The sequence below is a fragment of the Ochotona princeps genome, chromosome 32, assembly GCF_030435755.1.
Source record: "Ochotona princeps isolate mOchPri1 chromosome 32, mOchPri1.hap1, whole genome shotgun sequence".
NCBI classification, from domain to species: domain Eukaryota; kingdom Metazoa; phylum Chordata; class Mammalia; order Lagomorpha; family Ochotonidae; genus Ochotona; species Ochotona princeps.
In genome coordinates, this window is record NC_080863.1 from 11,827,318 (window position 1) to 11,971,496 (window position 144,179).

At 39.4% G+C, this 144,179-nt stretch overlaps 1 protein-coding gene across 1 annotated transcript; it reads right to left on the minus strand.

The window, feature by feature from the left end:
• Positions 1 to 13,958: 13,958 nt before the first annotated feature.
• LOC118759891 (cadherin-related family member 4-like) lies at positions 13,959 to 112,295 on the minus strand. Its single transcript, XM_058657439.1, has 21 exons — positions 112,238 to 112,295; positions 102,170 to 102,337; positions 97,092 to 97,262; positions 90,724 to 90,818; positions 86,331 to 86,453; positions 83,982 to 84,085; positions 82,090 to 82,235; positions 79,200 to 79,382; positions 76,007 to 76,099; positions 71,648 to 71,659; positions 69,656 to 69,755; positions 68,383 to 68,528; positions 65,847 to 66,027; positions 63,407 to 63,563; positions 61,373 to 61,478; positions 60,438 to 60,659; positions 59,813 to 59,958; positions 30,856 to 30,997; positions 30,446 to 30,699; positions 16,158 to 16,288; positions 13,959 to 14,103 (listed from the first exon to the last, which is right to left on the minus strand). The coding sequence occupies exons 1-21, from the start codon at positions 112,293 to 112,295 to the stop codon at positions 14,007 to 14,009; spliced, it is 2,835 nt and encodes a 944-aa protein (XP_058513422.1). The 3' UTR covers positions 13,959 to 14,006.
• Positions 112,296 to 144,179: the final 31,884 nt, after the last annotated feature.

Consider the following 144,179-nt stretch of genomic DNA (forward strand, 5'->3'; position numbering starts at 1 on the left):
CAAATAAAGTCATTGATTTTTCAACAAGGTGAAGCCCATTAACAGCATTGCAATAACAATGTAGCAAGTTAGGCATACGATGCTATTTTATTGAGAGAGAGAGAGAGAGAGAGAGAAAATTGCTTTCTCCATACTCCACTAAATAAACAATAAAAGATTCCTGCACCATGATTCTTTAGGACAAGGGAAGAAGAGTCGGCTGGGCTGATGTGGCACAGCCCCTCGTGCGAGGGCGTGCCATATGGATGCCGGTTCGAGTCCCAGCTACTCCACTTCTGATCCGGTTCCGTGTTAATGTGCAGTGGAAAACGGTGTGAGGCGGGCCAAGTTCTTGGGCTCTTGAGCCCCATGCGGGACCCGGAAGGTTAGGGCTCTGGCTTCAGGCCCAGCCAAGCCTGGCTTTCCAGGTCACCTGGGGAATGAGCTAGAGGATGGAAGATCTGCCTCTTCTTATATTTTCCCCTCTTCCTCCCCCTCCTTCTCCTCCTCTCTCCCTTTTCTCTTCTCTTTCTCTCCATCTTACGAGTCATTCTCTTTCAAACTCCAGCAGATGATGCCGTCAGTGGCTTTCTCTATTGGAGGGATCCTACGCAGACACTGTAAGCTCAGAGGCAGCAGGTTCCTCGGCATGAGATAACGGTGCGGCTGGCTCCAAGGCAGCCACGTGAACTGCCGTGGGGCAGGGCGGAGAGGCTCTGGCGTGGGTTTGCATTTGCTCTCAATGTCACGTGGAGTCAGCATGGCCTGGTGCACATCTGGCAGCCGAGCAGAGCAACGTGCCGGCAAACATCTTCACTGAGAAGCATCAGGCAGAACATCTGGAGGATCAGGGTGTAGGGTGTGGTGGGTGGCATTCCTGTGCGCAAGCAAGTGTGGGAGGCGACTCAGAGACGAACGCTCCGTGCTTCTCTCTCCGTGCCAAGGGTCTCTGTGTTCATCCTCTCTGCACCCTCTCTGCTTGCCAGCCCTCTCCACCGCTTGCTGAGACACAGATGGATGATTCAAGCGAGCATGGTGCCCTCTCCCAGCTGGCTCAGAGGCAGAAGCAATGTGGGGTCTGAAGGTTTGTGCACTCCAAAACCCATCCTTTTCACTGCAGAGCCGTGGTCAGCAGCCCAGTGTGGCACAAGGCCAGGGACATGTTGTTCTCCATGGAGCCACCCTTCCTGCGCATGGTCTCCTTGCTCTTTTTCCCCACTGGCAAGAAGCCCAGGGTGGGTTCTGTTGCACATATACTGGATTGCACATTCTGGAATTTTCCCATCATAACTCAGCTTTCATTCAGCTACCTCACACCCCATCCTTTCCTCTTCTCTGCTGATTCACATGACCTGTGGCCTGGGGAGGTCCAGGGAGTGTTCTCTCTCCAGTGGCACACATGCTGCCTCTCAGCTGATCTGATCCTGTAATCTCTCTCTTCCTCACCACAATCTGACTGCTTGAGCTTTTGCTGCAGCCTGGCAACCACCCCTTGTGTCATACGCTTCACCTTACACAGGTACCTCGGTGGCCAACAGTCAGTTTACAGGACAAGAGTTAGATCCATGCCAAGAATGTTGCTGATGGATCACGACCTTGAGAGCTGGGACCACTTCTGGACAGTTCTGACTCAAAGCCTACTACTGCAGGCTCATGACCACTCCTGCTATGGCCACCAAACATTCTGCTCCAATGTCTGCTCCATGGCGGAAGCTCAGTCACGCACAAAGCCTAATTGGATGCCACAGCCACCTCCAAGGCCCACTCTTTTGGGACCCAGTCTTCCTTCCACAATTTTCCTCTCTGTTGTTTTAATTATTAATGAGCCTTTCTGGGCATCCTCAAAGATGTTAGATTCAAGTGAAACCATTATTGTGGTTTTATTTTATTATCTTTCAGAGGCACCGATGCATAGACAGAGCTGTCAGCACTGATCTACTCTCAAATACTAGAAATCGCTGGAACTAGACAAGGTCGAAGTCCCAAAGCCAGGAGTTGGGAACTCAGGCCAGCTTTCCCACATGGGTGACAAAGGATGAACTAGGCGGGCTCTCACCTGATGGCCCTTGGGGTCTACAGGAGCAGGAAGCTGGAATCAGGCTCTAGAGCCTGTACTCATGGACTTCAATGTGGAACTTGGACAGCTTCAAGGGCACCTTGGGAACGGAGCTAAATGCCTGCTTCAAGTGCAATTATTTAGTGGAAGAAATAACTTTACATGACTGTCTCTATATCTAGCTAGGATAAAAAAAAATGGCTATTATATCCACAGGAAAATAATTCTGCACCTTTCTTTCCAGTTTACATGCTTTGTTATTTCTTTTGCTTGTTTAATATCTTTGACAAAGCCTTCTAGTATCTCATGACAGCAACAGACATCCTTGTCTTATTTCTAAACTGACATGAAGATCACATATACCTGTATATCTACCCCGAAAGGTGTTACCTGGGGACTTGCATAGCCCTTCTTCTGTTGAAGTGAATTCCTCCCACATAGTTTCTTAGGAGTTTTTGTAACAAAAATGTGTCGAATTTTGCTAAATATTTTTAGTACATCTTTTGAGATGATCATACAATTATTATTTGCCATTCTGATAATATGCTGAATTACAGTGATTGGCATATATTGAACCTTCCTTGTAGCGCAAGCATCACCTTAATTCGATCGTGATACAGAATTCTCAATTTTGGCTTGTTGTGATTTGGCTTTGGATGTTTGCATTGCTGATAACTGGAAATTGACACATAACCTGTAATTGTAGCTTCTTTGGCATCAGTCTTGGTTTTAATTCTGGCCTCATGAAATACATGTTGAACTTGGACATGTTCTCTGTTACTCACTTTCTTGGAAGAGCTTGAGGGGGAAATGCTATTAGTTCCCCATGAAGTGTTTGGCAGAACCACCAGTGAATTCATCTGGTCCCAAACTTGGCTCTGTTGGGATGATGCGAATTACCGATCCGAGTTACTTACTGGTTGCCGGAATGTATAGAGGTTCTCTATTAATTACTCAGTCTTTTTCAATGTTCTGTTTGTTCACTGACTTCTTAGAGAGAAAGAGAGACGAGCGTGTATGTGGGGAGGTGGGGAAGGGATCGAGTAATTCCCATCCAGTGCTTAATTCTTCAAATTTCTGCAACAGCTGGGATCCATGTAGTGTCTCACGTGGGTAGTAACGTCCCAAGTGCTTGAGCCACCACCTGCTGCCTCCCAGGCTGTGCACTAGCAGGAAACCAGGGTCGGAGAAGCAGCGCCTTTCCTCAGAGCAAGACTCTTCGACATGGGCTGCAGGCATTGGAAGAGGTATTTTAACCACTTAGCCAAATACCCACCCCGTTCTGCACGTTTAAAGGTGTGCCAAGCATGTATTCTAGGTTTAACGATGTGTGTAGACAGTAGTCCACAGTAGTCTTTTACGGTGTTTGCTTGTGTGATACCTCCTTTTTATCTTTAAATCTTTTCTTTTTAAGATTTATTTATTTATTTATTTATTTATGTTGGAAAGTCAGATATACAGAGAGGAGAAGAGACAGAGAGGAAGATATTCCATCGGATCTCTTACTTCCTAAGCGGCCACAATAGCTGGAAGCTGTGCCATTCTGAAGCCAGGAGTCTGGAGCCTCTTCCGGGTCTCCCACCTGGGTGCAGGGTCCCAAGGCTCTGGGCCATCCTCCACTGCTTTCCCAGGCCACAAGCAGGGAGCTGGATGGGAAACCGGGCCTCCAGGATTAGAACTGGCGCCCATATGGGATCCCGGGGCGTTCAAGGAGAGGACTTTGGCCGCTAGGCCACCATGCTGGGCCCCATACTGTGGTTTTTTTAATAATGAGCCAAGCATTGAACAGGCTTTTCCCCCAAAGAAGGAAGTTCTTTACTTTGCTTGGTTTAACCAGTCGTGTGGGCAATGAGCAAGGATTTATCTTGATAAACATCTAATTTACATAAATTAATAGTCTCTAGGATATTATATTCTTATGAAAAATCTGAAAGTGATTTTCCTTAATAATGAATACTAACACATATCCAAGCACCAACTGATGCAATTGTTACCACAGAAGACAATATGAACAGACTACACAGCCAGAGTTTACGACTCTACTTGGTGGCCTAGTGGCTAAGTCCTTGCCTTGCACATGCCAAGATACCACATGGCACTGGTTCTAATCCCGGAAGCCCCACTTGCCATCTAGATCCCTGCTTGTGGCCTGGGAAAGCAGTCAAAGGTGGCCCAAAGCCTTGGGACCCTGCACCCAGATGGGAGACCCAGAATAGGCTCCTGGCTTCAGATCAGCTCTGCTGTTGAGGCCAGTTGGGGAGTGAACCAGTAGATAGAAGGTCTTTGTCTCTCCTTCTCTCTGTAAATCTGACTTTCCAATTAAAAAAAAAAAAATCTTAAGAAAAACACTCTACTTTGAAACGATGCATGGTATATTAGCAAGGAGGCTCAATTCAGAAACCTTCCCAGCTCATCTCTAGAAGATGCAAGTTGGAAAACACCAAACTTAGGTCCAGGACAGTAAACAGAAACTCCATTAAACATTTGTTTCTCGGTCCTGGTGGGTCTATACCACCGGGGTCAAGAACTTTCATGAGAAAAAGGTAATGTTGGGAATCAAGGTATGTAGGAATGACACATTTGGCAAACTTGAACCCACTCTTCCACACTCCAGAGGATGGACCCACCCTTACCTATTACTTAGAGCTCACCACTGGTGTGGAAATAATCCCTTACAATTTAATTTGCATGTAACTCAGGATCCACCTCTACCTCCTGACCTATCGAGTAAACTCAGTCAACTCAGCCAAGAAGAGCTGAATTCATTATGTAACAAGAATAACTGCACCAAAGCAAACTTCATGTTGTTGCTGATTTGCTATTTTTTTTCTCTCAGCTGTTGATTTGTTTTATGGTTTTTCACTTAAGGGGATGCATACTAATTGTGTAATAGAGACTATAACATCCAGATGTGAAGATATAATGCAAGATGGATCTTCTAAATCAAAGATGGACTCTCAATGAAACTGTTAAATATATCTTGACGTTAGGATGCCGGACTCTTTGCATTGTCCATACTGACAATATAGGAATACACTTACATAGCAGAATGATGGACTTATGACTGTTTGTGAAGGTTACACTATTGGAGTGCTATAGGGGAAATCAGTGGGGGTGGCATGGAGTTAGGGGGAGAGTGGAGAAAATCCCAGAGTCGATGGAAGTGTATCATAAAATAATAAAATAAATGCATTTAATTAAGAAAAAACAAACAGGAAAGAACGTCTCTCAGAAATGGCTTTGTACCGTAGCTGGACAATCTAAAGGCAGCAGCCTTTCATCCTCCACGCTCCCAGCTGCACTGCACAGGAAGGCCCAGCAAATACTGCCTTTATTAAGTCAGCAGGGCATTGCTGAGTCCTTCCCTGGCAGCTGCTTTCTATAGGACAGGATGGGTATCAGGAGTCCTTCCTGGCACTAGGCACGTTGATTTTAGTGGAAGTGTGTTTTAAGACACTGAAATGAAAGGAACCATGTGCCTCAGAGTCAAACAAAAGAGATCATAAGGAACAACATAGACCAACGGCTGGAAGCCCCGGGGCCAGAAAAGACACACAGATTGTTGCTGGGACACATTGTTCCTTGTGCAAGATTAATGGGCAGCCAGTTAGGGTATTTCATAATTTCCAAAGCTGGAAGCATTCAGACTTGCATAGCACAAGCTGCGGATTGTAGGACAGCCACCCTCATAAAAAGTCAAAATTCCATGCCAGTACCCCAAACAGAGATCATCTACAGAGCCAGAACTCATTAACTGAAGGAGCAGTTGGGTCCTCTTCCATACTGCACCATGCATCCGGGATTCATGGCAGTAATTGCCCTGAGAAGGCTTGTTTCAAGGGATTCTGAGGCCAGGAACTTCTTCACCTGACCTGTATTAAAAGGAAATACTAGACCTTTGGAGAAGTAGTAGATACAGGACTCGAGTTAACATTGGTTCCTTGGTCTGAGACATGACCATGACTTTATCAGAACCAAGGAAAATCAGGGAAGCATCTTTGGATACCTGTCTCCTCGAAGGTTGAGCAATTCTAGCATGCTCTGAGCTAGTCCTGTGGAACTGGAGTGGGTAGAGTTGGGTTTGGGTAGAAAACGTTTAGTTCCTTAGCCTATGACAAATACACGCCTTTGAAACTGTCTCCTGCCTGGAAAAGAGAAAGAACCTGAATGAAATCAGGGATTCTCATGTTGCAAGGCAGTGAAGGCACCACTTCAAACACATGTATCCTACATTGAAGTGTCTGGGTTCAAGTTCTGGCCCCACACCTGATTTCAACTTCCTGCTAATACGCATCCTGGTGGGCCAACAGTGGTGGCTCAAGCGATAGGGGACATTGCCACCCATGTGAGACAGAGATGAAGTAGTGGCTTCTGGATTTAGCCTAGCCCAGTTCTGGTCCATTAGGCACACGGAGAGTGAATCAGTATCCTTTCTGGTTTCTCTCTCTCTCTCTCTCTCTCTCTTTTTCTCAAAAATACATTGAATGCATGCAAGGAAGAGTGATCCCCCTAAAGTTATGCATGATGGTGGTAATCCCCTTTCAAGGCCTATTTACATTGTAAGCCTTTTCTCTCCAAAGTTTAGATGAGTTCTAGAAGATGAGAAGAAACTACCCCCAGACCAACCAAGAAGTAGCTCCAATTCCAATTTCAGCTGCTGGGCTGGGTACAATATCTCCACAAACTGCATCAACACTACCTTGGCTAAAAGGACATAAGGACATTAACTTTGCATGTACAATATTTATCTGTAAAAGAAATGGGTTTACATTCAACAAATAGACAATATAATCAACTGATGATTTTGATCATGTTCAGGTTAATTCTCTGGCCTTTTGTCAGCATATGCATGGATCCTGCTTAACCAGATGCAATGTGACATTGCTTCATTGCAGCTACCCATCAGTGGCCAACAAGTGGTTAAAAGAATCAAAGGTATTGCTAAGAAACATGCAAATTAGAGGGTGCTAGATGAACCCCACAAATATTTAGGTTCCCTTCTAAGTCGTAGTTTCTCTGTATATATTCTCACTTTGTGCTTTCCCACTCAGCACAACGGCAACTCAGCATGTGGAAGCTGTGCACTGATCTGTTTACTGAGTGATGTTAAAGCTAGCAAGCTGACTGGAGCTCAGAGCAGGAAAAGGCTCCATAACAAGTTAATCTGCAGCGTAAACATCCCCACTTCCTGCACCTCCTCACCTTGCAGATCTGTTCTGAGAAAAGCACTATGAGGAGTGATGGAGCACCCATAAAAAGAATAACAGTATAAGTCCACCAAACTCAACAGAATTTTCAGCAGACAGCCCAACATTGGGAATGGGAGCCCCTGTGGTACTGGAAAGCAAGTGGACTGCTAGACGCCCTTAGGAGCATCGACCCATCCTGAGCTGCAGGCTCTCAACCCAACCAGGTCAAAAGTTGAGTGGAGCCAACGGAGGCTGGCGAAGCAGAAGGTTGTCAGAGATCGGGCACAAATGGTGCCAGCAGGTACAACGTAAACGCAGTCCGCAGAAGCCATTGCGCCCATTTCTCTCCCTGATCTCTCCCTTAGCTGCCTATGGGTGGTCACTGTAGGGAAAGAGCAAGGCTGCTCAAACGGGGAGATCAAGCTGAGAACACGGATGGGAGCACATCTCACCTCTGTTGCTGCAGAGAAGGCGACAACCCAAGATGTGGTCCAGTATGTGTGTATCCCCTCCGTGGAGGTCCCTCTCACTCCAAGCTGGCTTTCTTGTTGCAATCACATCTCAGTTCTACTCTGCTCAATCTCCCTTCTCTCACTGTCCTTCGGTAAAACTTCAGAAAACTCCCTGCCAGCAAACCTCTCCCTGGTTTTGGGAAGAGTCGCAGCAGGTGCACTTGAGGGAAAAGCCTGAGAAGTATCTGATTACTGTTTTCTTTCCCTCCTCCATCACACCCCCGGCCCCTGCCCAGTGTTGCTTCTGTGGTGGAATTCTAATGCTTTTGAGTTCTTGGAATCAAGTAAACGCATGGGGCATTATCAAAATATATCAGAAAAGTTCATCATTGAAAAGTTTTGAGATTGATTACTGCTTAAATATTTGCTCTTGTCCCTTAAAAAAAGAAGCAAACCCAGTTTGAGTAGTCTAATAATTGAAACTTATTTTTTATTTCATAAATTGTTGTATATGAATGGCTTGTATTTTAAAGTTAAAAATTCCAATTCCATTCCAATCTGAATACAATCAGAACTCTCACCATAAATCCTAACACTAAAAGCAAACGTTTTTCCATCGTACCTAGCACTAGCATAATTAAGGTCCATAAAGTTTAGGAATATCAAAATATGTGACAGGTTACACAGAAGTATTCATTTATCTGAAGATTTTTTTCCTTTTTTATTGCATACAATCATGCTTTTTGAAGGACCCTTTCAAATAAAGCAAAGTGAAACAAACATGCAAGCTTCATGCTGGTTCAAGCTGGATGTCTGCCATCAGATTCACGTTCTTTTCTGGAATCTTCCACATCTTGACTTACTCGTCTCACGGTGGAATTGATCCTGCATCCCTGTCACTGAAGAAAATGAAAGAAAATCCTTCATTAAACTACATATCACACCTTGAAAATACTGTCCGTATTGCAACTGTAGAGATGATTCTCGGAGCAGTGAAAGGCAAATGCTTAAAATTATTAATGCTTTGGAGAGATAATTTGATAATAAAGTGATTGATTCAAGAGTGATAATAAAAAGATTCAATGGAATAAGATCAAACCTGAATCGATGTGTGGTATGAAGCTAATCCAGAGTTAGCAACATTTTGCTTTATTCATAACAGATGATGAAGCAAAGTGAGTGAACATGTAGATTAAAGCATCTAACTCCCTTAAAAAAAAATCATCACAAATACAGATTGTCCCCAGCTGTAGGAACTCTCCAGGTTGCCTTGTACTTGGGCAAGTGTTACAATGTCAGGGGAAAAGCAGCCAATAGCCGACTGGTTTACTAGGTCTGGTTAATATCAACTCTGTTCTAACCAATCCAAAGGGCCAGCATAGTTGCCAATGTTTTTATTTATTTATTTTTTTAAGATTCAAGTCTGAAAGTGGGGTGAATGGCAAACCCATGTGGGCACACACGAGCTAGGGCCATCCCATTGCCATCACCGCTGCTCAGCATGTGTGGCGGAGTTGGGGGTGGGTCATCCCACTGCCATCACTGGTACCAAGCAGATGAGGTGGAGTTAAAGGGGACATCACCCCAGAACAGGGAAATTGTGGAACAAACTGGATCTGGAGGTCATTGAGGGGCTTGTTTGACTTGTATAAAATGATTTCAAAGGGCTTCCATGGACCAGGTTACTGCATCACGAGGTAACCGAGGCAGCTGGGACAGGGGTACATTGGATGGGAGAATCTAAATGACAACGTAAATGCCAGTGAACACAAAGGCCAGGACTTGAGGATAAGACTGGGCTGGGCAAGCTTACAGCACCTATTGGAGCTCATGAAGACATGTTTAGGGGCAGGGTCCCAAGGCTTTGTTCCGTCCTCCACTGCTTTCCCAGGCCACAAGCAGGGAGCTGGATAGGAAGTGGAGCTGTTGGTATTAGAACCGGCGCCCATATGGGATCCCGACGCATTCAAGGCGAGGACTTTAGCCACTAGGCCATCGCGCCAGGCCCGATACAGAAACTTAAAATTGGAAATGGAATCTCTAATTGACAGATGAGAAACTCTGGGTTCAAAGTATCTTCTAGTTAAATTTAAAGTTATGATTCAAATTTATTCGTATTATTCGTATATTTATCCCCAATCTCAAATTATTCCATCTGCATTTTCAATGGCTAGGTAAAACGTTACCTATCACTCATTATATTTATGATTTCAGTAAACTTTCCCCTTAGCATATCATTATACATACATACATATATGCACACACTTGCACACAGTGGAACAAGAAAGAGACAGCTCTATTTCATCTAGAACATAGGTTCTGTCACTTAAAGTCACTTATATTGTGCTATAACCCACCTCATTTTTAATTTCTGCTATAAAATCTTTAGAAAAACCATCTTACACCCAATTACTCATTTAATTAAGTTGTTAATCCTTTCTACAACACTACTTATGTATCTTCTTAAAGGTTACCAACAAACTCTTAAACAGCAAATCTCCTCTTAATCAAACATGATTTGAGTACCTAATATTTGCTTGTCACTAGAAATCGACATTCAATAATATTGTTCTGTCTTCCAAGAGGTTTACAGTGGGAAAGACAAAGTGAGAAGCCACTTACATATGTGGTGTTTTAGGAACACCATGTAGACATGCCTTTCACAAAAGCTTGCCCAGGGGAACTGCTGTCTGAACCACATAACTTTGCAAGTAGGAGTTAGCTGAAGCAGGACAAAAGAGTTCACAGAGTGCTTAAAGAGAAAAAGCAGCAGAAACAAAGCATATACAGTGAAATCATTTATAAAAGAGTTCAGGCAAAACCTACCATGACAGATGTAAAAAGATATAAAGGGGGACATATTCCTAGACTCAATGGATTATATTTCATATTGTATATGACTAGGGTTGAAGAAGAATATAATTGATTAGCCCAAGCCTCTCCATCTTTACAGGTTGAAAAAAACTGGAATAATATCTACCTCCTCTGTCTTCCTGAGGATTATGTATTTCTTGTTCAGAGGGGCTAGTACTTAGTACATGTCCACAAAATGTCCACTGTTGTCTTTGTGTCATTATACAGTAGCTTCAGAGCGAGCTTTTAGAGTTGCTTAAGAAAAGTAGGATAGAAACAGGCTAGTGAGGACGTTATTGCCTTGGTAAGCACAAGTGATTAATTAGGGCTCTACAGGGAGTAATGAAGATTAATGAGAGATGGTAGCAGGCATTTGAATCTACTTCAGATAGGCTTGTGAAATTTTAGAATATAGATTTCAAGAAAGAAAGAATTCTTGAATTGTTGCGATTAATAAAATCAAATTATGGATTTTAAAGTAAAAATAGTTTATGATTATAATACACTTGGACCTTTAAGCAAAAATAAGCATATATATAATTCTCCTTCATTAAACATTTTTCATGTGGTTAGCTCTTGGCATTCTATGCATTAATCACATCACAATGCTTCTTTTCAGTTTTGTGAAACCTTTTCCAGAAGTGTACCTTTGAGAGAGTGGAGAATTGCTTAGATTTGGCTTCTTAACAAAATCATTTACATCCATCATAAACTATTGATAGCGGGAGAATAAATTTTTAGAGTTGTTATTCTATTCCAAATGTGTACGTTTATACACAGTTGCTGGCCCTCTAAATGACCTCATGCTTCTTAATAGGATTACAACCTCAAAGTGTGTAAGCACACTATCTCAGTCATTTATGCCATAACAAATAAAACAACTGAATAACACGATTATCTTGTTTACTCATGTCATTCGTATGTTACGTGAATTCTACCTACTGAAAACTTCTCTCCAGTTTCAAAGCCATTTCCTTGTTGATATTAAAGCTTAACTCAGACCATATCCAAGACATTGTTCACTCTTACACTATGTCACCATGGCACTCAGAAGGAGTGTACACTGTTGTAAGAGTAGATTTAGAAAAATCAGAATTAGGTCATGTCTCCCATACCTTGTGTGTCATTGGAATAAGGCTAGTGGCCACTTAGATGGAACGCTGGAGAACAATCTCTTTGGCTTAGGTTGAGCAGGCCTTTGCAAATGAGAAATTGTCTATAGCCAATGTATACAAGACTTAGAAACAATACAGCTTAGGATAACTGAAATAGGGTGATGGCTGAAGGGCCACTTCATCTACTTCCTCCTTAGTCTTTCAGATACCAGATCGTATGTGCAAATATAACACTGGTAGCAGTGTTCCTGAAGGCAAATAAAAACATCTCCATCAGTATCCCATGAGAGGAATGCAATGGGAGAGACTCGCACACATGTACGCTTCCCATGATGCAGGGTGTGTGACTGTCAGTAGAGATCCATGACCCAGAGTGGGTTATGGGGCTGGACCAAGCGGCAGTACGACAGTGGTATTAGCTGAGTCTGAATGTAAAACATGAAATGGACAAAGAAGGGTAGACAGGCGCCAGTGAAAGGAAAGCTTATAAAAGTCTTGGATATCATCTGCAATGAAAGGACATACCTTCTTCGAGAGACTCCCTGAGCTAATCTCCAACAAAGCTTCTTCTGACCAGCCTCCTTCACAAAGGCCTCGCTGTTCTCTGAATTCCAATGAAGCTCCTTGATAAACACTCATACATTATACCTTGCAATATTTTACTTCTGTTTTCTCCCGGATGGAGTATACGGACTTAAAGAGTGAAGGTTGTGTTTTATGTTACTGTTTTAAATTTACCTAAGTACTCTACAGAGAGACCTGTTCTATAATGCGGTACACAAATATCTATTGAATGGATCTTAGTATTTTAACTAAGGTAACTTCCAATTACTTTGCCATTGACTTGAAAATCTTTTCTATATCCAAAATATTGAGTCAAATATATTTTTTGCATTAACTCTGCAATTTGGAACGAACTGTTTCATTCCAGTTTCCAAAACCATATGTGGTTAATGAGTATTTCTTTTTAAATTATTAGCATGTTATTATTTTTCATGATACTGTTCTACGACCACAGAGATTCACCCCACCATTCTCCTAACATGTCCTACTACGTTCCCCCATATTCAACAGTTACAGCACACATTCTGCTAGTTAAGTGTATCATAGCACTGCAAGTTTAGACAATGGTAGAAAGTCTAGCATGCTATTGCCAAACTATATTTAACAACTTCATTGAGAGTCCATCTTTTATCTGGGGGTAGATATATATAGTGCAATGTATCTTCAATTCCAAGCATGCTAGCTTCCACTCTCAATGAAAGAACTCTTCTAAACCAATTTTCATGGATTAAATATTTGTGGAGTAGGACAGGACAAGTGGACTTTATAGGTATGCTTGGATGGGTCCTAACATAGATTTTCTATGCAATTCAGTTGCAATAATTCTTGACAAACTTCAAAAGAAAGAGTTCTCATATAATTCGGCTTCCACCTCATTGTTACACATTTTGAATGTGTAACAACTACAAACATAACAATGCTGTTATTTTCTCATCACTAATATCACCAAATTCAATCACTTATTTAGCTTCCACTATAAACTGATAAGCATTAATGATGTCATTTCCATTTTGAATTGCCACTCATTATAACTTATTGGCAGGTGCCTCTGTTCATCCAGATGCTTTGGATAATCAGAGCAATGACTCTTGTGTCTATGGAAGCATTTTCCCTTCATCCATACCTGATAATTTCCAGGCAGCACATCTGGCTTCACAGTCGGATCGGTGCCATCACTCGATAAGTGTTCATGCCTACAGAAAGCATTAAGAGATACTGGAAATGTTTTGGGTATATTTTGGTACTTAATTGCGTATACAATAAACGACACAATCTTTACTTTCATAAATAAGTAAGCAAACCAATAGGCCTTAAAGTGACTCTTAACAGCCTCTCCTACCTCCTACACTGTGAACATTAATGCTCTGAATTTCAAACGCACAGCAGCCTTTAATCATTAATAGTTTAGACGGTATCCCTTCTCGTTAGAGACATTGACTCTTGCTGCTGCTCTGAAGAAAAAGTTTCAATTTTTCATCTTAGGTACCTGGGGCATTTGTGTTCCATCATTGTTATATAAACAAATCGATTGGAAAAATAGGAAAATCTCTGTGTGATTATCAGCAGGGTGCCTTGCTGGGCCATCATCTCATTTGCAAATCTGACAGTATGTCATGTAGGCTATTGGGCGGCCCAAAGCAATTGCTGGATAAAGACAAAGATAATTGAAAAAAAAATCCTGCGATAAAGAAATCGGAATGCCATCTAAACTTATAAAATGATAATAAATATATTAGGTCTTTTTAGAACTTAAATCGTAAAGCCCCAAATGTCATTCTCTACAAAGTTAAGTATGTTGTTACCTTATGGCTTTTCCAGACTCTGCTGTTCCAAGACTTGGCTGGTTCTGTTGATGTTCACGACAGTGTGGAAATAACCTTGAACAGGCAGCGACACTACAGGAAAGAAGAACAGGAAGTGGGAGGAATTCTCAAGGACAGAAACAGAGTCCTTGCTTTGTCATCAACATTGTCCAAATGTTCAAACTCCATTTCCTGACTTGATCATAATGAAATACATCTTGAAACTTCCCAGGGTAGATTTTTCATGTAAATCAAAAGCTAACTCAATTTAATGTAAAGATGACAACGGATAAATACACCTCTTGAATGTGAAAATGAAATAATAGCCTTAAAAGATTTTCGCAAAATCTCTGCAGCAATATATCAGCTCTTCAGATGTCAAAAACATTTGAAGTTATTCTGACATATCAGAAATAAAGCTGCACCTGCAGCAGATGACAGGGGATTAACAGAGAAGATGCTTCTAACTGAACAGATAACGTGTGCAGAGTCATCACCCTTCACACTCTGCTTGGTGACAGCGTAGCCTCAGGTCCCCTTTCATGATATACAAGCTTTCTGATAAAGAATGCATTGTTCATTACAGAGAAGAGTTAGAAGAGCATGCAACACAGACTCTCAAAACGATTTACTACATCCTATTACTTGGCTAGTTATCACAATGTCTTAAAAAAATAATAGATTATATTCTCAGGCACTCGATGTTACCATTTTGAATTTAAACTATTATGCTATAAAGTGTCTGTTTCACAGCACATAGAAAGATCAACCTCTCTCAGTTGTCCTCAGTTTAGTGTTTTATGTTAATTACACTGCTCCCTTACTCCGTTAACTGTCCAATCTATATATTCCATTTTCCAAGACAAGAGCCAATCTTACATTGAGGAATAACTATACAGCTCATACTATCTGTGTCTAGTTTTATATTTCTTAACAGAAAAAAAAAAACTTATGCTCAGATGTAAGTAAATTATACTTGAGGTATTTATGTTAAATCATGTTTGTTCTTCACAAATCAGTTTCAATAGTACTTTCTTAAACTTTCCCTACCCTTCAATAAATCTTAAAAAGAAGAAAAGAACTTTCCCTGCCCAACTGCCTGATCAACAATTCAGTAGATCATAGAAATATATGTAAACATTAGGTAGCACTCTTCTCATTTTCCTTGTATTACAATCATTTATTCTCCTGGGCCCATTTATTAAATGTTTATTATTTATTAATAGCTCCATATTCTGATCACCAGCCCCAACTCCTATGTGGGAAGATACCGTAATTAACTATGTAAAGATTGTCAACAATATAATAATAATAAAAAAGAAAATTCTAGAGTGAATGAAACCCTCTTATTGGAAGATACAATTGTTGACATTTGATTTTTAAAATGCTTGGTGTTTTTATTTGTCAACTGACACACACTAATTGTGCATTTTCTATGAGGTACAATGTAATATTTTGATATCTGTATGTAAAATATAATGATAACCTCCTCTGATACCCGACTTTAAAAAATAAACCAAAAAATATGCAATGATCAAACCTAGGGCCGTTAGCTTATCTGTCTCTTAAATATGTATCATTTCTTTGTTTTTGGAATGCACAGCTCCTTTCATCTCAGATTTTTGGGACATTCTCTGCATTTTTTAATAGGAAACTATTGCCAGAGGTTTCAATTTTGTTTATATAGATAGCTGGTCCTCACGCCAGTGAGAGAAACAGCCTAAATTGGAGCAACTAATTGACTGTTAACATCTTGCAACATTCATCAAGGATGACTTTGGAAAGTACCATTACGTTCCTAGAACTGCATATAATGAATGATCAAGACACTTAAGACCCTCAGACTATGGTCCACAACAGGGACCATCATCCCAGGGACCCTGGGATCATCAAGCGATCATTCCACATCCCTGAGTAAAGATGTGCTTAGGCTACTGGAAAGAGCCCTCTCGCTTCTCTTTTCCTTCCCTAGACACAGGAGGGAGAAAAAAGGAAGCGACTGCCTCATTTACTTCCCCCAAACCTCAACCATCCTCCCGCATCAGTGGTCCACACGGGCATGCCTCCACCTCAAGTAAGTCAACATCATCAAAAATAAAATAAACTCATGAAAAACAACAAACTGCCAAAACAAAACGAAACCTTACTCTTTGAAGAGGCACCATGCTACAGCATAGAGACACGCCAGAAAAAGAACCCCCGTGAGTGTGAGGACTGCAGGAATCCAGTTGTCAGGGCTCCAGTAATAAGAAATCTTCATCAGAACGGAGGTGGTCACCTGTGAAATGCGCGCATTGGTCACCAGCAACTGGTACAAATGGTAACGATACGAGGCACAGTATATACCTGTACTGGGTGGAGCTTCTTATACATTGCACTTTATTTTTTTCTTTATGTACTGTTAAACATAAGATTATCATTTGACATTTATCTGAAAAACTAAAATAAAGATGCCCAGGTGAAGACATCTAGCCTGTGCTAAGTGGCTGGCTGAGTCGGACAGCACATAGTGCCCTGTCTGGGTTTACAGTGGCATCCCTCTTCTGGTCCCAGCTCCTCTGGCTGCTTCCTATTGTGTAAACGGGAAGGCAAGAGTGATGATCTTGGGTCCCAGTGGCTCACATGGGGCACCAACATGGCGTTTCAGGCCGTACGCTTGCATCTGACCCGGCCTACGCCTGCCCACAGGCTATCCTACACACATCTGTCTGTCTGTTTTTCTATCTCCCTGCCTTTCAAATCTAAATACAAACATAAACAATTTAAAGCAATACAAACACAGGTGTTAGCTTTTGTGCAGTAGTCAGGGCACTGCCAAAGACAGGCACACTTCATATTGGAGAGCGTGGAACTGAACCACAGCTCGCTCCCAATTCCGACTTCCTGATGACACGCACTCTGGGAGGTGACAATAACTCAAGAACAACAACGTAAGCCTTTGCTGTTAACATGGGAGTCCACAGTTAAATTCTGGGCTTCTGGGCCCGGCGCGATAGCATAATGGTTACGGTCCTCGCCTTGAGCGCCCCGGGATCCCATATGGATGCCAGTTCTAATCCCAGCAGCTCCACTTCCCATCCAGCTCCCTTCTTGCAGCCTGGGAAAGCAGTCGAGGGCAGCCAAAGCCTTAGGACCTTGCACCCATGTGGGAGACCCAGAAGAGCTCCTGGCTCCTGGCTTCGGATTGGCACAGCACCGGCCATTGCGGCCACTTGGGGAGCGAATCATCGGATGGAGGATCTTCCTCTCTGTCTCTCCTCCTCTCTGTACATCTGCCCTTCGAATAAAATAAATAACTTTTTAAAATTAATTAATTAATTAATTAATTAATTCTGGGCTTCTAAATTCAGTCTCACCTGCTCTGGCAATGGAGTACGTTCTCTCATTCTCTCTCTATTTTCTCCCCCTTTCTCGTATATTGCCTTTTTTTTTTTTAAATCATCTGTGTCTGTGTGTTTGAAACAAGCAAAAATTTAAAAAGCAAATAAATAGCTATTTTAAAGCATACCAATACAGAAAATTCGAAAGCATGAACACACCTTCTGTGAGCACATGTCTCCTTGTGTGTTCAAGAAATTGCCTCTGCCTGTGACCTTTTTTCCTGCTTACCCTCCTGGTGAGCGTGTGTACATTGTCAAGGTTATCCTGCACCTGTGCTTTTGCCATGACCCTTACCTTCGTAGGAATGCCCACCTATAACCTCTTCGCTCATTTCCCTCCTGTAACATCAAGAATACTCGCTCTCGTTTATTTTCTACAAATTCCCATGAAACAAGGACCACTGCATGCTCATTTTGGTGGATTCTATGCAGTTTTTGGCACAGAGAAGATTTTATTGACTATTGGCTAGACGACAGAGTGAGACCCTAAGTTCCTCACAGGGAAAAATATTATTTCAAAAATGCGAGATTATTATTATTATTATTTGCTGTCATTTTTTTGTTTCCTCTCATAAAAATATCAGAGAGTTTTTATGCCCAAAAGAAATTCTCATTGCCGTCTCAACTGGACCATTTAAGAAGCTAGTAGGAGTGAAACCTCCTTGGTGCATATTGTTTTTAACGAAGCAACATCGCATGTCCAGCAGATGGCAGCAGACACTAGGACAAATTGTGTGAATCCTGCGTCTGTTGAGCCATTTCCTAAGGTGATGTGGGAAGCATTCATTTCCTAGAGGAGTGAAAAGGGAAAAGTCAAAGGTTGTCAGAAAAGAAATGCTTGGTAATGGGGCTGGCGGATAAAGCACCACTTAGAAACTTCAATGACAAACGCCCTTTCCACCTTGTTGAAGTTTGGTGGCTGGTAATTAGGTGACCAAACATTCTCTTTGACACTAGACGAGTCTATACAAAGCAAGATGAAGATAACCCGTGGTGTCAGTTGACATGCAGTGGTTTTATTTTACTGAGTAAATAATACTCTACCGAACTTTCAAAACAAAAAAAAAGGGGGGGGGGACAAAATGATGACAGACAACTTAAGCACTTAATCACCTGGCTCTATTTTCAGCTCATTAAGAAATACTACCCCTCCCCAGCTACCAGGCAAAGAGCAAGCCCACAGCAATAATGGTCAACCTTGCTGTCTTCCTTCCAACAGTCATTTATCGGATCCTTCCGATGCTGTAAGAATCACGGTAGAGAAGATATACAGAAATGTAAGATTGACAACTAGGAATCATACTCATTTAGTGGCCGCTCTGCGCTCAATATACTAGCAATGCTTTTTCGCTCTTCGCTAATGTTTACCCCAATAGAGAGGTGTTCTCTGTCACGAATCTACAAAGAGTTGAGGCCACAGGGGGTTGTATAAGTCACCGAGAGTTGCCCCAGCTGTGAAGGGGCAGAACTGGCATTCACAGGTAAGCCTCTGCATGCCCCAAGGCCATGGCTGTTTATCATAGATTCACTTCTCTGAAACAATACTATCACAGGAGTTTTAAGAAAGCATCGAATTCATAGTGTGTAGAAACAACAACACATTCACTTTCGTGAACATGTAACACACTGGGACCAATGCCAAGACCTCAAAACTGCTGGGAAGTGGGAAGAGAAATGTCCTCACTGTTGTACTTCCTTGCCTGACCAACAGGGGTAGATCTGTCTAGTTTGTTTCTATTCAGGCTTTTTCCTCTCTTTTCTCACATTCACAGACACACACACACACACATGATATTCAAAGCTATTATAAATGAAGAAAGTCAGATCTAATTTTGTTAATCTTTGTCAGGCTAAGGTAGGTTGGGGTAGTCTTTTTTTCTTAGTAGTCATATGAACGATCAAAATCTGCCTACAGGGATTACCAAAGGTCTAAATGGCTTATATTGACATAGCATGGCTATGACAAGAGCTAGTTCTTGCTTCACTTGATCCTCACCAACGCTTTTGTATATTACATCCAGCTATTTTAATCCCTTTAGTAATGCAGGGACACAGTGTAAATATTTAAATGTGTCTTATGGGCAGGCTCGGTTTTTTTCCATATACTTTTTCGACTGGGGCCTCAAAATCATTTTCAAAAACTGAACTTGAGAGTTTACATTTGACATTCTTCGTGGTGCATTGCCATTGACGTCAACCTTATGCTTGGTTATTCAGAGCCTCTCATTGTGCTTGCGCTCAGGTGGACCATTCTGGTGTGTTTTTTTTTTACCTTTTATGATAGATGTCCAGCCCACTTCAAGTGTCCTAGAAACACCTGTTTCTCTACTTTCAAAAACGGGCCATCTCTCTCTCTCTCTCTCCTCAACCATCTGCCGCTGTCTCCGTTCTTAATAATGTTGCTTCTTGCTCCACCATGAAATATCAATGTGAAACTCAAATATTTCTTTTTGATTTTTTTTTTTTCATTTACTTAAAGCCCAAATTTGCTACATTATCTGCCCTGCACTGGTCTAGCTTTCGTCTGCAGCACTTGTCAAGACTGATACGGAATACAAGTAACTGGGAAATAAGTTGTTACAAATCTTTGCAGGATGTTATTCTTTCATTCTTCATTTTGTTTTACACTCTCTTCCCCCAACGGCTCCACTTATAGGTGTGAAGATTCCTCAAATCTCAACCGTTTCTCTGGCTCTTTGCCAATCTTTCTGGCTCTACCAAGCACTAGCACTGTGACTCTGAGAGACGTATTTGATGTCCTCTGGCCTCAGCTCTGTCCTTTGTAAAAGGGAAGAAAAAAAATAGGTGAAACGTTGAATTAAATCCAATAGTCTATTGATTGTGAAAATGTTATGCTCTGATTTGCAAGATCCAGTGTAATGACTAGGTAGGAAGTTCTATCAAACATTCACTGAATCATTTTCTTCTAAAGGAAATTATTTAACTACGATTGAGTTACACTTTCTAAAATATCTGTAATTTTAGAACAGCTGCACCTTATCGTATGAAGTGTGCCTTTTTCAATGGAATTTTATTGAAACTTTTTTTTCGCCCTAAGGCTTAGGGAGCTGCTGAAGTCAAAAACAAGATATCCTACTGCTTGGACAACTGAGCAGTTCCTTCTTGTCTTGACGCTGAGTGATGAAATCAATGGCTAAGGATTGATGAGACAGTGGATTTTGTATGTCATCGTGTGTTTATCTTCCCACTAGGTAGTCACCAGTGAACCCAAAGGAATTTCCCTCCTGTCATCTGGTTTTGCACGAAGTCGCTTCGGGCTGTGTGCAATTAATTTTGTTTGATTCATAACCTTAATTATTTCACTTGCCATATTTATAGAAAAGACAATCATGGTCTTCCCTATCATGAAACTTTTGTCAGAGCAGATGTGTAAGGCTATCACCAAATAAAGAAAAATTCATGTGACTTCCACTGACTTGCAAATGATTTTACTTATCGCTGAGGACGATGTTTTGAAGGCTGCCAATAGGAAATCCTGCCAGTTTGTTTCATGGCTATCACTCATGGCGTGTCTTAACTGTTTTGAGTTGCATGTAGGTTAGAGCTCCAGAAATACGGAGTCATTTTTAACAGAAAAACACTGCTAACTTAGGAGAAGTGTTGATTTTGCATATTTTCTAGGGAAGCTACTATACAAACAATGACGTTACCAATTGATTTTAGAAAAATGAATGTAAAAATGCAGGAACTACAGATGATCATTTAAGCTTTGATCACCCTATCAGCCATCACACTGCCCGGCGTTTTCAAACACACCATTTTGTGCATTGTCAATCCATGTGCAAGCATTAGGTATAGGACTAACCTAAATTACTCTTTATTAGCTACCTGCTATGATCTGGAAATTACATGATGACGGGCTGCTGAAATGGCTTTTAACAATCCCCTTGTATGGTGGGAAGCTGAGGCACAAAGGTGGCAAGTTGCATAGCCTAGGTTGAGAGAGTTGCCCAGTGGTGCGCTTAAGATTGTTTCTTACCCACAGGGAGAAAACTTTAAAAGAATCCGTAAAATTTCACGGTTAGCATAATTTTCATTTGAAGCTTGTATTTGGGAATTTTATTTCCCTTTTCTTGGAAGGCTGTGTAATGCTATGGATGGATTAATGATGACTTTTTTTTTGAGTTATAGAAAGTCTTCTGTGACCATTAAGCCACTTTTTAAAGTTAACTCTTTTATTTTCAGTATCATATTATTCTTGGAATTTCATATTCACTCTCCAATCTTGCAGGCTAATTCAATTACCTCATGTCATACAAATGAGAATAGATGCTCAAAACAAGGAGAAAAATGGGGGAAATTACAAGACAGAAGTTGGAGGCAATGGATTAAAAAACTCATTTTTTTTCTGGATTGTAAGAGCCATTATCAAGGAGACATTATTTAAGAAAGCAAAAGAAAATGCTTGAAAATAATTGATTAAATCTTTTTAATTTAGTGATTTTTTTTTTGATAACATGTTCTATGACCTGTAAAAGTTATGAGACTTTCTTTGGATCTTGTAAAATATTAAAATATATTACTGAATTTTACTTCAATAATAAAAATTTCAGATAAACCAGCTCCACTGACAATACTGTCCCAAGATTATCTTATAAAAGTTAAAAACTACATTTAATATAAATACGGTAAAAATGGTGCCTACGTGACAAATTGCCTGATAGTTGCCAGGCCAAGTGCCTGTACCTCCACCCCCCAGGGGTATTTCATTGTTCTTGAGTCAGGTGACAGGAGCCAGGAGCCTCTTCCAGGTCTCCTACATGGGTGGGGGCCCCACAGCACTTGTACCACCATTTGCTTAGCCCACTATGACTTAGCACTGGCCTCTATCTTTCTTTCAAGGAGACTGAAGAATTTATAACAAATATCACATTAAAAAGAACTGAGTATGTACAATTTGTGCAATTCCCTGGTATAACTATCTTTACTGCAATCTCTTGCTAACTAAAACTTCCAAAGCAGCGAACAGAAACTCTATGTACTGAGTCCATTGCAATGCAACACTGCTTGAAATTGACAGGAATACTAGGTTGCGAATTACCCAGTACAGTGTCCATGGTAGTGAAGGATTGATACTTGCTGAGTTGAAAAGCAGTCTTAGGCAGGCAGCATACTGTTGTGATGAACACATCGGTGAGGTTGCAAAGATAGGTCTGCAAGCAGCCATTGTGTCCCTGCAATTATTCTTCGAGATTCAGAGAAAGTCACTAAGAGATTTTGATGTTATCACATCATACTTCATACATCTAATGGCTTTTCTCAATTCTTCATGGATGAAGTAAAAGCACGTTCACTTTGCTGATATATAGTATGAGTATAGTGGATGTGTGACTAGCATGAGCTGATTAAAAGGCTGGGCAGACTTCTTCCTCTCTATTTCACTTATGCACTGTTTATGTTGTAGTCAGAGTAAAAAAAAAACACACACACACACACACACAGTTACAAATTAGGATGATTCAGGGTTTCTACCACCAGAATGGACATTCGTGCTGGAATTTTTATTATGGGCTGAATTTGCTGTTCACAGATAGTTTCAAGAATTTTGATTCATAATTCTTCTGGGATTATGGTTGCAGGAAATGGTGTCTAGCCAGTTACCTCATTGTCTTTTTAGATGAACTGGACTTAAACTGTAGGGATTTAATTCAGTTCAACTGAAATCCTCACTTCTTTTTTGCTGCTTGCTAATAGTCATATGGGTTCAAAGATTTAGGAAAATCAGGAGACAGTTAATACTTTGAGTAGAGATGAGCTTAGTTACTATTAATTTATTCAACTAAGTTGTTATACACTTAAAGTTATTTTCCCTCTTCATCTCCTTAATCTTTAGGTATTATTTTATTTACTGTATTGCTTATAACAGCCCGAGAGAACTGTATTACTAATTTTCTCTTTAGCTCTTTGTTAGAGTCTTATCTTGATTTATATTTTATTTATTTTGTTTGAAAGAGATAGAGAAAGCGCATGAGCATCTCCAACGGCTCACCCACTTCTAAAATGGACACAATAGCCAGGGATGGGGTAAGCCAAAACAAGGAATTCAGGGACTCGCATTGGTCTCCTACATGGTTGGTAGGGACCCCAGGACTTGGGCTTACCTTAATCTGCTGCCTCCCAGGGCACACATCAGCACTAAGATGGATTGGCAGCAGAGTGGGGACCTGAACCCAGCTCTCTTGTATGAACTAAAGGCATCATTAAGTAGTGTTTTAAAAACTGCTCCCAATGCCCACTTTGGTTTTTGTGTTATAGTGATAGAAATAGAATTTACTCATGAAAACTTGGTTTACAGATTCAGAAGGGTGATAAATCCTTGTTTGCAGTCCGGGTTTTATACTCTGGATCCTGGGGATAGCTTCCACGTGCATCTAAAATTATATATAAAATCACATACACATATATGTAAGTTCACTGTTCTGGAGAGAGCGCCTGTAGGTTTCACCAGATTTTGTAACAATGCATGATCCCCTTGCTGTCCCCATTAGGAACTATCCTGCATGGGGCTGGCATTGTAGCTCAGCAAGTCAAGCTGCTGCCCAAAATGCTATCAGAGCATAGATACGTGAATTCCAATTAGAGTCTCAGCTGCTTCATTTTCCATGCAGCTCCCTGAAATTGTGCCTTGAAAGGATTAATTTAGGTGTTGGGATCCTTGCAACCCTTTCGAGAGCCTTGGGTGGAGTCTTGGGCGCCCAATTGAAGCTTGTTCTGGCCCTGGATATTTGGACACACCGGCAGATAGAATCTCTTTCTGGTCTCTCATTCTTCCTCTCTTTCTCTCTGTATGTGTGTCTCCATAACTCTGCCTTTCAAATAATTAAATAAGCCCTTTCCATGAAACCGTGACCATTACATGCCTTTCCTACCACGTATGGCACCAGTTTTTGGACTTTTCAACAATTGTACTTGGCCCGCAAAAGATACAGAGTTCTTTACTGAGCACTTTCAAAACATTAAAATTTATGCGACATCATATTTTTAAGATTCTTCAAAAACGTTTCATCAAAAAGACTGTGCATAGAATGAATTTCATGCTAAAGATGTCTCCTATGCCATTTATAATGTGATTGAATTTATTTTAATAGCTTTGAGCTTTTTCTCATCAGCACTTTATTTTTCTAAAATTCATAGACCCACACTGTTAGGAATCTGGATTTAAGAATGTTCTATTTTTGTCATGAATTTTTATAGTTATATGTTAGAAGCAGATAAAACTCTGGCAGTAGACTCCAACCATTTAGAAATGGTTTTAAGTCTTTGTACCTCATTCAACATTCTACACAGAACGATCTGCCTTGTAATAACAATGATAAAAGATATAGCCCATAACAATATTGGCCAAATCCTAAGAGAAATTTTCTTTCCCATGATATACTGTAATAGTTCACATTGTAGCACATGGATTTCAAACAAAATAGATGATATATATTTTTATTACCTATGTGTATTTCAAATGTAGCGGTTAATTTAAAGACCCCCCCCCCGCTGTAATCTTCAGGAGTAAATTCATAAGTCACACCCTAATCATTATTTCCAAGTAGCATTAATTGCCTGCCTCTTTTCATGACCCAACGGATCCTGTAAAAGAAAGTAGATAGACTCTAATCCCACTCAAACACAAATTTCAAAATACTTTGCCATCTTGCTGCAGAACTTCTCGTTTTGCCTAGCGTGCCTTAATTGAATGCCTAAGGCTTTGCTAGAATTTGCTCTTTTAATCAGGAATTTGGTAGGTGGAAATCCATGTGTTAACATAAGCCAGGAGATTTTGTTTTTCCACAGCAGTACAAGCTAAAATAATCTCTCCCACAGGAGCAAGATCAGGCGAAGAAGATTGACTCAGGATAGGGACGCCAGGATCAAGTTGAGCCAGAAATGAAAACAACACATTTTAAATGTTTGCAATACTACTATAGCATTTGACAGTGTTAACACCAGTATCCCTCTGTCTTAGGCAGTATTTCTCTAACTCATAAAATTGCTTGGAATAGAGATGGAATGTTAAAGTTCCAAGGTCACATACTGCAAGCAGAGAGAGACACTGAGAAACAATCAACTGATAAACAGGAGAATATTAAGGCTTAAAATCATATATTGTAGGATCTGACTATAGCAGATATATAATGGAAAACCGAATTTGATAAAATTTTACTTAATCTCGGAACATGTGATGTATTTCATTTGTAAAGGTTGTTTGGCGAGTAATTCATCAAATTACTTATTAAAAATATTCATGTGTTCCCAACTCAAGATTGTTATGAAACAAGTTATTAACTCCCAAATATTTGATTTTCCTTAAAAAATATCCTTATGGCTATTTTTTGTTTTAAATTGGAAAATTTTATATCCCAGACTGTTATGGGCTGTCTCATCTCTTTCTAAAGTTTATTATTTAACTTTTCTTCTCATTTACTTAAAAGATAGAGGGAAACGGGCCCAGCAGCGTGGCCTAGCGGCTAAAGTCCTTGCCTTGAAAGCCCCGGGATCCCATATGGGCGACAGTTCTAATCCCGGCAGCTCTACTTCCCATCCAGCTCCCTGCTTGTGGCTTGGGAAAGCAGTAGAGGACGGCCCAAAGCTTTGGGACCCTGCACCCGCGTGGGAGACCCGGAAGAGGTTCCTGGTTCCTGGCTTCGGATTGGCGCAGCTCCGGCCATTGCGGCTCGCTTGGGGAGTGAATCATCGGACGGAAGATCTTCCTCTCTGTCTCTCCTGTCTGTATATCTGACTTTGTAATAAAAATAAATAAATCTTAAAAAAATAAAAAACAAAAGGTAGAGGGAAAAAAGAGAGATTTTTCCACCTGTTGGTCATTCCCAAAATGCTTGCAATGGCCATGTTCAGGCCAGGGCTGAGGATGGTAGCTGAAAACACAACCGAGTTCTCACCATGGCTGACCAAACCCAGTTACTTACATTAAAATCACTGCTCCCCAGGACCTAGATTAAGACGAAGTTGGAATAAAAAGCTGAAGGCAGAATTTAAACCCAGGTTTTCTGATTTAGGACATAGGTATGTTAACTGCTTTGTTAGAAAACCTCCTCTAAATTTTACCTATTGTCTTTCTTGTGGATGTGCACAATTCATAATTATTTTATCTGAATGTTCATCAGCTGCCGACATCATTTCTCAGAAGTATCATTCTCTTCACATTGTTCTGTGGTGCCATGTCTGAAATCCATTGCATCCGAGGTCTATGTGAACACGGGCAACCCTTGATCATGTTAGACTCTAAAGCGCGTCTAAGCAGATTTTAGCGGATTCTAGTCCAATACTCATGTTTTCTCAGTGACTTAAACATTTCCATTTTTCTGGGTTCCATCTATCCCATTATAAAGTTGGTTAAACTAATACTCCTGAAGAGGCTTTCTTGAAGAAAGATGACTGATCACTGTAATTAGACAAGGTGGCAACAGAAAAGTGGATGCTGAGCAGAGCTGGAGAAGAAAAAGTGCTGCATTAGGTGAGCAGTGTTTGTGGAAGGCCTGTGGAGGGAAGGTGGGGCTGAAATGGTTGCCCAGGGCCCGATAGGAGGATGAGTCAAAGGGAATGATGGTCAGGCAAGGCACACCAGCCCATGGCTGGTGGATTTGTGAATTTGGAGCTAACACAAAGGGGGAGTGAGAGGACAGACTCCTGCAGGAGTTCCCTAGAGAGGGAACATGTGACCAGAAACCACACAGGCAAAGCTGTCCCCAGCACCTGCACAGGAAGGTGAAGCTAAGTGGAATCCTCTGGGCTGCCGAACACCACCAGGTTGGCATAGCCATGCCACTGGAGAGCAAACCAGCCTTGGGAAGGGTCCTGGAAATGAGAGCAGTGAGCAGGGCTCATGCCAGAGCCAGGATGTCTGTGTTCTAACTCCCCCTCTCCGCCCCAAGATCCCATTTCCCCCAAAAGGGGACCTTTTTCTTGTTACTGTTTTTGTGACATCTCTACTCATCCGTAGAAGACTCAGATAAGCTAATCACAGCATATTTGTCTCCAAAAGCAGCAGTTGGCAAAGCACCAACTAGCACACAGCAAGGAAAGAATGACAGGGCTTAACGTCGCACCAGTATCCTCTGCAGCTACTGGCGACATTGGAAGCATGAGCTAAAGAGAGGCTAAGCAGACAAAACTACAGACATGACCTGGGAGGACCCAGGGCAGAGAGAGGTAGTCGAAGCAGTGCTGGCTGCAAAAGCTCAGGGAAGAACAAAGCACAGTGGTCTGAACCCGAGGTTTCCCAGAGTGACCAGCACAGCATCCTGGAGTGAGAAGGAATGGGGGATAGGCTCAGAAGGGGAACAGTGAAATCTGCCCCCAAATCTGGGACCAACACAGTGTAAAGTCAGACACCGTCCAGAACCACACGGAACACAACTGAGAAACCAGTGTTTCTCTCAAAGATTTGCAAAAGACCATCTCAATCGTAGGCTTACAAGGTGAAGATACTGAGGATCTGCAGTACAGGAAATTTTTAAAAATCATGATAAAACTTCAGAAACAGTGAGAAACAAAGGCAAGATTCTAAATGAATGCATTACAAAAGAGGTACAAGCCGTTCTACAGGATCACATTAAAATACTTGAAAACATGAGGGCGAGTTTAAAACACAATTGATAACCTCAGCAATAGACAAAAGAAAGAATTTCAGAACTGGAAGATAACGCATTCTAGAATACACACACACAAAAATCAGAAATTTGGAAGAAGAACTGAATAAAGCTAAGAAAACAAATACAGCAAGAGAATCCTGAGCAGATTCAATCAGAAGTGACCTTTCTCTGACATGTAATTACAAAGCTCCTGTCAGTCAAAAATATACTGAAAAGTGTGCGCGAAAAACATGTTGTATCCCAACATCCATGGCAACACAAACTATGATAGTGAAAACACGAAAACAATCCCCAGATGCCCATCAAAGGAGGAATGCATAAACTATGGAACATCAATTTTATGGAATATTACAAAGTCATTTAAAAAAAAAGCAAAATTCTACCATGGACAACAAACTGGTCCCAACTGAAGTCCGTTCTGCTCAGTGAAATAAACCAATCCCAAAGAGGTCAAATACCCTATGTTCTCTCTGTTATAAGACAAACTTCATGCAAAAAACAGAACAGATATATAGGTGAACAAGCACACACACACACACACACACACACACACACACACACACACACACAGATTCCCATAAAGGAACTGTACAATGGAGGCCAGGATCCAAGAATGAAGAAGTACTGCAGCCTGTATCTCCTTTCCAAATAAAAGATCTCCCCCACTGAATCTGCTAAACACACGTTAACAATTTGATGCTAGATATTCTTCCATTACATTTACCCACAAAGTTGTGATACACATAATAACAGAATGTTGGAATTGTGACTTCAGATGAAGGACTCTATTACTGCAATTACCCAGGGGAAGACGGGTTGGGGGTGATGGGGAAACCCTGTATCAACAAAATCATAGAATGGAAGCTAACAACAAAGAAAATACTCTCTGACAGGTAACTGTTCTCTTCTTCCTAATCCCAGTATTTAGTTCTATGTATCTTTTCTATGTTTTATTTATCTACAGGCTGCGTTTTTCCCTTTTTGGAGTATTGTCACAGGCTCATAATTGGGTGTATTGAATGGCAGTTTTGTTACAACATCAGATACCGTTTCTTTCTCTCTCTTGCATCTCCCAAATGAAAATAAGCTAAGTTGCCACATTCTCATTTTTTAAGGGTTTATCTTATTTATGGGAGAGGCATAGTGACACAGAGGGAAGAAACAGAGAAGAAAAAGACCCTCAGTGTGTTTATTCACTCCTAAGTAGTTGAAACAGACAGGGCTTGTTCAGGGCCAAGTCGTAAGTTCGACACTACATCCAGGTCTCCCCTATCAGTGGAAGGAGCCAGCCACTTCAAGCACCCTGCCCTTCTTTCCCGGGCACTTGAACAGGAAGCTGGATCAGGGGCAGAGCAGCTGGTACTCAAAGCTGTAGTCTGACGTGGGATGCTGTAGCACAAGCAGTGCTTAAAACGCTACATGGGATACTTGTCCTCATTTTCATTTTTAGATTGTCTGTTTCCACTTGTGTTTTTCATTATTTTTGTCTCCATATTTCTCCATCTTTAGACCTATGGTCCATTCTGAATGATCTGTTCAACTATTTCTAATCGGTCAAATGTATCAAGTCAAAATTTCAATTAATACCATCTAATGTGTATAGATTCTACTTGTGTACCAAGGAGCTAACTACTTGTGTCTCCTCAAATTTCACTCAAAATTCACATCCTTGAAAGATGCTCGGGCCCTGTGGCTGCAGCCCTCTTGAATGTCATCAGAGCTCTCATAAGAAAAATGCCAGAGAGCTCCTGAGCCTCTTTCCCAACATGTTCAGACACAGTGAAAAAAATGATTATCTTTAAGTCAGAAAATGCACTCCTATCAGATAGCAAAGGTACCAGGACCTTGACTTTGGAATTAGAATATTCTAGTAATAAACAAATGATAAATAAATGCTCACTGTTGAAATCACTGTCTATTTGCATGTTTGTTGTAAGCACAAACTAGAACAGAGAGTATGTGTGCTTGTGTGTGTATACATATATTATATAATTGTGTGTGTATATATATATATATATTTTTTTTTTCTTCCAGGGTGACTGTACCTTTTAAGAAGAACAAATTTTTCATTTTCAGAAGCCCAGTATGGGACTATGTACATAATAAATCTTTACAAATACTCATTGAAATAAAGTGCGCTGCATTGAGACTCCACAGAACTACTCAAAAGTTCTACAGTACATGACCAAAGGATCTATCAAATCATTAACACTGATATGCTTTCCTGAACTCAAAATAGATGGCTAACAACCCCAGTCATTTATCCTTCTTTTTTTGATCATGAGAATTCAACTGTGTGAAAGAAACCATTTCACGGACATCTCTCAGTGCCAGGACATGCAGATAATTCCTGTGAGAGTTCCCAAGCACTTTCTATGTTTATGACTAATGTAGACTACTGAAGCATTATTTTTCATCACTATTACTTACTGTAGTTGGAGCTGGTTTTGTGGAGGAAGTTGGCTGTGTTATGGTCCAGGGAAACACATGAATTATGACTGTGGTGGTGGCTGACAGCTGCCTAGCTTTATTCCCACCTAATTCATCAGTAACTTCGATAAGTAACTGGAAAGTCATGGGAGTTAGAATGTCTTGAAATACATCACCCTGGAAGTTCGGCGTGGCGGCCAGAGAAGGAGGCTCAGCAGCTCGTCTCCAAAGCGTGAACCGATTATTTGTGTTTCCTGAAAATGATACAAGAAAACACAAGTAAATCACAGTATGCATTGTTAATTCTACCGCCTTGCTTAAGGACCTTGCTAGGACAATTCAGAATAATATGTTTCTAACAGATACAAGATGCTGCACATGATGACTTTACGTGAAATCTCATGTCTTACCTCTTAAAATTGAATAGCTCAGATGTTGCTGTGGGGAATCTTTGTCCGAACAGTTGAGTTGAATGAAAGGAATCTTAACCGTTGAATAAATCTGAATTTCCAAGTGTGGCGGTGTGCATACCGGAGGTTCATCATTCACGTTCTGCAACATAAGCATCCCATCTGTTAGGTTACATCTTAAAAAGTTTACCATATTTAATCATTTATTTACCTAATTCTTATCATGTGCTATTTTCACCTTATAATGCCTGTAAAAGCCATCTTTATGTCTTGAAAGTGACAGAGTTATCATAGAAATTTTCACTTGGGGTGATCCTTTTAACTGGTGTGTGTTTCCTATGCAAGATTTTTGGGGCAGTAATACTCATTGCTAGTAACACTCATTGCTAGTGACACTCATGACATTACTACATTGAAAAGAGGGTTTGGGGTGGATACTTATGCAACAGTTAAGATGCCACGTGAAACACCCAATCCTGTTTTGGAGTACCAGGATTCAATTCCTGGCTCTGCTTCTGCCCCAGTTTCCTGCTGATACACACTTTGGGGGAAAGCAGGTGATGATTCAAGTAGTTGAGGCCTTCCAATCAGGTGTGAGAGACAGACTGAATCTTGGATTCCTCTCTTACACTTTGTAAGCCAGTGAATGCTCATGCCCGCTCTCTCTCTCTCACTCTCTCTATCTCTTTTCTCTTTCTTTGTTTCTCTGCCTTTCAAACTGAATGAATAAATAAATCATAGTAGATTTAGGCCAAATGTTATCTACTATAATTATTTCCCCCTTCTCTAGAAGATTTATGTCTTCATGTCTCTTGCCTAATTTTGCAGAAGTGGTACACACATCCTAAAAGGATGCATATTTCACAACTGGGCAGTTTCACTTGTCAAAAACCTTAACTTCATTTTGAATTAGTCGTTTGAATATTGAGCCTAGTTTTCATTCTCTGAAGATAATCATCATCTTGTACAGTCCGTGACCTCATTTTCAAACAAACACAGGGTTTCACCAGCTAAAAGGAGGAATTATAGGATCTCTGAGGTTGTTTGGGTTCTATGATTCTTTAACTCTATCACCTGGGGTGCAAACTGATACATTTCTTGCCACTGTCTGCCTTCTGTTCTCACAGCAGACATGCTTAATTTAGTTATGTCTATAACTAATTCAGACTGAGTTAGAATTATGCCGAAACATTGTAGTTGTAAGTTCTTGAAAAATGAACAGGTTTAGAGTTGATTTCAAAGCCATGTGACATCCCAAGAAGGTACAGTCCATTTTTTCAAACGGGAATGTAAAGTGAAAGTAATTTATGTCCTTGACCTGGTAAACCAAAAATGGAAAATGGAGTGCCTAATTCAGCAATAGTATTGTACATCCCTGGCCTTCTCCAGTTTGAAAAAGCTCCTTAGAAGTTATTTGAAAGTGCAGAGCAAATTCCACATCCTTTCCTGCACTCCAACTTCCTTGAAGAGGCAATGTGCTCCACTAGTTTGGCCATTGAAGGTCACAGGGGATACTTGCAAACATTCAAGCCCTATTCAGTAATGTGAATATCTTAAAGCCACAGGATTTTTAAAAGTCATTTTCCCTACTGAAAATGACTCCTTTTCTTCTTCTTTCTCCCCCCCCCCGATATACTTTTCAAATAAATAAACTTTAAAAAAGCAAAATAACAGGAGAGGAGGGAGTGGGAGGGGAGGTGGGAGAAAAAAGGAGAGGAGAGGAGAGTTTAAAAAAGTATAAAGAAGAGTTCAACATCAATATGAAAATTTTTATTTGAGTATGTAAATATGGAAGAAAACCAAGGTGGAGCGAAAAACTATCTTTTCAATAACACGTCAAGTACTGAAACTACATTTGTTTGAAGACAAATAAAAGGAAATGGAAACAGATTGGATCTTAACATGTTGTTTGCCAAATTCAGTATGGCTACCTTGTCCACACAAAGCTAATGCTAATATCTTGTAAAGTAAAAAAAAACGACTTAAAAAACCAGAAAGGCAATATATGAACAGCGTGAATGCTTTTTCTTTTGTGCCCAAAGCAACAGGATGAGACATTCAGAATTAATCTACCAATAGAATAGAAAATAAAAAATTATTTTCAGATTAACATGTGCACAAAGTATTTTGCCCACAACTTAGTATCTTCACCTAAACAGTTGGCAATGATGCCATTGATCCAAATCTATTACTTATTTTGAGGCAGCTACACAGATAGGGTGTCCTGTTTTTAACTGGAAACACGGCTGAAAGCTAAATCAATTTTGTGACAAACGTATCAGAATTCTCAATGCAGTGTGTACCCTAACCCTACTCAAAAGAGTGTTCTATGAATTATTTCAATGCAAAGCCAGGTTAATAAAAGAAAATTATAGACAAATATTCCTCAAAAACATATATATAAATAAAAGAATAAGAACAGGGAAATTCCATCTTACCGAAAGCAAGTAGAGGCTTGCTATGGTCCATGTGTTACTTGGGGATTTTATCAGAGGGTTAATTCTGTGGGCTCCACTGACTTTGAGCTTGGCCTGGAGAACGGCTGGGGAGCAGGGCAGCCTCTTAGATGATGTTCCTGTCCCCTCCTCTCTTATGGCTCTAGGACTCAACTTGCAAGGAGGAGCTACAACTAATCACTATTGATTAGGCAACTGGCTCTGGGAATGTTGTGGCTCACACTGGTTTTGGAGGAAGATGGTGGGGCTGATAGAAAATGCTCCAGTGAGACCGTGGAGATGAGCCCCCAACAACTTTGGAGTTTCTGTGTGCCCTGGGCATGTGATAGGACATGTCTGGTTCTTTGGGCAACCACCATGTCTGTGTTAGAGGCTCAGGGTGTCACACTTACATTGAGGAGTGCACAGATCCTTTGGTTCATGGGCCTGTGTGCATGAGGTACCAAGACACCATGGGCTAAACCCAGGGTGGCTGGTTCTCTTGGCAGAGGGGGCCAATGCTGTGATCATACTAGTTGACATGATCACATCCTACCCCTTGCTGACAATAGCACAGCTCAGCGCAGTAGCTTAGTGGATAAAGTCCTCACCTTGCAAGTGCCAGCACCACATATGGGCACCGGTTTGTATCTGAGCTGCTCCACTTTCCTTCTAGCTCCATGCATATGGCCTGGAAAACAGTGGAGGATGGCCTAAAGCCTTAGGACCCTGCACCTGCGTGGGAGACCTAAAGAAGCTTCTGGCTCCTGGCTTCGGATCTGCTCAACTCTGGCCATTGCGACTACTTGGAGTGCATGGAAGATCATTCTGTCTCCCTTCTCTCTGTAAATCTCACTTTGCAACAAAAATACATACATCTTTTTAAACAAATAGAAATAAAAACTACAATGTGTTAGATAGAAAATACAGTGAAAAACCTTAACAAAAGTCTTGATGAGGCAGAAGAAAAAATATCTGAGCTAGAAGACAAACCTTTGGAAATGTCTCAGACAGAAAAAAGAAGAAAAACTTATGCAAACAGAAATTAGGCAAAGCAAATCCTTTTTCATGTTTCTTAGATTTGTATTTTTATCTATTTGTACCTCTTCTGGGTCTCCCATGTGGGTGCAGGGTCCCAAGGCTTTGGGCCATATTCAACTGATTTCCCAGGCCACAGCAAGGAGCTGGATGGGAAGTGGGACAGCCAGGACATGAACCAGCAGCCTTATGGGATCCCAGAGCATGTAAGGCAAGGACTTTTGCTACTAGGCTATTTCTCCAGACTCAATCTCTCTCTCTCTCTCTCTCTCTCTCTCTCTCTACTATTTCTCTTCAGTATCTCTCTATCCAAGCAAAATCTTCACATTTATATTGTGTGTAGGATTAGGAAAATCCAAATAAGTGAAAATAACAAACATGGACAAGGCTATGGAAAAACACAAACCTGAGGGGAATCAAGATGGTGGAATAGGGTGAGGACCTATTCAGATGGAGACACATTAGCCAGTGTGAAGCAGAGAGGGCACATTCCAGGAAACAGGAGAGCACAGACCAACAGCAGAGGGGGGCCTGGAGAATGACAGACATGTGCAAACAGCAGACACAATGGTGCGGTGCTACAGTGACCAGATACCTCAGCAGCATTCATTGAACAGCAATCTGAACTGCACCAATGGCGGGAGATCCCCTAGCAATCAGGTGGGAACTGGAATTCACTGGAAACCTAAGAGCTGAACTCAAAGAACTGCCCATCCTGCTGGTTTGTTTGATTTGACCAGGAGCAGTGACAGAGCACCAGATCCTAAAAAGTTGAAGTGGGACCAGGTTGGATTTCACAGCCCAAACCCTCAGTAAAGCTGAAGCGAGTGCCATCTTTTGTAGGGAGGCAAAGGCTGTGGGATAGGACTGTGCATGCACTAAGCTGGGAGTGAACTCATTTCAGCCTCACTGAATCGCATGATGTGGCATCCTAAGGGTTCCATCCATGATAGGTCTGAGTAGCCCTCAGACCTGACAGCCAGCAGATCAGGAACTCTAGTAGTTAGGAAAAATCCCAAGGCCTGTGGAACTGTATCATAAACTGATAATAATAATAATAAAAAGAAGAAGAAAAAAGCAGCCATATTCATTGCTAGTAGGAATACAAAACTCTACTGCCACTTTCGAAAGTTTTGACAGTTTCCTGCAACTCTAAAACATGTCTTTCTTGGGCATGGCGGCATGGCCTAGCGGCTAAAGTCCTCGCCTTGAACGCACCAGGATCCTATATGGGCGCCGGTTCTAATCCTGGCAGCTCCACTTCCCATTCAGCTTCCTGCTTGTGGCCTGGGAAAGCAGTTGAGGACAGCCCAAAGCTTTGGGACCCTGCACCTGCGTGGGAAACCCAGAGGAGGTTCCTGGTTCCTGGCTTCGGATCAGTGCAGCACCAGCCGTTGAGGCTCACTTGGGGAGTGAATCATCAGATGGAAGATCTTCCTCTCTGTCTCTCCTCCTCTCTGTATATCTGACTTTGTAATAAAAATAAATAAATCTTTAAAAGAAATGTCTTTCCATAGTTGGAGACATTGAATTCCTTAATATTTATCAAACTGAATTTAAAATGTGATTCATACCAGTCTCCATGCCCTAATTTGATGCAAATATTGTTAAATCTATATATAATTTCCCATCATATGCATTCCTCATGACGTTTTGAAGGCATCCTCGTATTACATGAAATTGAAAGATTTTGCACAAAAATCTTTCAAAAATAAGGATGAACATTTGGTATAATAGACAACATATTTTTGGGGGTGCTCACATACCCTGTAGGAGGCCTTGGCTTCATTACAATTCCAGTTTCCTGTTTATATGGACTCTAGAAGGCAGTATATGATGGCTCAAATATTTAAGGTCCTGCCAATCATGTGTGAGACCCTGAACTAGCTTCCTGGTTCCTAGTGCAGCCTGGCACTAGCTCCGAATTTTCAGAAAATTTTAGGCAAATGGAAAATCTCTCTCTGTCCTTCCCCCTTTCAAATAAATAAGATAAATACTTTTCAAAACTTTTACAGTAAAATCAAGTTAGCTTTCTGTTTCATTTTGCATTAACATTTTCAAGTACCCGTCTAAATATTTACATAAACTTTAGTTCCAATGGCTCACAACATGGCGGTAATCAAGCTATTTTCAGTAGGTTAATGGAGAAACAAACCACAGCGTATACAAACAATGGAATATTATTCATCACTAAAAAGAAATGAGCTTTCAAATCCTGAAATGGGATGGAAGCGACGTAACAGTATATTACTTTTTTTTTTTTTAAGATTTTCATTTTTACTTTTATTACAAAGTCAGATATACAGAGAGGAGGAGAGACAGAGAGGAAGTGGAGCTGCCGGGATTAGAACCGGCGACCATATGGGATCCTGGCGAGGACCTTAGCCACTAGGCCACGCTGCCAGGCCTGTAACAGTATATTACTAAGTCAAATGATCCAGTCTGAAAATTTACTCATCGTACCATGACAGGCTGTAACATTTTGAAAAAAGAAAAGCCGTGGAAATAGTAAAGTGGTCAGTTGTTTCAAAAGGTTGGAAATAGGAATGAATGGGGAGAATATGGAGGAATATTCTATTTTCCCTAAAAAAGAAAGAAAAAGAATCCAAGATATAAAAATGTGGGAGTCTACCCTGGACATATTAATCCAAATTTCTCATGCATACTTGTGAAAAAAAGTTAATGTGGAGCATAGCATTTATAGTCTGTAAATATATGTTTATTTTTACATTTAATGTTCACTTGCATGCTAAAAAATAAACATGTCATGGAGACAAGCTCGGTGCCCAAATCTTGATTCTAGAAACGTGCAGCTGGTGGGCAGTATTCTCTGGATGGAGTCAGGTTTAATCCCGAGCCATACCAGTGACTTAACCACACCATTGGCTCTTCTGTGCCTCAGTTTCTTCATTCATCCAATGTTTACCATCCTACTGACTGAGTTATTATGAGGTTTAGTAGAGACACCTGTGCTTTATACAAGGTAAAATGTGACAGATTAGTTGCATTTTTTATTAAAAATGCTGAATCTATCAAAATTATATTTCAGGAAATCAAAAACTTAGAAATTTGATCATGTTTGCCCTTCTAGGTTTCCAGAACGTGCAAAAACAGTCTTGAATATTTAAGAGGCATGGGGAAAAAATGAACAGATTAATACTGGATAATCCCAATAGAACTGCTGTTTTTACGAGGGTTTGATAATGGGGAATTTGCCAGACCATAACAAAGGATTTTAAACAGTTGCTTTCAGTGCCATTTTAGTTTCTCTCCGCATTGGTACCATCTTCCATTTTTGCAATGTGGCCAATACACACTTTCACTTATTATGGAAACTGAGATTTCTCGTGAGAGACTCAGCATTCGGATGACAGCAATGTTACATTCATGTGCCCATCCAACAGCTTTTACCTCTGAGTTGGCTTTTTATTCTTCTTCTTTGGAACAAACAAGAAAATGCAAGGGGAAAAAAAAAAAACATTGATGGGATTGGTCTGTATTTTTACTGTTTGACCCTGAATGTGAGTTTGCTTTTATTTTAAATGCTATTGTTCTTTTCTTCCAATGCAACAAAGAGCAGCCTTGATGAAAGCAAGGTTGGGAAGCATTATTGTTGTGCTTTTGCTATTTGGCTCGAAAAGGAATCTGTGTAGGGGGGATAAAAGGCAAAGAGAATATTCTGTGTATGCCCACCCACAAGTGGAAAGCCCCTCTTAAGTTCAAGTGTCTGAAGCTGAGCCTCTGGCTGGACGCTATGCATGTGTAAACCCCAGAGATATCATAAAAAATGCCCTGTGGGCATCCTCTGAGACTGAAGATGTTCGAGCACATTCCAAGAACTCAAGAACATGTGTTTTACCAGGGAGAAAGCCAAAATACAAGCTTTCCTGTAAGTACTACACATACCAGATGGAAAATTGATCCCATAAACTAAGAAGAAAAGCACAAGAAAGGAATGAGTTTCGCATCCCACTATGCCAGCCTTTTGTACTAATTTCTAGAAAATATGACTGAATTATAAGGGAATATTCGACAAGTGGTTCAAATGTCATTTCTGATTCTTTTAGCAAACCTTGTACAGATGGCAACTTTGTCTTGTTACTTCTGAAATAAATCAGAGTTTGAAAGGGTGAGAGACAGAAGTATCACTATTTGCACTGTTGTCCTATAATGTCTGCAAATTGCAACGGGTCTTTGTTTTCCATCAGTTAAAATTGTTGGGTGAAAGTAAACCTATCTTGTTTAAAATGTACAGAGCTTTCCAGAATGCAAAGGAACTAGAAAAAGGCCATGAAAAATGGAATTAAAAATAAACTGTCAATGAAAAAGAAATTTGAAATGTGTGTGTAGCGTGCGCTTCTCAAAAATTTCGCCAAGTCCTCTTGTCCAGGGAGAGCGGAGCGGCCATATTCTCTGTATTTGGAAAAGTACACTCTTTTTGGACACGTTTAAATCTATGAAGGTTCAGTATAGATCAACAGGGAGATTATAACGTAAAAGTAGCATAGCTCTGTCCTGATGCAGACAGCAGGATTCTTATATCGCCTTTATTATTATATCCAAATGATGAAAGAGGGATAGTCTTATTTTATAAAGATATTACTATTATATTCCAGAAACATAGTATATGTCAAATAACATTATAACATATTTATATTATTTCTTCCAGAAAATTGTATCATTCACTGGAGGAGTGTGTGTGTGTGTGTGTGTGTGTGTGTGTGTGTGTGTTATAGTTTTATGCATCTGAGCATGAGCAGGGATTCTTGGGTGTTTGTTTTGTATGGCAAGTGTGCTGTCAGGGTCACCAACGAGCCCTCTTAGAAAAGATTGGCTTAAATTCTGCTTTGCACTCTAAGACTCCCATGTGTTCTGGATCAAATTTCATATTAATCTTTTCATAGAGATTCCCATAATGTGAAAAAATAGAGTTATTAGGACTGTACATCCGAATTTACACAGGATTGTAGGTTGCACAGTGTTATATACTTTGGTGGCCCCTGAAATTATCTGATTCCTGTATAGTTGGATCCATCTTCTAATGAAAATGAATGATCATCATGTTTTTAAATGTTGTATATTTTCCTTTTTTTTGAATTCCCTACATTTTGGAAATGAATTAAGTATGAAATATAAAAATGTCTAGTTCTGTTTACTTCATTTATAATTTCTATTTCTTTTGTATTGTGTTCTCAGCAATTTCTTCATATCTATATTCTTCATTTCTCCTAATCACTTCCTCTACTATATTCTATTTTCTTCTTAGTGCATTTTAAGTGCTTATTCCAGGTGCTTATTCCAGCAGTTAAGAGGCAGGTTAAGATGTCCGTGTCCCATAGTGGAATGTTGGGCTCAACTTCTGGTATCACTGTTGAATCCAGCTCCCTGCTAGTGCATGTCCTGTGAGACAGTAGTGGTGGCCCAAATAATTGGGTCCCTTACATCTCTGTAGAAAACTGAACGAGATCCAAATTTCTAGATCTATCCCCACTCATTCCCAATCTTTATACCATTACAGACTTTGGGGGAGCAAACAAACTCATGGTAACTTTTTTCATCCAACTGTCTCTCTCTCAAAATAATAAATAAACAAATAAAAAATAAGTAAGTAAGTAAACAGCACCAATTCTGTCCATCTTACGAATGCATCAACATCATATTTTATTTAGGGTCTCTTTATTTAAAGTCACACTTTCCTTTAGAGAATTGGTTTGATGATTCTGAAAAAGCCAAAGTTTTTACATTCTTGAGCACTTAAACCCAATTAAAGATGTTATTGATTCTGCTACCAACTACTCTTTAAAATTACTGATCTATGAGCTCAAAATGTGTATGACTGCTTTAGGATAAAGTTGATACATTTGATTTATTTTTTAATTAGCCACTGCTATTTTTAACATTATCCAGATGAGCATCACATTATTATTATTATTATTATTATTATTATTATTTAAGATTTTTATTGTTTCTTTGTATTGGAAAGTCAGATTTGCAGAGAAGGAGACAGAGAGAAAACCTTCCATCTGCTGTTTCGTTCCCCAAGTGGCCACATTGGACAGAGTTGAGCCGATCTGAAGCCAGGAGACAGGACCCTCTAGCAGGTCTCCCACGTGGATGCTAAAGATTTGGGCCATCCTCCGTTACTTTCCCCGGCTACACACAGGGAGATGGATGAGGAGGGAAGCAGCCATGACATAAACGGGAACCCATTTGGGGACAGCAGGTATGGTGCTAGCTAACTGAGCCATCATGCCAGTCCCAACCATCATTTTTTTCCTGAATTTTTACTTGAAAAGTTTAAATTTTAATACATTGAGAAGTAATTTGAAAAGCTATTCCTATGCACGTTGTAATAGCTACCTGGACATTCGTCACACCTATAATAATTTTAGTTCTCATTGAATTTAGTAAGCCTTGAAACAAATTTATGAACTACATTTAGACAGACAACACTAACTTTAGAGCTATGCTGAAATACCATGTAAACTTAATGAAAAGTGTTATATGCATAATGATTTTAAATGAACAGCCTAACAATGCATCTTTAGGACCTGTAAAAACCAGCACAGACCAAACCCCAAAATAATACAAGGAAATAACAAAATCAGACTTGAACTACAAAATGAAGAAGCGAAAAGAGCAAGAGTGGGCCCAGTATGATGCCTTGAACGCACCAGGATCTGACATAGATGTTGGCTCATTTCCCTGATACTCCACTTCCCATCCAGCACTCTGACTGTGTTCCAAAGAGGCTCTTGGCTCCTGGCTTCAAATCAGCTAAGCTATGGCCATTGGGGGAGTGCACCAAGGGATAGAAGATCTTTTTATCTGTCTCTACTTCTCTCTATAAATCTGCCTTTCCAATAAAAAAAAACTAAATCTTAAAAAAAAGAACAAAAGCTCAGTGAAAGAGTGGGATCATTTTTTTTTAAGTTAGAAAAGCAACACTGAGAAATAGCCAAACTAATCAAGATAGCAGAATAAACTCAAATAAATAAAATTAGATGTGAAAAATAAGTAATACAACTGGGTCCAGCGGCGTGGCCTAGCGGCTAAAGTCCTCGCCTTGAACACGTCAGAATCCCATATGGGCGCCGGTTTAATCCTGGCAGCTCCACTTCCCATCCAGCTCCCTGCTTGTGGCTTGGGAAAGCAGTTGAGGACGGCCCAAGGTTTTGGGACACTGCACCCATGTGGGAGACCTGGAGGAGGTTCCAGGTTCCCGGCTTCGGATCAGTGCAGCACCGGCCATTACGCTCACTTGGGGAGTGAATCATCGGACGGAAGATCTTCCTCTCTGTCTCTCATCCTCTCTGTATATCTGACTTTGTAATAAAATAAATAAATCTTTTAAAAAAAGTACTACAACTGATACCAGAGAAATACAGAAATTTCTTAATGGCTTATGAACAAATGTATGTCAACTGGTTAAACAACTTTGAGGAAATGGATAGATTTCTAATACATGCATAGTAACAACAAAAAGAAAGAAACAATGAAGACTCAGGAAATCTGGACAGGTTAATAGCATTAATGAGATTGAATATGTAATCAAAAGCAACAGCAAAGTCATAATGAGTTCACTATTATTTCACAAAATTTGCAAGGAAGAACTTAAACCATTATTTCACAAACTATTCCAAAAATTGAAAAAGGAAGGAGCACTTTCACACTCATCCTTTGTGGACAGCACGAACCGCATCCCCAAATCAGACCGAAAAAAGATAACACAAAAACCCTAGAACCATGTGATAAACATACATGCAGCAATGTGTATGAGAATCCTAGCAAAGTAAGTTCAAAGACAGGTTAAAATATTCCCTGCAAACAATTGGAATTTATCTCAGCAAGGCAAGTGTGGCACAAGATGAACGTGACAAAATACACTGATTTGCAGCAGCGCAATGCAAGCCCTTCTGCATCTGATGATAATTACAGAACTTTGGTGCTAGTATTTTTGTGTCTTTCATTCTAGCTTTTAAAGAACTCTCCATTTGGTTTACCACGAAGGCCGCACGGATCTACGTTCTCTCTAACAGAGCATGCATGTTCCCCTTTCTGTACATCCTCAACAGCATTCGGTACTCGCTGTCTTTGGCTAATAGCCATTGTGATGGGCTGAAGTGACATTTCATTGTGATTTTGACTTGCAATCCACTGATGGCTAATGATGCTGAGCATCTTTTCATAACTTTGCTTGTCTATTGTAGGTTTTCTTTTGACCAATGTCTATTCAGGTGCTTTTTTTTTAAAACTAGATTTTTTTTTTCTTGCTGTGGTTGGGTCTTTAAGTTACTGATGCATTCTGGACATTGATCTTGGTTGGATGGGTAGCTAGCAAAAATTTTCCCCATTAATTTGTATGTCTCTTCACTCTGTTGACGGCTCCATTTGCTGTACAGAAGCTTCTTTGTTTAATATAAATTCATTTGACAAAGGATTCGTACACAGAATATATAATGGATTCAAAAAGCTCAATCACAGAGCAAACAATCCAATTCACAAAAGGACAGATGATATGAATTGACTTTTTGCAAAAGAAGAAATGCAAATGATATACGAAAAATGCTGCATTTCTTTAACTACCAAGGAAATGTGAGTCAAAACCATAACTGTCATGCCATCCCAGTTAGAATGGTTACTATGAAATCAGGTAGAAATCCTTCTGAGGGAAAGAACTTGACGTTGTCAAATGCAAACGGATTTTAAGGAAGTAGAAATGGCAAGCAGGTTTGAAAGAACTTCCCAAACTCATCGGCTGCTTGTTTTGAGTCACTGGAATTTAATTAACAAACATATGTAATAAAATTCTAGAGTACAACCATTCCAGAAATTTAATCATTCTAAGCTTTTAGGTACATAAATGACTACAAATGTAGACTCTCTCTCTTGTAGATTTTTTTGCAATGAGCAGAAATATTACACATGTAATATTTTAATTGGGAACATTGAGAGCCACGAATGCATTATAGTATGCAGCAAGTGGAGACTGAATTGGTGAGGGAAATAGTGATCACGTGCCAAAATTATTTCTGGCAAGTGCTGTTGGCATGGTACACTCAATCCCAAGCCACAGGAACAGCACCTCAGAACGAAGCTTGATGATTCAGAGTTGGCAGGGTCTCCTTGTTCTAAGAGGCAGCTTGGAGGCTGAGCATGACAGTGCTGGAGAAGGCAGAAACGCTTCTTCCAACATGTTCCTGGAGTTCAAGATTGTAATGAAGATGTCAAGAGATCTGTTGAAAATTACAGCACTACAAAAACTAGGTCAAGAGATGAACTTGGAAGTCCCCAATAAACAAAGGCCACAAGGGATCCAGCAGTATTTTTGGAAGGTCTTTACACAATTTCTCCCACAGGAAGGTCTGTGTGCCCTTCGGCTCACACCTTTTCTACATTTTGGCCATCTCTATCCTTGTTCCTTTCCGAGAAGAAATGACTTACTTCTTTAAGGTAACAAACTTGACAAGAAAATTCATGATTCAGTTCAGTAAATTAGCTCATGACCTTTCCCTTCAATTCCATTTTTGTCACTTATTTTTACAAAGTATTTTATTATTTTTCATAATACAGTTTTGTAGGTATAAAGATTCCCCCCATTTCTCTACCACGTTCCTTCCCCATGCTTCTACCTTCACAATTTTCTCAACATTTCCTATCATTTCTTGCCCATATTACTACAGTAGTATAGCCCTTTAATAACATTTGTATGTTTAATATTCTACTATTCATGTGCACATAGCATTGCGGGTATATTTTTATGCTTACAACCATCAGGTACTTTTCTTAGCAAAGTTTCGAATGTTTCACCCCAGATTCACACCATTCTCACAGCATTTATATCAGCGTGGTTGTTGCCCAGATGTACGACCTGAACCCCTGAATCCCTGACTACAGGGGAATGTTGTGTGTGTGTGTGTGCCCTTGAATGAAAGACAGATATATAGATCAGACCAACAGGTACAGATGATTTCGTTTGCTGAAACTATATTGTGTCTCTCAATTTACCCCTTATTCAAGAGAGTGAGAACTCAGGACATGGAAAGAACATGCCTTTTTTTAAGTGGGGACTGAAAGTGTGACAAGAAATTAAATAATAGCATTGCTGTACATGAGAGTCCCAGGTACAGCTATTTGCACCTCAAAGTGTCTGAGTCCTAAGACGATATTCTCTCTGATTCCAAGGTGTAGGCTTCTCCCACGATGCCATGGAGTCAGCCGTTAGTGTAACACTTCTAATCTAATCTTACATTGGCTTTAGTTTTATTTGGATTTATTATTATTGAAAGAGTAAATTTTTTTTTCCTTTAATATTCATTTATTCATTAATTACATTGCATTACATGATACAATTTCATAGGTACTGGGATTCCCCCCCCTTCACACCAAACCTTTCCCCCATCATGAATTCCTTCACCTTGATGCATAACCACAGCTCAAGTTCCGTTGAGATTACCTAATTAAAAGTTTCCACCATACAGAGTCCAGCATCCCACTTGTCCAGTTCAAGTTCAACGGCCTCTTAGGGAGGCCCTCTCAGGTTTGAAGGCAGAGCCAGCAGAGCGTCACCTCGATCAATTAGAAGCTCCAACATATCATCAGCAACAGTCCAGGTACGATGAGGCTGGTGCAGAGTCCACTGATTGACATAGTCCGTCTTAGGGTTTCCCCTTGTCCAGTTTTCCACTGCAAGCATAAAGCTGAGGTGGTTGATTCATCTACTCCATTTTCCATCTTTTTTTGATTAATGCTTTGATTCCTCCATTTTGTTCAGGGGAATCCCCCTAAAAAAAACTTTGAGGCATTCCCAGTCCAGGCTCCTACATGTACTACTAGCAAGCACAGTGCTCGCCACCGTCCATCACTCCGATCAGCTGATGGTTTTAACCCCTGGGTTGGCTCTCTTCTGAGCCCCGACCTCTACTGGAACCAATGAGTATCGCATCTCTCCCCGGCTCTGCCCATCACACTCTTGTCCCTCACCTAAACCAGTGGGAGGAGTGCTGGTCGGGTGTTGCATTCCCTACTGGCACAGGTCATTTCACCTTGGCATTTTGTGTTTTGTACTGTTTTTTTTTTTTTTTTTTATCGCAACCAAACCCGGCCAGGCCCCCACAGTTTCAGCACTTGGGCTTGCCAGTGGATGACGTGAACCGACTCAGCCTGGTCTGCCCCAACCCGAGCCAAGTGTATTCCAGTGGGTCACATTCCAAAGCCTCTTCTGGGTTATTTACCTCCATGCTTCTTGCGTTTATTTGTAGAGTCAGTGTCCTGTCAGTGGAACTGTTCAGGTTCCTCCCTCCGACTCCTTCATGGTGTCGGGCTTCACGCATTCCAGCAGGTCCTTCGGCCAGCTCCGCTCTTCAATCCATTCTGGTTCCTGCTGTTGAGAGTTTCAGCCCAGCCACGGCTCGTCCATACCCACGCATATCTCATATATGGCTCAGATGGGGTTGAGGCCTAGCCGAGCCCGTCCAACGTCTATCCTGGTCCTCCGGAGCACCAAACTGTGCTGTGGTCTAATCCGGCATGGTGCGTCAAAGCCGAATTGATATTTGTGCCAAGGGATTACAACTGTGACCCGACCAGAACTCAGCCTCCCTCCAGTTCCTGTGCCCCTTAGTGGTAGGCTCCACGCAGCCAAGGCCTCCACCACGCTCTCCAACCAGGCCTGTTGCCAGCCAGTGTTAACTATGCCAGAGGTTGCTCTGGTCAGCCCAGAGCGTCCTATAGACTGTCATGCCTCCTGCATAGACTCCACCGGCCCTTCTAAACCGTCCAATGGGGTCAGAGTGTCAGGGGATTGGAGTAAATTTAAAAGATACAGAATGAGGGAGAGGGAAAGAGAATTATCTTCCATCCACTGATTCACTCCACAATGGCCACCACTACCTGAGCTGGGCTGATCCTAAGCCAGGAACCACGAGCTTCCTCTGGTCCCCTCCACAGAGACCTCAGGACGTGGGCCGTTCCCCACCACATTCCTATGCCATACGTAAAGAGCTGGATTGGCAGTAGAGCAGAGCAGCCACCCTGTGCCCATATGGGATGCCAGTGCAGAATTAGTAGATGGAGGATTAGCTTGCTATACCACCGCGTGGGACCTTGGTTTTCATTTATTTTTTATTGCTGCAATTTTTGGCTTTTCTATAATACTTTGGGATCTAATTTCACAAACGCATTTTCTCCAAATATGTACATTTTCTTTGGTACTAAATGAAAAATAACTAATAGGGAAAAAATGAAATTTTAGGTTCAGTAATGTCTAATGATTTTCTTCTCATAGGGAAACCTAGCTGCTTATATTTGATTTTGAAATATTTGTAACGAATGTTTTGGTTTCAAATTTTGTTGGCTAATTTAAAATGTGAAATTCAGTTAGCAAGAGAAAAGTTACTAAATTGCCTTACACGTTTAAGAATAAGAATGAACAAATTATAAGACACAAAATATAGTTTCTTAAGCATAGAAGAGCTTTAAGGTTGCATATATGTTGAACTACTGTTTCACAGAGAAAGGATAACGTAGCGCCATCCAGAATAAGAAGTAGGGGGTGCTTTAGATGAGACAAAGCAGCAAGAGACTCTAAGGTGAAGCTACAAACTATCATGATGGTGAATTAGTAACCACTGAGCATTGAGACAGGCTGGTTCTTGAGCCACACCGAGAGAAAGAGAGAGAGAATCATTTTCTTGTATCAACACCCCATATGGGACACCAATCTTCCAGTGGCAGTATAATCAGCTATGCAATAATATCAGTCCCTTTCCCCGTTTTCCTTGAAAATCAGCATTCATGTTGCGGCAAGTTCTGTGAACTTATCTCCCAGGCTATTCTATTGCCTGGTTAGTTTATACTATACTTGTGTGATGGATCTGTTATCTTGTTTAATAAATTGTAGTTTAAGAACAGTTTTCATGTAATGCCTAAACGTTATGTTCGTTGAATTCTTGTAATTTCTTTTTTCATGTTTTTAAATTTAGTGGATAAAACAGATACACGTTGTTTTAAAAAATAATCGATAATTTTTTTGTTGGAAACAATCAATCAACATAAACATTCAGAAAGGTACGTTGTAGACTGTTGGTCCCAATAAAATAACATAAATGAAGAAATGCTAGTCAAATTTTTTTTTTCAAATAATTTCTGCATAAAAATTCTAAAAATATCTAGCACCCGATTCTAGTGTTATATCTAATAGATTAGCCATTAAAATGTGTATAGACAGCCGTATTAATGCATTTAAATTTCTTATGTTTAGTTTAACCTCCTTTTAGTGTTTATTTTCATCAACTTGAAAATGATAGTGAGAAAGAAGAGACTCTTCCATGTACACTCCCCAATTGCCCAGTCAGGACTGGCAAGGTCAGAGCCAAAATCCGGGAACTCTGATAAGATTTTTCCACACAGATGGCAGAGGCCCAGGCATTTGGGTCACCATCCTTTGCTTCCCAGTATTCATTGAGCAGGAAGCTCTATGGGAAGCCAAGTGACAGGAACCTGAATTGGCACTCTCACATGGAATGCAGCTTAACCCACTGTGCCAACATCTCAATTATCTATTGTTGTACAATTTGGTTTTATTGCTCTAAGGCAAGTTACTTGCCCCCCAAAAATGCCATAGATATTGTTCCACAGACAATGAGTTTGGGATGGACAACAAACCGGTTCTCCTAGCCTCTTCAGAGACTGACAGTACATGTTTATTAAATACCCTGGGAATCTGAGCGAAGATTTAATTTTTAATGAATACTTTTATACTTCCTATTAATTCATGTTTAAATTATTTGTCCTTCCTTTGACCCATGCTACCAAATCATGACTAAATGTCTCAATCTTCAACAGAAAGTGTATTGAAAAAGTACATGATGTTATGAGATAGTCCTTCCCAGGAAGTCGAGGTCTGCATGATTGAGAAAATTTGATAGCACTGTCCAGGCAATAAGGTGATTTCTATCAAATTTATTGAGCATCAAAATCCATATTTCTAACCATTGTTTTAGACTCCTTTTCAAAGCTAGAAACTGACCAGGATGACAAATAATTGTGATGGTTGCAATGCACCCACCAAAAATATATGTTAACATTATATCCTCTGAGTCATATACATTTAATATTTATTTGTGGAAACAGGTCTTTTGAATATGTGGTTAGGATAAAGCCACACCTCAGCCATGACGGCGTTCAATGAACTCTAAGAAAAGAGACAGAGACACACAAGGAAGCATCAGGTAATGACAACAAGGAAATGTGTCTGCAGTTGAGCAGATGTCATGGATGGCTGGCGACACTGAAATGGACAAGCAAAGAACGGAACAGATCATCCTCTCGCATGCTCAGAGAAAACACAGCTCTCCTGACACCTTGGTGTCAACTTCCAGACTCCAAAACTATGACATAATACTTTTCTGTTGTTTTACAGATACCCAGTTGGTATCTATTTGTTACAGCAACTCTGAAGAATGAATAATGATGATTAAAATCAGTATAGAAAACAAATAAAATGCATGCATTTCTCATGATGAGAGGAATGCTTACGTGTAATTAGGGAATTGTTCATGCAAGAACAAATTTTATCACCAATTGTTCAGTGTCGTTTAAACAAGTACAATGATTTTCACATTTTCCTATCTAAAATAACACTGTGTGAATTTTCATGAGGACCTAAACATGAATCTATCTTTTTTTCAAAAAAAAAAAAAAAGATTTTTTTTATTTTTATTGGAAAGGCAGATATACAGAGAGGAGGAGAGACAGAGGGGAAGATCCGCCTGGTGGTGACCACAACAGCCAGAGCTGCACCAATCCGAAGCCAGGAGCCAGGAACTTCTTCCAGGTCTCCCACGCGGGTGCAGGGTCCCAATGCTTTGGGCTGTCCTCGACTGTTTTCCCAGGCCGCAAGCAGGGAGCTGGATGGGAAGTGGGGATGCCGGAATTAGAACCGGCGCCCATGTGGGATCCCAGCGCATCCAAGGTGAGGACTTTAGCCGCTGCACTATTGCGGCGGGCCCATGAATCTATCTTGAAATGTGTTTATTTACTTTCTTCCAATTTTCTTCAAATTTAAACAGGGGATCCTGAGTTTCTGTTAAAATCATTGACCACCGATACTGATAAATTCATGATTAGAAAAGCACATCGATATTTAAAAGGTAGCCAACAAAGACTGATACCGATAATCTTACCCAAAACAAGTCCCTTGTGCTCTCAAAAACACCACAGGAGCATTCAGCATGTATCTTGATATTACACAATCATGGTGGACCACTCTCAAAGCACAGAAGGTTAAAAACAGAAATGTATGAGAATTCAAACTTCCTGGAAGGCCCCAAGCAAGACCAGGTGATGGACTCTGCCCTGTGGCAGGAAGAAGCAGCAGCCTGTTTCACTTTACTTGGAAAATGACTCATTCTTCATGGTGTCCCTCTCAGACTTGTTGGGAACGCCTCCTTGGAGGCTCTTTGCCAAGAACTGAGGCAGAGTTATAGGCTCTTGTCATCTTTAAACATTTTCATCTACTAAAGATAATCTCTTAATTTTGTTTTGATTTTCTTTTTAATATTGTTTACATAGTTGAGAGGGATACGTGTCCATGTGGGCCTGTTAGGGTGGAGAGGGTCAGGTATGGAGGAAGGTGGGTGAGACAAATGTTTCTTTTGTTGTTCTCCTATAGAATCTTCCATGGGAGGACAGCAAAGGGTCTACTTTTTCTATCAAACTGCATCAGTACCTGGGGATGGGGCACAGCCATTGCATGATGCTTTAGAGACCATTCTTAGGGAAGAATGGTCTGAAGGTGTTAATTGAGTGGTTTTGGTAATTCTAAGAAGTTACTAGTTGTTACTCCATGGTTGAAAAAAAAATCTTTCTTAGGACAAAATTCACTTTAGCGCATACACAGACCCAAGAACATGTTGCTAGCTTGGCCAGGAGAATCGTCCAACCTGTTCTGCTTTCCACCCCTGACGAGCTAGTCTATGTCCCCTGCTGGCCTAGATGAGCTGGTTGTCATATTCCTCACGTGCATTTGGATATATCATCCACTGCACACGCATTAGTAACTGAGACATGCACTCTGAAGTCAAAAAACATGTTGTGATTTTTTTTTGAAGGATGGCTGGGGTGTGAGTCCAGTGGGCTACTCTAGTTGGGGAATCCCCCAAGAACTTTCCCTGAAGTGATCTCATGCTTGACTCTTGTGTGTGTCAGTCAGTACAATGTCAAGTGCAGCCTCTCACCTGCAACACCCAACACACAGATCCATAGATGCAGGTGCCTGCTGAGTTCTGACCCAGCCCCATATCTCAGATGAACTGATGGGAGCTGAGGCCCCCATCCGACCCAGCACAGATCCAGTCCAGCTACAAACCAGAAAGTGCTGCAGCCTGGTCATGACGACCCCCAAATACCCCGCCATGGTGGCCCAGTTTTTATATTCTCAAACCTCTCTTATGGTTTCACCTGGCCCAACCCACAATGCAGACCTTCAGTTGCTGCAGTCCCACAGAGGTGAGCCCAGAGATTCTGTACAAAATCTGCTCCCACTCCAATATGTCCCTGGACCATCTTTCCTGGGCAATTTGCAGACCCTGGGGGCTGTGTCATATCCAGGCCTGGTATTCCCTGCTTTCCCCACATGTCTTTAAGAGGAAAAGAGAGAGAGAGAATGACTAAGCCACTACGGTACATTTAACACGAACTTGGCAGTAAACAGGCCCAGAATGCCTGCCAGCTATTGGATGTTTTCTTCCAGCAGTACAACACTTGTATAAGGCAAGCTAGACAGTTGTCTACAGCTGGGAGCAAAAGATGATCTTTAAAAAAATCACCCTGCAAAAATAAAAAAGTACAATTTCACCCGCGTTCTTCTGGCCAAGTTGGAGACAGGGTTTCTGCCCTTTTCCCAGGCGCATGGCCCTCTGTCACTGAGAAGTAGTCAGAACATGTAGCATTCTTTTTGTACATAGAAAACAGCAGCTAATAAGTGCAAGTAACGGCTCTGTCATGACTACAACTTTAAAGTGATGCATTTAGGAAATTCGAGTGGTTATGAACATCAGTGAAGCAAGCTGAAGTTTCTTAAGTGTAGAACGAGAGGAGAAACAAGGGTTTCCCCTAGGTTTTCTTTGGTCCTAAAATTCTCATACTCATGAAGTTCTTACGCACTAATACAGGTTTGTATTAATTCCTATTTAACACACACACACACATATATATATATGCACATATATATTCATATGTCTATGAAATCCAGGGCTTCCATTGTAGTATAGCTGGTTAAGCCAAAGCTTGCAGTACTGGCATCCCATGTGTAAGCATTGGTTTGAATGTAGGCACTCCCACTTCCAATTCAACACCCTGCTCATCTACCTGAGAGGGTAGTAGACAACAGCCCAAGTCCTTGAGCCTGTGCCCAGCCCTGACAGGCAGATGGAAAATCTGTTTGTCTCTCCATCTCACTTTATCCCTTTGTCTTTCAACCAAATAAAATAAATATTTAAAACAGTAAGGAAATCTGCTTGTTATCTAGATCTAAAAGTATCCTGATTTCAAACCCTGAACAAGTTAATAGATTTGAAACATGTAACCCTAACACATGTCAGAATATATTAACTGGGCAATATATACACACACATATATATAATTGGAACGTTGTAAAAGAACAATTTGTTTCCAATCCAGACATTTACTAAGATTTAGGGTGATTGTCCTTCTTTTATTTCAGCTAGCATTCTCTTATTTTTCCTTAACGTGTGATCCCACACATCTTATAAATAAAATCTGTAGTAGGTTAGTACTGTGTGCTGTGTTATAAAAATCCTTTAAGCTTTGCCATGTTTAATGCATGGAAGAAATTGATTTACAGTTTCAGCTGCATATCAACATAAACAATTGAAGAACTCTGGTGCTTTTTAACACCATTCAAGTTGGGTGACTTTCATGCTATAGCGTTAATTCTATAATCTACAAGAAGCAAGAGTTTTGGAAGTGCTTGTTGGTCACACTTGGAGACTTCTATCGTGTGTTTCGCATAGGTATTGGTGGAAAAAGCAATTTTAAGTAAGCAGGTTCGAGAGAAGGATAATTTGCATCATTGTCTTCTCCAGTCACAGACACAGTTGTGGCTTACTCACTTATGAAATACATACACAGCTCTTAATATCAGCCACTTAGTGCTTTACAAATATTTGTTCAACTTCTCCATTTGCAAGGGTAGATACCATTAATATCACCACTGCAGAATAAGAAAACAGCCTGAAAGAATTTAACGTTTTGCCCAGTGTAACAGAATCAGCTCGTGGTAAAACTGAGACTCCCATCCAGGTTGTGCGACTGGAAAATCTGTGATCCAAACACCATGTAGAAGAAATTTGGCAATGTTATTTTCACTGAATACACGTGGAGATCGTTAATGGCTCATGGTTAACAGGAATTTAATACCCATTTCTTTGGCACCAAAAACTCTCTTAGAGTTTAAAAGCAGATACATTCAGCTCTTGGTAACACTGATATTTCCCTGGAGGTTATCCCAGGGATTTCTAACACCTTTCTGTTAGAATGCAATGTCTCTAGCATTTTTCTTTCCTTAATCTAATAAGTGGCTTTCCTACACAAGGAGACACATTCAGTATGGATGAGGCTATTGTCTCCCAGACTAGTTTCTTAGGACAGGAATTTGTTTTGGAGTGTGAACACGGTTACAAAGTCTTTGAAAGAGGCACAAATGTGAATGTATAAATCACGGACTCCGATGATTTTAGATGGAAAGAAAATGACATATATATCGTTACGCATCTCAGAAATGAAGTCAACCTCTGGACACGGAAGGGCTGCTGTACTCCAGTTTGGAAGTAAAAGGGCATGTGTTTGGGAACAACTTCTTCAAAGGAATCGTTGCAGAGACAGCGATGATTTAGAAACTATTCTCTAAGGAAATTTATCATGCTCTTTGCAGGAGACAAAACAGCCCTTAATTTTGTATGCGAATACTTGTCAGCAACTGCAGGATGCTGTAATCGACAATATACGACCATGCTATGAAATGACTTTCTTACATTTGTAGAGTTATTTCTGTCTTTTTTTTCCCCTCCTTTGGGTTCAAACAGGAGTATTTTTAGAATCTTGATTCACTTACCTTGAGTTTTGGAATGAAAACGTGTGCTTCCAACTCGGGATAGTAACAGTTCTTTTGCTCTTTCCTGCTGTTTTCTTACAGAAGAGGCACCGAGAGCTCATGGGAGTTACCAGGGTTACATGACTTGAAAAAGTCAACTTTTCTTGACTTTCAGCAGCATGGTTCAGGTGTCACAACCCAACTCAACTCACAGATAATCATTTTTTTACAAAAACTGTTGGGATTTTCTACAGAATTTTCAGTTCAATGCATTTGTTTTCTTGTGTTACTTTTTTTTCTGTTTGTTTACTTGTTTGTTTTTATCAGTAGCATGAGGGTTCTTGTCCCTTAAAACTACAAATTGGTCAGATGTTTATAATAATAACTTTTCCAAAAAAAAAATAGTCCTAAAGGACCCACTTCTTTTATTAAAACCGGGCATTTCTGAACACCAAGAGCACATCTCATTGTCATGACTGAGCACCTTCTTAAAAAGTTTAGTATACTTTGGGATTTGTGATGTGATGAATATCAACATTGCATTCACTAACTTCAACAAACCCCATCATACGATTGCTCCACTAATATTTTTATTGTTCTATGTGTTTTTTTCCCACAAAAGATATTCTCATAAGTGCTAAATACTCCCTAAACCTATTGTGTAGAATATTTCTAACGTAAACACTATGTTAATTGGTAGCAAGATGAATGGGCAATCAGCAGCTAGCTAATACAAAGCTCTGCAGTAGGAGTTGAGTGTCACGGTTGAGATGTGTTGGGGTTGCCCACACCTTGGACAGGACAGCCAGACTTTAAGGCCCAGTTCTATTTACTGATGTGCACCTGGGGGGAAATGAGTGATGACTTAGGGACTTGGGTCCTGCAAGACATGGACTGAGTTCCTGGTTTCTGATTTCAATCTGACCCAGCCCTGCCTGTTGCAGGCATTTGAGTGAAACAGCTGGCCTGAATTCACTATCAGTCTGTGACTTTCCCTTTTCTTTTTACTCTCTCTTGCCACATCTTCTGCATTTGTAGTTAATTAGTTAACTTTCAAAGTCCCTAACATTGGACCTTGGGCAATGGCACAGTGACTAAATCCTTGCCTTGAACATGCTAGGATCACATACGGGCACCAGTTCGTATCCTGGCTGCTCCATTTCCCATCTAACTTCCTGCTTGTGGCCTGGGAAGGCAGTAGAAGATGGCCCAAAGCCTTGGGACCCTGCACCCATGTGGGAGACCTGGAAGAATCCCCTGGCTCCTGGTTTCAGATTGGCTCATTTCTGGCTGTTGCAGCCACCGTAAGAGTGAACCAGTGGAAGAAAACCTTTCTCTATGTCTCTCCTTCTCTCTGTAAATCTACCTTTCCAATGAAAAATTCTTTAAAAAATAATCCCTAACATTGCCATGTTATCATTTATATGATAGTTCTAAATAGACCCCACCAACACAACAAAACCATTCCTGTTTACCAAATCATCTCAAAAATACACACCAGCTAGCTGGTGACAGTCCCACCCAAAGCCATTTCGCTAGTGCTCTCTGGTTGACACCATTGATCTAGGCCTGACATCACTGTACTTGGATGGATTTAGTATTCCACAAGTTGCTGCTTTTTCTGAGTCTGTGGGTCTTGACTCTGCGTTCCTGTGTGATTTTAACTGTAGGAATTTTCCACATTACTCAGGTCCCTCCAAACGATTTCTACATCTATCTCTACCAAGAACTCATCAGAATAAGACCCCAAGACCACGTTTGTCTAATCTTGCCTTGGGTTTTCCAGCATCTAGCACTGAAATCCAATATGCATTTTCTTCATGTCTCAGTAAATACCCTTTTCTTAAGTCAAGAGGCCAGATTTAGGTATACCACATTTCTTGTCACCTTCTAGGATGTCTCTCTACCCCTCCTTCACATGGGATTAATCACTCACATATTTTTATTTCCTGCTTCTCCGTAGATACGGAACTCAGAGCAAAGGAGACCCTGGTAGGGTATGTGGAAGCTTCAAGAAGCTTCTTTTGTTTAGGGAGGCTTCAGGAATTTTTTTCTTCATTTCTTGTGAGATCAATTTTCTACTTCAAAGACATTACAATTCATGACATTTTTCAAGACTTTTGGAAACCTAGTGTTTCTTTGAGTCACACACGTTTCCTTCTGGGTAAAAGAGAAGTAAATTGTAACCTGGATCCATTACAATACGGCTTCAAATCCCTTTGATGTCAGAGATGCACAAGGCGGAGTCAATTTGTTCTTGCACAGCACAATTTCAGTTTTCCAAAAATGTATACGATAAACAAATCTGCAGCTCTCACAACAAAAGAGGCTTTGTTCATTAAGCTCTTTAGTGGGTGAAATGCATTCTGGGTAAGAGTAATCACACTGGGTTGGGAGTTCTTGGAGAACTGGGGTATTAACTCCTGTTTTGAGTCCAGGCCCTGTGTAGAGTTTCAATCCATGTTTACACTATATTGAGACAGCCAAACTTCACACAGGAAGAATATATTGGACCTTGCAGGATAAAGACTAACAGAGATGTGAGTAAGGGTCACCTTCAGCTGGGAACGCCACCCGGAGGCCTGACAGCGCGAGATACAGCAGAGGGACAACGGTAAGTGTGTGAATTTTATGAGCAGCATATAAAGATCTACAAAGTTCCCTGACAGTCACAGTGGTTGGGAGTTATCTTTTTATAAAATAGACAACCATTCCCAGGAGAGTGGAAATGGAATGTATTTGGAGCCTCACTTGCTTTTAAAAATGTCCCTTAAAAGTTTGGTACTCAGTATTGATAAAGATATGCAGGCCCTGCTTGCTGCCTCTCTGTTTCTATAACATTAGCATGTCCTTCACTTTCATGACCTAAATGTTATCTTAGGAACATATGACCCGAGTTGATAATTATTTCAAAAGGAAGAATTCTATACAAACTACTCAGTTGGCAGTAGCAGATTTAAATCTGGCAGAAGTCAATGCCAGTATATAAAATACAACTCATTAAAATATTTTGATACAAATTTAGAAGCTACTTCATCTTGAAAAGTGCAACAGTTTAGTGGATGCTGTCCTAGGTGTATTTTTAATTCATCTGCTTTGTCACTGTTTGAGAAATGAAGGTAGACATTCTATAGTAACATTGCTTCGGTTTTACCTGGCAAAAGGCCCAGAGGTGATATAAAAAAATATTTAAAAACACAGAAAAGTATCCATGACATATTTTAATGTGTTTAGAGAATAAGTTTGTCACAAAATGAGATAATCGTGTGCCAAAGCGATCGGGAGAATGACATTTGATGTTGTGTCTTTGATCAATAATAGAAGAATAAAGTGACTTATGGGTAGAGACAGAAGGTTAGCTATGTTTTGATAACCACACTAGCTGATTACTTAGCTTCACTAAACAACAACTTGTTTACACACAAAATGATAACTGTCATTTGCATGTGTTGCCCAAAAACACGTACCAGAAAAACTGTACCAATTTAAATTTCTTACGAAGGTATTAAATTTCTTAAGCTTAAGTTAATAAATTTCTTTAGCTTTTCCAAAACAAGTATCTGCTTTTGGCTGGGGCAAGAAGGGCAATTAAATGGGCAAAAATAAAGCATGCTGCTTTAATTTTTATTTCCTTGCTTACCAGAATTTTTGCCAATTCCATAATAAACCATTTCTACTGAGATTTTTTTTTTTGCTTTCTGATAAAAAAGGATTCATTGGCTAAAGATATTACTATTTAAAAACTGCAACTGTAAATATTCCAAGTGATTTTTTCCTTTCCATTAAACTGTTTCGGAGCTACAGACAGATTAACCATCTTTGTAATCACATCTAGTAATCTAATCTCCCCAAATTTAGGATTTTGTGAAGTTTCACTTATACTTATCACTTTATATGTAAATTTTTGAATCATTTTAATTATGCTAAAAAGCAATGTTTGCTGCTTTCCAAATTGGATTACTGGTTATCCTAACCTCATTTATGCAATAATTTATCACTAATCTACTAACTTATGTGTTGAATCCTAGATTTATCTTTATTTTCCTTTGATCTCAATGTGCATCTATCATCTACTAGGATCTTTTAATACTACAGAATTCTTTTTAAGAAAGATTTATTATTCATTTTTATTGGAAAGTCAGATAAACGGAAAGGAGGAGAGACAGAGGGGAAGATTTGTCCCTGACTCATTCCTCAAGTGGCCCCAACGGTCAGAGCTGAGCCAATCTTATGCGAAGAGTCAGCAGCTGCTTCCAGGTTTCCCATATGGGTGCAGGGTCCCAGGGTTTTGGGCCATCCTTCATTGGTTTCCCAGACTACAAGCAGGGTGCTGGATGAGAAGTGGGACCACCAGGACACAAACTGGTGCCCATATGGGATCCTGGCATATGCAAGGTAAGGACTTTAACTACCAGGCTACTGTGCCAGCCCCAATACTACAGCTTTCTAGCATCTATGCTTGTATGTTTCTAAAAATAAACTGACATTTATTGGCCTTGGTTTGCTTGGGCTACCAAAGCAAAAATAACATTGATTGTATGGCTTAAATAAAAATTGTATATTCTCACAGTTCTACAGGCTGAAGTCTAGTATTTGGTTCCTGGTGATGATACGTTTCCAAGCTTGCAGGGCTGCCACCATCTGACCATAGTGGAGAGTGACGGGGTGAGATCTGGTGTCTCTAGTTAAACGCAGTCTCATTGAGCCTGTTTCTCACGCTCATGCCTTCTCTGTCTGATTTATTCATATTGCAAACAGAAATAACTTCCAAGCCCAGTCAGGCTCTGGGTAAGGACTTAAATCCATCCATGTCATTGGAGTTTTTACGAAATATACTGATTCTTACTTTTTTCCTCATTAAAAGAGATACAGATTCATTAGTCTCCTTTGCTTTAAATGATATTAATACTTGTGTTTCTCTTCATATGTCAACTTCAACCTCTTTTTGGAGCTGGTATGTTATCAAAAGCTGTATTGCATTGGGAAATGTTCACCTCAACTTATGTTTCTGAACATTCTGACCCTTCCATCCAAAGGTTGGTTGGCAGTATTTTTAGCCGGCAGGTATTTAAATTCAGTAACCATGTCCTAGGCAAAGGTTAAGCCCACCTATAAATGGTGAGAAGTGGATATAATATTTTGCCAAGTATCAGAAGATTAAGTATTGATTTGTAACTAAATCCTGCCAGGCACGTAGGAGAAAGACACATGAATGATATTATGGATGCAGAACAAAGAGACCTTTTGTTCTTATACCCATCGGAGCATGGGCGTTCACCCGCAAAAGAAAAATGCAAGAATCATACTTCAGAAGTGCAAATGTGCAGAGACTACCATTGAACCTGTAATACAGAGAGTTCCAGTGGCGTTCATGAAAGCGTGTGTAAGGAAAGATGGCTCATTAGCTTAAGATATTTTTGTGTCATGGTTGAAGCCCCACAAGCCACTTCATTAAATTTCTCTCCACAGATATTTTCAGGCTGTTTTAGTGTATTTTTCCAGACATAACGAGCCTATAGTGGGAATGTTAACACCAACAAACAGACATCACTCACTATTTTTGTTCACCAAGAGCACATATGAAAGTGTTCATCATACAGCAGTGTGCACACCCTCCCAACAATGTTTGTGGCTTTAAATCTCTTTTATTAGAACGTACTGCCTCTTTCTTAAGATCCAGTGCTGGAATTCTTGCAGTTCCCAAGTAGAAAAAAAAAAGAATGCAAACAAAATCACAAGATAAAGAAAACTTTGGCACTATCTGTAAAGGAGAATTTAGGAGAATTTCTCTCTGTGCTGCCAATGAAAGCCATGCACAGAGCTGTGAGGATGCAAGTCTTGAGCAAGCCAACTGAAATATGGTTTTGCTTTGAGTATTTTAAACATTGCGAAGATCCTTTCTCTATCCTTCATGATTTTTTTTTTCTGAGCCTCTATGGTTGATCTAAAAATCTTAAGTAGTGATAATGTGAAGATACTTCTTCATTGAAAAACAGAGAATTTAAGTATCCATCACAGGGTAACCTAAAACTCTAGGAAAAACTCTAGAACATATACATGTTTATGGAAAAGAGTTTTGCCATGGAATGATCCTTGCAGCCACTTAACTACAATCAAAGTGCAAAACCCTCCTCTCTAAATTCATATTTTTAGAAGTTAATTAACTCAGAAATTAATTTTATCTAGTGACAATTTCATCACGATATGTCAAGGTCAGAACATTCTTCAGACCAACTGCACGTCTTTTACATTTAGGTTCCCAATGAGGGAACTGTGCTTTAGCCATTCACAATTATATTCTATGTTTTTTTTTAATTTCTCAAGACTATGCCTAAGAAAAAACAACATCTCAAGCAAGACTCCTTCTTACCAGGACATCAATGGTCACCTGGGCACTGGCACTTCTCTGTCTTAGGGGATCGGGCAGAGCATCGTTGTCCAAATCCGTTACTGTCACAGTTAGCTTGTATTGTGATTGCATTTCTCTGTCTAGGGAATCCAATAGCTTTATCATTCCTAAAGGAAGCATAAAGGGAGATATGTTAGCCCTGGATTAATAAATATCTCCAATGTATGTCTATTATAAACTGTATAAACTAAGTTCTTTATAGATCTGAAATAATCATTACAGCAATAAATGGAAATTAACTAATAGACCCATTTTTGTTTATATGTTCATGTTCCTAAAATGAAAGCATGCCCATGATGCATGTTATTCCATATTGTATTTTAGTCACTGTTTCACAGTTTTAGACCTCTGGAAGAGTATTTAGTGCACAGGTTTTCTGAAGTTTACCACAGCAAGGACCAAAGCTTCACTCTTTCTTTGTGAAGTAACTGAGACTTTTGGATTTGGTTGACAAGCCCAAGTGAATACTACAATGTTCAACGTGCGCTTGAAGATGGCCCACGCTCCTGGTTCCTAAGTAAACCCACCCAAAGGAGCATCTGTGAGCTCCTGAATTACATGATCAGCATCAGCATTGTTACACTACCTGTGTCTGGCTCAATGTAAAATTTGGGAGGTGTTCCCAAATTGCCACCAACAATGCTGTATTTCACATTATTAAACGGCCAGTCTGAATCTGTAAATGTGATTTTTCCAACCAGTGTCTCAACCGGACTATTTTCAAGTATGCTGAAGGTAAACTCTGAGTTGATTCCAGTTGGATTCAGTTCATTTATGCGAGTCACTCTTAGGATGACTATAATAATTGCTGTGGAAAAACAGTTATACAAAAATGTTAGTGGAATGATCATAGGGTCTGTTAAGCAATTCTTTTCTAGTTGACACTTGTGTTAAATCATGTATTCTATGTGTAGAAATCATATACATACTTACATTGATAAGTCCTGTTATTACCTTTTATATGATCAGTTTTAAAATAAGGTTAGGAGTAAACTATTCTACTATTTGATTTTAACCAGGACCATTGCTTGTTGATAGTGAATTTAAAAATAAATGCTTATATTATGGACAAAGCGTCAGAGTTTTCGGAGAGTAGATGTAATGTTTACTAGGCAAAATAGAGTTCAAGTACTTCACCATGACAACATATTAAAGATACAAGGAAGAAAATGTAATTTACCATGAGAATCTCAATATCAGTATTTCCTTACTGTGAAATAATTGTGTAAGTCTTGTAAAACCAAAAAGGCTTCAGAAAAGCTTATTTTTGATAGACTAGCTACAAAGCGATTTATCAAACATTTAAATGTAATTTTCTCACTAAAATTCCAGTTTTGTTAGACTTTCAGATTTTCAGCTGTAGCACATATGCACTAATTAAGTTAATAACAATATTTTATTACACTTTATTATACTGTATTTTAACTAGTCACAAGTATTACATATTTCTAAAACAAATGTTTTAAATAAAATGTACTTTATATAATAAAACTATTGTAATATTTCAACATGATTTCTCACTTGATAATGTCGGATTTCCTCCATCTGACACTTTCACAAATATGGTGTATTTGAAGTGCATTCCTGCAAAAATAGCGTTATCATAATCTAGATGTGCAGGTCCAATCTGCAGGTGAAAAAAATAGTACGTTGATCACTTTGTTTTGCTTTTTGGAGATTAAATACATATTTATCATCTATGCAAATTCAAAATTTAGACATACGAAACCCATTTGATGAAGACTGGATGATATTTTATATCAATGCTGCCAAACTGGACGATAGAATGAGTTGCAAAAATAATCACAGATACAACATTAACATTTCTAGTAGCCAGTATTACTGTTTTTAAAAAGATACAGTAACTTTACCGAGGTATTTTACTTCATCAAACATATCCAAAATGCTGTCCTTTCCACTTGTAAAAACTGAAGGGATGTCTACATTTGTTTGTTCATAATAATTCTTTGAAATCTGTTATTTCACAATTGGTACATATCATAATTTGGATACATATCTGTTGTAACGATATGTTACAATTGAAGACGGCTTCTTTTTCTACAAACTGGCTTCTTGGCCCTGGCTGCTGCACAGCCAAAAAGATCCTGCTGAATGAACAACCTTTTCAGGACGTAACCAACCTCATGCAATTACATAAAAATCAGGGAAATAGTGGCAGACGCATAATTTCCTAGGAAAGTAGGAAAATCCGTCACAGGTTATTCCAGTTTAGTGCTTTGCCACTGTGAAATTAATGTGGTTAATTTTAGCCCAAATTAGAGCAGGTCCAATGCTTTACTTTTGGTAGATTTATTTGAAAAAGGAGAATCAAAAATTACATATGCAACGTGATGTTTTAACCTTCTGGTCATATTAACAATATCTTCCAGGTGCAAAGAACTAGAACAATGTGACATTGAAGCATTGAGCAGACATTTATGGTTAAATCCCATTATTCCTTAAAAATTATTTTATAGCTTAATTCTATGCAAGTATACCTGACATTCAGGCATTAATTAATTAATATATGCCTAAGCACTGCAGGTGCTTCAGATACTGGTTCAACAACAGATGTTTTTTTCCTGCCTAATCAGTGATCCATACCATGATTGAGGAGCTATCAAAGACAAGGAGAAGGATCTGATCCATCTGAGCCAGAAAGAGGAGAAGCCCACAGGAGCGACCTTCTAAAAGAAATACCTGAGGGAGATGAACGTTGTGCCAAAGTGTGCGAGGAGAAGCCAAACAGAGTGTTCTGATAGCATAGCTAGCAAGGCTAACACGCAGAGTCAGAGAGAGTGCGGGATTTTTAAATGGGGCAAGTGATTTGAGGCATTGCAATCACAGAATGAGACAACAACTGATCAACTTGTCAGGAGTTTGTACAAGAGGCAACTTCAGTGGAAGCCCAGTTGCAGAAGATGAAGTTCCAAAAGAAAGTGAGAAAAAAATGTTGATTCCATATCCCTTCCTTATCCAGATAAACACGGCTTTCTTCGCAGCTCTTTGATCAGCTGAGTAGCCTTCCCATCATACTGTTGAACACCAAGACTCATCCCACAAAACAGCAAAATATAGCCTGACCTAGATCTTAAAACTTGTCATAAATAAAGGCTCGCTTTCCAGAATTGGTAAACTATTGGAGCTACGGCATATTCCATGTTTATTGTGTATATATATATATATATATATATATATATATATATATACCTTGTTCATTGTATTTATTGTATTAGTAAAGCTTAAGGTGGTTAAGTTCAACATATTACAGATGAAAAGAGGCATTTTACTGTAGAACCATTTGTTTTAGGCAAATTTATAACCTTTCCAGTGCAGCTTTCAAGATAAAAAAAAAATTACATTCCAGCATCCACCCCAAACCAAGATATGTTTTTGGCAATTTAAGGTTCAATTGAAAATCCAGGAACAAATTCTGCCACCAGCTATTTAAACTACTGTACTTCATTAAGAATTGTAGAATAATAAAAATAAAATCTTTTCCTATCTAAGGTTAATCAAGGACCCACAGTCAGAGGGCAAGTTTAAAATACTTACTTTTAGTTCATTGTTTCTGAGGGTAAAAGTTTCATTTGAAAAACTATCCGTCACCAAATGATAAGTGATATTGTTATTGGGAGCAGTTCCATCCTTATCTGTACAAGTCAGAGATGCTAAAAGAGTTTCCACTGGGATGTTTTCAGGAAGCTCAATTCTGTAATGGATAAAATGTGAGAAAAAGTGTGATATGACATGTTCATCTACATTTATGGAGATGGCAGTGTTAGCAATAGAGGAGTTTCAAAATCTCTTCATAAGTTTAATATTCATTGACAATTAAAAAAAAAACACACAATGTTGGTCGCAAATTATACCAGATCAATTACTTGATGTGCATGATGAGGGAAACAATGATGAATATAACAATGTGTTGAATAATGAGTAACTTGTTAATGATACATAATAATATGTTAATGATACATAATAATATGTTAATGATACATAATAATATGTTGGATTAAGACATACAGTCATGGAAAAAATTGTGATTTAAATTGTGTTATTTATATATAAATAAAGAACCAGTAGGTATGGATATAATCTCCAGAAATTAATTGATTTAATTAATTAGAGCCCACCCATTTGCCTTCAGGTAGATAATGTATCATGGTCTTTATTTTAAAGATAACAACATTCAAAACTACCCGATGGAATATTACACGGACTTGACAGTGAGTAGGGACTGTTAATTCCTGCTGGTCTCTGTATGCCCAACCCTTTCTCTGAGTTTTCCTGCAGTTGGCTCTGAGAGGTGTACTGAAACAAGGGATCTTAAGAACTGAAGTACATAGCAATACTAATTAAAGTGATTAAAAAAATGATTTTATTATTCTTTATTCTTCCCCCTTTCCTTTAGGCTCAGGTCACAACACAGGAAAAAAAAAATGTGCCTTTGCTTCACTCAGTGATATATACCCTTAGTTTTCTTTCCTCTATCAATTATTGAGATCTTCACTAGCACAAATGATTGTAATTTTTCCCCTTCGGGATTAAAAGGGTATTTATAACGGGCTCAAGAGCAAGTTGGCTACTTAACATGAAGATTGTTCTGGGAATAAAAATGAGTGGTATCCCTTCAGGAAGGATCTGTAGACCACTAGTTGAAACACACAGTGAAGACAGTCTTCTGGTTGGAGAATCTGTCTTTTTTTACTGTGATCTTTTGGTTCTCTGTAACACATTCTAGCACAGAGCTTACAAGCTGAAAGCTTGTTATTTGCATCAGAGCCATAGCATTGGTCTTAGATGTGGATTTTGGACTGGTTTATGCAAATATGCCCCTATCTGCAACTCTGGATGTTATTTGAAATGGGAGAAGAGTTATCCAAGGGTACACCAACAAGAATTTTTATTTCTTAGCATGCTATAAAATTAAATTCATCTTTATAAAAGAGAACATTCAGAATATGCAAGAGTCACCCGATGACTCAGCTTGTGGGCTGTCATAATGCTGTTACAACAGTCCATCTCAGCGCATCTAGGTAAGTTTGGCTTGCTGGAAGCACACTGTTGTAAGATTTTCCTCAAGTTTCCTATGCGTAAGTTGAATATAGCAAATCAGATTACAGAACTTGAAGTGCTCCACATTTTGAAGCACTTTTGACATCTACACGGCACCATAAATGTACCTCATGTGGAGAGTGGGTCAGGGTTCAATCAGCCACCTTATAAATTATTGCCTGGATTTCGGGCTGCATGCTTAAAATATTTATCAAAGCTAAACAAATTTCATCTTTAGACTTGTATCCAACTCCCCAAATATTTCATTTTGGATATGCAAGTGTCGCAGAATAATTTAAACTACAAAAACATTTCTGAGCCCAAACAGAAACAGGATGCCATTTGACAATTATTGATAAAACAACAGTATATTTAATGGTCAATACATGAATTAAAGCATGAAGTTTGTTCCTCAGCACACCAAAGGCAATGGTCTTACAAGAATGCTACCTGAGTTCGTTGAGGTTTTCTGAGCAAAAAAAAATGCACTAAGGATTAAAAAAAAATGTAAATTTCAAAATGCTGTTCATACAAACTTTCCCAGTTCACTAAGTGAATCTTTATGGATTTGATTTTTCCATTTTTATCATGGAGCTAGCACATCACACCATAATTTCAAATCTGTACACAATTGAAAAGCCAAAGCAAGTACAGTAAGCCTGCATGTGGTCTTACAGCTATACTTAAATTAATGTGAGCAAAGTATATAATTAATGATAGCCTTGATCTATATAATAAGTACATGATTTTTAATGTAGGAAAAGAGAGAGGGAGGGAGAAAGGGGAGAGAGAAGGAAAGATGAGAAAGGAATTTGCATGTGGTCTGAAAATAAATTGAGGCAAAACCAGACTCTTTTTGCTCTACCATGGTTCATTCATGTCTCTCCCGTTTCTTTATGCCAAGATCTGAAGTCCAACAGCCACTGGCAGAACTCACACGTAAATGTCTTGCGAGCATTGTGGCCGGTTGTCATTCACGTCTTGGAGGATCACCGTGAGGGTACCAGTTGTTGAATGCATTCGTTCGTTATCGTAGGCTCTGAAGTATAACACCCAGTACTTGGGGGTGTCTGCATCTTCATAATCCAAAGGGTAGCTAACTGTAACCGCTCCTGAATCTAAAATACAGGCACATGCAAAAGAGCTGAGCGTTCAGGAGATGAGTTAATTGAATTCAAAACAACGCCCAGGGTAAAACAGTTCCGGGGATAAAATAAAGGTCAGTTGCTGACCCACGAGAGCTCACAAGAGCCACAGTTGTGGATTTGAGGGAGAGGGCGCCGGAGGAAGCCACAAGAGAAGCATCCTGAATTTGACAGAAGGGCAAGAGTTATGACAGGTGGAGGTCGCACAGACATGCTCAGAATGAATGTTGAAAATGCACACAGGAAATATAACAGATTAGGGTGTATTGGGGGTTAAATTGTTATGAGGGTTTGCATGCAGAGCAAATCAGTACAATAAAAATTGATATTTAATTGAGTGTGGATTTTTAACCTTTTTTTTTTTTTAGCATAAAGCAGTTGCCTTTCTGTATAACACTTCTGATCTTTATAAACACTGTTCTAAGAAAATACATCCTGCATGCTCACAATTGTATCTTGTGCTGATATCTCTCTGGTCTTTTTATTGCGTATGGCACTTTAAAAAAAATTTATTTCTATTGGAAAGTCAGATATACAAAGAGAAGGAGAGACAGAGAGGAAGATGTTCTGTTTGTTGATTCACTCCCCAAGTGGATGCAAAGGCAGGAGCTGAACCGACTGAAGCCAGGAGCCTCTTCTGGGCCTCCCACACGGATACAGGGTCCCAAGGCTTTGGGCCACTCTCGACTGCTTTCCCGGGCCACAAGCAGGGAGCTGGATGAGAAGCGGGACCGCCAGGAAACCAACTGGCACCCATATAGAATCCTGGCTTTTGCAAAGTGAGGACCTTAGCTGCTAGGCTACCGTGCCAGTCTCCATATGGCACATTGTTAAGGAAACAGTCATAGAAACTTTGTGTTTTCAATACTTCAATTTTCCTAAGAGTTTATCTGCTGCCTTTATTCAATTTGCTAAAAATGGGATGAGATTTTTCTTAAAGATTTGTTTGTTAAAATTCAGCACAGCAGAAAAGGAGGGAGTTGGTTGACTCCCCCATCTGGTTTGCAGTAGTAGAGGTAGGGCTAGAATGAATCTACGCAGTAACCCCAAGTATTTGAGCCATTACCCATTGTCATCCCAGGTGCATTATCAGGAAACAGGGTCAAGGGCAGAGCAGCGGTAGCATGGCAAGCTCTAGCTTAAACAGTTGTACCACAGTTCTGGTCTCTGGGAATTGGGCATTTGACTCATCCATTAAGACACCACTGAAATTGTCTCACCCCCTACTGGAACACCTGACTTCACGTTTTGTCTTTGCTATCTAATTCAGTTTCTTATTAATGTATACTACGGAAAGCAGTACTTGGGTCTTTGTCACCCATGTGGGAGTCCCACAGAGAGTTCCAACTTTCTGCCTTCGACCTGGTCCAACTCTTGATGTGCAAGTATTTGAGAGGTGATCTCTCTCACTGCCCCCCTCCAGCTCTCTGTCTTTCAAATAAAATGGAAATATCATTTTAAGCAAAAAATAAATGTTGCTCTGTTGACTTTGGAAAAGTTGCTGTAGAAGAGTCTGTTTATAGCTTGATTATCATTCTCTTATAAATGACTTATTCTTTGACCTAATAAATACCATCTAGTAGTTGCTACAACATGTCTCAGATTTCAGGCATTTTGGAAGTGGTTTACTCAGGAACCTCTTTAAATACACAGCTACAAGTCTTATTTTAAGAATGTTTTCTTGGATTTTTAAAAAATTTTTGGTATTTTTTTATATTCAATTGCTGTTTGCTTCTTTAGGTATTTTAAAATAAAATTTAAAGTATAGACACTCCACCGTGTACCTTCCACAGTTATCTCTGTATTTCATTTCATTTCTACTTTGGCATATTTTTAAGTTTTTGAATTATCTGGATTTGCACGTGTTGTAATGTAACAGTTTGAATTCTGTCGGTGACATCAGCTGTAAGAGCTTGATTAAATCTGAACTCCTCCCCAAGCGTCGTGTGCTGTAGGGAGACAGGATAGTAGACACCGAAAGGGGAGATTATATAGACAGAGTACTTTGGAGGACATATAAAATAGAATACACATTCAATGTACACTAACTGGAACTCTGCTTTCCTTGGGAAAATGCATGCTTCAGAGACAATCGCACAGCAACAAACCAGGGAACCCTGGTGTGAGTGTTTGGATTTCCCTGGCAGCAGCCAGATTCTACAGATCCTGTCCATACCTCTGAGAAGTAATGAATGCTCAATTTTTACCTCCTAAAATCATGTCAAATATACAGCTGAATCTTTGAAAAAGACTGTTTCAGTCTATCAAAGTTATGATCGGGCTTATTTTTAGCTAGGAAAAAAAGATAAGCTACAAATGCGGCTCTACCTTCATGTATGGAAAATTCTTTGGGGGTTCCTATAAATTCATAATGTACTGAGTCCCCTAAGTCATTATCAGTCGCTGTCAATTTGATCATCTCGGTTCCAACAGGCAGATTCTCATAAATATTTATAGGTTGGTCTGGTATGTATCTGTAGGACAAAACAGATTTTTGTATCGATTAGTATAAACAAATGTCTCTTTACATCTGTTTCTGGCAGCACATTTAAAAAATTTCGCATGATTTTTTTTTAACTGTTTTAAATTCTTGGCCCTAAATGAAAATCCTCCAAAACCCTTTCCTCTGTGAGCTATGTTATATATCAAAGGATGGGTACTTCTTATAAAATTTTGTCTTACCTTCATCCTTTCTTGAGTACTTCTGTTGATTAGTAAAAAGCTACTACTGGTCCGGAGTGATGGCTCAATGGCTAATTCTTCACGTCACAAACAGCAGGATCCCATGTGGGAGCCGGTTCTAATCCCGGCAGCTCCACTTCCCATCCAGCTCCCTGCTTGTGGCCTTGGAAAGCAGTGGAGGACGGCCCCAAGCCTTGGGTCCCTGTACCTGTGTGGGAGACCTCGTGGTCTCATGGGTCTCACGTGGGAAACTATTGATTTCTGCCTTAAATCAGCTCACCCCAGGCCGCTGCAGCCACTTGGGGAGTGAACCCAGTGGAAGGAGGATCTTTCTCTCTCGCCTCTCTGTCAACTGTCTTTCTAACAAAAAACAAATCAATAACTACTACAACACTCTAGCAATGAACTTCTCATCTCCTGTAGGTTTGGAACCGTTTCGATTCAATGCTTTCCCCTGATTCTCTGAATGTCTACACTGACTTCCTTATGTGGATCAATCAATGTCTATTTCTATAATGGTTCGTTTATTAAAAAAAAAAAAAAGAGGAAACCAGGAGGCCATAGATTCTTATCATACAGTGAAAAATAATTCTACTGCATAGTTTCCAGAGAAAATTATAACGGAGTTGCACTTTTGTACATGTAAAAAGAGCAAGAACATGGAGCTCATAGTATTTGGCCCTCTAGATAACTTTGAATACATACACATATACATGAATGTATATAATATATAATATATTATATGTAAATAGATTAGATAAATATAAATTTTATAGATAAGTATATAATATAAATATGTATTTATGTATGTATAAATTTACAATGGAAGCAAAAGTGAAGTACTGATATTTGTCCTGCTCTAAAAATGTTCCTGTGGTCTAATCTTAGCATTTAAATATTTAGATGACCCACTGCTTACGTAAAGACAGGCGTCTCATCATTAATGTTCTGGATGTTTATCCAAATGGTGCCAGTGCACGACTCCGCAGACAGGTCCTCCCGGCTTCTCGCAGAAATCACTAACTGGAAATGCTAAAATAAACAAGGAGGAACAGAACGGGTGGCAACTTTCTGCATTTATTTTTAGGGAACTTAGAGTATAACATTTCCCTTTTTCCCAAAAAAAAGTTATAAAAGTGAAATTGAAAAGCACTTGAAACAGTTGGAAGCATAAGAATGCGCATTGTCAGGTGCAACATCTGTTGTCCTCTCGCACACTTACGCAGCTAGTGAACATGGATAAATAACAGATTTTTATACACTACCTTTAAGCAGCAAATGGACAAAATCAAATTAAAGAGAAACCTCATCTTAATTTCTTAGGAGAGCACTTGCAAAGCTAAACAGCCATGTTACTTTAAAATTTAATTATGGATACATTTGAAACTCAAGTGTAACATTCTGATGACACAATATAGTGAAGAAATGTGATCTAATACAGTATCAACCACTAAGTCTGACAAAGCCAAAGAATCATTTTAATCTTTTGGCTTTTTAACATTTCATTCTATGGTTAATAGTTCAATTGCATATGCAAAACTATCTTCAATGTGTATTTGATCAATGGGATTGTACTTACTGAGCCTTCTGCTGAAGGACTTTCTAAACAGATGGGATGAAACGATGTTTACAACCTATTTAATCAAATTTGACATGACCAACTATATATGACCATTGAAATAACTTATTATTCAGGAAACGAAGTGTAAATTACTTTTTTCAGAAAAGACTAGAAGAAGAATCTATAAGGCAAGAGAAGATACATAAAGTTTTTGGATAAAAATTAAGTGTGGGGTCCGGTATTGTGGCATAGCCAATAGGGCTGCTCTCTGTAGTTCCAGCATCCTATTTGGGTGCTGATGCAAGTCCTGGCTGCTCCGTTTATGATCCAGCTCCCTGCTGATCCACCGTGAGAGGAAGCTTGGCCCAGCCCTGGCCATTGTGGCCGTCTGAAGACTGACCCAGCAAACAGAAGATCTCTGCTTCTCTGTTTCTGTTTCTCTCTCTCTCTTTCCAATAAGTAAACAAACTATTTATTTCTAATTAAGTAGGCGGTGCCTTAGAAGTCAGGCTAAGAGTAACCATACAGTACTTAGCGTACAGAATACATTAAATATCCTTGAACCAATGGTGTTTCACACCTGAACACAGCACTTACAATCGGTAGCTAGCGTTCATGTTTTTATCCAAGAAATATTTCCTGAGCTTTGACTTCTTTCAGTGAGGATGGAAGTCTATCCAGTGGAGTTTTGAGTTTAGACCAAGTTGGTGGACAGAGTAAAATACTTTTGCCATAATTCAACAGGAGTACATCAATATAAAAATAGTAGAATTGATAGGTGGAGAAAAACAAGATCAAGTGTTGGGTGGTGGGGGAAGGACCACAGTACTCATTGTCCCAAGAACCGTCAAGGCTCAAAGTGATGTTATGAAGCTGGTCGTGTCCTAGTGATGCCTGGTGAAGCGGAAAGGTCAAACTCTCCATGCAGTGACAATTCTTTAAAACTAGCCAGGTGGCTCCTCTTCCCTGCACATCTTCTTCTCCCTCTTCCTTTCTAAAGGAAGCTCATATGTGAGAACTACACAAATAAAAACAAACGTAAGCTTTGGCCAGTAAAAAGAGACAGTCAATCAGGATTTAACTCTCCAAATAAAATTAAAATATTAGTCAATGTAAAGAGCCATCTATATTGAAAAAAAAAATCTCGTATGGGATTTTTTTTTCCAGAGCACAGGATGGGACAATAATAGGAATTATATGAAAGTAACTCAGAATACTAGTGATTAAAGAAAAACTATATTCATCTGAACAGATGGAGAAAAAAGTTGTTAAAGTCAACATCAAATTCCTGACAGTAATTTTTTAGCAGATTAGACATAAAGCAATATTTTACTTAATATGAGTGTTTACCAAGTTTGAACACTTAAATATCTTTCAGAGTCAAGCCAAGGATGCTTGCCATTACTATTTCTATTAGATGTTACTGCAAAAGTAGCCATCAGAAAAATAAAATACATAACAAAGAGCTGCAACATGAAAAGAATTGTGTGTGTGTGTGTGTGTGTGATTTCTGAAGATATTTTATGTTGTAGCGATTGTAGAATTTTCAAAGCAATATAGCATTCATCCAAATTGCTATTTCCATAAATAGACATAAAAAATCAAAGATGTTCTATATAATCTCAATCAAGTAATAGATACTTCGCAATAAAATCAAGGAATGTTACACGTGGGAAGAACTTGATGGAGGAATAAGCAAAATGTCACGGCAGGATATAAATATGATTTCAAATAAAAGAATCTACCCAGCCTGTGGAGGATTAATGTTCAGTTGCTTGTACTCTAACCTGCAAATTCAGTGCTATTCAAACCAAAATGTCAGGGAAACTTTTATTTTTGTAAACTTAACCCTGCACCAATGAGAGAAGAAAGAAGCCAAACGGATGAGAACCAGAAGAGCCGAACGTGGGTGAGATAACCCTGCAATAATAAACAGACTTGCGAAACCTGAAGGAACAGTTATTTGCTTTTTTTATTTAACTCTAACATGGTGAGCAAAGTTCTGGCCAAACTATTTGCTCTTGAGAAAGGCATGTGCTAGGTGAGATGATGGTGAAGAAACACCTGCTAAACCCACCATCAGAAACATTGAGAAATGTTTATAGAAACTGGAAAACATTGCAAATGTAAATGGGTGCATTTCCCGGAACAGTTTCGTCAAAAACAGTGATGGGTTTAGTTTTCTTTTTTGAACTCCTCGTTCCTCTTTTTTCTTTCCAAATATTTGCAAATCTTAAATTTGAGCAAGACTTAGAAGGGGGGGGGGGGGAAATGAGAGAAACCAACTCTACCATCAAGTCAACTCGAGAGAAGTGCATGTCTCCTGGTAATTCAAGCCTCTGAGCTGTATCATCTGTTTGATTTACACTGTTTTAAGTTGTAGGCTTTTTTAAATGTACAGAGAGTCCTTCAACGTTTATACTTACCTGCGGAAGCACACATAATAATAGAAACCCTGCATCAATAAATTCTAATTGAAAAATTAAAACGAATCAAATAGCTTTTACGATTTATCTTCTGAAAATTGATTTTTGCTTGAACGTGATGAATATAAAAATGCAATACATGAATTCATTCCATGAAGTGATTTTTTAAAAAAAATGATTTTTATTCATGGAAATTTAAAGGACTTCATTATTTTAATGTTCAGTTTATATATATATATATACATATGTGTGTGTATATAGGTATATTTTTTTGTCTCACCTTAGGAGTTGTTTCATAGTCTAGAAGTGGCTCCATGGTTTTAGAAATAACACCATTACGGGAATCCAAAGTAAAGTAGGCAGTGGCATTAACCGAAGAATTCAATATTAAAAACTGAGAAAAACAAACCCACATATACATAAACATGGTTAATACATTCTTGGAAAAGCATGAATTTTGAACTGACAGATTTGATGCAATTCTTTGGCAAGACCTAAGCCAAAATTAATTTTGTGTAGACAGTGCCCATAAAATAAATCTGAATGTATTTTCAGTTCCAGACTTCAAACACCATCTACACATTCTTCCACATTTTTACTTGTACCTTTTCCAATAATTTTTATACATAAGTATTAGAGCTTTTTTCAGTCAATAGCTGCTATTGGTTTTATAATTAGTTTACTTTTGAACATTGCCTTTACAGACTTTTCTAATATAACCAAGCCATTCCCACTTGTATTCTCAGGAGGTGTATCTAAAGGAGGCACATGCACTGAATTATTTGGAAGAAACCATTTGATCTCATCTCTGCGTTGATTTTAGTATGGCACCAATAAAACATTGCTTTGGACAAAGAGTTTTCACAGTGTCAGCATGTCTCTTTGTTAGCACCCATGCTTATACCTGGGACCAATGTCAAGAAGGATTTTGCAAAGGGACTATATCCAGCTTCTGGCTCAAATAAAAGGAATACAGCCTGGGAGATGTGATGTACGATGCCATTTCTAAAAGACAGGGTGACTAGTTTGTTGGGCATGTTAAGGGACATGAAGTGAACAACTCAAGTTGGCTTTTGTCAGACTAAAATCCACTCAAACGCACTTAAGGGAAAAAAAGTCTTTTCTTTGTTTCTTGGGATTGTGGCTTCTGGTGTTCTGAAAATGACCATTTTCCAAGTTTCTATTTCCTATTGACCTTTACAACAAAATCTCAGTGTTATAACAAAATTCAGTTATGACTAAACCGCATCTGAACATGTAATCATAATTGGTAACTATGTGAAATTTCTCCTCACACCTACACGTATCCTATCCTAAACGCAAACCCTAAACACACATACTCACTACCGCTCCCCATCATGCACACAAATTAAGCCTCTGCTTCTTTATACTGTCTCAATTCCTAGTCTAAAATTCACTTGAGCTACAAAATGTAACCTAGCATGTTGACCTTTATTACAATTAGGTCATTAGGAAAATTATATATGGACTAAAGTCTGTAAAATTGTACTCCACGCTTTAACTCCAATCACGACCCTGAATGATGCGTGTAAGCCAGTTGTCATACAGAACATAGGACCAAGTGGGGGAAGAAAAAAAGGAAAGAAAATTCAGTCCAGTCTATGGGGATTTTGACTGAATTTATAAATTTCAGGTTGTATATTTCAGTGTGTTAATACGATTTACAATGTATTACATAATCACAAAACTAAATTCTTCTTACAAAATGAAATTCAATTATAGGTCATATATATCATAAACGTTTCTGGAATAAACAGTGATGAGTTATGTTAAATATTCCCTTAGCCTCTCTTAAGCTGTAAGCACTTGTCATCTATTATTTATTGATTCTTTATTCCTTGTGAATTATAGCAGAAAGCAGAAATAACATAAGGTTCTAAAATATCCTTTATTCAAACTCTATACATAATGAAGAAAATATGCCCAATCATGACCCAGAAAAAGTGTTTTTTTATTAGTGTATGTAAATGACATCAGATAAACACCAAACAAATGTAAAAACTAGTTTTTCAATGTGATTGCAGACAATTCTAGATCCATTGCTTTAATTTTAATCCACATCATTTGTACTCATGATTTCTGGATTCAAAGGTTCAAATTCTTTTTCCCAATTCCAAAGCAACCATAAGATAAAACAAACACCGTAAAAAAAATGCAGTGGGAAATTTCATCAAGTGCCCATGAAGTATACGATGGCATCATAGTTCCTAAGAGACTTCTCTGTTTCCTTTTAGTTAAGCATGTGTTGCTTACTCAGTGGCACATTATTCTAACAAGGTGCTACAATTTGTTGTTGATGTTATTGTTGTTATTGTTGCTGTGATTGATGTGGCTGTTATGAAATAATGTCAATCCGAAAAATAGTAAAAAAAAAAAAAGTAATTTTCTTTGATGGTTTAATCATATTATGTCCCGTTAACAGGAGTATTTTCTTTTTTAAAAAATGATGTGTTCAAATTGTGTGAAAGGCCCTTTCTTTGATGATGATGGTCATGGTTTTTATTTGCCAATTTGTTATGATAATATTTTTGTTGATTAGATAGGTATTAGAAGATGAACTAACCTTCCATTTAAGGGATATAAAATATATTGTCTTGATGTATTAAAGCTGCTTTATAATTTTACTTTGTATGTTGTGTCTATCATTTTTTGTATTTGAGGTATAATAATAAAATATGTTTAAAAAATGCAGTGACAATCCTGCTTCTTGAAAAGTGAGCATGGCATAGTCTTAACTTGGCAGCTCCTGCAGGGTCACAGGCTTGGAATGCACACCTCCCCTGCCTGTATAATTCTTTTTGCCCATCTGTGTGTCAACAGATGTGTACCCTTCATTACCTGGGACCTGAGGGACAGCTGGTTGCACTGCTGTGTAACTGCTCCCCACTTCAGCCCCTTTAAAAGCACCTGCTGGAGAGGGAGTGCTCTCTTGGGTGCGTGCCTCCTCCGACTCTCCATCACTCTTTCAACAGCTGGCTCTCAGGCTCTTGGTCTTGCTCTCTCTCTTCCCACAGCTGGACAAAAAGTAACAATCCCACTCTCTTACCCTTCCACTTCCTGGCTCTCTCTCTGTGAACATGGCCCATGTATCCCTCACTCTCTGAATAAACCTTCGCACTTCCTTCAGCTGTGTGGGTGCCTGTACTTAAAATGCTTTTGAAGTGAGAAGCAAGCACTTAGGAAACAAACTTTGTCTATCAAATCTGAAAAAAAAAAAAAAAAAAAGATTGGTGATAGTGAAAAAAAAAGAAACAAAGCAAACAGCTTACTTCCATTTGTCCATGGGGATCTCTTGAAAGAATTGTATATATAGGAGTGGATGCTCGAGTATTTTCAGGAACAGTCACTGAAACACCTGTACAAACATATAAATCATGAGAGGTACTCTAAATAATCTTAATGATAATGCTTCTTGTGTAGGGGGAGAGGGAAAGAGTGATCTACAGATACATATTTCTCATCAATATACATACTTAAAAGATTCTGTGCAGTTCTGTTTCATAGTTCTACATTGAGGCATGAAGCTGTGTGTGGAAGAGCAAATAATTCCTTAGCGTCTTGAACAAAATCGACAGTCAGCACAGTAAGATCTTAACTTTGATTTCTTTGTTGGAATTTAGAAGTTTTTAACTCTCTTTTAACAACCCCAAAATAGAGCAGAGTCAGGAAGAAATGTGCTCTTCTATTTTTAACAAACATGAGATCTTCTTCACCTTGTCTCTCTCCCAAGAGCCATCGTCCACTTGATAGATGAGGACATCGCGCCCTGCTGCAGCCCCAGCTGGCCCTGCTTGCTCAGCCAAGTGTTAGCACAAAGCAGGTCATCATGACCTCCTTCACATCCCTGTGTACTGTGTAAAACGTACTATGATTTGGGGAGAGTGAAGGGAATTGCACGGAGCATCCGTCGCATTGTTCTGAAGTGGTTTCAGGATTAATTCTGCTCAGAGATCAATTGCCTGGGCTGGTTCATTGCAATGACTCGAGAAACCTTTCTTATCCTTTCTTTTATTCTCTAAGAGCACGTCCCGTTCACAGGAATTTCTATTTCAGATAGATGTATGTCATTTGGCATATTGGAAGGCACATCATGCTTCAAAGGAGTGTGTGTGTGTTGTGTGTGTGTGTGTGTGTGCTGACATTTCTGAGTTTCCAAAAAGGTGATGACTTCTGAAGATAGAGAAAAGATGAAGTGGACAGCAATTGGCAACTGAAGAAGAAAGTAATGATGTTTGCTTTGCTTCGTTTGTTGTTAATTTCTTTTCATCATCTTATAGTTGTGTTGTTTCTCTTCATAGAAAGAAAAACATGAAGGACAGAAGTAGAGAGAATTTTACCGTGACAGATAAGTAAGGTGAACTATGAATGGTGGCCAAGAAGGCAGAGGTGCCAACCAGAATAACGGACATAATCAGTGGGGTCTATGCAAAATATACCAGACAGCTGATGTTTTTTGGAAATCCTATTATGTGTAAGATATCAAGTACAGCCAACTATTTAAACAATTATATTTGCCAAAGGTCTTCATACAAAACAAAAACACACATAAAGATGAGTTATGGAACACAAATTAAGGCTGTGCCTTGCACGGCATAAGGACAAGAGCAAGTCATTATTTAATACCAAAGAGACACTGATCCACCTAAGCATATTACGAATGGTTTCTTTTACGTTTGCATGGGTAAACAGTAATAAAATTTTGCCTCCAAACTTTTAGTTCTGATCAAAGTTTTCAAGAATATACCTACTTTAATTCTACTGAGATCTACATATCATGTTAAATATAATGTATATAATTGAAAAACCTATTATGAACAAGGACTACTTACATGGTAATGATAGCTCTTATTCAAGAAGTCAAAATTGTGTAACTAAAACAACAGTTTTAAGGAACATTGAAAAGGAATAGTAGAGCACATTGAAAAAATGAAACTTAGAAAAGGGACACAAGTTTAGCCTATTAATTAAGATCCTCATGTCTGCTCTCAGATTACCTGCTCAACTCTGAATAGCTAAGATGTGGAATAGACCCAGGTATTCATCAACTTATGTTGATTAAGAAAATGTGATGCTCACAGCCCATGGAATATTACTCAGCCATAAAAAAGGAATCCTTGGGGCCCGGCATGATGGCATAGTGGTTAAAGTCTTTGCCTTGAAAGCGACAGGATCTCATATGGACGTTGGTTCTAATCCCGGCATCCCCACTTCCCATCCAGCTCCCCGCTTGTGGTCTGGGAAAGCAGTCGAGGACGGCCCAGAGCCTTGGGACCCTGCACCCCTTTGGGAGACCTGGAAGAGCTCCAGATTCCTGGCTTCAGATTGACTCAGCTCCAGCCTTTGCGGCCGCTTGGGGAGTGCACCATTGAACGAAAGATCTTCCTCTCTGTCTCTCCTCCTCTCTGTATATCTGACTTTCCAACAAAAATAAAAATAAATCTTAAAAAAAAAAAGAAATCCTTTCTTTTGCCACAAAACGGAAGCGAGCAAAGATCATCACGCTTAGTGAAATACACCAGTCTACAAACGTCAAATCAGATGTTCTCCCTGATTTGTGGCAACCAACATACAGAGTACAAAAATATAATGGATACGACATTTTGGGATTTGATTATCGATTATAGTTCCTGTACATATGCTTACAAAATAATGATTTTTTATGTAAAAAACATGTGAACACCTCATGCTTATTAATTTGAGAACTCATTTTAATAGCTAGATAGCAATTCATAAATGTATGTAAATTACCTTATGATCAGCCTCCTACTCATTTATTTTAGGTATTCCCCAAATTCTACTACTACTATGTATGTTCATATTTAATCCAAGCAGATTTTAAAACCACATAGAAAATTAAAAATGATTTAATTTTGGGACAAAAAGTCTCTGAAACCCATTTGTAGTATTTGCATAGCATGCATTCTCCACAAATATTACGTATTTCTGAAAAATGAACGCTAGGAAAAAAGTAATAAAGAACATGATATATATTTTTGAACTACTCATAGGTGTTTACTAAAATAGTGCTCTTGGCTGTTATTCAAAATTCCTGCCTTCCAATAATGCTAATTTCCTTATACCTTAGACCAACACTGCCTTTTCTTCCCCACAGTTGCTTATGCTTTGGTTAATTTAGAAAAAGAAACTATATTTCATTAGTTAGATTTTCACATATTTGATCATTGATGAAGTATCCATTAATTCATGCTGTAAATAAACTTGGAATATTTCTCTTCTTAGTTATTTCCCCTGTCACTCACATAACTGAAATTTCAATTTTCATTGTAATTCTATTTACTTATGTTTAGGAGCATATTATAGCAATAATTGTATTTAGATATTTTGTTTATTAGATTTATATAAAACTATAAAAAGTGACCCTAAGTAGAGTTCACGTTTTATTTTCTATAGCATTGTCCCTTGAATTTTGACAATAACATCAATTTGTAACCCACCTGCTCCATTTGAAAAACTTGGATCACAGGAAATCGGGTCATCTACATTTTGCACAATGACAGTGAATGCGTACGTGCCGGTGTGATTTCCGTCATCCCTGGCCTCAACCTCCAGAGGATACATTTTGGACTTACTTGATTCATCCAAATCCAAAGGTCGAAGAAGACTGATTATGCCTGTAACTAAACAAAAAAAAAAAAGGAAATAAAATGAAAAAACTAACAAATGCAAGTATTTATACTCAGGCATTTATGTGCATATTTCATTCAAAATCACTAATTGATAAATCACTGACTTTTCAAACATAGGTGAGCATGCCTATTTAGAAAATATTAAACATGCAATTTTTAAACTACGATAATAAAACACTAATTTTAGATACAATAAAAATATATCAATATCAAGTCCTATTAAAGCCCTAATCATTTGCTGCCTCTATTTTCTGACCTTACTCAACCTTACTACATAAGAAACACACTCAGGGATAAAACTTAGAAAAGTCCACAGACAGACAGAAACGGTTACTCATCTCTGCCACCACTTGTCGGCCCTCCTAGAATGTGTCCATTTTACTCTAGGAGTATCTCCGGGGACTCTACCTCAAATGTTTTCATACCTTCCACCAGACAATTGTTTCTCCTCAATTGTCCTTCCCTGGATTGTTCTTTTCCTTTTTAAAGACTTACTTATTCACCTGTTTATTTGAAAGTCAGAATCATGGGGGAGAAGTAAGAGAGTGAGACTCCATTTCATTGGTTCACGCCTTAAATGGCCACAACCCTGGACAAAGCCAGAAACCAATAATCTGGAGCTTCATTCAGATCTTCCATATGCATGCTGGGGCTGGAATATTCACCTGTTCCTTTCATGGGCAAATTTTCAACGATGCTGACCAGAAACACAGCAGCCAGCATATGAGCCTGAGCTCACTCCCACGGGATACTGGTGTCATAGTCAATGGCTTAACCGGCTGCATTGCAATGCCAGCCCCAAACTCTTCTATAATACTAGGCTGTTTCTCATTGAGATCTGCATTTGAAGGCAGATGCATGAACTGTCGACTCCTTCCAGAACTCAAATCATCCCAAATGCTTACATGATCAGTATGATGACCTTGCACTATGTGGGACTATTCCTAAATAGTTTGATTTTGGATATTTGAGTGTGGATACACTTCCTCCTGCGTAGATGGGTTTATTCTTCTCACATATTTCTCTTTAATAGATTGTTTTTATCAGCTGAAATTCAGCCAGGGAAACAGAAACAACGAGGATGCTTAAACAGTATCTGTAAGATGCGGTCTCTTTGACTGATGACTGAGCTCTAAACCTACAAGGCACAAAGGTGAAAGAGACTAATCCAATAAGAGTGTTCCTACAGCTCTATTTCTTGAATGTTTCTGATTTGAATGGGTCACAGGGGAGATTGTTGGCTAGCTGGGAGGAAGAGGAAGGAACAAGAGCCAATTTGTTGCTTGCATATGTCTTTGCTGACCTACCCTTATCCATTGACATGAAGCAGCTGTGGTTAGACTTCAACTGGTCTTCTCCTAGAAAAGCTGTATGTGGCCAAGCCTGTCATGAAAGGCTCTAGTCTCTGCAATACACCTGCACTACCAAGGTCATTGGTGATAAGAACGAAGGTGTGACTGAGGGGGACTGTGCAATGGAGTAGCATGCTAATCCTCTACCTGTACTGCTACCACAGCATTCAAGCCCCAGTTCATGTCCCAGGTGCTTCACTTCTGATACAGTTCCCTACTTAATGGACTGGCAAGGAAGCAGAGAGTGGCCCAAGTACTTGGTCCTCTGCACCTACATGGGAGAGCTGGAGAGAAGTTCCTGCCTCTTGGCTTCATATCAACTCAGCTCCAGCCATTGTGGCCATTTGGGGAATGGATTAGCAAATGAAAGACTTCTCTCTGTCTTTCCATCTCTCTATATAAAACTGGTTTTCAAACAAACACATACATTTAAAAAAAAAAGGAATGAGTTTCAGTTCATCCTTGTGGGATCCAACATATAATTATGAGTTCAAGTCTGCCCTTAAACTCCTTGACTTTGACCCTTCCTGATGTATGGCCTTGTGAATTTCAAGCTGCATCCTCCAACATGGAGGAAAAACTTTAGACACCATTCAACTAGCTTTGATTGGTTAGGTTTCTCTAGTTGAAACCTATTTGGCTGTGATTTCCTGTATGACAAAGATATATTTCAAAGCAGTAATCCTATCCATAGAAGCATAAATATATCTGTAACCAAACAGCCAAAATCACATTATTCAAAAAAAGTTTCAGAGTATCCACAGGTGAAATTACTGTGACAGATGATAACCTCTTTGCAGTGTACAATGATTTCATGAAGAATTTCTATTATTGTAGCTGAAAAGTGATGACCAGTCATCCAAGCAAGGTAATCAGTATTTCACAAGATTGTCTTAAACAGCTCAGAAAACAGTGATTGTGAAATGCCACCTGCGCTTAATGTTTCTTTCTCCATACTTTATTTTTAAAGGATAGCTTTACCCATCTAAGTTTGATTTCATTTTACTTGAAATGTATGTGAGAGTGTGAGCAGGAAAAAGGTATGCGGGAGTGGGAGATAGAGTGAGCATTACCAGTCACTAACTACTTCCCAGGTCAAGACAAATGTACGACCCAAGAACTCAACTAGTTCTCTCACATGGGTGGCAGGGACTCAATTCCTGTTGCCTTCTGGAGTTTACATAGGTGGGGAGTGGGAATTGCTGGCCAGAGGCAGGAATCAAACCCAAATACTCCAATAAAGAGGAACAGGGCAAATAACGCCCCACAATGAGTCTAACATTTAAAGAAGGCACTGCCTTCAGATAGGAGAACACCTAAGCAAAGTAGACATTCCTATAACTTACAGGGATCCAAGCCAAACACTTCTTGCCGAGTTTTAAAGGAATATGTGATGCTGCCGACTCCATCTCTATCTGTTGCTTTTACTCTTGTTATCATTTCTCCCACAGGTTTCTTCTCAGTTACATTAATCACATCCAAAGGAAATGGTCTAAAGGGAAAAAAAAGAAATGGAAAGGTTGAAGACTCAAATTTGCAAATCCTTCCAACCAAGATTATGATAACCTGCAAGGCATTTTTTTCTTAATTTTTGATGATATTTGTTCTTGAAAAGAATTTCAAAGCTACCTAAATGTTGGGGAAACCCATTTGTGAGGCACACTTATTTCTTTTTTTTCTATAGGCATCAATTTGTAATCATAGATTTTTCTGGTGTTTGGATGCATATCAAAGATATTATGATATAAGAGATAACAGATTGGAATATTACACCTTTATAATTGCAGCTATTATTTCAGATATCCACTATATAGAACAGGAGGCAATTGAACTTAAGGGACTAAGTATATTCATTTTCATCTTGTTATCTGACATGATGAAATACAGTCCAGTGTCATAACAATCTATTATTCAAAAATATCAAGTTATTGTCATGTAAATGTCATAAATGTTTTTGCCCACCTCTTTAAGAAATGCATTTAAGGTCCCTGATAATGTCCACACCATTTTTGAACCTGAAATTAATTTCTTATTCTGTCTTCCATCTAGGCATCTGACACGTATTGATAACCTACCAGGTGACCCAGTAGTTTGCACATGGGGAGCTTTACCTTAGCTCCTGCTGTTCAAAAGACACTCCACTACTAATGACCGATACAGGTCATGAATAACCCTAAAAGGCACATGGTCAAAGACTTCACTTAGTCACAGGTATCAGGAGAGAGCTTCAAAAAATCTCCCCAAGGAACATAAAATCACAGAGAAAGGGAGGTGAATGGGTGACACTCTTCCTGGGGGAGCAGCATTCTGTATCATCACACTCCAACACGATTTCTCATTTAGGAGAAAAGGCAACTGCTAATGTTGCCCTCCTAGCTGGGTTGCCGTCATTTTCTTCTCTGCCTCGTTGTGATTCAGCACACGACGCCAAAGCATGTGGGGGCCGTGTTTCTCTAAATGTTTCTATTCCATGTAACATCCAGTGTTAAATTTTACTAAATAAGTAAAAGCAATATTGAACGAAGGCAACATAAAATTGTTCTCAAAGCAAAAGACAGGTGGTCAGAAACAGCAACTTCCTTCACACAGAAGGTGTCGATTAAGTTCCAAATTTGCTTCCATAGTTCAGATAACAGAGAATTTGGGGAGTGAAACAATCAGTTATTCCCCCTCAGTCATCTGTAAAGATAAAATTTAGCCAAAAGTAGGCTAAGCACTACCAGTTTTTTGTTTGTTTGTTTGTTTCCACACATGTCTGGCATATTTAGTTCCTCTTAGATTATGGAAGCACATTTGATTCCTGCTTCCTGAAGGTTAGAAAAATTGCTACATGCAGTTATGTTCTGCAAACATTTTTCAAAACTACAATTATACTCGCAGAGTATGGAAATTAAATTATGACATTTTAAATCGTGCCTTAAAGTGTAATATTAGTTAATGTTGTTATTTAAAAAGCACCATAACAGCTTTGTAAAACCTTTGGAAAAGTAAGCAGAAGATACTTTTTCAAAAGACACACAACAAAAGCTTTCTGTCGTATTACCAAGTTGGTTACTTCTAACTTTGCTTTTCAATCTGTTCTCATACTTCCCATTAATTATGAATATAGTTGAACAGTTTAGTAGAAAATAAGAAGACAGTTTTTCTGTGGTTATACATTCTTTATTATTTGTGATAGATGTGAAAAGTTGACTTTAATCATTCTCCTATGACCCCACTTTGTAGTTGGCATACTTACTCAAATTGAGGTTTCTCATCATTTACATTTTGAATTCTGATGATTAGAGACCCTTGGCAAAATAGACCTCTTGTATCTGTTGCTCTCAGTGCAAGCTGGAAAACCTAAGAGAAAAGTTTGTAAAGACTTTGTAATATCCCATACACACACACACACACACACACACACACAATTTTTACAGTGTTTCTTACAGTTTTTTTTTTTATCCTAGGTACTTAAAAGAAATACATATGCTTTCTTCCTTAGCTGGATTAGTTGTAGATTTTCAATTAGCTTCATATTACATGCCATTAAATTTCACACAATGATCTGGGCAACTTGGCTGTATGCCTAAGTATAGATGGAATTAAAATTGAGGCTTATGTCTGAAGCACAATGCATTGAAACCACTCACAAAGCAGACTGCTTAATGCTAAATCCTAGAAACATGACCATACACTCCTCTTTGCCCTAGGAAGACAAAGCATTCAGTTACTGAAGTGTTGAGTGTGTCATCAGATCTCAGCTAATTCTCTCAACAGCCTGCCACAGAGCTCACTCATAAGATATCATTTGTCCAAATCATTAAGTTTCCTTTTGCAAAGAAAAGCCACTGAGGCAATAGAATATCTACTATTAGTCTGATTTACATCGACCTTCAGTAAACTCCTATGATATCCAAGAATTCAATCACTGCACCAAACTTCAGTCCCTTAAATGGGTGACAATAAAAATGAAGTGGTTAGTAAGGATTGGAAAGCCAAAGAGGTTTTGAAGGACATAGTGAAAGTCGGGTTGAATGTATGAATCTAGCCAGAGAGGCAGGATGGGAGAGGGAGGGATGCGAGGTATGGAGTTGAACTGTTTAAATACCTGGTACATAGGAATAACCTCCAATTCTTTTCCATCTAAACTTCATCTAATACTGTTGTTCTAACACTCAGATTGTTTAAAAGATACAAAGCACTGGGCTTTCTCTTATCCTCTAACACTCAACATATCCAAACTAGAATTTAAATAGAATTCATTGGCTTTCATCCACCATTTATATTCTTCACGGTTTGAAAGTAGAGATCTTCTTTAACTATGAAATTTCTTCTTCCTAAATATCTACTCAGCAGTAAATTTTCTATTTCTACTTGCATTTTCCCTTGCTTCAATTTTATAACCACCTTACACAAATAATACATGAGGAGAATTTTCAGAAAAAAAATAATGATAATGGCATTGATAATATTACCATTTCCTGGGGCCTGACATGGTAGCCTAGGCTCACCAGGATCCCTTATGGGTGCTGGTTTGTGTCCCAGCTGCCCCACTTCCCATCCAGTTCCCTGCTTGTGGCCTGGGAAAGCAGTCTAGGACAGCTCAAAGCTTTGAGACCCAGCACCTGCTTAGGAGACCTGGTAGTGGCTCCTAGCTCCTGGCTTTAGATTGGCTCAACTCTGGCCATTGCGGCCACTTGAGAGTGAATCTACAGATGGAAATTCTTCCTCTCTCTCTCTCTCCTCCTTCTCCTCCTCTCTGTATATCTGCCTTTCCAATAAAAATAAATAAGTCTTTAAAATTAACTTTTCCTTTATTTTCAAACTTCACGCTCATAAGAGTGAAGACAGATCATCTCAGTACCCTCACAGCTGATTTGTTTCCAGTTGGTTGTTCCTGCTTAACAAATCCTTAATTTTCCACTCAAAAAAAAAAAAAATCATCACCCAACATCTCTCATCAAATTGTGTTTCTCATGAAAATAAAAAAGTTGATCTTGTTTTTCTTATTGCATTAGTTTCAAATTGACCCATAAAGCCTTTATCTGCCGTTCTTGTGACAACTGAAATGCTTTGACGTTCTGAGAGCAAGTATAAGTGGCCTAAGAATTTCAAAACGGACACCTCATTGTTTTAAGCTTTTCAATTTTAATTTTTATTTTTAAATTTTATTTTCTACATATTTTAAATGTAATGATTTGTGGTTCATGAGGTCAAACTAACTGAACTAAGAATCAATTAAAAATATGGAAATGCTACTTGCCCAACCTACTATACATTGTGTAAATACATCAAATATAAATGTGAAAAATTGCTATGCATACATATTTAAGAATGCATTTTTAATTTGTCAATTTACTGACTTCATTTTTCTTAATTAAAAGGTGTTTTAATTGTTCCATAAAATTCTTTTAATAGAGTCAAAAGATAAATTGTTACTCTTTAAATAAAGTCTTTAAATAAAGCATACATAATCTTGGATTAAGATTTTGGTTAAGTGCGAGACCATAGCAGTCACACAGAATAAACATGATTTGTTGAATTTTTCATGAAGACTTGAAAAGTATCATTTCCTTTTAGTCTATGTAGAAATAGTAGCTATTACATGATGTCCAGCATCGAAATCCAAGGAATCTTCACCATTCACACTAACAACACCGGTTACAGGGTCCACGTCAAAACATTTGGCACCTCTCTTTGGTCCAGAAATCTGTGTTTCCACGGTGTACTAGAAAGATAGGATATATATTATACATCCCAAAATAAATGAGAAACATTATTTAACATTTTTAAATATATATGTGGAGAAAGAGAGAGAGAAAGGGATGGGGAGAAAGAGAACGTTTGAATGCCTTAATATTTAAGAATATGGAAATTATGTAGAAAGATTCCTTTTTCACACTGATTAATTTCAGCTTAATAACCTAGAATCTAACATATTCAGAAGGCTGAGGAAAGTATAAAGTTGGGGAAACTCTTACAGCGTAGCAAGCACAACCATTGCCTTGATGTTGACATCCCATATCAGAGTTCATTATCCAACACGCCATTTCCAATCCAGCCCCACGCTAATGTATCTGGAAGAACAGCAGAAGATGGCCCAAGACCCCAATGGGAGATCAAGATAAGGGTTCCAACTTCCTCACTTTGGTTTTGTGCATCTTCAACTGCTCCAAGTGGGTGGAGAGGAGTAACTGTGTGTGTGTGTGTGTGTGTGTGTGTGTGTGTGTGAGAGAGAGAGAGAGAGAGAGAGAGAGAGAGAGAGAGAGAGAGACTCTTTTTATTTTTCCACTATACTGGTTTTTGTTTATTTTTAATCATTGTTAATTGTTATTTTATTATTTTCCATGACACTGTTTTCTAAGCTTATAATTTGATGGAGTCCTATTTGTTTATTTTGGTTTAGACTGCCTGTGTTTTTGATTGGCTGTTACCAGCTGCACGCACAATATCCTGAGAAGATGCATGGTTTGACTTTTTTTTTTTTAATTTGCTGAAACTTGTTTTGTGGCCTGTGAGGTCATCAGTCCTGGAGAAGACTTCCCGAACTGATGAAAAAAAAAAGAGCGTTTTGCGTCTGCAGGATGAAAGCCTGTGTCAACGTATGCTGTTGTCTTGGCGATCTCTGCTGTTTCTTTGTTGAGTTTGTCTCATCGATTTGTTCAGTGGAATTAATGAGGTGTTCAGGTCCGTTGTTATTATTGCATTGGAATCTATGTCTCCCTTTAGATCCAGTAACGTTTGTTTCACAGAGCTAGCTGCCCTTGCACTTGGTGTCTACACTTGTATTTTCATCATTTCCTCCTGCTGGACTCCTTAGTCATTATGTTGTGTCCTTCCTCATTTCTTTTTAATGCTTTTCACATTGAAGTCTGTATTTTGTTACATTAAAATGGATACATCAGCTCATTTTTTCCCTTTCCATTAACCTAGAATAGTATTCCCCATCCTTTCACTTTCGGTTTCCATGTATCCTTACTGGTGACCTGTGTTTCCTGTAGGAAACAGATGGATTAGCTCCTACTTTTGTAATTCAGCTAATCTTTGTCTTCTCATTAATGAGTTTAAGCCATTTGTGTTCAGAATGAACAATGACCAGTAAAGATTTGTTCCTGCCATTTTAACATTGGGTTTCTCATGGTTCGATTTAGGTTTCTTTTGCGTTTTTGTTGAAATATTCTCCTCTTTTGCCCTCTTAGACTGTGGTAGGTCCAGTGTATCTTCAAGGAACATTAATAAGGCTGATTCTATGGGTCCAACTCAACGTGTGGTTCTCCTCCACTCCACTCACACCACTCCATTTAACAAGCTCTATTCACAGGTTCCTGTGCTGTGCTCCTAACATGGTCTCTGCCTCAACGGCCACTCGGTTCACCTCTGTCTGCCCGCTGTGGTCCGTGTCATGCACACAGCATTGCCTACTCAGCCTTTCTCCCACTCACAGTTCCCGCAGCAACTTGGGTTAGGGAAACATCAACTGTGTTTTTAAACTGGATCCAAGGGCTAGGGTGGCCTCCTGTCTCTGTTGGCGCTCTGCTCCGGACTTGCTCCATGCAGGGCATGGATTTTTCCTCTTCTTGCTGGAATGTTCTAGCAGCAAAATCTAGGGACAGCTGACACTTATTTTGGATGAGACCTGTTGTACACCAAGTTGATATTTTTTCTGGTGGGACCAGAGAAATGAGTGTCTGGTATCAGATTGGGTTTTCTCTGGTATTAGCATATGGGCCATTATCCTCCAGCGACTTTGCCACTGTGCTCCAAAGAGCATCCCAAGTGCCACTCATGGCTCTGGTAGGGGCTGGGTTGTTTACTCCTCCCTGCTCCCAGGCTTGTCCACAGGGGTTTCATTGCTCTGTTTGGCTCATAATCAGATTAAAGAATCAGTGGGACCCACCGTTCTACGGCTTGATTCACCTAGTTTCTCACTGATCCCTTCCTGTCTGTCTGCCAATGGAGCACCAATTGCTACTAGCGTGCCTATTCATGGTCTAAATTTCAGGTTAGGAAGCAAAGCTCAAGTCCCAGGTCTGTAAGAACTTCAAATCTCCCTCCACTGCCTGGCATTCGGGATCTCCACAAGAATAGCATTTCTCACTGCACCAAGTCACTCTGAATCTTTCCCACGTACTGACTCCTGACAACCGACTACTACAAAAAAGAGGATTTAAATTTCAGGAAAGATTGTCTCCTCGCAGTTGAGCATCCCCCAAACTCAGCTTTCCAAATACACAGAGTATAGCAGGGAGTGAAGACATCCTGAGAAAAAAGAAAATAAAAGTGGTCAACACGTGAGATTAGATCTTCAATGTGCCGCCCTGGCCAGGGAAGATTTTGGAGGTGTATCCAGACATTCTCCCAGGACACCCAAGTCACAGGACACCCACACTTCAGCTGCCTTCAAGTAGAAGAGCCTTCTCCTCACCCACTCTGCCTTTCAAAAAAAATAAAATATTACTAAACATATTGCTACCCAGCCAATTAATGCAACTAAAAATTTCCCAAATACAATTGAATACGCAATCTGATTCATTTTATGTTTATATATAGATTTTTATTTATTTATTTGCCACCGCCAATGAGAAGATATAAAAGTACATCAAGCTACAAAATATCTGAGAAAGAGTCTAGCGCAACAGCTCAGTGGATAAAATCCTTGCTCTACATGTGCCAGGATTCCAAATGGGTACTAGTCCATGCCTAGGCTGCTCTACTTCCCATCCAGCTCTTTGTGGCCTGGGAATGTGGTGGAGGGTAGCCCAAGGTCTTGAGACCCTGCACCTGCGTGGGAGACCCAGAGGAAGCGCCCAGCTCCTGGCTTCAGATCAACTCAACTCTGGTCTTTGCGACCACCTGGGGAGTGAACCAGTGGATGGAAGATCTTTCTCTCTGTATCTCCCTCTCTCTGTAAATCTGACTTTCTAATAAAAATAAATAAGTCTTTAAATACACACACACACACACACACACACACACGGAAAATTTAGCTTGACATGAAGCAAAATTTATTTAAATGGAGGTCCAAGTCCTTCTGCATATTTTGTGTTAGTCTGATACGTACCCCAGTCTTGAACAACACAAGTGGGTCTCAAAACACTAAATTGTATGCCCACACCTGCTTAGCCTCTACCAAGTTCCTGCAAATGACTGAACTGGCAATCATTATTTTCAACATGGACTAAGATTTGTTTTTCTTATTGGAAAGAAAAAAAAATTATCTTTTTCTGTTTATCTATTGGAAAGACATCATCTAATGGGAAAGTTCTCATGTTTGTTTCCAGTTTCATATTGGCTGGTAGACAACAAAATATTTTTGGAGCTTTCCACAGGGATTTTGAGTATTTGACTGACAATTACAGAAATAATACTGAGGGTAAAAGGAAGGAGGAAGGTTAAAAAGACATCTCTCATGATTGTGAAAACCAGACAAGCAGGATAAAGTGAGTTCCCAGAGTCATACCACTCGCTAGTGGTTCAGCCATAACTTAGCCCAAGCACCCAATTGTCCCACAGCCATTTGGTGTATAGTAAACTATTTCAATACATGTGCTAACAAGCAGCTGCAGAATACCCCAACCAACTTTTGTACTCCGATGCATGGTGGAAGCCTCCGGGATGTAACTTTATGGGTTCTTTGTATTTTGCCAAATCTCTGAGAGACTTTACAATAATGAGTCAATTAGGAGAACAAGAAGACACTCAAAAGCTGGAGTCCTAGTAATTATGACACTGAGACACCAAGAAACATAATCATATTCACATGTGTCATTGAAAGAGCTCGAGGAAAAGATCTGACTATTGCCCAAAGAGCAATCCTCATCACTGAAGCCACCGTTCATAAGAAGGCATTGTATAAGTTTAACGTACACTTGCAAATTGGTCTTTTTGTTGCAGGCTTATCAGGTGTCAACTGATATTAATTACTCTTGGAAAATGCCTTCAAAGGCTCACTCTGCTTTCTGAAGTGCCATGGGCATCTTATCCAAGATGCCACCTACCTTCAGCAGATCACCATTGGCAAAGTCCTCATCTGTGGCTGTCACTCTGTAAATGGACTGAAATGGTGGGAAGTCCTCTGGGAGTTCAACGGTAGCTGAAAAACAAGGTCATCAAGTATCAGAAATTCAAGTGCATCGCATATTCATTGTCTTTTTACATGCTAAAACAGAACAAGATTCACTATAGATGGGAGAGAGGGTGTTAAGACAGCAAACTTTCTTTTTTCTGACTGTGGTCCTTTTCCTTTGAGCTTCTTGCCATCCTCCCTCTTGCCCAAGTGTCCTTTTCTGAATTCCTGGTACTATCTGTGGTCTCACTAGCTTCATGAGAATGCTATAACAGATCACCCAGCTTCCTCTGGTCCAAGTTCACATCCGGCGAGACCAGGTAGAGAGGAATTCTGTTTCTTACAGAAACATTGTGGATGATGCTGCTCCTTCCTACACTTCCTCAAAGTTTTCCACTTCCTTAGTCACCAGTTAAACAAGAAAAAAAAAAGAAAGAAAGAAAACTTGCAATGCAACATAGATGGGAGAATGACTTCAGGAAATATTCAGCTTAGAGCCATTGTCATTGTTTTATTGAGCTACAGTGTCCTGTTTGTGCTTGTCTGTCACCCCAGCATGGTAATACAAATTTGCAAGAATTTTGATTGAGCAATAGGAACTTTTAAATATTTCTGTTTCTCACACGTATAATCAGGGGACCAGTGTTCTACGATATAACAGTTTGAAATCTTTACAAATTGCCCAACAATTTATGTTTTTTCTTGTGTAGTTGAAGTAAGTGATGAGATTGTTGTGGCATAAAAGACATTGTCTCCTGCCCAATATTTTCACAAGAAAAAAAGATTTGACCTCAGCATGTTTGTAGACAGAACAGGACGGTGAAACATCATAATAAAGTTTAAATATTTTTTTAAAAAAAAAATGAAACAAAATCAACTAGTTTTAGCGAATAAAATCTTCAGTTTGCATTTCACCGCAATGTCTTTTGTCAAGAAAGGAATGATCCAGAAAACTATTGGTAAGAGAGAAAGAAAAAGCTAATGACAGGCATTGGTGAAAAATGATTGCCAGAAAGATGAAGTCAACTCAAAATGTGGAAAAAAAAAAAAAAAGAAATTATATTACATTCAGAAGGTATTTAAGATCCATCCCAAGTGTCACACTCCCAAATTATTTTTTTGTTAAGGACACTAAATGATAAAATATTGCATCCTCAGTCTCCTTAAGTAAACTTCTATCCTACTATTCTCTCTTTCTCTCCTCCCTTCCATATCGCTCTCCATGGAGTATCTTTCACATTACCCAACACAGAACCAAAAACAGCTAGACTAGTACTAGCGGACCTTTCCACATGTGATCCACACCTGCTTGTATTTGCACCTTCTTGCCCCCTCTTCTAAGGAAAGAGGATGACTTCCAGTAACAAACAGTGATGCCTGCTTGTTGTGCGATGTGTCCCAGGGCACTTTGCTATCTTCACACACTCCCTTAATGCTGCCTTCTTCTCATTAGCATGTAAACACATTCAAAAAAAATCACCTGTTGAACTCAATATAACCATCATCTGTCTCTCTCCTAGCCTTTAGACCCAGAGTTTTTATCTCCCTTTACCTCCTACTCAATCTTTCTAGTCCATTCTACTGAGTTATTTGTTTCTACTACAGACGGGAAATGTCCCCCGAAGCACTCAAATGCCTCCTTGCTGTGACCAGTGGACACTCACTGGGCATCTTATTCAACTTCTTTTCCACTTTTCCCTTGATTTTCCTCCTCTCAGAAGAAAAACAGCATTGTGTATTTGTAAGAACCCCTCTACAGTCTGTAACTATGAAAAAAAATATGCCCTGGGAATATAAAAGTTATTAGTTCTCAAGACCCATTAAACTCTCAGATCAGCCAACTCCTAGTTACTGCTTTTTGAATCTTAATCAATAATTTTCTAATGATCTCCAACTGGCTTGTGGTTCCACCTTCTGCTATCTGTGAGTGAATAACGTTTTGCCTCTTCATACGATCAATAGCACCAGCACTGAAGTAGTGACGTAGAAGTAGTGATTTTACAATCCAGAAGTGCGTTAGAGCCCTTAGGTAAAATATTTGTATCAACACAGTGACATAAACATTACATTTTTAAATATGATTAGTGTTGCTTTGATAGCGTGCAAAGAATAGGATATTCAAGCACAATATAATAGTTTTGTACATAAAACTCTTATTTTATGATCATATTAAATGGCATTTTAATACGGCTCATTCGAAGAATAAGTAAGCGATTTTGGCCTTTGTGGCTCAAATTCAAAATGGTTAGTATTTCACTTATTTTATATTTTTCAAGAAAATGCATGACTTACGTTAATGATTCTTCAAAACAAAGGACAATAAAATGTGATACCAGAGAAATGTATTTTAATTGGAATCTTCAGGAGAAGTAATTTCGAATGCATATGCAAAGTAGAACCCTTCAGGTCATCTGCCATTTTTCAGAGTTTGGGTTGTAAGTGTAATTGGAAAGGAGAAAACTTCAAATACCAGACACTGAATTTGTTGAACATAAAATGAAATTATAAATCAGCATGTAAGCATATTAGAATACAGAGGTTTAGTCTATAGGAATAGATAGTCTGTTGATTCCATCTTTTTAGATCCTATTCTGTTTTCCTTTGTCTTTGAGTCTTCAACTTTCCACACATACAGATTGGCCCATTTGTTCGTCAATTCACAATTGTTCTCTCTTAAAAACAGAGAAACAGAGCTCCAGCCAATCCCATACAGTTCTGTCACGGTCTTCTTTTGAACTTCATCTAAAATTTCTAAAAAACATGTTTGGTGCTACTGCTCAATCTGCTGTATGTGATTTTCGCCTCCATAAAACTCATGAATAAATGCTCAGATTAAATAGTTCTTGCCTTTGCAATATCACTAAATAAATGCCATGATATTTTAATTCTTGATTTTATTCTACTGTTGAATTCAAGTATTCCCACCTGGCACTGACTTGAAACACAGTCTCCCTTTACCACTCATGGTTTAATTCTGTCTGATTTCTCCCACCATTTTCCTTGCTGCTTCTTAGTTTGTTTGGCAGGCTAAGAGTCTTCCCCACGTCATTAAGAGGAGGAGTTCCTCAAAGCTTGGCTCCCTGCCCTTCCTTCCTCTAAGTCTCTTCTCCCTGGTAGAAGGGATCCCATACAAGTCCATGGTTTCAATTACAAAACATTTATAGCCCAAGGCAAGACCTCTGAGCTCAGTTGCTTACTTAAATCTCTCCTTTGATATAACAAAGGCATATCAAGTGCGACATGTTCAAAAGTGAACTCATGGGTTTTCGCTCCAAATTTGGTCTACTTGTAGGTTTCCTATCTTAAATGAAGATCTCCGGACCACAAACCTCAAAGTCCTCTTAGAAACCTTTCTCCATCTTCGTTGCGTTAATGAACAAAATTATATAGTTCCTTGTTTGGATTACTGGTAATAGCGTGCGTCAATGAAATCTATACTACTAGCTCTTTTTGTGTGTGCTTTGAGCTAACAATGTTTTCCACATGTTTAGATAACATGGTTCGTCTTTAATTAAAACAGTTTTCTGAAAGCATTAATTAAAAGTATACATGATTATAAGATGAAGTGTGGCATTTCATTTTCTTTGTGTTCATGGAGGTATTTTTAATGTAAAGATTGATTTAACACTGCCACATTCACTTCATATGCTGATGTTAAAAATTAATTTTGTTAAAAACAGGGATATTAATATCACATAGTGTCCATAAGAGTATGCAATTCATGACAGTGGCAATAAATGAAGTAAAGTATGTTGTTATACAGGTGGAATAATTCAGTGAATATACAATATTTATTATTATCTATATAACAAATAACATGACATGATGCTTTTTTAACACTTTCTATTTACTCATACATGCAAGAAAATGTAATATTCATCTTTCTGTGCTAAAAATGGTTTTAAAAATCAAAAGACATATTTTGTGATTTGCAAAATTTGTGTAGAATTTTGATAAATGTATTAACAAAATACATACATACACATACTGGCTTGTGGATTATTTATTACAGGAAATATAGAATTGATAATGAGCCCACATATGGTGCTCTCTTCCTTTGAAATGGTAAAAATTCCGGTAATCCTATCCTACAGCATTTTTAGAACCATATCATTTTAAAGTAACATGCCTACCCATCAATCAAAACAAGAAGAGACAAGTGAACATCTAGAAACAAGGCATTAACTAGCTTTCCATCACTATAATGAATTACTTGAGGCAACTAACTTTATGAAGAGGAAAGTGCTATAGCTCATACTTTAAAAGGTTCAAGCATAAGGTCAGGCAATCCCACTGGTTTGTCATCTGAGGAATGAGGCAGATAGCAAATAGTACTGTGTGTGTCAAGGAAGCCCAGAGTGGCTGGACTCGACTCAGTCTTTTAACTGTCCTCTCAAATGGCCTACTTTCTAGGGACATATCTCCAATGACCGTGCTAAACCCATGCTCTAAACATCGTTATTTGAAGTTTCCACCCTCAGTTCCGTTAACTTACCTCATTCAGGTTTAAATGCTCACATTAGTTTTAGAGACAACTCATATTCAAATCACAGCAGATATCAGCTTTCAGGTGAAATGGAATTCAGAGTTTTTACTGGACTACGTGGCACAGCTTGGTTTTGATATACAGTGATGCCATATTTATTATAAAAGTGTCGTAATACCAACAGGAAGAACGTGACTAACTACTTATCATGATATTCCCCCTTTATAGCAAAGAGAAAGGCCAGAAAAAGTGGAATGTTTAATACACAACATTTTAGAATGATAAATTTTATTCACAAATATACATAAAAATGAAGCTACAATTGAAAAAAAAATATGAGCCTGGGCCCGGCACAGTGGCCTAGTGGCTAAAGTCCTCGCTTTGAACGCGCCATGATCCCATATGGTCATCGGTTCTAATCTCGGCAGCCCCACTTCCCATCCAACTCCCTGCTTCTGGCCAGGGAAAGCAGTCAAGGATGACCCAAAGCCTTGGGAACTTGCACCTACGTGGGAGACCTGGAGGAGGTTCCTGGCTGCTGGTTTTGGATCAGCACAGCTCCGGGAGTTGCGGTCACTTGGGGAGTGAATCATCGACGGAAGATATTTCTCTCTGTCTCTCCTCCTCTAAATACGTATCTGACTTTGCAATAAAAAATAAATTAATCTCTTAAAAAATATATGACCCTAAGTGGCTCATTTGTTAGGTAAGCAAGAAAATTCATTCACTGATGAGGTGGTTCTCAGCATTCTACCCAATACAAAGTCTACTTGCTCAAAGAAGAAAACACATCTTCTCAACAGTACACCTGTAGGACAACATTATGCCAAGTTGTTACTATTAACATCTAAACAATTCTGGCAGTTGAGATATATACACTTGTGTTCCACACCAATTATTTCTGTAACTTTGCCTTTTAGCCTGAAAGGTTTAAAATATGTATCAGACAGAAGTTTGCAATGCTTAGTGCAGTCACCCAGCCACTGCCCTGTCCAATTCTTATGTAATTAGTCAGATTGATTTATTTGAAGCATCTGTTTGCTGAAATTTATCAAAGGATTTCTAATGCTCTTAGGAAAAGGGCAGAGTTTTTTGGAAAATATCTTTTTTAAATTTGCAGTGATTATTGTGTAGTGTTTGCTCCATTTCAATACACCAGATTTTCAATGATTCCAAGTCATCTGGGATTCTTCTGCCTTTGGACTTTGGTGTAACAGTCTTGACCATTTACCCTGATCAGAGTTTAGATAGAAGGCAAAGTATCAGTACTGTAGAAAAAGCTTTGTTTGTATTTGTGACTTGGTCAACCTCCACAAAGAAACAAACACACAGTAATATATTGCATATTAATTTCTTATAGTTAAATTTCATACTCAATTGAAAATTCTGCACTTATGTTTTATATTTGACTACTGTCTCTTTCCCTCACTTTTCCAAGAAAGTAAAATAATATTCGGACATTCAGAGTTGTAAAAATCAAAAACGTTTTTGGCATTTATCACAAATGAAGTCTTAAGCTTCGTTTCTCTCCCATCTTGCTTGTCTAACAGAAGTCCTTTGAAGAATCTCTATTGTTAGTTTTCATGTCCATGCTCTCCACCTTAAAAATGCGGGGTAATAATTTTCATATGGAAACCTATTTTCCAAATCTCAAAAAAAAATAGAAAATTGTATTACTGGATGTTTTCTTACATACATGAATATCTGTATGTATTCTCTGTATACATAAACAAATATGATAAGCGGAGTTGTGTCTAAGCTCTCATCACAGACAGAAATGGAAAGCACACCAGCAGGTACATCCTGCCCCATACCTGTGCCAGAAGAAAACTGTGGGTCAGCTGTACAGTCTGGACGTTCCGGAACATCAAGGATGTTGACCATCAAAACACGTCTCTGAAGTCCTCCACTGTCCACGATCAGAAGGAACTTTATTGGATCTGACTCGTAATTAAACACCTTGGTAGCTGTGATTACACCAGAACCTAGTAAGGAGATAGTCCACACGTCGTAATTACTATTTGTACAGATGCTAGAATGTCCATATTTCAGGCTTTTTACAAAGAATGTAAATCGGAATTACCAAATTCAAGACAAATTACAAGCATTATATGACTATTTAATTAAATCCAAGTACTAATAAAAGAGAATAAAAATAATTCTCACTAGAGTAAAGGAAAATAGTCAACATACACAAAGGAATAGCAAATGCTACGAGTTTTCAAGGGTTCTAAGACTCTGCTGGCTCTGCCCTCAGACCAGAGAGGGTCTACCCAATAAGTAGCTGGACTTGACTGGACTATAAGATGTTGGACTCTATGCTTGGCATATACTTGCAAAGAGGGAATTTCAACTAAACTTGAACTATGGTTATGCAACAAGGTGGAGGAACCCACCATGGGGGGAGGGTGGGGGGAGAATCCCAGATTCTATGTAATTACAACACAATGTAATTAATGAATAAATTTAATAAAAAAAAAAGACTGAATCTTCTACTTTTTTTTAAGATTTTATTGATTTTTATTGGGATGGCAGATTTAGAGTGAGAAGGAGAGACAGAAAGATCTTCCATCCACTCCCCAAATAGCCACAATGACTGGAATTGAGCCAATCTGAAGGCAGGAGCCCAGAGTTTCTTCCAAGTTTCCCTTGTAGGTGTAGGGTCCCAAGGTGGGTAATCCTTGAGTGTTTCCCAGGCCACAAGCAGGGAGTTGGATGGGAAATAGAGTAGCTTGTACATGAACGAAAACCTATATAGGATCCTGGCAGTTGCAAGGCTAGGATTTACCTACTAGGCCATTCTACCAGGCCCTGGATCCTCTGCTTTTAATAAAACAATGTTTTGCCCTGGAATATTACCATTGATAATCATTTCTTAAGGTTATAGGCACTGTCATGGGACACAAATCTATTGCCATCAGAATTCATGTCTACTTTTTACTAAGAGAGAAAAAAATCCATTTGTTTATCTCCAACCTCATTAGTTATCATGAGTTTGCCCTAAAATCATAACACTGATTTGACACAAGTTTGAGTTGGCACCAAGATAAACTATTACTAAGAACTTCTTGCCTACAAAGGAGATATTCTGTCTCAGAAAAGAGATTTCTGCATGTGACTTACTGCACCAGTAACAAATTCCCTGATGGGCTAACCTAGAGTATAACCATCATCTGTTTTAATTGAGGACAAGAAAGAAAAATATAGATGAAGAGAAGAAAAACACAGATACTAATAAAACAGTATTTTTAAATTATATTATTACTGGCAAGTTTAGTTCCAGTAAAAGTAAACATTATAAAAATATATATAATCCATTTTAACAAAGAAAATATGTAAAAATAAAAACCATATTTGAAATGGTTTCATAACCTTCCCAATCTAGAAAATATTGAATTAGCGAGAGAAAAAAAAACGTGTCTTCATTCTGAAAAAGTGAGCTTTATCAATAGGCAACACCATTTTAAAAATTTGTATCAAATGATCTTGTTAAGAAATTTGATGAAGACCAAAATTGAGAATGCCACTAACAAACTTCCTGTTTTTAATAGATTCTTTTTCAACTTGATGGTGTAATAAGAATGAAGAATGAAGCCAAATCAAGTCACAGTAAAAAAAAAAAAAGAAAGAAAGCAGGAATAACTCAAGCTGAATTTCATTCAAAATAGAATAATTATTTTCAATTCTTTCTCAATAGAACAAAGGTACCCTGAAGTTGTCCTGTTGGATCAAACCTCAAGAGTTCATAGTAGGCATAAATACACACATTAGGAGAGCTAAAAAGTTGATGGGATTATTAGATGGGTTTCCTCTACTCCTCGCCAAGTTTATTTATTTATTTTTGTTTTACCATTCCTTATCTCTAGTGTCAAATGTACGTAGTGGAGGAAGAGTTCCAGGACTTTATCTTGAAAATACATCAGACTCTTGGCTCAGTAATGATGGTTAAGTTGCTGGTTGAGACAGCTGCAGCCTACCTCAGCGTGCCTGGCTTCCAGTCATGGCTTGGTTCCTGTATCAAGCTTCCTGATATGATTTTTGGGAGGCTGCAAGCATGAGCTTAAGTAGTTGGCTCCCTGCCACCCAGGTGGGAGATCACGGTGGTTACCAGGGCTTTGGGTTATGGATTATGTGCGCTCTCGCTCTCTCTCTCTCTCTCTCTCTCTCTCTCTCTCTCACTGTTGCTGAAATAAGTAAAAAATAGAATAATAAATCACACCTACACTCATTAAGGACTAAAGTTATAAGCTATCAGGGGTGGAATTTTCTAGTGCTATTGTGATCTTGTCTTTAGCCAATCTCTTCAGTGTCAGTGAACCCACAGGATGTTGTGGTTCATTCTGGAAGAATAGCATGAAGAACTGTTGACATGCTAGAGAACACAGGCAATTAGATATGAATATAGAGACTATTGACACACTAGATTTCAGAAAGTATCATCGACTTTCTTTTAGAAGTAGACCTGAACTAACCTTTGGGAGTGGGTTTTCAGAATCAAACTCAAATGCAAACTCAGTTAACTCCCAGAATTATGAGAACAAAGATTCTGTGTTGCTTTGAATCACTGTATTTTGGGAACATTTGTCACACACAAACAGTGGCCATGTACATCGGGAAAGTTGAGTAAAGATGTAGAAATACAAGCAAGAATTTAATTAGAGCAGGGACTACTAAATCAAGAAGGAAAACCACTGTATCAAACCATCCCTTGTCCTCAAGATGTAAAGAAATGATACTGGCAAAGAGATAGTGGTTTAAAATGCAAAAAACAAAAGCATTTAATGTGGGAACAGGATGAATGCTGAACTGACTACCTGGAAACAGTTATTTCTGAACTAATTCATGTGAAGGAGCTGGTCAGAGGGGAGGGAGTAGAGGAATTCGCGAACAAAATACATACAAGATCCCTCAAAGGGGAGAAAATTTCGCATCAGAAGATGGATATTTTTGGCTAATACAGAATAGCACCTTTTCAGACCAGAACGAAAATGAGTATTACATTTTATATAATCTTGTTTGTCACTTAAGAAGTTTCACTTTGGGGGGAAATAGCAAGTAATCCAAGAATTACGGTTGGTGTGAGACGATAGAGAGGCAGGCAGAGGGGTGGCTAGGCAGAGGCGACAGAAACAGATGATAGAAACATAAATACATGGATGACAGATGACTGAGAAATGATTAATGACAGGTGACAAATGACTGATGAATTAGGACGGATATCAAAGAAGAATAATGATGCAATTACACATGAATAAAATCACTGTCAGAGAAGAGACGATTACGAGGGGACCCTGGGAACAAATAGTCAAAGTATGGAAAGTGGGATTCCTGATTGCTGTTGCCTGTGCAGTGGACAGCCGGCCCAGATGCATACAGTCGATGGCGTCCAGTTCATTTGCGCCTGTAGAGGGCACTGGATGCCAAGCAAAAAGATGCAGAGCAGAACAGGTTGGACAACTCTCCTGACCAAGATTTAGCAGCAAGTATCCGGGTGAGTGGGCGTACTGAAGTGGACTGTGTCAGCCAAAGGACCATGGAATTAAATGAAATTAAAAAAAAAAAAAAAAAAGATGTGAACTCTTCCTAGAGTGCCCTAGAGTGCAAATTATGCAGAGTGACTAGCTTGGCGTTCCACTGAAAGTGGTACACTGGCCAAGGGGACATAAAACGGTCTACTCCCATATTCACAACCATTTCAAAAATGTCTAAAAATCATAGTATGCCATGTTTTAAATTTCCTTGAGCACAATACACAAATAAATACATATACAATCCAGCTCTTGTTTGAAATGTAAGTACGAGAGAAATGCTAACTTAATTCTCAACGTAGAAGTGATAGCCGAATAATTCTCTAAAACCTACAGAGATACTGCTCTGGCTTAGGAAAAATGTGGAAGAAAATGCATTGATTCTAATCCAAAGGGACTCTAGCACTATCATTTCTGCAGTAGTCAGCCGGCACGGCGGTTAAGATTCGGCTTAGGAGACCTGCATCGAGAGCCTGGCCCCACTTTTGATTCTGGCTTCATGCTAAGGCACAGTGAAGGCAGCGACTGGTGATTAGACACTTGCTTTCCTACCATCCATTTGAGAGATCCATAGGGAATTCCTGGCTCTGAATTTCTAGCTTGCAGATTTGACCTGGACACCTTGGATAGTAAAGATATTTGGGAAGTTCACCAGCAATACAAGTTCTATCCTTTGTCCCCTCTCTTCCTTTCCCCATCTTTGTTTCTCTTCTTCTCTGTCTCCACATGTTTAAAATAAATCAATAAGCAGTTTTTATATCACTTTCTCTAATGTAACACTCTCTGACTGGATTCTTGATTATGAGGAAGAAGGCATTCTTTGCAATTCTTGTTTCTATTTTTACTCTTGTTCTAAGAATCTGCCCCACATTTTATTGAATCCACTGACAATCTTTTCAGGTGTGGGCTGGGTTAAGGAGCATAGGGCACTGTGCCTGTTGTCAACTTTAATTAATTTATGAATACTTTCTTTTTTGGGGGAAAAAAATCAATGCATTTGACTAAATTGTTTCCTAAGTTGTTTTTCTTAAAACCAGCACAAAGATGATGTATTCTGGATCATATTTTCTATTATTCAGAGATTTTTTTTTAGAAAAATTAGGTAACTTTCAAGCTAATTCAATGGACAGAATATTTTTATTTTTTCTAGATAAATAATCTGTGGCAATATTGGGAATGTCCTGACAACAAGATAAGGCAAGGATGGAAGCTTCTTCAACAACTGTCTTTATGGAACTATCTTTGATGCACTGTAACACAGAAATCCAATATACCACTTGGATTTAACTAAATGATTCCTAGCTAAGTTTCAAAGCAATAGTTATAAGATAAACAAAAATATATAAATAGTAAAACTTTTTGACCTGCATCAATGTTGAAATCGTTTGTTTTATTAAGAAAACGATAAGCATTTGGTCTTCCAGCCACGTCTTTATCATAAGCTCGACTTAGCTGAGTTCCAGGGAGCAGGTTTTCAGGCAAATTCACAGGGTTAATCAATATCTGAATTTCAGCGACCGTGTGTGGAGACACTGAAAAGATAACGTAGAGAAACATTCAAGCAACATGAAGATATGAAATGGAGACTACCAGCAGTAGTTATTCCTTGTAATGGTACAAATAACTTAGATTAGTAGTTGAAACTTTTAGAGATAAAAGTTTCATCAAACACTCAGGAAATTTTTTTCCCAACTCACATTTCAATTTAGTTGATCTGTGATGTGTCATGCACAACAAAAGTAGCATGTGGAATGAGATATCAGTTTAAGGACGTCTTTGGCTGATCCCGTCATGCAACATGTGTCACCATACAGAATGGTTATTTCAGTGAGAAGAAGGTTGCATGAATTTCTTATTTTATTGAAACTTTCATCTAAATCATTTTGCAAGCTAGATTTGAAAGTGTAAGCTATTACGATTGAAAATGTTGCTTGAAAATAAATCAATGAAATGTCCTTTAGTACACTGATTTGCTTTGTTTTTCTTTTCATTAGATCAACAGGAAGTCCTATATTTTGCTTAGTGGTAATATACTGTCAAACACATCACGCTTTATCGCTAGAGTGAAAAGCAGTGTCAGGCAGATCCTACAGCTCACTCTCAGAACACAGAGTGTGAATCAACAATATATTAAACAATAATCCAAAATGAAAGCCTTATCATAAATTCCTAGATATTTCATGAGCATTTATTATACTATACAGAAAGAATTCATAAAGCAAATCCTGCTACACCAGGGATTCCTAAGTAACAAACACCAAAATTAGAATGCTGTTTGTAATTTTGTTCTCTATATAATACACCAGTCTTTCCCACACTCTATCATACACACACACACACACACACACGCACACACAAGAACAAGAAGAGAAAAGAGAAATAGTAAATGAGTTCAAAGGATCTCAACAGGGATTCAAATTCCTTAGTTACTGTTAGAGTTTCTTAAAGGTAAGAAAGGAAACAAACTTACAGAAACCTGTGCACACTAACAAAATCTTGAAGATGTTCATCTTTAGGCCAACTTCCCTAACACCCATAGCAATGCCTACCAACAAACATATGGCCCTGGCTATTTATATAAATTCAGCTTCATGCAAATTAGGCCCCCAGGTAAATCAGCTGTTACACAACCCCGAAGGCAGTTGTCGCTCATTGTTTTCATTGTGTACGTAGCTCATATTTCAGGCTCTGTGGCTTCCATACGTGTCTGGTCAGCAGATTATCCACAAAGCTGAAACCACTGCACAGCAGCACCTCCAATCCTGTCTTCATGCTTCCTGCATGGAGACACTGAGGTTTTGACAGAATGTTCTGATGGTTTGTTCTTTTTTTAAAGTTCAGTTGGATAGATTTATTTGAAAGATAGAGTTATTGAGAGAGGGAGACACGGAGAGAGAGAGAGAGAGAGAGAGGGAGGGAGAAAAGAGGAAGAATCTTCCATCTGCTGTTTCACTCCACATTTGGTTGCAATAGCAGCAGCTGCAGCAGGATCCTGGAGCTTCTTCCTCATCTCCCACAGGGACCCAAACACACGATCTGCTGCCTCGCTGGTGTGTTAGCACAAAGCTAGATCAGAAGCAGAGACTAGATTCCAGTGCCCCTGATGTGGGATGTGGGAGCCCCAAGCAGCGACTTCTCATGCTGTTCTATAATGCCCAGGGGATTTGCTCCTGAAGAAATTGATTTTAACAAAGCTGCGCATGGACAAGTCAATGCTGAGCCCATCCAGTCAACACAGAATCCTGGTTATCCCTAGTGCCACTCATCACTGAGATTTCCCAGGGGAGTTAGACATCTTTGGGGGTTAATATCCAGCAAGGAAGACAGAGAACGGATAAAAATAAGAGCACCATGATATGCGGGGTGATATCTTTCAGGAAATGACACCAACATTTAGATGGAAGAAATGATTTCAAAAATTGTGAGTAGCAGAAATCTTCAATCAGATGGTTTATTTTTGTAAGTGAGACTCTAAGAAACTGTTCTTGATAAGGCATCCTATGAGAAGCTCTAAGTTTTCATGTGTTCTCCAAATACTTGTGCATTTGTGTATTTATAAATTAATAACATGCAGCATGGCATAACAATAGATTTCATGAAATAAATAGGAAAAACTGGAATGAATTTGAATTATTAATATGAACTTTGCTATATCACATCATAAATTTGAAAATACAATGAAAACTAATATAATATACAATAGCATGTTTACTGTATTTATTACAAATATGTCTAATGGGTATTTTTTAGTTAATAAAAATTCATCATGAGACAAATAATCAGTAAAAATGAATCAATATTTCTTTAAAAACTCATGGGACTGACGTGGCACAGCAGGTTAAATCACTGCTAATAAAGCTGGATGCCAGTTTGAGTTCCTGCTATTCCATTTTTTATCTGGCTCCCTGCTGATGTGCTTGGAAAAGCAACAGAAGATGGCCTAAAATCTTGCCTCCCTGCACCAGTGTGGGAGACCCAAAAGAAGCTCCTGTCTTCTGGCTTTGGCCAGATGAGCCTTGGCTGTTGCAGCCACTGGGAGAGTGAACCAGCCAATGAAAGATCTCCTTCTCTCTCTTCCTATCTTTCTCTGTCATTCTGTCTTTCAAATAGATAGATAGGTGTACTTTTTAAATAAAACCTTCAATTTATTTTACTCATTAATATGCATTTTATATATTTCCTTTCTCTTACTTTGAAGAATAACTATCTTTCAGCTGTGCCACCAAAATCTACCAAAGATGGATAGTTTCTATAACTTGATTGAAAATAAGCTGCATACAACCTTATTATCTAATAATATCTATACATCTATATGCGGTGCTGGTGGTGGAACAGAACGGGGTTAGACAACCAGGTCAAGTTCTGACTAAGGTGTGCATTCCCAAGGTTCTTCGAATGTTCAAGTGCAAGAACAGTGTTGGGTCTTCTTTTTTTTTAAGATTTATATATTTTTATTACAAAGTCAGATATAGAGAGGAGGAGAGACAGAGAGGAAGATCCATCCGATGATTCACTGGCTAAGTGAGCACAACGGCCGGTGCTGTGACGATCCGAAGCCAGGAACCAGGAACCTCTTCCAGGTCTCCCATGTAGGTTCAGGGTCCCAAAGCTTTGGGCCATCCTCAACTGCTTTCCCAGGCCACAAGCAGAGAGTTGGATGGGAAGTAGAGCTGCTGGGATTAGAACCGTCGCCCATATGGGATCCCGGTGCATTCAAGGTGAAGACTTAAGCCACTAGGCCACGCCACCAGGCCCAGTGTTGGGTTTTCTTACACAGCTTCTGTAGAGGCTCACACAGAGGGGATTCTGTGAGAACAGGGCCTCATGAACGTCTGCCATTGCTAGAAATCTTGCAAACTTAGGGCATGAGCACCTTGATTCTACACCAACTTTTCAAGGATTTTCATGTAACTGTCCTGAAAAATAGACATAGTATGTTCATTTTTAACTTGAAGCTGGCTTATTTGCTTTCCAGTATGACAAAGATCATAGTTTCTCTCAAGGGGCCCAGCAGGGTGACATAGCAAGCTAATCCTATGCTTATAGTACAGATAACCCATATAGGCGCAAGTTCTAGTCCAAGCTGCTCCACTTCTGATCCAGCTCCCTTCTGGTTGCCTGTAAAGGCGGTAGAAAATGCCCAAGTCCTTGAGTCCCTGCACCCACGTGGGAGATCCTGAAGAAGCTCCTGGCTCCCAGCTTTGAATCAGCCCAAGTCTGATCCATTGTGGTCACTTAGAAAATGAACCAGCAAGCTCTTTCCTCTTTCCCTCTATCTCCCTCCCCCTTTGCAACTCTGAATTTCAACTCAAATGAATACATATGTTTAAAGATTTATTTATTGTTATTGGAAAGTCAGATATACAGAGAGGAAGAGAGACAGAGAGGAAGATCTTCCATCCAATGATTCACTCCCCAAGTGGCTGCAATGCCCAGAGCTGAGCTGATCTATAGTCAGAAGCCTGGAGCCTCCTCAAGGTCTCTCACACAGGTGCAGGGTCCCAAGGCTTTGGGCCGTCCTCGACTGCTTTCCCAGGCCATAGGCAGGGAGTCGAATGGGAAGTGGAGCCACCAGGACTAGGACTGTCACCCATATGGGATCCCAGTGCATGCAAGTTTGTCTCAAGGAAAGAGCAAATAGACTCTGTTTTCCTCCTAACATTTTTTAGCTCCTCAATTTAGTTTCTCTCCTCTAACTTAACTCGTGGCCTAAAGAAGGGAACACCTGCTCTTCTTTGTCTAACTTTTGGATCCTTGAGCCGTAAGTACCCAGTGTGAATGCTGCCACTCTCTCTTCTGCGACTCCCACAGCAGTGATGTCCTTTGTATCTGACCTCAGTCTTATTCCGGCATCCATGATTCTGTGTTAAACCAACCTCGAAGCTGACAAGGATACAAAATCCCAGACCCCTCTTGGTTGTTAGCCTGAGAAACTCAATATATCCCTGCAGTCACAAAGCAGATCAGCTCAGTATATAAATCCAAGTAGGACTGAAACCTGAAGAACACAATATGTTTCAGATGTGAACCATGTTGTCTGAGCTATGCAAACTACAACAAATGGCAGTGAGTGCCAAGTTTTTGTGAAAGCAAAATAGTGAAATATTTGCAATCTAAGGAATCTGATTTTTTTTTAAAAAAGGTACATTTTATAATTTCATATTGCTTTATTCATGTAGACATCATTTCCTTCATTTATTAGTATGTAGAAATCTAGTATGAAGAGTGTATGTGGTTATGCATGAAAGTAAATAGCACAGTGCAGGATACATGAGAAGCACTCAACAAATATTTTATGTTGCTTTAGAGTTACTTAGGGTACCTCATTAAACAACTCAAAACTTAGGACAGAATTTTGTAGACCCGTACCTTGCACATCCCAAGAGACTATGATTTAAATATTTTCGGAAGTAACCTATCCTATCCAGAGTTCTGTTCTACATCAATGCTAAGAGTATGATTCCTACATCATGTTGTAAAACTTTCCCTGTAGAATTAATGTATCTTTACGCAGGTACCTGAAGGACTTTTCCCAAACAGCTGGTAACTGTAGAAGGCTGCCTGTGTGGTGCAATCCATCTTCCACACTCACCATCAAACGATTCTCATTTCCAAATCTCATTATGTCATTCTTCTACTAAAACATTCTTCTTGCAGAAGAGAATGCAAATGACCTAGAAGGGAATATTTTGCTTTATTTTAAATTTTATGATGCAGCTCTATAGGGCCTGACCCCCTTCCCAAATTCCCTCCTCCCAACTGATTTCCCCCACAGTATTACAATGGTATTATCACAAAATAAGTTCCATTTCTCTGCTATCTAAGTGTGTCCTGGCATTGCTGCTACAGACATTGCTGGACAGTCCAGCCTCCTAGTATTAAGATACATCCAACAGTTTCATTGGGAGTCCATCTTTGGTTTGAAAGTAGAAATGCATACTCATTATATCATCACATCTGGATATGATAGTCTCTATCATGAAATTACTATGCATTCCCTTAAATGAAAAGCCATAAAATAAAATTAACAACAGGAATGAAATTGAAAAAGACTTTACAACAACATGGAGTGAATTAACATGCTACTGAATAACCAATGTGCCGATGAAGAAACAGAAAAGAAAACAAACAAAAAACCCTTCTTGGAGAAAATGATGTTACTGTTTGGCCTATGAGTCAGTGAAGAAATTAATAAAAACTTTTTGAAGAAATATAAAATAAGAAAAATGTCAAAACCCATGGGTGGCAGCAAAAACAGTATTGAAAGGCTATTGATCTTCTCATTTGTGTGAAGGCTGCCTTATATCTGAGAGAACATCTGATAATTGTCCTTATGGGATTGATTTAATTCACTAAGCATAATATTCTCTAGTTGGGACCATTTGGTCGCAAATGGTAGAATTTCGTTCTTTTAAATGGTCGAGTAGTATTCCATGGAGTAGACGCATCACAGTTTCTTTAACCATTCTTCTTTGGGTGGGCATCTGAGTGGTTTCCATGTCTTTGCTATTGTAGATTGTGCTGGTGTAAATAGAGGGTTACAGATCCCCTTCTCATCTGCAGAATCCATTTCCTTTGAATATAGTCCTAGAAGTGGGATAGCTGGGTCATATGCCAAGATTATTTGCACATATACTTTTTCATAGAATCTTATATTGAAACTCTGTGATATTCAAAAGAAGTTTGGAATGTCTTTAACACAGATCTCATAGCTCATCTCAGGACATGTCGGAATAGGTAACTAAGCTAGAGAGATGATGATGTGGAAATTTTTGAGTCTATAATGGATTCACATACAATCATGCAATAGACATCAAATTGAGAAGCTAGCAGACATCTAACTTAACACTTAAATGCCTGTGTTCCACATCATAGAGCATGGGTTTAATTCTTGGCTCCAGGTTCTGATTGCAGCTCCTGTAAATTCAATCCCTTGGAGCTGGGGGTGGCACAGTGGTGAATGCCCGTGTACTTGGATCGTTGGATCCCTGCCACATGAACAGGAGAGCTGGACTGAGTTTCTGCTCCTTACTCTCAGCTTGGGATTGCTCTGGTTCTTGCAGACATATGGGGGTGAATCGACACATGGATATTTTTGTCTCCCTTCCTCTCTCTCTTCCTCTTTCGTTCTGTCTCTTTCTCTCTCGCTATCATTTCCCTCTCTTACACAGAATAATAAAAACAAACATTAGAAAGTCAATACCATATCTAGCTAAACATTAGGTCAGTCAAGCAATGTTCTGTGTTCATTTGTGTGTTCAATGTTTTGTGTTCATTTGTGTGTTCTGGTAAAGCAGAAGAGAGAATAGAGGGTGGGGGATGGAGTGGAGAGGACTGGCTCTAGTTCATGCTCTGAGTCATGGGGTTGCGTGCCTGAAACAATCCAGATCTTCCGAGAGGAACTCAAGCTCCTTTGAACCAGAGGCTTAAGTATTCCTTGGAGGACTTGGAAGTTCATAATTGGATTTTGAATTACTATTTGATCTTATAACTGGGACAAATTCTCATCTATTTTATTAATTTTCTCATATAAACTATCAAGCTAACAGGTGTACGTTTAAGAAGAAACATTTTATTTTCTAATTGATGTGTTCACTTAGGTCCACACCATTTATTTCAGTAGGATTATTAAATAATCCGGATATGTGCTGGTTTGCCAGAGGGAATTTTCATTAGTTTCCATTCTAAGATGTCCCACAACACTTCAAAGGTGTTAATTATTTTATTTTTTAAATGCTATTACTCTAAGTCCAATAGGAAGGTACACAATTAATAGGCGTTCTGTCTTTACTTCTAAACAAAGTTTTTGTTTTTGACAAATGAGAAACAAAAAGGAAAATCAAAAGCAAATTGTTCTTTTCCTCTTGTTCAGTTTTTCCAGGATGCTCTTGTGAAAGTTTCATTAGTTATGCACTAGGAAACGAAGTCACGTCTTCAATTGTTCAAGTTATCACCTGGTAATGGATCACACGCAATTGATCTGTTGCAAAATCAGGATCGGAAAAGCTATTGCTGTAGTTGAAACAGGCAGCTCCAAAAAATCAGCATATTTACACTGATTCCCACTTCCTGAGCAGCTTCACTCTAGTTTTCTTTAATCATTCAATTATACTGATCTTTGGGCTCAGTATTAATAAACCAGGCATTCCTTTTTAGTTGCTGTAATCCCACGTGCCCTCCAAAGTAAACTTTCATCCAAAGACACATTTGCAACTTTCCACACTGTGTACTTGGTACCTGTAAAAATGTTGACTGGTTCATAAAAAAAAACTATCCAGGGGTATATTTTACATATGTTGGATAGAGTGAGAGTACAATGACATTCAGTTCTCTAACTTTTCCATATCTCTTGATATTTAAGACCAAAAGGCTACTAACAATCACACCCAAGCATACTGAGTTTTGAACCCTACTTGCACAGTCACAGATGCTTCCATTTTTTCAATTCACAACTGCCGTATTATTTTGGAAAATGTTGACTTTAAGCTCCTATTTTGGCAAAATATCAACACTCATGACATAGGATATTTTGCATATGGGAACATGACAAGCAAGTCAACAAACAATGATATGAACAGGAAATTTTCAAGTGATAGCTTCATTTTCATGATTGGTATGCTACAGACTGTTCTAAGATGCCAGACACATGAACCGTGATTTTTTTTTTATTTCCTGTGATTACAGGTAAGGTGACTATTCACACAGCTGGCCTGGAGTAGGCCTTTCTGAAATAATCGTCAAGTATCCTTTCCCTCTCAGCGCTACCATTTTGGAAGATGAATTTGAGCACCCTACGCAATAGCAAGTTGTTGATTCTCGCTGGACTCGATATACCCCCATTCTGCATGCCGTATCAATAAACCATCAAAAATTCAATGTTAATGACATGCTTTCAATCAAGCTGCACTCTACTTAAATATATTTTGATTTGTATTTTCGGGATAATTACTTCCATTTTCTTTGTTGAAGAGCAAACTTCCATGTTAATTTTAGCACAAATATTCTAAGGCAAGCGGCTCCAGATTTGTTCACTAATATGTTCATCGCATAGTTAAGTGCACACATATCCCACTGATACTGTGACAGCTGCCACAGTGTGCAAGAGTGAACATAATGAGGGTCTATACCTTCCACAGAAAGAGAATATCCAAATATATACTTGTTACTATGCTAGTCAATACAGATATGCTACAGACCAATATCCACATTTAGTATTGGAAGGGATCTGTTAGATACTGCTTATTTTCATAGCTCTGATAGTTGGGCTCTGTCAGTAGCCTTTCCTGCTGATGCAGTATGGATCTGTGGGACTCTTTTCCAAGTGTCCACCTCTGTTTTCACCTTGTGGGATTTATATCTGGGATTCTTTCTGTGTGCTATTCTTGCACAAGCTTTTAGCTTTCAGAAAACACCAGACCCGGAATCTTGCTAACTCCAGAAGCATTGTGCTTATCAGAAAGGATTGGCAATTGATTGGTGATGTGTCTCCCGCTGTACCAAATTATGAGCACCTTTAATTTCATCTTCATTCTGTGTGTTCTGCTGCACAATGAGGAATGCAACGGATAATGGGATAATCAATGAGCATGAATCATGAATAGATGACTAAATAAATGAGTGTGTGTGTGAACCACTAACTGTGTAAATGCTATCAAATTTGGAATGCAATCAACTATGATGAGTGCAATCTCTTTCTTTGCAGCCATAAAAATAGCTGAGAGCCACAGCGCATGAAATTCTGAACTTCTAGCTTCACATGGACAGTCATAAGGTTTGTTATTATAATGTATGTTTTCCTACAATAACAGACACTAGATCAGTTGAGACAGTTGCTGCCTCCTTGGTCTGCCAAACATGGTCCTTGTAGCTAAAGTCTTTTATACAGAATTTCTTATGCATTACCAGTGCCTGAACTCGACCATGCGATTAGATGAGTTTCATTAGAGCACCAACCTGGGACTGTTTTCCATTAAACAGCACCATTCTCACTACAGACATTTCAGGAGAGTAATGAGAAACAGGTAAATGCGGGGTGCATTTACTACAATCGAAAAGAATGTAGAAGGTCTTTCTTGTTTGAGTCTCAAAAGAAGCAACATCATTCCTTCTGAAGATTTTAAACTGAAATAGATTGAGTCTAGAATCTAGCTATTCAGAATGGACAAACTGCTTAACTTTCCAGAGGCATGGTTCTTCATAAAGATAAGTAGAAACAATAATCACTTTAATGTCTTAAGTCTACATTTTACCTTAATTGTCACAATGAAATATGATCATTGACGTGCAGGGTTGGTTGAACGTAGGGGATTTAGACAAGCCCAAATGTATGCAGACACAGAAAATGGCCTAAACTGAGTGCTACGATCATAGACAACGAAGCATTGCAGAAGGTGCTAAGACAGGGAGAAAGCCAGCAGCATAGCCTGGCTTACCTCTCACAGCCTTGTCCCTGTTTTGCATGTAAACCTGTGTTCTGGAAGTCTCAGCCATCTTGCCTTCAAATGTGCACCTTCTTACTGGTGATGCTCAGGAGATGATGCCGGAAGGATCCGTGTAAGTGCCTTTGAGGTACTCAGCAGAAAGCCTCAGGGTTACTTGAATTACTTTAAAAGTAGCCGATTACACACGTGAGAAGCAGAGGCGAGATACACCATACCATTGCTGTTTATGGCACCCAGAAATGACTAATATGAGCATGATATTGCCATTATCTACACATCATGTTTCAATATTTGAAGAATGTTGTATTTACACCTTTCCTGCTTGCGGTAGAGGCTCCTGCAGCCACCGAAGCCATATGCTATTTTTTTTTCCTGGTACACAGCTAGAGAACATTTTCTGAGCCTTCTTTGCCTTACAGGCAGCCAGGGGACTATAGAGGAAGTAGTAGCCACAGTTTCAAGTCTGGGTGCAACAACATCTCTGACATGACCCCACAAAGACTCTGCTGGTTAGAGAGGGAACATCGCCCTTCAGAACAAGAGAATCACATCTTGTAATGACAATGGGAAAAAAATATCCACTAACCAGGATGCGCCTAAATCACACTGGAGTGAAAAAAAAGAAAAAGAAACTTGTATTCAGTTACTGATGCTTGGGGGTTGCTCACCAGAACCCATATCCCTGTCAATCAAACGCTCTGAAATAGCATCCCTTCACAACTTTCCACTGGGTTCTCTCTGAGTTGGTGTACTTGGGAGAAAAACATCACCTCCAGAACTAGCTGAAACCAAACACCCCAGCAGCCTTTGTTCACAAGTAACAAGGTATTAGGCCCACAAATGCCAAGAGTTCAGTTCTTGCTTTGGATACTTAAAAGCTAACAAAAGCACTAACACTGTCCTATTTTGTTCTTGTCCGGAAGAATAGAACAGACATGCCCAAACCATCACGACCGTTTTTTGCTGTATTGTTAAAAAAACAAATCACTACACTCTAACAAATCTGTACTTTTTCTCCCTAAAATAGGGTGTTGACCTCAAATAAAAACAGGTTTAGGCTACATCGACATGGGTGACCATGTGTGGCATAAAATAGATTTTCCAGCATGCGTTGATTTGGCAATGACTTAAAAGTGCAACCAGATGTTTTCGTGAACAGCTCTTTCAGCTGCAAATGTTTCCAATTTAAATGCATTTGTTTTGACTCTACTTTGCTGCAGATGGAAAACATCCATTTTCTTTCTTTCCAGTGGGGATACACAGTGAGCGTTGGCAAATCTCATAGAGTGATTACCAGTGTAGACACCATTTCAGTGAAAGTTCTATTTCCATAAAGAGAATTGTTGAGAGACAATTTTGCATTTTAAACAGGTTGGCTTTCTAAAAATCATTTCCCTCCCCTCTTTACTGTGTACCATAGTTCCTCTAAACATCTGGACATGTTTGATCCTGGAAAACCATCTTACCTATAAGTGATAAGTCAGATGGATCAATTCAGAATGACAGTGTATAGCTTCTGGATGTGCCCGTGATAGCCACTGACAGGAGATATTTAAGCTTGCTTATCAAAATGTGTAGAATGTAGAAGCACTTTACACTGCTAACTCAGAATTGGCAGGTTGGGAGAGTAACAGAAATTTTAAATGTCACTATAAAAATATCAGGAAAAAAAAGTTTTTTTAAAAAAACAAACTAATGTGTACGTGACAGAGTATAAAATAGCCTTGGCACGAGCATAATTTCCTGTTTTAAGAACCTGGGAGTTATATTTTAACTCATAAAATATGATGTTTTCCTTAACAAAATTATCCTTTGCTTTTTTAACGTTAGTTCAACTCAAACTTCGGAGAAGCTACTTGAAAGACAAAAAGATGGTGTTTTTTTTAATGTCATTCTCTGTCTCAGATACTTAAATAAGTTTAAAAGTTCCAATATTTGGGGGGGGGATAAAAATCATTCTTTTTCACTTTTGTCCTGTAGAGTACAGTCCCTATCCCAGGGACTGCTATGCTGTGGCATAGCAGGTGAAGCTACTGGAAATGGTCGCGACCTTTTCAACAACATCCATTCCGGCACTACCTGGACTGATTCTGATCCAGCCTCCAGCTAAGGCATCCCGCAAGGCAGCGGGTAATGGCTGAGGTGCTTGGGACCCCACCCTAAAAGGCAGATCTGGGTGGAGTTGTGGCTCCTTACTTTAGCCTGACGCACTCTGGCTGAGGCATTTGGGGAGTAAACCAGCAGGTGGAAGATCTCTCTCTCTCTCTCTCTCTCTCTCTCTCTCTCTCTCTCCCTCTCAGCCCCCATCCCCTCCCCGACGGCAGGTGCATGATAAAAATAGCTAGGTAAGCATTGAAAAGATAACAGTCCATAGCTGGGACACTATGACATATAATGTTGTTCTTAAAACAAATGGCTTTTAACGTGAATGTAGAATGATAAAATGAACACACATCCTGTGCTAACCAAGGGAGTGATGCTGGAATCACTGTCAGTTTGTCTCCTTTGTTTTCCCACATTCGGGTGGCCTTCTTTGTGACAACTGCTCCTTTCTACCTTTTCCTAGTTTCCTTCCAGATAGAAATCTGTCTTTGTCATGCATCTTTTTGAAATTTATCTTTTCAATAATCTTTTTTAGTAAATTGTTACAAAGGTCACATTGTTGACAATCATTCCACTCACTCTCCATCCTACCCAATTACTGAAGTTTTTGCCGAGTAACCAAGAGTTACTCTGGTCTCATTTACAGAATATTGGCCTTCTGCTCTAAGTGACCTGTTGGGGAAGCCTAGTTTTGTTCAGATCACAGACGCAGAGGGATACCGGAAGCCCGTGGCCCTGCGGGAAAGCCACCCCAGTGGCTCTTCTAGTTATCACTGGCAGATAAACTGGTTTTCCTCAGAATTGCAGAGCTGGACGGAGTTCTGAGAATGTAAAGGAGCAAAAAAAAAAAAAAAAAAGGACCAGTTAAATAATCTCTTGGAATTTGTCTTTGGCTGAGAGAAAACAAGGCTTAACAAAACACTTTTTTAGCAGCAGAGTTTCGCAGACATTTGCAATTTGGTGTTATGTGGAAAAGCAAAAGGCAATATTTGTCCATTTATGTTCTTTCTTAATAATACATTCAAATGATAAATAGGAAATACATTCGATAGAGTGTTTCCCAAATCAGACATCCCAAGGGAACTTTTAATGGGAGAATAAAAGAGAAAGCTCTCCCTTTCTTTCACTGGAGCTAAACGTTTGTTTGTGCCACACTCAACTGAAAATCCCATAACTCTAAATTTTTCTCTTAGAAATTTTATCAGTTCAAAATTAGTATAAAGTACTGTCAGTAGGCGCTCTTTCTATTATTAGAGAACATAACTTTGTTTTTACAATAAGTTGGAATATCTGTCTTGAGTTAAGCATAGTTCTTTTATTTTAATTAGCCTCCATAATTTCTTTGTCCAATTTAAAATACTGCTCAGCAAATTTTCTAATAAACAAAAAATATTTTCTCCTAGGTAATTGGTTTGACACTTAGTTTTTCAACTTTATGAGAAACATGAAAACAGAAAACTAAAACAATCACTCTGGAACTACTACTATTTTTAGCAGTTATTAGAAAATAAAATCAAATTTATGAAACCATAAAAAGATTTACAAATGACTTTCCAATATCATAATAATTAACATGTAAGAGACCAGCATTGTGGTACAGTGAATAAAGATATCATGTTCTATGTCGGCATATTTTACAGGTGCTTGTTTAAGTCCCAATCCAGCTCCCTGTTAATGTCCCTGGGACACATGATGAGTTCTTCCAGGGCTTGGGTTCCTTTTCCCATGTGGGAGACTAGAAAGCTCTAGAATCTAGAACCTTCAGCCTGGCCCAGGCCTAGCCAATACAGCCATCTGCAGAATGAACCATAAGATGGAAAACTTCTCTCTCTTCCTATCTCTCCCACTTTCTATAATTCTGCCTTTCAAATGAACAAAATAAATCTTACCAAAAATAAAAAACGTTTGGGCCCAGTGCAATAGCGTAGCAGTTAAGGTCCTCTCCTTGAATGCCAAGGATCCTATATGGGTGCCGGTTCTAATCCCGGCGGCCCCGCTTCCCATCCAGCTTCCTGCCTGTGGCCTAGGAATGTAGTCCAGGATGGCCCAAGACTTTGGGACCCTGCACCCGCGTGGGAGATCCGGAGGAGGCTCCTGGCTTCGGATTCGCTCAGCTCCAGCCCTTGCGGTCGCTTGGGGAGTGAACCATGGGACGGAAGATCTTCCTCTCTGTCTTTCCTCTCTGTATATCTGCCTTTCCAATAAAAACAAATTAATCTTTAAAAAAAGAAATAACGTTTAAAAATTATCAGATGGGATTATCTTATGTTAAGGTTATAAATCTGGTTTTCGATGAGCAAAATGAATTTGTTCTTCGACTGCACTGTTGTCTTATGCTCATCATGTATTTTGTACCACTTGAGTTCCTCCCATGCAGCTCATCAATAGAAAAGCATTTTCAACAAATTACAGAACAGCGAGACTTTAAGCCTATAAAGGCATATTCCTGCCAATCAAATTTTCTAAAATATTTTCTTTCATCATGTCGTATGCTGCCAGAATGATATAGGCTTTACAACTATTGAAATTAGTCTTACAACTGCTTTTGCTATTCTCATAAATGTTTGTGTACCATTTCTGATACCAGAAATTCAAAGGGGATCTGCCTGGTGCTTTTTGTTAAGATCCAGGCAGAATCCAAGCGTGGGTAAATAAGAGTTCAGTGATTGTCTACAGCATGGATGTTGAATATTGCTATTGCACGATTTGCTCAGATGACAAAAAAATCCTTAAGTTATACAATTTAAAATTGTATATGTGTGCCTCTTTTAAACTTAGAAACCTGTTGAGGTGTGTGATGCATGAATGTGATGATTGTAGCAAGCAACAGTTTCCTTTCCAATGACATCAGAGACCTGTGACAATGACTAACTCTACATCTGATGGAGTATGACTAACGCTGAGTAACAAAACTGGAAGGTCTCGATGAAGTAGACCTGAGTAACCACAAGGAAATGAAAAACTTCCTAGAGTGACTCAATGGTAATCCGTGGTCCTATGAAATCAGAACACTCGTCTCTGAAATTCATTAGTGCATTAATGACTCCTTGGTGCAAATCGTGGAAATGAGTAGGACATTAAAGTTGTGTTACACTCACCACAAAGAATTATTTAAAGCAGGCAAGACAGAATGTTGCCTACAATACCAGAGATCTGAACAAGGCCTCTGAAGAATAACTGAAACTGGATAAACAGACCTTAGTATTATGACTAATCCTCTTAGTCATAGATTTGTATCTGCATTAGTACACATGCAAGTTTAGAGGAAATGAGGTGAATTAATGAAACAGAAAACCATCTGGTAGTGACTTTGGGGAGGCATCACAAACTCAGATTCCCAAAATCCTGATCTCACCTGGGCATTTTCCTAGATTTCTTTAAGCTGCACTTCCTCCTCATCAATAAATCCTTCCTAGTGCAGGCTTCTGCTTGTACGCTGCCTCAGCATCCATTGAGAGTACCGGTTTATTCTCACAAGAGAAACAGGCCTTCGTCATCACTGACTCAGTTTCCAGTTCTGTGTCGTGTCCAAACATCACAGCCGGTCCATAAGAGCTAAAAGGCACGTCTTCTGGCACTGCATCCTACAGCAGGAGAGATCATCTCCAAACAGCAGGATCCCATGCGGCAGGTGATAGCCCAGAGCCTGAGTGCCTATGACACACAACAGGAACCTAGAAAAGATGGCATCAGCCTGGCCCAGCACTGGCCATTTCAGCCATTTGGAATGTGACCATTAGATAAAGGAAGTTTCCCTCTCTTTCTCTTCCTTCTTTTTACTCTTGCTATTGTTCTATCTTTCAAATAAACACCTAGCAAAAAAAAAAAAGAGAGAGGGAAGGAAGGAAGGAAGGAAAGAAAGAAAGAAAGAAAGAAGAAAGAAAGAAAGAAAGAAAGAAAGAAAGAAAGAAAGAAAGAAAGAAAGAAAGAAAGAAAGAAAGAAAGAAAGAAAAGTGTTCCTACTGCCTACCAAGATGTTTTTTGGAAGTATTTTATTTAAAGATATATTTATTTTTATGGGAAAGGCAGATTTACAGAGCGAAGGAGAGACAGAGGTAAAGATCTCTCTGATCACTCCCCAAGTGGCCACAATGGCCAGAGCTGAGCCAATCTGAGGCCAGACCTCTTCCAGGTCTCCCACTTGGGTGCAGGGTCTCAAGGCTTTGGGTCATACTCAACTGCTTTCCCAGGCCACAAGCAGGGAGGTGGATGAGAAGTGGAGCAACTGGGATTAGAACCGGCTTGTCCATATGGGATCCCAGTGCATGCAAAGCAAGGATTTTAGCCACTAGGCTGTCACTCTTGGCTCTAGATGCATTTTTAAAAGGGATTTGTTCTGGAACTTTAAAATATCCTTGCTCTACTCCCAACTGGATGGAATATTCTGTAGCTCCTTTGTTCTCGAAGGTTTCAGTTAGCTACAATCAACCCCAAAATACAGTACAGTATGACTTTTTAGAAAACTGATTGATGTGAAAGGCAGAGTGAGAATAGGGCTGGAAGATCAAGTGAGAGAGTCTTCCATTTGCTGCTTCTGCCCGCAAACACCAGTGCCCTGAAACTCCACCAGGGTGTCCGTGTGGGAGGCAGAAAACCAAGGGCTTGGGCATTTGGGGTGTTTCCCAGATGCATTAGCAGAAAGCCGAACTGGAAGCAGAGCCGCGGGGACTCTAAGCAGCACCCCAACATGGCACACAGGTGGAATCTCAATGCACCGCAACATTGTCTCTTCTAATAAGCTACTTCCAGAGCGCATGTTCCTGTGAATTGTTGTATGGTTACCAATGTATGTTACCAATGTTCTATTTTATTGCTAGCTGCTGTTTCATCTCTTGCTGGCAAAATCCGTAATGTACCCTTTGTCGTAGGTTTGAGTTTATAAGAGGAAGACATAATACATGTAAGCTTTGCACTATCTGTGGTTATCAGGACCCACAACAACAACAACAAAGAACAAATGCTTCAAAAATACATTCTAAGTTAAGGTACAAAGCATTCTATTCTTCCTCAGTAGCTACATTGGTGAGAATAATTTAGCCATAAATAGGTAACAACTAATTGTGAATATGAAAACTATTAAAAAGCTCAGTTGTGGCAATAACTAATAATTGTAAGGCTAATGATGAAAACCATAAAATGTTGACATTAGAAATACTGGTTTTTTAGAAGATGATTCAAATTCTGTTTTCCTTACATGCAAGAAAAGTTCATATTGAACAGCAAAGCAAAATGCAGTCTGAAAATTGATGAGGAAATAAGGTTCCAAAATCAAAATTCCTTAATGACAATCCTCTACCCAGTCCCACCTTCCTATTGACATATTAACTCCATGTTCTTTACAAGTTAATTGCTTTTTTTCTTTTTGCCCGAGTGTTAATTTTTTCTATTAAGCAAAAATAATACAAATTCGGGCCCGGCATAGTAGCCTCATGGCTAAAGTCTTCACCTTGCAAGTGCCAGGATCCCACATGGGTGCCGGTTCTAATTCCAGCACTCTGGTTTCCACCCAGCTCCCTGCTTGCTACCTGGGAATCAGTCAAGGATAACCCAAAGCCTTGGGACCCTGTACCCACATGGAAGACCCAGAAGAGGCTCCGGGCTTGTGACTTCTCACTGGATCCAGCTCTGGCCATTGTGGCCACTTGGGGAATGAATCATCAGACAGAAGATCTTCTTCTCTGTCTCTCCTCCTCCTCTCTGTATATCTGGTTTTCAAATAAAAATAAAATAAATCTTTAAAAAAAAGAAATAATTCAAACCCATGTCATATGAATTAAATGCATGAATTTCTGCACCATTCTTTCTATAGAACCATGTTTTTATCAGAGTAAACAGTTGTCAAAGCCTGACTATTTTTCCTCATAATAATACATTCTGGAACGGGTTTGTAAAATATATATTTTGTGCTTTGTAGACATGTCATTAAAATATAGAAGACATGGATATAATAACTGCATTTGCTTTGGAATCCATGAGGCATAATTAGACACTAAATGATATACACACACTAACAATGTCAACTGGAATCTGCAAACACTCTTCCCCACACCAGATCTTTGGGATGACCAATTGTAAACAGGCACATTCACGCAATCACAGTGCTTGAGCTTGCCTGTGTGTTTATAAACTTGTCAGTGCCCTGTTCAGCAATGAAAATTACAGTATTGAACTTGTCAGTCTCGGAAGGCAAGTATCTCAATTATACTGTGTTTTCAGTATTTATTGGCATTGTTTTACCTACTTGAAAGACAGAGCGGCAAGGCAGAGAGAATCTTCCACTTACTAAGCTAAGCCAAAGTCCGAAACCTGCCCTTCATCCAAGTCCCCCACATAAGTGATGGGCTCTTACAAACCGAGCTCAGGTGTGCTGCCTCCCCATGCAAACAGTAGCAGGAAGTTGGATGGGAAGCAGAGTAGCTGAGAGTTGAAACAACACTAATATAGTCAGCTGGCATGCCAAGTGTCAGACTAACCCACTGAGACACGATGCTAGCTCATCCCAGTGATATTAAGAACATGTTGAACTATTTTTCTAAGTATCAAGGGGAAAACCTATTCTCAGCAACACTTCACAGCTTTGAAAGGCCTTAATTTTAATTTGATTCCATGTTAATTTGGTAACATGAAAATAACAGTATGTAGTTCTTGTCCCTTTTTTAATGAGGAAAAAAGGGCAGAATGCAAAGTGGAACTGAATGATTCAATAAAATAAAATAATACACCTTAACCTTGTACTCAATAAAAGAACATGTCCACATAAACACTTGTGCAAGAATGTCTTAGTAGAGAAAGGATAAGTTGTGATGTACCCATTTATTGGAATAATATTAAGTGGATTCAAAGGAATAAATGACCTATACAACACTCTGCACATCCACCTCGAAAACATTAAAATACATTAAATCCATAAAAGCTTAAATCATCCTGAAGTGATTGATGATAATGATTTTTATGAGAAAAACAAACAGAGCCAATGAGGGTCCAATGAGCTGGCTCAATCCCCTTCCTCCAGCACCAGCATCCCATCTGGGCACCAGTTTTAGTCCTGACTGTTCCATGTCTAATCACGTTGCCTACTTGTGGCCTGGGAACACAGCAAAGGATCATTTAAGTCCTTGGGCCCCTGTACCCACATGGGAGATCTGGAAGCAGTTTATGGCTCCTAGCTTTGGTTCTTTCATGCGTCGGTTAATGTCAGGGTCCAGCTAACATTACCCCGTCCCCTGTTCCGACTCTCACTGGCAGGTATTGATATCTAGCCACACCAGGTAGGCCCCCAGCCCTAGATTTAGTATGCTCTGGGGACTAGTTGTCAGTGGTAATCCATGCCAACCAGTCTGGCCCAGCTCACGTCTCCCAAACGGACTGGGGCGTTGGTCTGATCAAGAAGGATCCTCCAACTTCTCGCCTCCAAACTGCTCAGTCTAAGCCCCCTTGCATCCATGCAATTACAATGGCTTTGTCAAAGGAAGTCCCTCAGAGATCATTCCTTACCTGTAACATATTCCTCCAGCGGTCCTCCCACGCACACAACCCGTTACTCCTTTCCATGATCAATCCACAGTACCTGTGCCCAGAGCACATGGGTCCCCATCCCAGGCTTCCAGTGTGGTGGCATGCTGGCCTGGAGCTCTGGCCACCCACTAGGGTACCAAGCTCCTGGCACGTGTGCTGTCCTGGAACACTAATAATTTAATAGTAGTCATGTAATGGAGTCTTCCCTGGTACAGTGGTTCTCAGTACCCAATTATGGGAATGCAGTAGCAGCTGAGGTCCTTAGACGAGTCACAATTCTTATTTTCCCATTTCGATTGGATTACCTCACAAGCATTCGGACCAAGAAAGTTTGCTAGTAGAGCTTTAGTTTCGGGTTCCAACTTCCCTTGAAGAAACCAACATTTGCCTGTTTGTAATATCAAAACATTCTATAGCCTCAAAGAACATTAATTACTTTTAAATTACATCAATTGTGTATCTTCATAAAGTTGAGTTTCCTTCGAAGTACCAAGTTACACAAACATAGGGCGACAGACTGACGTTGGAGTTGATATAAATAGCCAATTTTCTTCTATCGGTATAGATACTAAATAACTGTGTAAAAACACAAGCCATCATCATGCTTGTCATAGATTTTATTTTTATTTTGGAGAATATAGTTATTTTATGAAATGTATTATTCAAAAAACTCATATCAAATAATATTTAAAGTGCTTTATTTCTTTTTTTAAAGATTTTTTTTAATTTTTATTGCACCGTCAGATATACAGAGAGGAGGAGAGACAGAAAAGAAGATCTTCCATCCACTGACTCACTGCCCAAGCGGCAGCAATGACCAGAGCTGTGCCAATTCAAAGCCAGGAGCCAGGAACTTCTTCCAGGTCTCCCACATGGGTGCAGGGTCCCAAAGTTTTGGGCCATCCTCTCCTGCTTTCCCAGGCCACAGGCAGTCTGGATGGGAAACAAAGCTGCTGGGATTAGAACCGGCACCCATATGGGATCTCGGCATGTTCAAGGTGAGAACTTTAACCACTACGCTATCACGCCAGGCCCTACAGTGTTTTATTTTTAAAATATATTCCTTATGTCTGATTCAAAAACTCAATTATTATATCAAAATTGTACTTAAAGTGTTTTTAATATAGTCATTATTCCATAAAATTATAAACAACAGTGAAATGTGTGTTTATATAATGCTAAGTTGTCCTTTACACTGAGGACAGGAATCTTTCAAAAGATCCTTTTTTGTTTCAAAGGCTGAGTTAGAAAGTAAGACACCATAGAGAGGAAACACAATGAGACAAGATAAGAGATCTTCATTCCACTGGTTCATTCTCCAAAATGTTGTGGCTGTCTGGGCTGTGCCAGGCCAAGGTCAGAAACTAGAAACTTCCTCCAGATCTTCCATGTGGGTGCAGGAACTCAAACACTGAGACCATCTCCCACAAATTTCCACTTCGCTTCTGCAGGATCAATGATTGAATAGCTCAGACTTGAACCAGAGGTCACACAGAATGCTGGCATCATAGGCAGTAATCTACTTAATTTATGGTACCATAACATAACTACAGCATGTATATTTGTGTGTGTATTGCTTCAATACAAAGTCTATTAGATGCAATCATACTAAACTCAAAGGTGATGATTTTGTTGCAGGAAGGGGATTTCTCTTTTTCCCATACAATGTATTGCTCATTTTTAGATCATAATTTTGTTTTTAATTTCAAGCTTTTCAATGTCAAGATTGTAGTTCTCAAGAAAGGAATAGAATTCTCTTTCCTGAGATTAAAAATATTAGCTTCTTTTCTGTTTCATTACGGTTCTTTTCCATATTAAACCACAGAGAGAAATTCACAAGTAATACCACAACACTCATGATTTTCAATGAGGTCATTACTTGGCTGCCCTTTAACCATTCTGTTATCTGGATTAATTAAATGCAGCAATCAAATTATTTTGCTTCTTCTTCTTCTTTTTTTTTTTTTTAATTTAGCCTCTGAATGGTTGGACAGGCTGATCTCACTGGACATGATTATCAGTGGTGAAGATACTGTTTGAATAGCATTAAAAAAATGCCACTGGAATACACAGAATTATCCTGCAAGTTTCCCAGGTGTTGGTCCAAAAAGGTTGAGCAGAATGAGTTGAGGTTTGGGAAAAAAGACAGCTAGTTACCAAAATGGAAATCAAGTATTGCCTTCTTCTATTGCATACCAAGGGCTACCCATAGTATTGTCCATGGCGTAAATCACACTAGAAAACTGGGGGGATTTTTTTATTCCTGTAAGAGGCTGTGAAATCACTGACAATGCTTTAGTCAGTGGGCTAATGACCCTGGCAAACACCAAAACTGGTGACCTTACTTTTATCACATATGCATTATAAGAACCACAAGGGTCAGCAAAGATAGTACATTTACCCATGGCACAATCATTATTCTGTTATCACTGGAATTAGAGATTTAGAGGTGTAGCAACTAGGTTGACTCTGCCTGAAGAAGATAATTCAATCAGTCTCTCAACCCTGGGGATTGATGATGCTCCCAAGACGATCCCTAGACCAAAATACATGAAAACAGTATTCTAGAAACAGTATTCCAGTCCTCAGCCAAAATCCTGTCTACGTCCATTTACTCAAATTTCATCAAATTTATCCTTTGGATGATCCAGTTCTCTCTGGATGTAAACTATCCTTCACTAGGGGTATCCCAATTTGGATACACTTACAAGGGTCATAGATTTTATTTTTAGTTCACAGGAACATAAACAGTCAGATTAAAGAAATAGAAGTAAAATGTATGAAAAAAAAAGTTTTCTCATTTTGCCTTGTGTTTTATAATTTCAACATTTTCTCTCAGGATCCAGTATTAACTTTCACTTCACAGCAATCGAAAAAATCTGTCTCTTAGTCAGACCCTAGGGAAAATGTTCAACCAGTAAAAGCAGAGCTGGTACAGTCATTTTTGATATGAGAGCATAACTTATTTGACTACATCAAGAGACGTCAGTAAAATATAGTGATCATTAAGTTAAATGGAGATGTGCTATACTGTGGAGTTAGCAATGAAAGCAGTCCCCTTTCCTAGTAGACGTGTCAATCACACGAGTGGACAGCCCACAGCTCTCTGGGGCCTCTCAGGCCCTGGACTCATCCTGGGAAGATAGAGTGCAGATTATGAAGAGATCCACAAATAGAACCCAGCAAATAAACAGGGATTTTGGTCTTCATGCTTTTCAAGAGATTATGTTTCAACTGGGGAATTACAGTATTTGGTCTTGCGGAATATCACAGTTTCCAGAGTTAAAATCCAAAGCCATTCGTGAAATACACTACTCTTCATTTGAAAAAAAAAAATTAAAGAGAACACAAACTAAAAGAAAACAACATAAGAATAATAGAAAATGAAGCAGACCATCTGAGATAATATTTGTGTTGTAAATTAAGGCTCAAATTGATTTCCATTCCAATGATTATTAAGAGTTGAAGCATTAATTTTTTCTGTATCTCATACAGTTAAATGTAAAAATATTAAATGTATCTTTCTAAAGCAGATGATTTAAATATGTACATTAATGTATATATAATCTTTACACCATCATCACCAAGAAGGAAGCTGATATACTTTCACTAAAATATCTTTAAACGGAATCCCCTGATAATGGTCTTTGCTAACCGTGACCTCAATCTGGCCTGCTCACTGGGCATACTGGGCATACTCGGCATGCAGCAAGAATTCAGACAAGCTGTGTTAGGACTTCTCTGATCAGCAACTTTAAAAAGTCAACTTCATCAGTCATAGGTCATGAATATGCCCTGAAGAATAATTTTCAGCTCAGGTGCCAGCTCTTGTGCAGACATGAATCTTGGCTTATCTGCCAATGGCTTAAACCCTACGTGCAGGAAATGATCTGTGACTTTCTGTGACCATCTCTCCGGATGGTCCAGAGAGATACCCATGCCTGCTAGCCAGTTACAGTGTCATTATCGGGTGGAAGCACTGTTGGGACCATCCTTCTGCCAATCTCCATTTTTTTGTTTTATATAAACTTATAAGTTCTTCCAAATACAAGAACATACATTACTAGATTTGTTTCTGGTGATTCTGTGGCTGAAAATTACCATCACCTCACCCCTTGGTGGTCTGAAGGCCAGCTGGTCAGGAAAACGCCAACACCCATGGGTGTTTGAGTAGTATAGGGAGACTCAAGGTATAGAGGAAGGTGGATTGGACTGTGTTTCAACTTTTTTTCCTCTAAGTCCCCGGAGAGGGGATGGGAGGGAGCTGTTCCTTGCTGTACAGCTGTATCAATACCTGGGGATGGGACCTGGTCATTTGACAATGCCTTAGAGACCTCCATGTGAGGAACAGTGTTCCAAGGTTGTTACTGGAGTGGTTTTAATAGTTTTGAGACATCATCAGCTTCATTGCATCAGGGCTGAGATAATCTTTCCAAAGTCTATTGGCTGACCATGTCCCCTTTTGTGGATCCACAGACCCAGGAACATGTTGCAAAGTTGACCAGAATTGGCCAACCTGTTCTGTTTTCCTTCCTCTGATGAGCACTCAGCATTCTCTGCTGGCTCAAAGGAGCTGGCTGTCATGTCTCCCATGTGTATCTGGGCATGCTGTCCAATGCACAGGAATCAGCAAGTGAGGGGGCTCAGTCCTGACACCTTTGAGTAGGTTGGACTGCCACATATATTGTGATTTTCCATGTGCCCAGGACTTGAGTCCAGCAGTCTAGTTGGGAAGTTCCCCAAGAAACCTCATCTGGTTTGATCTCAGACTTGACTCTTGTGTGCATTAGCCAGTGCAGGGTCAGGTTTGGTCCACCACCTGCATCACCTATCCATGAATGAGCTGCCTGGTCAGTTCTGCCCCAGTTCCTTCTAATGTGAGCTGATGGATGTTGCAGCCTAGCTTTTATTGGACTTTACCAAAAAAAAAAATTGGAACAAGATCCAGAAGCATTTTCTTTACAGAAATTCACCAGATAGTGATACACAGCTTGATCAATACAAAGTTGAAGACAAGACACAATCAAAGCAATGGCTACCAAAGGGGAGAAGTGTTTTCTTCAAGAGAAAAAGGTCACAGAGATCTATTTTTGTTTTGTCTTGTTTCCTCAATGCATTTTCTGTAGGCTCAAAAGCCATAGCATTTACTCACTAGAAGAGAATTTGATGAAATGAGCCCAAGCTTTATAGTAAAAGGACAGGGAAATCTTGGTCATAGAGCCACTTCACAGAGTTTCAAAGCTCTTGCTCAGTCCTCACATCACTCAACGTAGCTTTGTGAGAGTTTGAATGGGAAATCATTAGGCATCCATCTTACAATCCTAATTTGTCTCCTTTTTGAGTTCTTTTTATATCGTAATCCTTAAAAATCATTTAGAGAACATCCATTTATTTTCAGTTCATAACGTAAAACAAGAGCTTGAGACGGCTGAATTCCCAGGACCCTCTGTTCTTTAGGGATGAACAAAACAGTTGGAACGTCTACTTGCAAAAATACCTTAGCCGTGATCATTTTTAATTTTATCCCGTTTCCTAGAACTTTTTGAATACTATATTACATATTACCTATATGTGCATAGATTATATGTACGTGTATGTGCGTAGAATCCAAACGAGTGGATACAACTTAAGCTTATTGAATATAACGTGTTTTTAAGATTTCCTAACCTAGATGAAAGGCAGGGGGACAGAAAGGGAAGAGAGAAAGAGGAGGGAGAGAAGGGGAGACTCTCCATCCTTTATTACACTCTGCCGACACCTGCGACAGAACAGCCTGGAACAGGCTCAGGCCAGGGACTGTAACTCCATTTGGGCTTCCGACAGTTATCCGAGTACTTGACCCTTCCTCCACTACCTCTCAGGCGCATTTTTAGGAGGCTGAATCCGAAGCAGAGCAACTGGGATTCCATTCTAGGCACTCCAGCAACGGATGTTAGTGTAACTAGCAGCAGCTCTGTCATATGATTGTACCATTACAGCAAAGGATGATAGGCTGTGGTGACTTGAATGGATGAAAGAAAAAGGAATGTGGATGAGGAACAGTCAATTGCGGGCAAGTGGTTAGAAATGAGTGGGGAAAACAAATGGAGAATGAGTGTTATTTTTGTAGGTTTGTCTGTCACATCTCCATCCTCCAGTGATAAGAATGCTCTCGTTTCGGGACAAAGAGAACCTCTTACCAGAGACAAGGACAGCTTTTCTATAGCTGCTGCTTGTCAACTTTGTCCAATTCCAAAACAACCAGTGTGGCACAATCGCGTATTTTAGTTGATACGTTCTGATCCTTCTCAGAGCTAACAATATGTTCAGAAAGCAAAGAAACATGGAGGCTATGTTAAAGGTAACTTTTCATATTACACCTTTTCATTTGCAGTTTTTGAAATGAAAAGATATGTTTATCAATGTGAAAGGCAGAGTATCAGAGAGAATATTGCAACAGAAACATGTAGGGTTCTTAAAGAAAAAAACAAAGAGGAAGAAAAGCCAGAAGAGTAGAAAAAGGAGAAGTGGAAAGAGGAGATGATTGAAGATGATTATTCTTCAATAATCACTTGGAATCTTTATTTATTTTTTTCCACAGAAAAGTTTGCCAATTTCTGGTTCAGATTCATGAGTTTCTCACAATTCTTCCAGAGCACTTACGGCCAGGAAGTGCTTTTCTCTAATAATACTCATGCATTTTAATAACAGGTGTCTTTTAGAAAAATCATTTTCTTAATTTGGAAGGCATGGTTTTAGAGTGAGACAGACAGGAAGTAAAAGAGAAAGAGAAATCTTCCATCCTCTGGTTTACTCCCCAAATCACTACAGCATCCAGAGCTGGGTCAGCTGAAGCCAGAAGCCAGAAGCCAGAAGCCAGGGGGTGGGTCAGAAGTGGAGCAGCTACAACTCAAACCACTGCCCATATGGAAATGCCAGCATTGCATATAGCACCTGAACCTATGGGTGCCACAACGTAAGTCCCATAACTTACGTCTTTAATCATGGTCATTATTGTATTTATTCATTGCTGAAGCTCTCCCCATTTGAGACCAGCAGTAACCCTTCCACATTTGTTTTAAGTTTTAGGTTATAATTGTATTTAAAACCTCCATAATATACGGTAGCTACCTTTGTTTCCGGCATAGAAATTCCAGGACTCTTGCCACACTTAACCCTTGGCATGGAACCGACCATTTTTTTCTAAGGAATCTTAGAACACTTTGGTAAGAAGTCATATACAGACAGCAAAATCTGAGTGGCAGAGGGTGGTAATGGCTGATGAGTTGCCGTTGCTTTTCTTGGCTAGGTTATTATTGCATCTATACCTTTTGAATGAAGAGAGAAAACATACTTATTTTACAAATATAAAAATTATCATCTTATTCATGCTTACAAATCACATGTAAGATTATAGTGACATCTCTGAACTCATTTGATGTTATGTGGCTTCCCACATGCTGAAAATCATGACTCCTTAATTCCTTTTGACATTCCTTATCTGTCTGGTGCTGCAATTATTACAAAATAAAAATAACAATATTATCAATGAATACAGTTTAAAATCACATAATCTTATTTTATGTGCAGTCCTGCTTCAAGATAACTTAGTTAATGTACAAATATATTGTTGGCTCATTAACAGGAATACATGCCAACAGTACTATGAATCAGTGCCAGGGCTGGGGGAAGCTTATCTTATATACATATTTTCTCTATAAGGCATATCACAGCCATCTTGCACTCAGGAACTGTAGAATCAGCTTTTGGTTACTACAACTAAAATCTCTGCCAGAAGGTACCTGTAAAGGAAAGCTGATTTGGGTTCATGGTTGTGGAGGCAGCCCCGCTGGCCTGGTTCCTGAAAACGATGGTGTGTAGCACACATGTGCCCAGGGAGAATGGCACAGTGAGTGAGGGAGCAGGCGCTTCGGTCTCCTTATAAAGCCATCAAGACTCAACCGTGGGCTCCGGCTCTAGCAACTTAATCCATTTTGCTTCTTTGCCAGAGGCCCTACCTTCAAGACACCGTAATTAGAAACGATTTCCACTCTCCTGGCATCATTAACATAAGATTTGGGGGTTTCAATATCTGCATAGTTGGAGAGCCAAATCTTGTTCAAACTTTAGACAGCCCTTCAAGCACTAGGCTTGGGGACCACTTCAAACAGCAAAATCACCAACAAAAGGAACAAGAATGTGGAAAACGTGGCATTAAATGGGTCACAAAATGACAGTGTTTATAGTGTAAGAGTGGAGAAGGAAGAATGTGTCCTTGTTCCACTGAAGCTGGGAATCAGCGCTTGGAGCAATTCAGATTTTCTGTCACTCCCGGATGGTGCACAAAAGCCAGGGACAGCTCAGTGAGTACTGATTTGGGGATTGCAAACAAATGCTAATAAGCATGCAGATCTCCTCCCTCCCCCCCCAAGAGGTCTGTTAACAGTGGGTATTGGTTGCACGTAAAAGATTCAAAGGTGGCAAGCCGAGAGGGAAAGAATATCACGCTGGGAGAATGGGGGAGGAGTATATGATGTGATCTCAGCTTTCAGCCTGAACTTAGAGCAATTTGAGGAGGAGGCGTGGGCATAAAAGGACTGTAAACTGAGAGAGATAAGACTGTTATTTGTGTTCTGTAATTTTCCATCTGTCCATGTGCTGTGGAAGGGTGGGATTGGGAAGGGAGGAGTTGAAGAAATATTGGTGGAGCTACTACAACCATGATGGGACCAGGTGGGTTCCATCCAAATCCAGTAGACAAGAACACTATGCCACGAACACTTTCGCCAGAGTGAATCTACCATACACAGGGACAAAGATTAAAGCAGAGGAACCAGTTTCTAAAGCACAAAAGCAATGGCGAGTTTTGACTAGCTGTCTGATATCAAGGTGGCAGGACCTGGTAATCCTCTCCCTGGGGTGCCAGTATCCCATATAGGGGCTCGTTCAAGTCCCGGCTTCCCCACTTCTGATCCAAATTCCTGCTAATGACTGGAAGACAACAGAGGATGACCTGAGACCTTGGAACCCTGCACCCATGTGGGAGAACCAGAAGAACTCCTGATTCCCAGCTTCGAACCACTCCAGCCCAATTCTGGCCTTTGCTGTCATTTTGAGGAGTGAACCAGTCGATGAAAGATTTCTTCTTTTTCTCTCCCTCACTCTCTGTAATTCTGAATTTCAAGTGAAATTAAAAAAATCTTTAAAAAAAGAAAGTTACGAACACTTACAAATATTTTATTTTAGATAAAATTCATGGAAAGGGATGAGGACTGAACTGAATCCAAAAAGTAAAATAAAAAATGATAGAATGAAGGAGGAGGAAGGATATGAAAAAACTCAGCGTTATGTGACTAAATGATCATGAAGGAAATGGAGACTCTTTTTATGGAAACTGGACAAGAGAGTTTCAACAAGGAAGAAGGGAATAAGAATGCTAATTATTGCAAAGAAGTGAAGGAAGAAGATAAGCTCAGAGAGACAGCCAGAAGATTTGGCAATTACGAAGGACTTGGTGACCCTAGCAAAGAGAGCTTCGCTGTAATGAAAACCAGATTGGTTTAGGCTGAGCGAAACAGATGGCAAGAGTGTCTAGACTGTCTGTTTGGGGGAAAAAAGCACATGGTTGAAGCTTGTCAGGTTTCAAATTTCAGTCCTGCCACTTGAAAGCTGTGGTAGCCTCCGTCCGTGGACTCTCTGTCTCCACGGCTTTGCGTTGTCTTCTGCAAAATGGATTCAATAGCAGTATTCCAATAGCGTAGGTCAGTTGATCTTTGAAGAAATGAGTTAACGTCTGCGAAGTAATTTGAACATGACCCAGTAGAAAAAACAAAAGAAACGCTTTGATCACACTTTTGGTAAACTTGTCCAAAGAAGAATAGCCATCAAAAATAGCAGTTTAGCATATATACATGCATGTGTATATTAAAATTTTATTTGTGTTATATATATTTATATCTGTAAATATCTACGCAAGTTTAAATCTGTGTTCTAAAGAAGGAAGGCATATAATTTAGGGTAGACTCACTACACATCTGTTAGAATAGTCAAGCTGACCTTGACGATTCTACGCAGGTGCGTCTCCAGAGCAACAGCAACTCTCGTATCAGTGCTGGCGAGGGTGCAAAGCGGTATGTCCCCTTTGCAAAGCAGTTGGGCAACTCTGCAAAACTAAAGATATTCTGACCACCTTATCCAGTGCTCACACTCCTCGAGCATTCGCTCCAGGGAGGCGGCAATTTCTATCAACCCCAATACCTGTGTTGTTTGTGGCAGCTTTATTTACACCGTTAGGTTAAACAGCAGAGCTGCAGGCTGGCCTGGGGCAGAGTGAGAGTAAGTCCCGTATCTTATCAGGAACATCTGGAATGCCCTACAGGAATCACCCAGGCCCACCAGGAGGCGAGCTCTGCACCACAGGCCACTCATGACCAACGGAGGAGCTCTGCCTTCTCCCATCCTCCATGCATAAGATGCAGAAAAGCCTGGTGCTGTGCGCCCTGGGCAACTATTTGCCTTGGATGGTCACTCTCATCATGTATTGGTGCTCCTGGCCATCTCCCACCAGGGAACAGTCTGTCAGAGTCTCCTCTAATAAAACTGCCTGAACTGAAAAGTCTCTCTGTGTCTCTCTTTCTCTCTCTCTTTGTCAGTGGGTCAATGAATCAATTAGAGTATTATTTAGCACCCAAAAAGGGTGTGGGAGGAGTTGTGAAGCCATGGAGGACTTTTAAATGTATGTTACTAGTGGAAGAAGCCAGCCTGATTAAAAGTGCACACTGTGTGATTTTGACCATAGGACAGTCTAGAAAAGTAAAAAGTGGGCAGAGATTAAAAACAAACAACAAAAAAAAGGAGTAATTGCCAAGGTTTCGGTGGATAAAGAGAAAACACACACCGCTGTCTTACTCTCGAAGTAGCCACAACATCCGGGGTTAAACCAGGCAAAAGGAGCTTCTTTGTGTTTTCTGTGTGCGTGGTAAGGTCCCTCATGTGCTTGTTAAAGAGTCTGCATAATAGCCCTCCTCTACACTTGATCTTAGCCAAAAGACCAGAAGCGATACAGCCCTTTTGTCTAAATTCCACTGAAAATAAGTCCCACACAATGTATTTGATGTTTAGCATCATGACTTCATACGGGCTCGAAATTCCGTTTTAAACGTTTAAATTAAAAGAAATTAAGATGATAAATTGTACTATTAGTCTATTTGATTTCCACTTTAATCAGAATGTTATGTTTGCTTTATTTATCCTTGAACATCACGAAGTGCTGAAAAAATTTTTTTCCTAATGTCGTGGTTTTCTTGGATGATGCATCGCCATGAAACTGTAATGTTTTAAGTGTGAAAGCATTAGGGTTTCAACTCTGATTTGGTATGAATGCTTTGCCTTGGCAACCCTTCAGCTTCAAAGACATACATGCCTATTTGTGGTTTCTTATGGTGTGGGACCTCTTTGGGAGGGAACAATTTGGCTTAATATGGCAAAAACTGTCTGTGGGGTGCTGGCAGGTAGAAAGGGCAGCAGACAAAAAGACTGACTAATCACAGGGTCTTCCAAAGAAGTCCCAGGAGGGCGGGAGGAAAAAAAAGTCATTCTCTTCACCATGTTAAACAAAATATCCATATTAGGTACAGTTCATACTTGACAAAATTGTGCTTGATATTTATTTTAGCTAGATTTTCCTTGGTATTAATCCAAGCTATTCAGTTTTCTATTTCTGGACCTTCTGTTAGAGTTGTCTTTACATTAAAAAAAAAAATGCCTCTTATGTTCTCAGCCATCCACCGTTCTCCCAGCAGAACCTCAAGCTCAGTTTCTCCAAGTACATTATTACCACTCTCACCTGCCACAGCGTATGCACCTACATAGGTAAGTTTCTGTCTTCTTAGGGCATTCATGCTTACTTTTACTCTTCAGCAGAACAGTTCAATGCAGTGTCTGACTCTAAATTCTGTGTATTTTTAGGTGCCAATGACGGAGAGATTTTAAAGTCTCTTCAAAGAGTCCAGCATAAGACCTTCAATCCAGAAAGGAGAAAAGTAGAAGAGAGCTATTTGAAGTCATGGTCATCACTTCTTTGTAGTGAGAAATTATGATACTCATTCATAACCAGACCGTTGTTGCCTGAAATGAGACAGTAGAGGTATACTTAGAAGTAAAACATGGAAAGAGTGTGAAGACCTTTTGGAATAGTACTGTATTACTATGACATAATTCTATATTATTCAGTATTATTTGCTCACTACACTTGTGTAGACATTTAAATCCCACAACTGTATGTTAGTGATAATAAAAGGGTAAGAAAACAAAATCCAACTATGCTTGTTACTAGGTTAGTTAGTGGGGTGGGGAGGCTTTGCAACATCCATTGCATGTCCTCAGAAGGTAGTTCTCATGGGAGGGTTGTTATAAAAGCTGGAGTTGGCCACAGTCACCCTCTCAGCTTCCGTATGGGACCATTATTCCTCGTAGGCCCCATCACTGCCATCTACCACTTAAACCAGAAGCCCACACAGTGGGACCATGTGACAGTGGGCTTGAGACACAATCCTCTTTTCTACTTATGAGTTGCCCTGGGTCTTCTGTGTAACTGTAATAATACCAGCAAGGCTAACGCTAATGTGTGACTTGGTGAATAAGTAACTTGGAAGATACATTGACGTGAATGTCGAGATAAAGAAATCACAATATGCAAACGCTATTACTCATTAAGAGATTTGTTGAGTGCTGTGTAAACACTGCTCTCAATCTGTTTTTAAACTCATTTAATTTCACAATAGCCACATAATAGAGATGCAATTTTATCCACATAATGAAGGGAAAAACTTGGAACAGGGAGTTGAATAGCTTTCCCAAAATTACATAGTTAGCAAGCAGGAGAGCTACAACTTGAAATGATTCCAGAGGATAATTCCCTAGCCAAGGAGTTTCACAGTTATAAAGCCTCCCTACTAGGGCTGCTGGGAAGTCCTGTGGGCAGACATCATCTTAAGTGTACATTCTTCTAAATGAATTTTAGAAAATGGTATGAGAGTTTGCTGAAAATTTGCTAAGGTAGAAGCAAGCAACATAACAAATTGGTAGGGTGGCCAGCACCATGGCATTGTAGGCTAGGCTTAAGCTTGTGGTGCCAGCATCTCATTTGGGCACCAGTATAAGTCCCAGTTCTTCCACTTCTCATCCAGCTCTCTGCTTTGGATCTAGGAAAGCAGCTCAAGTCCTTGGGACTCTGTACCCATGTTGGAGACATGGAAGAAACTCCTGGATCCTAGCTTCAGATTGGCTCAGTTCTAGCCGTTGTAGCCATTTGGGAAGTCAGTCAATTAATGGAAGAGCTCTTTTACTATTTCTGTCTCTCTTTCTCTCTGGTCTCTATAATTCTGTCCTTAAATAAAAAAAAATTTTTTTTAATGGTGTTAAGGTTACTCTTACGGTTCATGGTAAACAGAGTGAAAGAATTCAATACGTTTATTACAGTTTTCTGGAGGTACCATATTGGTGACTTATATGGAGACTGGTTAGACCGGAGAGCATTTTAAAACTTAGAATCATCTTGACAGAGAAGAGGAATAGCTCCCACCAAAACTAAAGCCAGAGGTGAAGAACATCCCACTAAAATGACAACAGAAGACTAAATCAATGAACAACCCATTGTTAAAATGACAGAACCAACTTACCACCTATACATATTAACCCAGAATGTAGATGACTTAAGTTCAATCCAATATCATAGATTATTAGACTGGATTAAAAAGTAAAACCCGGGCCTGGCGGCATGGCCTAGCGGCTAAAGTCCTCGCCTTGAATGCCCCGGGATCCCATATGGGCGCCAGTTCTAATCCCGGCAGCTCCACTTCCCATCCAGCTCCCTGCTTGTGGCCTGGGAAAGCAGTCGAGGACGGCCCAATGCATTGGGACCCTGCACCCGCGTGGGAGACCCGGAAGAGATTCCTGGTTCCCGGCTTCGGATCGGCCCGCATCGGCCCATTGCGGCTCACTTGGAGAGTGAATCATCGGATGGAAGATCTTCCTCTCTGTCTCTCCTCCTCTGTGTATATCTGGCTGTAATAAAATGAATAAATATTTTAAAAAAATCTTTAAAAAATAAAAAAAGAATTCAACATGAGAAGCCAGAAGACAACTATGCATCATGGAGATCCACCACAAAGTTACCCATGGGCTCTCTGTCTAAAGGCTTCTCCCAGCTTATTCCAACAGTCAGATGTAAATTTCTGTAGTACTGTTGCACCTGCTATGGATACCATAAGCTCAGGAGAAAGTGTTCCAGACACGATCTTTTTCAAAAGAACGGGCACTTTAGATGTGGTGTCCGTAAATGTTACAGGCAATCGGGGGAAGCAGGGAAGGATTTGCGCTAGTAAGTTTTTCTAAGTTTAGATATCAGCGGTCACTCCCTGAAAAGCTCTCATCAGGCACGTCCCACAGTAGTAAAAACACACGAATGATTTTAGCACCATAGTGTTTTTCTGTCCTTTCGTTCCTTTAGTCCTGTCAATTGTCACACTAGGATTCCAGGGTGACTTGAGGACTTTCTCAGGACCCTCCAAGGAACAGAAACACCTGCACACACCAGGCTGGATCCTTGGAGTTATTCAGGAAGCACAGGATCCCTTCAGTAACGGTCAGCTTTGGACCTACAAGACAAAGTCAACAACACTGTTGCTACAAAGATGCAAGCTCTGTGCCATCCACTATGGTTTGAACATAAGGCCCTGTATGAGATTTGCTTTTAAAAGAAAAATACAAAACAGGACATTGCATTAATGCTGTTCATAAATTTTGTGTACATATATATACAAAAATAATACACACACATATATATATATGTATACATTTTATGTTAAATTACTTTCAGTAGATGCTAGTCTGGGAGAGAATTTTACCTATAAAAGTTGGATTATTGGTATAACAAGTCCTATTTTAAGAATGTTAGGTAAGATCCAAGAAGGAAAAGCAAAGTAGATTCTTGCTCTGTTTTAATTTTCTTTTTTAGGGAAGTGTTAAATGCCCTCCAATTTAATACCCTCAGTGTAGCTTGTTGATAGAGTCTGGTAGGAAAAAATCAGAACAGGAGATCAATAGTGCGAACTGAGTTGGAAGCCTTCAACTACAGTTCTCTCTCCATTTTGCTTTTCATGTATATAAATAGAATAAACTAAGGTTGAACATATTTCCAACTGTATGTGTTGAGCTTTTCGGAGTAAGTATTATAACAGTATGTAAGGGCTACATTTGTTTTTCAGAATCTGTGATTTTGTTCACAATATTACGCAATGTTGTTGCTAAGAATTATGATAAAACATCCATAGAAAGAGCAATTTTTCTGTGCATACCCAAATATCATCTTCTCCTTCGTTTTTAATAGAGGAATCGAATGATACAGTTTTTATCTCAGTGGGAGAACACTAAGTATTGTAGTAATAGAATTTGTCTTTTTCTTTGAGTGGTTTGGGGGGGTTTGATAATTTTTATTTCACTAGAGAAGAATGCCTTACAAAGAGGAGCAGTCTACTTTAAAAATGAGTTATTTGTAGCTTTAAAACTGAAATGCAAAAAAGAATATATTACAGATGTTTTTTAAAAAAGCAGCTCATCCTTGCAATAAATAATAAATGCAAGGTAAAGATACCTTCAGGCCAAATCAAAAAAAGTGAAAAATATAAACAGTAACAACTGAGAAAATCTAACTTAAGCAGATGTCTTTTGGAGTAGGCCCGGGGTTATGAGGCGGAGGGGAGCAGCAAGTATTGATTTAGGGAAAGAGAAAAAAAGCACCTGTGAAAGATAAATAGAACTTCAGGAAGGGATGTGAAACAGGAAGAAGGGAACCTAGCAGGCAAACCTGAATAAACATGGATTAAACAGAGTAATTGTCATCTAACACAAATGCAACTATCAAAGAAAACAACAAGAGACGAGAAAGGAAAGGAGACCTAAGTGATCAATGGCCCCTGCATTGTCTAAGAAATGACAAAATGTTAATACGTGTGGTGGGGCAGAAATATACACTGCTATTCCTAAGGTAAGCATTCAAATAAAAGTTGGGCGTCTATCATGGATACCTCCCGAAGTGGAGAGAAGCAGGATAACTGAGAGAAAGCTATTGCCTAACCCAAGGTGGAGATTCCAGGGAGAGAAATGTTGTAAAGAAATCAGGGCTGCAATGAAATAACACTTGTGCAGTGCTGGCTGTAACAATGCGCTACCAACAGCCTTACAAACGAACAAGGAAGAAGTCAGTGAAAAGGCAAGTTTGTTTCGTTGCACTAACAATTCAACAACTATACCCTGCTTACAAGAAATACAGACCAAATCTAAGGACCCAAAGGTTTCAACTACTTGAAGGGTTATGAAATCTGGACAGTTAGCCAGGAAATGGCATTTATAGGAGCAAAAACAGACTTTGTTCATCTACGTATATTAGAAATGACTGGATCCCCATATGATGGTTTGGGACATTGCAGAAAATACTGTATTTACATGACCTGATTCTTTTTGCTTTAAAGCTGATTTGGGCTTTATTTGTTGATTCATTCATTCACTAAGTTGGTTTTGTTTCCCAGGGGAGAGGTCTGTGATAGTTCAGCTCCTTTAGGAGTAAGTCCCCCAGAGCCCCAGAATTCTTAGGTGCCACCATCAGAACTCCAGCTGCACATGTTAATGACGCCTACATTCGTCAAGCCACAGAGGGCATCTTGATGGAGACTGAACAGAATGAAAAGTAAGGGACTTGAGTTCTAGACTTCACATTCTTTGAACTTGGCCTCACATGGTCAAAAGCATTTGACTTTCTCCTTTCGTCATTCCTACTCTTTAACAGTTAGAAACTTTGACAAAATTTGCCACCTCCAGCACTAGAAAGAGAAAAAAAAAAACTGTGGTTTTTGCATTATTTACAATAGGAACTTTTGGTATAACATGAAAATCAAGCAATAGTTAGAATAAATGGTAGTTCAAAGAGTAATATCAACTGAAGAATTCATATATGTATATTGCAGTTTATATAACTATACACATGTGTATTTCTTTTTTAAAGATGTATTTACTTTATTGGAAAGTCAGATATGCAGAGAGGAAGGGAGACACAGAGGAAGATCTTCCATCTGCTGACTCACTCCACAAGTGACCGCAAGGGCTGAGCTGCACCGATCCGAAGCCAGGAGCCAAGAGCTTCTTCTGGGTCTCCCACCGTGGGTGTAGCGTCCCAAAGCTTTGGGCTGTCCTTGAATGCTTTCCCATGCCACAGGCAGGGAACTGGATGGGAAGTGGGGCCTCCAGGATTAGAACCAGCACCCATATGGGATCCCAGTGAATGCGAGGCGAGGACTTGAGCCTCTTGACTGCTGCATTGGGCATTTCTATAAATGTGTATTTCTATAAAGATAGATGGATATTTATATTTGCTTATCATTAGGGACTAGGTAAATGGATAATAATAAGTAATACAGGTTGTCTCTTATGGAAGACAGAATGAGTATTCCTTACGTACCTGAGAATAGATCTACCACTTAAAACAGCCATTGCACACCTGGTACCTACCCAAATGCCACTCAACGAATGACTAGATAAAGAAAATATACAGGGGCTGGCACAGTGATTCCGTATGTCAGCGCTGGCATCCCATATGGACTCTGGTTTTTTCCTGGCTGCCCCACTTCCTGATCCTGCACCCTGCTTGTGGCCTGGGAAGAGAGTCAAGTTTGGCTCAAATCCGTGAGCTTCTGTGCCCACATGGGAAACCCAAAAGAAGCTCCTGGCTTTGGACAGGCTCAGCTGAAGCCAGCGGGTGTAAGTTTTCTCTCTTTGTCTCTCCTCTGTAAATTTTCCTTTCAAATAAAAATAAATAAATCTTCTAAAAACCAGAAAGAAAATAGCCATCTATACTATAGAACACTACTATTGAGCCACAAAAAGAATGAGATCCTGTCTTTTGCAACTAAATGGACTCAATGGGAAACCATCCTGCTTAGTGAAATAAACCAACAAGACAAGCATCCTATGTTTTCCCTGATCTGTGATAATTAATATACAGAGTACAAACAAATGTATTCTGTAGGAGTGGGAATGATATTCTGTCCTTTGTCTACGCTCCTGAGGAATAGTTGGAGTTCTTGTGCCATTTGTATTTTCTACTTGCTATATGTTGATATATCTAATGGAGTGTTGAACCTGTGATTGTAAAGTGAAATAAAAGTACGCCATCATAAAAATTAGGAAAAAAAGAAAGAAAAAGATAGAGAGGAAGTTTGGTGGGGCCTGCAGGAGAGGAGAGCGGGTTGCCAAGGGACACTAAGCTCCTTAACCTGTATTGTGATATCTGTGAAATTTGTCCACATTATACAAATAAGTAAGACAGAAAGATTGCTTCTAGGTGAGAAAGAGTGTGATATAAATGAAGACCACACTGCACGCAGACAAAGGGGCAGGTGCTACGGCACAGTTTTCCAATCCCATGCCAGTTGCCCTTCTCAGCTCCTCCAATCCAGCTTCACAGTCATGTATCCTGGAGAAGCAACAGACGATGGTCAAGTTGCTTGAGCCCCTTATCATCCACGTTAGAGACTCAGACGGAGATCCAGGCTCCTAGCTTCAGCCCACTCAAGTCCTGGTTGTGGTGTGTGCTTTTGGGAAGTGAACCAGTAGACGAAAGATAACTCATTCTCCATCTCTCCCTCTGGGTCTCTCTCTTTCTCTCTCCCAATCTGTGTCTGTCACTCTGCTTTCTGAGTAGATGAAAGTAATTCCTTTTCTAAAATGTAAACAAGCAAAAGTAAAAAGAAAAAAGGAATTCAGGAAGAAATACGCACTGTTTCAGAAGGATTGGATTTTTCTCAGTTAAAAAAAAAAGCTTAAAAACTAATGACTTTATTTTTACTTGAATTACGTGGCTATTTTTGAACAGAATCAACCAGATTTATTCTCTGCGATTACTAACTGGATGTACTCAGTTTTCCAGTGTTTTAACTAACATGAACTCCGACGAGAAAAGAAACTTGATGGAAAACGGACTTAAGACAGCAATGCTCATAGTGAAACTAGGATTTAGTAACATAAACTTTTTCAGTGTCAGATGCTGTTTTAAGACTTTCAGAAGTAGGATTTAATACTCATCACATTACTATTAGGCTTTTACTCCATCACATGTGGTCAATATCTTACCCATGGCTATGCAGCTGTTTCAGGAAAAAAAAAAAAAAGTATTAGAATTGAGACATTTCCATGGTTTTGTATAAAACCTCAACCAGACATTTCAATTCGCAGAAATGGCTGGGCTCTTCGGATGACACTGTTCCCTGTTTCTTCACTCTTTCGTATATTGTTTCCAGAAAAAAAAAAAATCATCTAGGGCGATTTTCACTGGCACCTGGTCTTAACAAATTGCTAGTTGTACGGCTTCCTAGTTTGCGATTCATTAACTGACTGAAGAATTGTGTGCACAAAGTGTTCTATGCAGGGCAGGCAAGGGCTCCTCTTCCCTGCTGTCCACTGCCTTCTCCAGAGGCAGGTGGGTGATAACCAGGTCATTGTCGATGTTTCGTTGTCTCAGGAATGAACCAAGGTCTCCTGCAGCATGGACAGACATTTTTAACTGCCTCCTGAATCATTGCGCATGTAACTTTTTTTTCTGCTTACATAACAACACACGCGTGCTTTAGCAAGATGTAAACAATCCAGGCGGCTTTCCTAAGCATTCCACAATAAGCATCTCAGCTTATCCTTCAAAACTGAACCCACCCTGGGGTCCCCAGTGTTAGCAATATTCTATTGTCTATTCAAGATCGCTGCCTTCATTAGTAGCTTGAAGGAATGTAAGATAAATATTTGCATATGAAAGAGGTTTTACTGAAAAGCTCCCAAATAACATCCGGGACTCGGGGTGGGCGGGAAACCGGGTGGGGCTTCCCCCTCAACATCCCCCTTTACCTCAGATACAAGATGGAAACAATGTGGACATAATAGTATTACCCACTTCCCTATCCCCCTGAACCTTTTTTTTTTCTTCTTTTCTTTTTCTTTCTTTAACTGTAATTAACTATGTAAAGATTGTGAACAACACAATAAAATAGATTATAAAAAAAAAAAAAAAAAAAGAAAAGCTCCCAAATCAACATATGTTTTCTCCTTTGCAATAGTACCCCTAGGAAGTTGAATGAATAATAAGTGGGCAGCCAGATGTTGGCAGCATTTAAATACTTAACAGAGAGTTTGGATTCCAGACGTTTAGTTGTAGCCATCCTTCAGCTATGTTTTTGTCTTCGTACACATGTTTTTTTCCTAACCCTACAGAGAGCTTCAAACATCTACTCTGTCTCTCTCTGTGTCCGTCTCATTTTGGTTCAAACAGAATTCGATAGTAAGATTGTACATCCATTGTTTAAACATAGTAGAGAAAACCCAATATATTAATAATAATAATAATAAATAATGCTTACACAGAGCTACCTACAGGTCATTGTTAACTTATTACAAATACGAAAATACAGTGAATTGTAATATGCCTTAAGATACTTTGTTCAAATTAAAATTCCACAAAGCATTATAAATGTATTTTCTACAAATATGTAAGTGACTTTTACTATGTATTTTTAAAGAAAATTATAGTGGGACCCATTGCTGTAGCCTAATGGCTAAAGTCCTCACCTTGCACGCACCTGGATCCCTTAAGCACACTAGTTCTAGTCCTGGTTGTTCCACTTCCCATCCAGCCCCCTGCTTGTGGCCTGGGAAAAGAGTGGAGGACAGCCCAAAGCCTTGGGAACCTGCATCCACATGGGAGACCCAGAAGAGTCTCTTAGCTCCTGGCTTTGGAACGACTCTGCTCTAGCCCTTGCTGCCACTTGGGGAGTGAAGCAGCGGACGCAAAATCTTCCTCTCTGTCTCTCTTTCTCTCTGTATATCTGCCTTTCCAATAACAATAAATAAATACTTAAAAGGGGAAAAGAAAAATATAGTGAAGTTTCTACTTACGAGCAACAGTCTGTGGCGTTCAATCTATGCTAACCCCTGTTATTTAAGCAATTTGCAAATATTCATTTAATGCACAATGATGCGAAGGGGGATAACATTTCTAGAGGAAAAAAACCAAAGCCACATTAATTAAATGGTTACATACACTGCATCATACAGTTTTGCATGCTTAGTGCGGTAATTGCTTTTATTTGGGGGCTCCTGGATTTTGGCTGGGTCTACTCCAGAAGTTGCAATCACATGGGATCGTGAACCAGCATGTGGAAGATACTTCCCTCTGTTCCCCTCCCTGTAACTCTGTCTTAAAGCAAAAATAAAACAAAAAAAGTACTCCCTTCTCTATATTAGAACACTTAGAAAAACAAACAACAAAAAAGCCTCATTTCCAGTTTGGGCATCAAGGAATCCTATGTCTGTTCAGAGTGATTTTTTTTTTTTCAAAATTCATTTGAGAGTGAGAGAGAGAGTGAGAGAGAAAGAGAGAGAGAGAGAGATCTCCCATTTGCTCCATAAGCTGCCAAATGCCCACAAGAGCTGGGTCTGTGTCGGGGCAGGAGCAGAAGCCAGGAACTCCAGATCGGTCTCCCATTTTGGTGCTCGTACTACCTCTCTGGGTTCCTATGAGGAGGGAGGGAGGTTAAAAGGAAGGCTGGATTCAAACGCAGGCACACAGATCAGGGAGGTAGCCATCCCAAGTGGCTGTTCAACCCCAGAAGTTGGTGACCCCGTGAACTGGGCAGCTGTCTGTATTCCCCCTCTGTCATTGGTTGTCAGGGTGTTTTAAGGACTTGTGCCTACGTGTGTGTGACTCAGTGTTTCACAAGAGAGCCTGGTCTTTGCTCACAATGTCATTGTTTTGTTTGGGAATTCTCTCTCACATCCCTAACTCATTTTATGTTCCTGGACCAGGCCTGGGAGTTTACCAAAGTCCATGACCAGCTGCCCGGCTGATGGCCTCCTGACCATCAGTATCCCCAGTCCTGCTTTGTTCTGCTCTCTTTAGCTATATTAGGCTGTGTGCAGCCAGCAAGAGGAGCTTTGCAAACACTAGAGATCAGAAGATGGGAGAAGGAGCGGACTTCTCCCCAGCCTTCTGTCCTGTGAGGTACAATCAGCGACTGTGTGTCTTCACTGGTGTCCTGGTGACTGCCGGACGCTGGCACAGCCCCAGGGACCTGTCCCTTCAGCCAAAGGATGACAGCTGCCTTCTGCTGTGGCTTAGCTCTGTGTTGCCTCATTGTCCGTGTTTGCCCTCTCTCCCAATCTATCGCCTGTGTAAACAATTTCTTCTATGGAATCCACCTTATTAGCCATGGATAGTCCCCCAACAGTTAGCTTGCTGCTT

Coding starts and splice junctions, on each gene's coding strand:
- LOC118759891 (XM_058657439.1), bottom strand. CDS start 112,295: ATGGCTGAGACTTCCAGAACACAGGTTTACATGCAAAACAGGGACAAG. Junction 30,998..59,812: donor AGGTGACCATTGATGTCCTG/GTAAGAAGGAGT, acceptor CTTATGTTGCAG/AACGTGAATGATGAACCTCC. Junction 16,289..30,445: donor CAAAACCAGCTCCAACTACA/GTAAGTAATAGT, acceptor CGCATTTCACAG/GTGACCACCTCCGTTCTGAT.